Below are 120,738 nucleotides of genomic sequence, written 5' to 3'. Positions count from 1 at the left end.
TAGCTTGCCTGTTCACAGCATGCCTATGCATCCAGTCAGCTTGTCTTGTTCCCTAGCCACAACCCTCCTACTTGTACATCTTTGTTTAACTCAGGTATGTTTACAGATGCAATATATGTCTAAAAATATCTATAGCAATGCATGGAATGTCATTCACTTCCCAAATACTGCCTCCTTTGTAAAGGGACGAGAACCTACATATGCAAATTGGTTTTATCAAAATAATAAAAAGACAAGTTTTAAATGGTCTCAAATTCACTGTTGCAAAATGTGCCTAGAATGCTGGGAGTTTCAAACACTGTAAAGCGGGGAGCTGAGGAGACATACAATTCTGCCATGGGATAATTTATGCACATTTTCATGGCTTTGTTTGATTGCACAATTTAGATTTTGGCTAATGGAAGGTTGGGAATAAAGATTAAAGTACAGCAAAAATGAAGAGCTATAGAAAAGTAGCAAAGAAGTCCTATGTTGTCCAGCATCCCATTTCCCATGAGAAATCCACAAGCAAAACGTGAGCATGTAGAAACAAAAAAGCAATGTTTAAGACTACCAAAGCAGCAGAAATCAACCTTAAATTTGCAATTCTTAGGAAATGGCCGTACCTACTCAATTTTCTGTTAGAAGACATCCATTCCATGACATAATCATAGCTGCAAAGCCTTTCATAAATGTTGTGACCTACAGAAAAAGAGGAAACACAACCCCCTGGAGTTTACCATAAAATGAGGAAGACTGGGCTTAGCTGAGTTTCCATAGAGGCGGACATCTTTCATTCACAGCAACCATATGCATATACAAGAACAAGAGGGAGCCTCTCTTTTTGTGCATCACACACCCACACTCAAAACACAGCTCTTGGAGTAGCAGCTCAAACTAGGAGGCACAGGATGACTCCAAGTCCTGGTGCCAGTTCTGTTGCTTAGAATGAACATTTCTGGTCTCATACACATCATTTATGGGGAAATAAAGGGTGGGTAAGTGCTGATCTGTGCATATCACAGTGGACACTAGAGTTAGTAAACACACATGAAATTTAAAAAGTGGACAAGCATGCCATGACCTTATTGCTCAAAAATTTTACAACTCTCAGTGTTCTGCAGCCTCAGCACCTAACTTGCCTTTCAGCAAAAGTGAACACACATGTCATGAACAATCTTCACAGGAAACACTGCGGGGGGGGGGCAGGGAGTACATGAACCTGAAAGGCAAGGCTTAGTTTAGTAAAGCTGCCCAGAAAGGCTTGCAGCACAGTACTATGATGTCAAAAATCAATTAAGTGCAGCTATAATCTCACTTTGTCATAAGGGTTTCCAAGACAGCAACCTGCTAAGTGCTCCTGGCCCATCATAAAGAGGCTTTATCAAATGCTCTCATCATTTGCAAGCTGGAACAAACTGATTACTTCCAAGTAAAATTGGCATGCGTCCCTGCACTCCCTAGAAGAAAGGAAGAAAATGCCAAGACTCTCCCACTACACCCACTGGCAAGAAGTATATACAAGACCTTCCGTGCTAATTTTGAGATTCCTGCAAGCAGAAAGCAGCTCTTGCAAATTAGCACTGTCTGATTAAAATGAACATCATTACATAGTAACACAAATGTCTGGGGTAAAAAAATGTAAAGGACTCCTGGATGGTTAAATCCAGGTGGATATGAAAGGAGTAACTTCATTTTTAAATGCATCAGGCAGAAGGCTGGTAGCACAAAAATGTACTTTGTGCATCACAAAGCTCTGTCCTGAGGTCCTTGGATGCAACTTTCAGCGGGGAGACCATTTCCCAATAGTGCAGACTTATTAGAAAATATGGGACCTTGTGAGTAACGAGGGAAGCTTTTAATGTTTAATAGATTATTGTATTTTAACATTCTGTTGGAAGCCGCCCAGAGTGGCTGGGGAAACCCAACCAGATGGGCGGGGTATAAATAATAAATTCTTCTTCTTCTTCTTCTTCTTCTTCTTCTTCTTCTTCTTCTTCTCATCATACCAAGACCCTTCTTCAGAAGCCAGGCTCAATCCTCCCTCCCAACTTCTATAAAGTATTGTTTCTCCCAGCACTCACCCTTCACCTTGACTGCCTTATTGGGCAAAGCAAATAATTCAACACCATCAAAATTGCAAAGAAAGCTGGAGATCCCTTTTATACAGTCACATATTTTACATCCCATGTACAGATATGACTATAAAACATACACAATGGCATACGCCTGCCCTAGAGAGGCCAGTGTTTGCCCTAGCGGGCTTGAAACAGCTTGGATGGGCACATCGTGTGCTTCCAGGCCGAGGGCTTCCACCCACTTCCAGTTCATGGAAACCACAGCAAAGTGTCGTCTCAATGTGCAAAGTCCATTTCCCCCCAGATTTGACTTAGCCATGCGGTGACACCTGGGCCTCGATCACCTCTGGATGCTTGGAGGGGGGAATCTCCAGCTGAGCGTCATGCAGGTGGACAGGAAGTGTACTAGGGTCCTTGCCCACCCCTTTGCTGAGATCCCCCTCTGTCCCGCCTTGCTCTGGGTGGTGCCTCTGCAGATGCTTGATCACTTGGAACTTCTGCTTGGCTTTGTAGCTGCAGTAGCGGCAGAAGAAAGGGTGCTCGTTGGTGTGCGTGAGATAGTGATGCCGCAAGCCGGCTGCCCACCGGAAACCCCGGTAGCAGACATTGCAGACGTATGGCTTTTCCTCGCTGTGCTTCTTCAGGTGCGTCTTGAGGAGGAAGCGAGTCTTAAAGGCCTTCCCGCACTGCTCACAGATGAAAGAGCGGGCCTCGCGGTGGCGCGTCTCCTTGTGGATGCGCAGGGCATCGGCACGGTTGGTGCAGTACTCGCACTCGTCACACTGATATGGCTTGATCCCTGTGTAGAAAGCACAGAGCAATACACTGGAAGGAGGTGGGAGATGCCAGACCATCAAAACCAAGCCACAGCCCATGTGTCTTCCACCTCAACAGTGCTCCCCAAATCTCCACCCAGTACTGCAGCCTCATATGTTGGCCTTGAACTATGACTACAAAAATACCCCAAATTCTAATGAAAACTCCTTCAGCAGCCCAAATGCTGCCACACAGAAATGCTCTCCAATGAAAATATGTAAGCGGTTGTATCAGATTCAGATCAGACCTATTAAATCAATGGACATGGCTAACTTAAAGGTAAAGGTAAAGGTACCCCTGACCGTTAGGTCCAGTCGCGGACGACTTTGGGGTTGCAGCAATCATCTCGCTTTACTGGCCGAGGGAGCCGGCATTTGTCCGCAGACAGCTGCCGGGTCATGTGACCAGCATGACTAAGCCGCTTCTGACGAGCCAGAGCAGTGCACAGAAATGCCGTTTACCTTCCCGCAGGAGTGGTACCTATTTATCTACTTGCACTTTGACGTGCTTTCAAACTGCTAGGTGGGCAGGAGCTGGGACTGAACAACGGGAGCCCACCCCATTGCGGGGATTTGAACCGCCGACTTTCTGATCGGCAAGCCCTAGGCTCAGTGGTTTAGACCACCACGCCACCCGCGCCCCATGGCTAACTTAAGCCTGTTGATTTCAATGGGTATACTCTAAGCACGGCCTAAGTTTCATCAGTGCATTATTAACCAGAAGGATTAGAGATGGAACAAAGAAAGCAAGAGTGCCATTCAGCCTGCAAGGGTCCAACAATCGCTCCCAGGCACAGGCATGAAACTGATAAGGGCTAAACTTGTTAGCATGTAAGGAATGCCTGCGGTGAGATACGTATTTCAAAAATTGATGTATACCAACACTTCCAAAAGCTACAGTCAGTTCTTTACTCTGATGTCCCCACCCAAAATAGATGCATTGGTGGATCAGCACCATCTCACAAGGGACAATAATCTGTCTAGTTCTTCACAGAACAGACTACTGCCACATTTCTTCAAGAATCTACAGATCACCGTGCCTACTCTCATAAATCCAATTGTGACGAAAGAAATCTCTATGAAATCTGGACCATGCCAACTGTTTGCCTCTGCATACAGCTTTTGAAAGGTTACAAGAGGTTATGGTCTTCACATCACATGGCCCTGCAAGGCTTTATCCCCCAAGAGGGACAGAGGCTGCCTTTTCTAGCTCCTGAGTGCCCAGACCTCCATATTCCAGTGAAGCACTTGCCTGTATGCTTTGTCATGTGGTACTTCAGTTGATTCACCCACTTGCACTTGTAGCCGCATTCCGGGCAAAGGTACTTCCTCTCCTCCTTGTGTATGCGCATGTGATACTGGGTAGAGAGAGGGAGACAAACCGGGGGGGCGGGGGGGTCACACATGTGGATCACCAACCTCACAAGTGGTTTAATCCAGTTACTTGACTGGAACATTATTATGAACCCAGGAAACAAGGAAGACCAAACAGTGAAGCAAATGTATCAACAGGTACCTTTTGGGAGGAAGGGCAGGAGATAAACTGAATAAAGGAAAAACAATTCACCCAGTGGACCAGTGGTCCTAGCAGGCAACCTGGATGAGGACAGAGAAGAAATACTACGGAGAATAAGACACTGAAAAGTCACAGCAACTTGGTTGGCATGCATATCTTTGGTATGATAAGATCAAGGCCCATAAAGGTTTCAAATTGCATAATCAGAAAAGCTTTGTTTAAGGTATGGATGAAGTATAAAGATTTACTTGAAAGGAAAACACCCAGATGGCTATCACCTCTAGAAGCAAAAGCCCATAAAAGAGCAAATATGGACAGACAATGGCTGAAATATAGTGACATTTTGATACAAGAAGGAGAACATTTAAAATTAAAATCATATGAACAATTGAAAGGAAATGTAACAGACTGGCTACAATATTATCAGATTAATGAAGTATTTAAGTCAGATAGAAAAATTGGTTTTCAGTTAGAAAAATCTAAGTTGGAGACGGAATTGTTAGAGCCTAGATCGAAAAATTTATCCAGAATGTATAACTTATTGCTTGAGTGGCATACAAAAGATGAAATGGTAAAATCAACAATGATAGATTGGGCTAAGGATGTGGGGCACAATATTATGCTGGAAGATTGGGAAAGATTGTGGAAAACTGGAATAAAATTTTCAGCGTGCAATAGAGAAAATATTATGAAGGTGATGTACAGGTGGTATTTGACACCGGCTAAATTGGCAAAAATATATCATGGACAAAGTAATAAATGCTGGAAATGTAAACAGGAAGAAGGAACTTTTTTCCACATGTGGTGGATGTGCCCAAAGGTAAAAGACTTCTGGGAAAAGAATTATAATGAAATGAAAAAGGAGTTAAAAACACATTTAAAAAGAAACCAGAAGCCTTTTTACTGGGCATCCTAGGCCAAGAAATCCCAAAATGTGATAGAACTGTATTTATGTATGCCACAACAGCAGCAAGAATTTTGATAGCTACAAACTGGAAGACAGAGGAATTACCAAGGATTGAAGAATGGCAGATGAAAATGATGGACTATATGGAACTTGTTGAGATGACCGGGAAACTCCATGACCGAGGGACGACGCAGTGGGAGAAGAATAGAAGAAATTTAAATTGAAATCTAGAAGGAAGTTGTAAGAAAAGTTAGACTGCAGATTTAGAATTATGTTATGTGTTAAGGAAATGCGAAATAATGAATTAGGATAATAGTTGAAGAAATGGATAGGATTTTTTTTGAAAAATATGGTTTGTATAATGTAAAGAAATTACTAAAGATGAATGACAATGAACGCAGGAAGGGCAGATGTGAGGAAGTCAAATAACAATGTTAAGGGAAGAAGCAGTTTTTAAACAAATAATTTTTTGTTTTTCATTTTTGTAGTTTGTAGTTTGTTTGTAATAGTTTTTATTTTTGTAACGTATTTGTAATTGTTGTATTGGTTTGTTTTATGTATTCTGTTGATGTTTTGAAAAAGTTAATAAATACATTTAAAAAAGAAAAAAGAAAAGTCACAGCAACGAAGGCCAGACTTACACACCGCATCTGAGGCACTCCTTAGTCTTATTTTTTGTTTTTGTTTTTCATTTCCACCTTTCAAAATGCGTGCAGGAAGGGGGCAAGATTGGCTGAAGCATAAGAGAGAGTTGTGAGATTTCAAGAGAGGAGGAAGAGATCAGAATCACAGACTGGAAGCAGCCAGTCTAGCTGGGCTGGGGGGGGGGCAGATAGCAACAGATGTTTCATATGGTCTGTCACTGAAAGGCGATCGTATTAGACAATTACTGGATAGGTTTTGCCTCCACTGGTGGCAATTAAATCTTTTAACAGGAAGTTAAAACCAGAACAAATGAAGCTGCAGTTAAGTCCCCCTGGAAAGGAAAACAGATAGGTACATATTGGGCAGGGGGTGGACAAATCAGGCAAGGCAATCATTATTATCCATAATCCCGAGCATGGATGGCTCTCACCTTGAGGCGCGAAGGATCAGCGCAGGCGTACTGGCACAGGTGGCACTTGTAAGGCTTCTCCCCGGTGTGGATGCGGATGTGCCATGTGATTTTCTGCTTGTTCTTGGTGGCGTACTCGCAGTCGGAGCACTTGTAGATGCGGGTGCCACCGTGGCCCTTCACGTGGTGGTCCAGAACCAGCTGGTGGAAGCAGCCGAAGTCACAGAAGGAGCACCTGAGCGGCCTCTCGCTGGCCGCGGGGGGCTCATGGGCCTCCAGGTAGTGGCTCACCAGCTGCTGCCGCTCCTTGGCCGCGTAGCTGCAGATGTCACAGCGGTGGCTGAAGTGCAGCTTCTTGTGCTCTTCCAGCTCCTCGCGGGTGGCCAGCGTGGCCTTGCAGGTGGCACACTCCAGGTGCGGGTGCTGCTTCTGAATGTGGCACTTGAGGGTGGCCTCGCTGTGGCAGACGAAGGCGCAGCGAGGGCAGGCGTAGGAGACCTTCTCCTCGTGCTGGCGCAGGGCATGCTGCTTGAGGGCCGTCTCCGAGCTGAAGCGGGCTTGGCAGTGGGCGCAGGCAAAGTTCAGCTCCCCCTGGTGGCAGCTGTTGACGTGGCGGGTGATGTCGTTCTGGATGTAGCCACTGTAGTCGCAGAGCGGGCAGAAGTGGGTGGGCTTCTTCTCGTGGACCCGCAGGCGGTGGATGCGCAGCTTGGAGTTGGTGCCGAAAGTCTGGCCGCAGGTGGGGCAGGCGATGCGGCCCACGCCCGTGTGCAAGGATTGGTGGGCATCCAGCCGGTAGCGCCGGGTGGTGCTGAACTCACAATAAGGGCACTTGTGGGGCTTCTCGCCCTCGTGCTTGATGCGCACGTGCTGGCGCAGGCAGCGCACCTGCTTGCAGGTGAAGTTGCACTGGCGGCAGGCCAGCTGCGGCCGGCTGCTGTAGTACTTGCGGTGGAGTTTGCGGTGGAGTCGGAGCGCTGCCGCAGCCTTGGACGTGAAGGGGCACAGCGTGCAGCGGAACTCGCCCAGCTTCAGGCAGCCCCGCTTCTTGTGGGTCTTCAGGGCACGCTCCTGGTGGCATGTGAAGGGGCAAGAGGGGCAGGAGAAGTGTCGCTTCTTGTGTGCGGCCACAGGGCGGGGAGAGCTTGCTCCCGCTGGCTCATGGGCCCGACCCATCTCCTTGCAGATGATTTGTCCATTTGCTTGCTGATCTCCACCCTCCGAGTCCACCGTGCGCTTGGTCCTTTCCAGCAGCTGGGTGGGATGAGCTTCAACGTGTCGCTCCAACTGGTGGATCTTAACGGCCCTCTTAGAACGGAACGGCTTAGAGCACAACGGGCAGCAGAACTGCTCTGAGCCACGGCAGCTGTCCTCTACGTGGGAGCGGATGGTGGACGCCCGCGAACAGGCAAAAGAACAGGCTTTGCAGTGGAACTTGCTCTGCTCCACATAGTATTTCTCCAAGGGATTGCTAGCTGTGTCAGCGGTAGCTCCTGGCAACTGTTCTTCTACCATAGTTTCAGGGACATCCTGAGATGGCTTCTCTTGCAAACTGATGGCCAAGGGCTGTGTGTTGGGAAGGACAGCGGCTGTAGACTCAGCATTCACAGGCCTCGGTTCTGCTTCCCAGGAAGCCTTTTGAAGCTTGCTCACCTCCTCGTCCGGTGCTCCTGGCCCATTCTTCTTAGCCTCCGCTATTTCCAGGCTCTTGCCATTGGGCTGTACTGCAGCAGGCTGGTCTAAGCAGGCTGCTTTCCCGCCAGTCTTCTTCACAAGAGCCGGACACTTCTTGAGGAGGTGGGTATTCAGGCCTCTCTGCTGCTTGAAAATGGCCCCACACTCCTGGCACACCAAGGGGCATTTCCTGCCCTGACAGCCAGCTTTGCAGTGCACCAGCATGGACTTCTCCTTCCTGGTGATGTAAGAGCATTTCTCACACTTGAAGACACGGCTCTCAGACTGAACCACCAACATCTGCACCCTGCCTTCCAGGACCAGGGTTTCCGCTTGCTCCTTGTCCTGCCTCCTTAGAGCTTTCAGCACAGATTCTGAATCGGAGCCTTCTTCAGAGGGAGGACGCATATCTTCTGGGGCAAGGAGAGTCTCATGGCTGGTAACAGGTCGAAGAGAATCTTGCTCTGACCCCTTTGGCCAAGCTTCCTGTATACTGGGTTCTTTGCACCCCAATCCCTGCTCAGGGCTGGGTGGTGCCTGCTGAAGTTCAGAGTCCCGCCTATCACCCTTACTGTCCCCCAGATCCTGCTGAGCATCTTTTTTGCTCTCTTCACCAGTCCTTGACCCAGCACCTTTCTCCAGCTCCATCTCTCTGTCCTCATGGACCTCTGCCTCCTCCTCAAACTCAGGGATGTCGTCGAGAGCAGATTCGCTGTCCTCCAGGAGGAGAGAGTCCTTGGAAGCTAATGCTTCATAGGCTGATTCCACCACCTTACAATTCAGGGCCTCCCCACTGTCTGGCAATGCTGTGGGCATCTCCTCAGCCAGCTGCTCTGGGTCAGAGCTGCACAGGGTCTCCAGATGCAGTGTGCAAGTCGGAAGGGGCTTCCCAATACTGCCCGATTCCCCTGAACCCTTAGGAAAGGCTTTGGTTGAGAGTTCCTCCGAAGGGGCTGCATCTGCCTTACTATGGTCTTGCCCTCCCACTACTTCTTCTCTCCCGGTCTCAGCATTGCCTTCACTCCCAAAAAGAGACAGGATGAAAGTCTCCTGGGGGCCATCCTCCTCCTGGACCTCTGAAACAAGGGCCTTGGTTCTGTCATGCCTCCTGGAGAGGGAGGGGCTGGGCTCAGCATGGAGGGTCATGGCCAGATTGTAACTGAGTAGCACCTCCGTCGAGGTGACCTCCAGCTCCTTGCTGGCATAATTCTCCTGCCAGCCCTTGTCACCGGGCACATAGCCGTGGACCTTGCGCTTGTGGAAGAAAAGGCTGGTATTGCTGAAGGTGTGGTAAGGGCACAGGGCGCAACGGAACTCCCTCTGCTTGGTGTGCTTGCAGTTCTCGTGGTTGAGCAGGGCTTGCTTGTATTTGGTCTGGTAGCTGCAGTACTGACACTGGAAGATGGGAGACTGGTAGTTCTGGGAGTGTTTCGTCTGCATGTGCTTCTGCAGCTCATACTTGCGCTTGCAAGCAAAGCCACACACCTCGCAGATCAAGGACTTGCCTTGGTGGCGCAGCTTGTGGCTGCTCAGCTGGTCGGCCCGGTGGCAGCGGTAGGAACACTGGTTACACTGATACCTGGGTTGCACACAAAACAAGAGTGATCAAGGCCGTGGAAGGAGAAAGAATTGCCAGTGCAGCTCTTTCAAGCAAAGAGAACACTTCCTGGTAATTGTCACCCACCAACAACCCTGTGAAGCCAGTAAATTAAATCCCATTTTGAAAACTGGGCAAAAGAGGCAAGAGTGGGGGAAATGCTTAATAAGGACCACCCAAAAACTTCACAGCTAAGCCAGATTTGAATCTGGGTTTCCCCATAGCCAAACCTCATGGCTCTCATGCCAGCTTGTGGACTCTAGTAGACCTTGGTCCCAGGCTCAGGACCCCTGGCAAATTCTGAGTTTGTAAGCAAAGGCTCGTTTTTTTTCTGAACAATGGGAGTGGCTTCCCTTTTAGCTCTCCTTCTGTAACAGTCATGTGACCATTCTAATGAAGGAGTGGAATAGTGTTTGTGTGCAATGGGGAAAAGTCTATGCACTCCTCTTATTCAAAAAGACTTGATATATACTCTGGTACAGGAGACAAGGGGTGGACAGATTTTTTTTTTAAAAAAAACCCAACAGATTTCAAAGAAGAATGGATTTTGAAATGGTGCGGTCCTGGTAAGGAACTTATAGTTTTGCAATCTGGTTTCTAGAGTGTTATGTTTGTTATCCTTACAGAAAACACCACCACTACCACCCAGATTGGAAGGGGCTTGAAGATCGTTTCCACAGCTCTGAAACTTTGCTATGTGACAAGCCCTTAAATAAAACAGATCCATCAAAAAGGCATGCTAAATTGTTGTTTTTAATCCATTTAGTTTTGCCTCTTAGTGGACTCTAGTGCTACCAACCATCAAATGTTGATGCATCTTCCCAGACTAAGTCCACCATCAGTCCCAGACAGCTTGAGCAGAATCCATGTTGCCAGTCACAGCATTTAGGAATTGCTCCCAAGTTGTCCCACATCAATCCTGCTTGTATGCAGTCTGGCTTCTGAAGCTAATTCACACGTTCAGATTACCAACTTGAATCTTTACACGGCAAATAAAGATACAATGGCCTCATATAATTTCCCATTCTGTATCACTACCTGAGAAACAATGGTCTTTGGTGACTTGGGATAAATTTAAATGGCAGTGAATGCCCTGGTAAACTTAAGAAAACGGGGTTGAGTGATAACTTCACAAGCACACGGTGAGACTAACAGGGAAGCGACAGTCTCACCATGTGCTTGTGAAGTTAACAGTCAAGCAACCAACCACCACCCTCCACACACACACACACAAAAATCAAGTCAGCCTTTGGTGGCTTCATATTAGTCAAGTCTACCCAGATGCTAGCAGCTATCATCCAATTTATGTAATAGGTCATTTCAGCATAACTACTTCTCCAGCTCAGCCCTTGAACCCACCATTAAAAAATCATTGCACCTGCGGTTTCTTTCTACTGACCCAAACATGGCCTCAGCTCTGCATACGGATTACTTCCTGATACAGGAAACAAGCCAGGGGAAGGCGAAGGGGGTCTCTCAGTACCTCAGATCTCCCGTGTGCTTCCGCATGTGAACATTCAGGTAGTGCTTCCACTTTGTCACATAGCCACACTCGGTGCACATGTAGTTCTTGTCGTCAGAGTGGGTCAGCATATGCTTGGAAAGGTAGCTCACGTCTCGGCAAGTGAAGTCGCACAGTTGGCATTTGTGAGGCTTCTCTCCTAAAGTCACAGAGCAAACCGGAAGCTGTGGATTGACAAATCCTGCCCACCATGCCCCTTGAGGGCAGCAGATTTTCAATTTAAAATGAGGTCCTACTTTGCCCCGCCCCACAAAAAAACCTCAAAATAAACAGTAGCACTTCCTTCCCACAGCATATTGCTATACTGTCACTGCAAATGGATGCCGCTCAGGTTTCAACCATGTGTGGCACTGCCCTCAAGTAAGCGTTAACAAGCAACAAGCATGCCTTCCCACAATGCAAGTGCAGAGGTTGAGTGGCAACGATCCCATTGGCTAAGCAGCAATCCCTGCCTCTTTCCCACTCCAAAGCGGGGAGGAAGGCTAGGGCTGCTTGGCCGCTGCATCACCACGGCACTGAGAGTGCCTTCGCCATGCAGGGCCACAAACTGGAAAGTCCTTCTCCACGTTCCTGCCCTTTGCTTGCTAGACCTTCCTGCTCTGGAGGAGCTTGCTGGGAGGTTGAGGTGGGCAGGTAAATGCGACAGTACCCTAAGCACCTTCACCTAGCTGCATCCAAGGCTGCTAGCTGGGAAAGGGAGAGGCTGGTGGGAAATTGCAACTAAAATGGGGGATGGGCTGCCAAAAATTGCAAACCCCAACAAAAGTCTAGTCTGGGAATCTAACTTTACACTGAAGACTGCTGAACTCTATAACCAGAACTAAAATTCTGTTGTCAGACTAAACTTTGGAAATCTGGCAAATCTGCATAAATTTTACTAAAGAATATCAATCCCTTTCCAGTACAGAATCTAGGTCTTTCAGCAAGAGGTGTGGGGGCAAAAGCTGCATGAAGGGGGCCCCAGAAGGCCAGGATTTGGTACAATAAGAACAAGTCTAACCTGTGAGTGCTCAATCTATATCTGAATTTTAAGTCTCCCTTCATCACAATGAACAAAGTAGTCAGAGGTCTGGAAGGAGTTTCCTTTCAAGTTTAGAATGTATGAATTTCATTATTTCACACCTTTCCTCTAAGGAGCACGAGGTGGCACCTGTAGTTCCCATCCCAGCCCCCACCTCTCCTCACAAAACCCCTGTGAGGCAAGCCTGAGAATATGTGACTGGCCCAAGAAAAACCCAGTGAAAGCTTCAGAGAATCAGGGATATGAAGCTAGGTCTCCCTAGTCGTGCAGTATACAAATAAGGCAACCAACCCCATAGTGGAAAAGGGTAGAACTAAAGAAGTAGGAGCAGGTAGGAAAATTAGGACTACAGACCTGCCATTCAGAGCACTATGAGAGAGCAGGAGACAAAGGGGACAAGCAAACAAACAGACACGTTCCAGAGCTTCCCTAGGAGTCCCGATGCAGGGAAGCAAACTTGCCTGTGTGGAGCAGCATGTGGCGGATGAGGACCCTCTTGTGTGCCGTGGCGAAGTTGCACTCGGTGCACTTGTGGATCTTCTCGCTGGCGTGCATCTTGCCCACGTGGTCATGGAATTCCACAGAGTTGAATGTGGCAAAGGGGCAGAAGCTGCACTGGAGCTGCTCGCTCCCTGGGTGGCCTTGCTTCTTATGCTTGCGGAAGACATGCTTGTTGGAGCAGATGAAGTCACACTGCTGGCAGTGGAAGGCGTAGTGCGTCTTGCGATGCGCTTCCATGACCTCCGCGGTGGGGAAGAGCAGGGAGCAGGCGTAGTACTTGCACTCCACCGCTTTGATGTAATGCGCCTCCCTGACGTGCCGCAGGAAGTCCTTGCGGTCCTCAGTGCAGTAGCTGCAGTCGGCCTGGAAGCAGCTCAGCTGCTTGGGCTCTGCCTTGTGGGTCTTCAGGTGCTCTTTGAGGGCATGGCTGAGCTTGAATGTCTCCTTGCACACAGGACAGGAGTAGACGTCTGAGTAGAAGTTGGAGATGTCCTCGTGCATGCTGGCCATGTGCCTGTTGAGGGCATTCTTCTCTACGGAGCTGTAGTGGCAGAGCGGGCAGCGGTGGGCCTTCTCCCCATTCTCACGCATCATGTGGATCTTCAGCTTGCTCTTGCTGGTGAAGAACTTCTGGCAGTTTGGGCACTGCAGCCTGGGGTCAGGGAAGTGGAGGTGAAGGTGTTCCACCAGGTGAGTCCGCTTCTTGAAGCAACGCTTGCACTCTGGACACATGTGGGTCTTGAACAGGTATTTGGAGTCCTCGACCGCACCTTCTGCAATGAGAGGAGCATGCCTTAAGTGCAGAGGAATGAATAAAAGGGCCTTTGGCAATGCTATTTTGCCTGCCTCTCATCTCTAGCAATAACAGTTGCTCCGAACTGCAATCTCTTCCCGTGTTCTCTCTACCCTACAATAAAGATTTATTGCAACGGCCTATAACAGTAGAGATTTTTTTTTACAGATGTAAAATTTATCTAGAAACCCCACCCTATGCTTAAAAGCTTCTAGTAGCTCAGGAGATTTAGGGATAATTGGGAATCAGTTAGCACCCACTGGAGAATAGCCATTGCATTCAATGCTCCATCCCACTCCAAAGAAAAGAAAGCATCACGAATAGATTTCCAAGCAGAAGTGGGAACTAATGTGTGAAATAGTTTGCGTCTGAACTCAGGAAAGAAAACAACCAGTTCAGGCAGGCAGACCCTCTTCAAATAAAGGGCATGCTGTAATATGCCTGTGCATTTGCTGTTTGGCAAAGCTTTTCTAAGAAATGCCAGAAACTGTACTGCTTGCAAATGAATGCAAGTCTCTACCTTTGATCAGCTGAGCCTTTGTTCTTTTAGAAGATGCTTTCTTCTCAAAGCTCTCCTTCTCCACAACCACCTCCTCCTCCTCCTCCTCCTGAAATTCATCCCCTGTGTCTTCCTTGGGTCCTGCGTCCTCAGGAGGCACATGACTGCTACCAACATGTGCCCCCAGGCCAGGCTCCATTTCAGTCACATCCCAACCACTCTGAACTTCCAGGCAATTCTCAGCCTTGCTCAGTGGTTCTTCCCTTCCTTGGAAAGAAAATGAAACATAAACCAGGGACTCCATTTGTTTATAGAGAAAAGGCTTGAGATAAGCAAATGATAACATGCAAATAAATGCATATTGAGAACCAGGCAAAGGGAAGTAGAAAAGGAACTAGAAAAGAGGGTTAAAAGTAAGACACATAAAAAGTGGAAATAAGACCTTCATGGTTTGACAGAGAGGAGGATTAAACTTTAGGCGTTTTCAAAGGGAGAGCTGCTCTCAGCTACTGCATTCCCCCAACTTTCCCACCGTTTCAAATCCCTTTCCCTGCCATTGTTCACCATTCAGAATCTACCACCACCTTTTCATGCTATAATTTTCCACATCCACAAATAATATCATTCCACAAAGCCGGCTGACTAATGGAGCTTCACCCCTTTACCCCTGCCTATGGCATTGTCTCTAAGTGAAGTGGAAGCTGTCACAAAAGTGAGTTAAGAGACCCCTAGGATCCAGTGGGGTTTTTAAGAAGTAGGTGGCTGGCATCACTCCAAAGCATTCCCCCCTTCTGCCCACCCTAGTCTCTTCCTCAGCCCCAAGTACCTGATGTTAGAAGCAGATGATGGGTGAGTCGCTTCCCCACTATGGCAGTGAAGCTGTGCTCAGTGCTCTCAGCGAATGCTCCCGTCTCCAGTGCTGCCTCCACATCCTGCTGCGTGGCCTCCTGCAGATGGCTGCGTCGGTGCTGCCCAAACTGCTTGGTGTTGCCGCTGATGAAGTCACAGCGCCTACAGTGAAACGGGAAGTGGCTCCTGCGGTGAAGGTCCATGTCCTCTCGGCTTCGGAACAAGAGCGAGCAGCCACGGTAGGTGCAGGTAACTGGGCACACCTGGTGGACATGCCGCAGGTGCCCCCGGAGTTGCTTGCGATCCTCCGAGCTGAAATGACAGCCTTCCTCAAAGCAGACTTGGGGACCCGTAGGTTTTTGGTGGTCCCTGAAATGCTCCTTCAGCTCAGTGGGCAAGGCAAATTCCGCCTGGCAAACAGGGCACAAGAGGGGATCGGAGCAGAATTCAGGGTCCTGCCTGCTTCTATCCAGCAAGCCCTGAGCTTGTGCCTCGTGGACTGCCGACTGCTCTCCAGAGACAGCCAGGCTCTGGCTTGTAAGGCCCAGTGGTAGCTCTTGGAGCTGAGGGGTGCTTGCAAGTTGTCCTCTGGGAAGCTCAATGCACTGATGCTGGGAAAGCAGGCCGGGGTCAGAGAAGCTCTGCCCACACTGTTCACAGAAATAGAGCTCCACAACTTTGACCAAGACCTCTGCAAGGAGATATTTAAGAAAAGAAAAAACAGCTGAGTTTAATTGGAAGGAGGGTAATGGTAGGACCAGTACTTAATTTTCAAACGTGTCCCTTACTATCCTGTCTCAGTGTGTACCACCTATATGAATCTTGCCTCTAAAATTCCTTTACAAGACCACTGATGCCAATCACTCCCTTGTAAGCTTCCAACTCCTTAACACCTAAGCCCCCTTCCAACATGCCACCACCTAAACATCCCTGTTAGTGGTGTCTTCTCCTCCATTAAACACCCTACCCTACTTTGCTGTAAATATGGTACCCTGCAAATCCTATGATCTTGACGTGCTCCAGGGCACTGCACTGTACTCTCCCATCTCCTGTACCTCTCATGCTCCTCAGCACCTGTGCTGTCAAAAGAGACAGGGGCAGAGGATGGTGTTGAGGCACACAGTATTAGCCCCTTTCCAAGTTGCTTGACATTAACTTCTTAGCCCTAAAGATAGTTCAGTCATTTGTACTGAGTATGGCAGAGGCACTGCAGACAAAACTGCAGACCTCAAAAAACATACAAAGGCCTCTGATCCTTATATTCCACGGCATTAGTCCAATACTTATCACCACGGCATTGAAGGGTAGCTCCCATAAGCAGCCTTATGAAGGTGCAGCAAACAGATCCACAATAAGCTTCATGCCTATTGCAAGCTCAGCACTATCCCATCAAATATGATGAAAATAAACCCCTGCCTCATCCTATTAGGCAAATACACCTTGCACCTTTTCCATCTCAGCTGCTCACAGTGCCTCAAGCAAATCTAGCCACAGTCATAGCTTATCATGGTGACTTGCTGGACAACTGATAATAACAAGGACCCAGGAACACAGATCAGAACACAATCTCCATTCCCTCCACTCCTAGAGCAGATAACAGAATGTGGCAGATATCCCTTCTCCCAGATGTACAAACCTTACCCTCATTATTTCTTGCATTTATTCGCTGCTGACTACTTAAAATGTCTCAAAGCAACTTACAATTACAGAATACAGCATTACGTACAGAAAAGCCAGGCTACTCTTTCACAAGTCTCTTGGCCTTTTGTACCATACCTAAGATCCTAAGGCTTCTCTCTGCTGCTCCTTTAGAATACAAATGCTACATGACAGAAACCACTCACACTAAAAGATGACAGTGACAAAGTGGTTCATTCTTACATGGTTACGAAGACCTATCAGGGCACAACATACCTGTGGTGCTGCCAGGATTGCTGAGGGACATGCTGCTAGTCACGGTTTCTACAAATATTTCAACACCAGCAGTTTCTGTTCCTACCACAGAAGCCTCTGTTAAAAGCAAGCTTTGTCCCACCACTAAGTTCTCACTGGAGATGCTATGGTTGTTCTCATTTCCTGCATTCGTTGAGCCAGGTAGCAAGAGCTCCTGGCATAGTGCGTTCATCTTGTCTCCTCCCACAGATTCCATTGTAACTGCTCCTGTGCTCATTGTCATTCACTCCTCAATGTAGTCTTGCACCATGACATAAAGTGGGGTACAGCTCCTGTTAAAAACATAGCAAGAAAATGGTACTACTGCTTTCCAGAAGAGAAGCAACCAAGGATTAAGTTTTTCAAAATAAATGAGTATGGGGTGGTTTTGTAATGCCCAATATTAACTGTTAGCTTGTTAGTATTAGGCAGTTGTTGGGGTTGGCAACCATATCTGCTTAAGTAGGTAGCTCAACATGACAGTATTTGGCTCAGGATGGGAAAATTCAGGATATTCACAGATTTACTCAACAGGACAGTATTTGGCTCAGGATGGGAAAATTCAGGATATTCACGGATTTACTTTCCTGGAGAAGAGAAGAGAAGCACAGAGGAAAGATGAAAGTTTATGCAGCTAGGTCAGTGGTTTTTGCAATCAACTATGGAATAGACTACAACCCAACTGTATGGAGGCTTAAGGCAAATTGCTGAAGAATTTAGAGCTGAAAACACTTTGATAGTCTTTATCACTGCATCTAGGCTGTCAAAATATAATGGGGCTTGCTCTTCCATTAGATAAGATAGCCATTTATTGGGATATTTGCAGCCCATCCTCACAGCCTGAAGAGGTTTTGTCAGTCTACTTCCACTGGCCAGCACATACTGCCTTCTATTAGCTCGGTTAAAAGCATCTCCATTACTGCAAAACATTTTACATCCCAGAACCAATATGCAGAACGTTCTGCTTTAGCAACACAGCAGAGCCCAACACTACAATCCTGCAGACTTCTTCCTGTACTAGATTATATATAGAATACCACTCTAGCTGGTAAAGGTAAGTTAAGTCTTCCTGTGTAAAGCCCAGTACTTTAATCAATCAGGAACACTCTCTCCAGATTTCTTTCTTGAAAGCTTGGAGTCTAAACACCTTGGTAATAGTTTCATATACAGCTGAACTCCACCGCATTCATTCCAGATAAACCTGGCTCAGAGATGGGCAGATGAAAAGCTAATTTCCAGGATTAGACTCATACTGGGACATACATTTTGGGGGTCTGAATTAGCTTCCTGTAAGAACAGCACACAGAACTGCCTACTGGCACACAGTAAAACCCACAAGTATGTTGCCTAATCATTTTGGCATGCATCTGCAGATAATCATGCCCAAGACTGTTTAGAGGAAAGATTCCAGACCAAATTAACATCAAGTAACAGTATGCTAGATATGCAAGTGCAATGTATGCTTGATGATATAGTTATTTCTACCATTAATAAAACTTCCAGAAAAAAATGAAGGGCACTGCCCATTTAGAATTAAAAGTCCTGTCAGCTTCTGCCAAACTTTCTCCCACTGTTGTTCCCCTGTAAATGGTATTTAGAAACATGCTATCCCTGAACCTGGAGGCAGAATATAGCCATCACACCTAGAAGCCACTAATAGCCTTATTGTCTGTGAATTTGTCTAGCTCCCCTATTAAAGCAACACGAGCTGCTGGCCACCACTACATATTGTGGCGGTGAGTTCCATACCTTAATTACACACTTTATAAAGAAGTCCTTCCTTCTGTATATTCTGAATCTCCTACCCTTCAGCTCCGTTAGATGACCCCAGGTTCCAGTATTAGGAGGGAAGGAGAAAAGCATGGTTCTGTTTGCCTTCTCTACACCATGCATCGTTTTATACGCATCTTACCACATCCCCTCTCTTGCATGTTTTTTGATAGCAGCTGGCAAGTGATCCCAACTAGCTGGGGTAAAGCAGCCCTGCAGGAATCTAGCCACCTGACTGGGTGGTGAAGCGGGCTTTAAGACAATGAGGCTGAACTTACACACCTGGTTTCCTCTCCTCCTCCTGGTGGGCTTCTTCTGCAGCCGTCCAGGCTCCCGGTACCAGGCGTGGGCCATCTTTACTGCTCTCTGAAGTGCAAGGGAAGAGAAAGAGAGAGAAAACCACGGATATTTTAAGGGAAAGGATGAACGAGGATGCATGAGGCAGAATGGCCAGTAACCAACTCCAGGGCTCAGCTTAGTCCTGGGGGGACTTCCTTTTAAGGCCACGACCCGCCCGCCCCCACCCCATTACAAAGCACACATACAATAGCATTAGGGGGCCAATGAGTCTCTGGGAACACCTTTTGCCTTCCATGCACCCCTGTGAGAGTCTTGGAGGGGCCACCCAAATTAACTCACCACCGGGCACCTCCTTCCCTTTCCCTCTTTGGCTTGCTTGCCCACCGCCTTCCTAGGCCAACGAGGAGCCCCACAGCCCCTTCCCAATTAAAACAAAACAAAAGCTCTTGCTTTCACTTCTCCCCCACCCAGAAGGAAGAGCGAGACTCATCCCCCTCCCCCTCCCCTTTCTGCCGTCCAGAGCCCGCTCCCACCCCGCAACTCTATGGTAACTGCTGACTGACGTTCCAGGACCAGAGGCGGCACCATAAAGCGAAGCTTGCCAGAGCGACTTCCAGGGATTGCCGTAACCGTTTTAAAGGTGTTAATCTTCACCTCGCAAGTCCAGAACCAAGGCAGGCAGGCAAATCCAGAGGCAAATGGTTGGGTTGGCGCGACAGCGAAGGAAAAAATATAGACACGTAACGCTCCCTCAGGGACCATAGAGTGCCGGAAAACGCGTCCGCTCTCCTGTCACATATAAGCACAGGAAATGCCGACTTCGGTCCAACTTCCGCCCTCTGAAGCTGGGGGTTATCGTAGAGATAGAAAAAGTTACAGGTGGGTAGCCGTGTTGGTCTGCCATAGTCAAAACAAAATAAAATAAAAAATTCTTTCCAGTAGCACCTTAGAGACCAACTAAGATAGAAAAAGGTGAGAGTTGCACACTACCCTTACCGAAACTTCTAATTTAGGATCGAATTCTTGTTCCTACTGCAAGATATACAGAGGATTCACTCCGAATATGTCAGAACGACTGTCATTATGCATTTGTAGAGAATCATCATCAAAGGATATTTATGCTAAAATACACATTTATAAGTTTATACATTTACAGTATAAGTTTACTGTAACTCTTTTCATATCTCTATATCTAGGGGACGATAGAGTAGAGAAAAGAATTGTTTCCGGTCAAAAGAACCATAGAGAAAAGCAAGGCAAGAGAGGCGCTACCCGGAGGTGAGGTCTATTGGGGAGGCGATCTTTAATGCGTAGAGAGCGTGTTCCATAGTTTATTTCTGCGGGTGTTGTTCCTTTATGCCGGGCGTGTGGAAGTGGGCACGAAGGAGAGGACCCTCTTGATGCTATGGGGGGGATTAAGTGCTGCAAGAGAAAAGGGCGGCGGGTTCAGACGATTCTCTTTTCGAGACAGGAAATTGAGCCTGAGACCCTGCATCATCTCAGCTGGGAGTCAGTTCCATTGGACTCAGTGGGGCTTAGCCCCATAGAGAGGTTTCCTCCTCAGCATCGCATCCCTATTAAAAGTGTGGACAAAAGTATTATAAATCTTCCTATCTCTTGTTGTGGTAGGCAAATGTTTCCAGACCAGCAACCAACATTTGGGCTGTGGCTGACTTTCCACACACACACACACACAAATAATGAAATTGTTCAGAGAGCATCTTTTCAGTTTCTACTTTCCACAAATGCTATTGGAAATAAACATCAAGCTCCACAGAGCAGACAAAATGCTAACTCACAAACAGAAGAAATTCAAAGTGAATATGTGCTGCAAAACATGATTGATCTACTATTTGGCACCCATGGAGGTCAGATCTTAGAACTGTTATAGTCTTTACTCAAGTGACTAGTTGCTGAGTTCCAAGGAACTGCTTTGGGGTTATGTTTCTCAAATAACCAGCTTTCCGAGCCACACAACAAGCTACTTTTGTGTGACCTTTCAAAATTTGATTGTGGTGGCATCACAAGCTCAGCATGCTATACGGAACCACACAGCATATAACCTTCAGCTTCTCTGCTGGTACCTTGCACTGAGCAAAACCTCTTCTCAGTGAATACCTCATACTCCTGCCAATGCTGCTGCAGCCTTGGCTTTATACCCATCTCTGCACATACACACATTAGAGAAAGGGGAAATGAATGAGTGACGCTCCAGGCATTTAGCCTTTGACTATTTTAAGCCACCCAGTGAAGCCGGTGTGCTAACTTAACAGAATGGGGAATGGGCTGCTGAAGACATGGCCCAAGCACGGAGTGCAATTTCACCAATTTTTCCAGATTACACCCAACAAAAACAAGCTAGGGAATATCCAGTTTTCTTTACACAAGCCAAAATGGCAGCAGCCTTGCTTTGCAATCTTTCAAATTACTATAGAGAGGGAAGCTGAATTTGTGAGTATGTATGTATAATTACTTGTATTCTGGTTTTCCAGTGGGGAGGGATCTGCCAGGGTATTTATTTTGCTAAAATAAGGTAGTATGGAAGAGGCTAAAGCAGGTGTGGTGAGACTTTAACCCCCCAGATGTTGCTGAACTCCCATCAGCCCCAGCAAGCATCGCCCATGACCAGGGAAGGAGTTGTAGTTCAGCAACATCTGGAGGGTCAAAGTTCCCCACACCTGGGTTAAAGAGTATTTGTCAATAAACCTCATTTTCTGGAAGAAGTAATTAGGTGACCAATATACTTGCCACCCATAACTTCATAATTAATTTGTTGGTTTTTTCTCTTCCTCTCCATGTGTTGTTATGGTGTTTAGAAGAAATGCTCCTGGGAATGGGTCTTTAGCACTGGAGTTGTTTCCCCACCCACAACAATGCTCTTTTCTGACTATATCTCGGCCCTGAAAGACAATCCATACTTCGGAGCAGGCTTTGGCCTGGTGGGTGTAGGTACAGCCTTGGCCCTGGCCCGTAAAGGGGCACAGTTTGGCTTGGTGGCTTTCAGGCGGCATTATATGATCACCCTAGAGGTGCCAAGCAAGGACAAGAGCTACCACTGGCTGCTGAGCTGGATCTCTCACCATGCAAAGCACACCCAGCACCTGAGTGTGGAGACCTCATACCTGCAACATGAGAGTGGCCGTATCAGTACCAAGTTTGACTTTATCCCCAGCCCTGGGAACCATTTCATTTGGTAAGTGAGGCCATGGAATGTCTTTGGGAGGGGCGGAAGTATTGCAAGGCTAATAAGGAAGTGGTGGTCATGAATATTGCACGCTTCCTCGTCCAGTTGTCTCCCCACCACCAGTTCCTGTTAACATGTTCCCTGCTCTGCTTCCAGGTATAAAAGGAAGTGGATCCGCGTAGAACGGAACCGGGAGAAACAAATGATTGACCTGCATACAGGCACCCCCTGGGAATCTGTCACCTTCACAGCAATCGGTAGCAACCGAGACGTTTTCTTCAACATCCTGCAGGAAGGTACAATAGCACTCCTTGGTTGTAGTGGGACCAATGGATCTTTCTGTTTTTGGGCCCAGGTTTGTTTTACATGTGTTCTTTCATAAACCCATTCCATCCTGTTTCTGCGTTAATCTGCAATTTAAAAAATATATATATGCAAAAAATCATGTTTAAATACATGTTTAAATTTTTTTATGAAGTAGCTTATATTGTAGCTCATTGTATGCATTTCTAAATGTATTTTATCCCAAATTATGCATTTTTCATGCCTTTGGGCATTTTTTTGAACTGAAAACTGTATTTCAAAATTTGGAGAAGGCCAAAGTCTGGTGACTAGTTATGTTCTTTTCTGCACCTGATTCCAGGAGGTACAAATTACATCACTCTGCATCAGAATTCACAGAACTCCAGTTCCTCAAGTACCCCTACTTAGAGCTGGGGCTGCCCTCCAAACTGGCATATTCTCTTTGGTGATGCTTCCTTGCTTCTTTAGCAGACAGGCGATTTCCCTCTTCCTCCTTCCCATCTGTGTCCAGATGTGCAGTTAGCTCCCTTTCCTCAGCTTTGTTCCTTTCTCTGCAGCCAAGGAATTGGCTCTGAGGCAGCAAGAAGGAAAGACGGTCATGTACACAGCCATGGGGGCTGAATGGCGGCCATTTGGTTTCCCACGACGTCGGCGTCCGCTCACCTCTGTAGTGCTCGACAAAGGAGTGTCCGAGAGAATTGTGCAGGATGTGAAAGAGTTCACCAGTAACCCCAAGTGGTACATTGATCGAGGTGAGTTTCCTTTTCAGGGAGCGACATTCAGATACCCTCACAACCTGAGCTTTTCCTTTATGAGCTAGATTAAGGCACATGGGATGCCACTTATGGAGCCAGCATATCCCATTATTTAGCCCAGATTATCATTCTCAATGCCCCCTGCTATTGCGCCCAAAGGCATCTCTGCTGCCTTCTGCATCCCTGTTATTTCCAACCTGTCTGTGCCTTCTTCCTGCTTTGGACTCCCAACTGTGCTGATGCCTCTCTGTTCTTAGGGGTGCAGCGGGAAGCCTCTTCTAACCTCATTGCTGTCTCTACAACAGCCCCTGCATAGTCCCAGTCCTTGAGAATTAGGAACAATCCCTTACTTTGCCACGAGAGAGACTGTCCTGGCTAGTCTCTGCACAGCCAAGTACTGGTAAACCAAATGTTTACCAAGTTTCTGGCATTTGCCACAAAATTTTGTATCAACTCTTTGCCAAGTTGGTTAAAGTAGTGCTTTTGTTCAAGATGCCCTAAACCTTTAGGGTGGCAGGAAATTGGGTACTCTGTAGGGGCCCTGTGCAATATACAGGTGAAACTCGAAAAATTAGACTATCGTGGAAAGGTTAATTTCTTTCAGTAATTCAACTTAAAAAGTGAAACTAATATATGAGATAGACTCATGACATGCAAAGCAAGATATGTCAAGCCTTTATTTATTATAATTGTGACGGTTATGGCATACAGCTGATGAGAACCCCAAAATAACAATTTCAACTTTGGGGTTTACATTAGCTGTATGCCATAATCATCACAATTATAACAAATAAAGGCTTGACATATCTCGCTTTGCATGTCATGAGTCTATCTCATATATTAAACTCCAGTAGCTAATGAAAACAATTGCTTACATAAATGGACTTTTCCACGATATTCTAATTTTTCGAGTTTCACATGGATTTCTTTCTCAGCAACTGGAATTGGCCACTATGGAGTGAGTTCAAGGCATCATCAACCAGCTCATTCTTATTCCTGGGTGTGATGATGGTAGCTCAGATTCTATAAGAAGTTGGAATAGGCTGAGTTTTGACTCGCCTCTTTGTCTGTAGGAATCCCCTATCGGAGAGGCTACCTGCTGTACGGGCCCCCAGGTTGTGGAAAGAGCAGTTTCATGTGAGTACCATGTCCTCAGCTTTCCTTCCAAAAAAAACTTTTCTCAAAGGAGTTGGCCATGGATACAGTCTCTGAGGGTACCTCTCTGGGCACCTTGTGTTGCTCTTGGTCAGGAATCACTCCCCTCCAGCTTACCCTGTTTCTCTTTGCACAAGGTGTTGTCATAGTTTTATTCAGTGGAAACATTGTCCTCTGTCTGTCACAGCACCGCCCTTGCTGGAGAACTTCAGTACAGCATCTGTCTCCTGAGCCTGAGTGACCGCAGCCTCTCTGATGATCGTCTTAACCACCTCCTGAGCGTAGCTCCTCAACAGAGCATCATCCTTCTGGAGGACGTGGATGCTGCTTTCGTCAGCCGGGATCTTGCTGCCGAAAGTGAGTGACAGGCAGATGGCGCCTCCCCACTCTTTTGTTCCAGGCTGCCCTTTTCTGCCGCCTCTGACTGAGCTGGGACCAAGCGTTCATCACCCCTGTGTTGTAACTCTGTGGAGGCATCCTGATTAAGTGCTGCACTGCAGCAACTTTCCCAAGCTAATCGTTCATTCAGAGTGGGGGGGAATGAGACCTGAATACTGGTAGCAGCTCCTTCCTCCAAGCTGCGCTTTGCAATGGGATTCGGGTTGGTGACCTGGTGCTGACAAAGAGGGGTCAATGACTCAGGACACCAGTGTCTTTCGGAAAACGTCTTCCCTTACGAACCTACCCAGACTCTTCGATCTTTGATTCTCCTACTGGTGCCCACTCTGAGGGAGGTCTGGAGTGTGGCGACAAGGAAGAGGGTGTTTCTGTCAGGGCTCCCCACTTGTGGAATGCTCTTCACATTGGGGTCCTCCTGGGGCCATCATTAAAATTCTTTCGGCACCAGGTAAAAACTTAACTCAGGCATTTGACAGATGGTGATTATTTGCTGGATGATATGCTTTGCTGCCAAGTTTTTTCCCCTGCTGCTTTACTGGATTTCTCTGGATTTTTGTACAGTTTTTTTATTGCAATGTATTTCTCTCTTTTCTTCTTAATGAGGTTTTTTTTTTTTTGCTTTATACTGTATCTTTAAAACTTAGTGAGTTATTTAGATACTTTTTACGTAGCAAGCTACCAATAGATTGAATAATTATAATGATAAATAATTATCTGCAGGCTTTAATGTGACACCTATTCCAAATCAGTTATCAATATACAAAGAGTGACTTGAAACAAGACAGGAGCCTGGGGAGGGGACAAGTTTACAGCTTTTGTACTGTGGAAGAGATGCGCCAGCAGAGATCCTAGAGGCACTTCTTTTTGCCATCATTCTTTTGACATAGGATCCTGACTGTTTATTGTCCTGCTTTCTATTGACTTGCATTTTGCCACCAGGTGGCATGATTTTCTCTGACCCCTTCATGTACCTATTTGGACAGCAGTGTGTCAGGAACATTTCACAAGCCACTGCACATCAGGCAGGGAACATAAAGCCGGTACTAATGCAGCATAAGACCACGGCAGTGGGATTGTTGGCCTTCCCCTGGAAGGCTATAAACCTAGGCAGAATTTGGGCAGCCCTTGGTCACAACTGTACCTATAGTGTCACTCCTCTTTGATCTCCATCTGAGCTGTCTCTGTACCGCTGTGTTTCCCTCCAGACCCCAGCGCATACCAAGGCATGGGACGCCTGACTTTCAGTGGCCTTCTCAACGCGTTGGATGGTGTGGCTTCCTCCGAAGCAAGGATTGTATTCATGACCACCAATCATGTGGACAGGTCAGCAGCATTGCACAGAAAATGGGGGCAGATAGAGAGGTTGTTAGCTGCAGAAGACAACCTTTTGCTTGGGAAGGATCATTTAATGGCACCCAAGGAAGATAGTGGCTGATAGGCTGGAGTCTACAGTGGTTTAGGATTCTACATTCCTCCAGCAGCTAAATCAAAACTGTTGTAATAGAAGTAGGAAGGGGAAAGGGGCAGGGGAAGGAGACGGTGTAGCAACAACTGACAGTCCCAATAGAGAAATTCCTTCATCACCCTCCCCTCACAATATCACTCCCAATGAAGTCCCACACTGGTGACGCATTGAAACCAGCAGCCGGCATGTGGTGAGGACACTAACAACATGATAACCTCGCCCAGCCCATTCCACGCAACCCTCGCACATTCAGTGCCGAAGCATGCCACAAGGAGAAGCTAGGGATCCCCTGAGGCAGGTGTTTGAATCCCTTGGTAGCCCAAACGCAGACAGCAGCAGGACTGTTGGTTTGCCAGGGAAACAGCTACACACACACACACACAAAGGGCGGGCCAGTGTTCCAGCAAATCAGCCTACTTCATCGCTCAGTGGCTGGGAGGAAGCCTGCAAATGGAGTCCCTTTGATGGTAGGCCGCTTCGATCCAAAGGGTTCACTTCCCTTGGGGGGACCAAGGATTCCTCAAGTAACACAGTGCCTAAGATGTCTCCATTGGTGTTTTTGAGGTGAAGACAAGCTAGGGGTGGAGGGGAGTTTTGTCTTGTCTGCATTTTCAAGCAAGCTAGCCAAATTTGTACCTCCCAGACAAATTCACAATTATCCTTCAGCTTCCCCACTCCTCCAAATTTTGCAATACAGTCCTTGGCTCCCAAAATGCATTAAGATTTGTTTTTTTTAAAGGAGGAAATGCATTTAGAGATGCATACCCTGTGATAAATACTATTCAAATATGCATTTATGATAAAATTCATTTTTAAATATGAATTTTTGTATGGATTTAAATTTAAAAAAATACAGATGTTAAAGTGGAAAAGCAACAGAGCAGACTTAACACCTGTAACACTTTGGACATGGACCCCAAGTAAACTGATCCGCCCATCCCTAGCTAACACAAGGCAACTACATGAGCTTCCTTGTAGCTCAGTCAAGAAGGAGATTGCAGTGAGTAAAAGAGGAGGGCAGTTTGCGTCCCACCCCTTGAAAGTGCTGTCTTTATGAGGCAACGTCTACCTTTCTGGGGACCAGCTGATAACTATTTTAAGTATATAAAGGAGGAAAGCAGCAGGAATGACGACACACTTCCTGTTCCAGAAGATGATACTATAGGAGAAGACGGAAGAGAAGCTTATTTTGGAGCTTTTGTAGTCTCCAAGACCTGTGACACATCCTCTCCCACAAGCACAGGACTCTGCCAGCCATGTAGTCTGGTGCTGAAGGAGCCATGTGCAGGGTAGAAGAGCAAAGGCTCAGTAGACAGGGTCAGCCAGTTAAAATTTAATTTGGGTAAGGCTGGGGTCGTGCTTGCTAGGGAGTGGTCTGGGGTATATATACATATGGACTTCTGCCTCCTCTGGTCATGCTGGTTTGCAGCATTTAACACAGAAGCTGAAGATCTGGTTCTGTCCTTGTTTACTGTTCCTGGTTCCATGCAGGCTCCTCTGAGATTGTAGGAGGGGGTGGGTAACTTGTCAGGGACACGGCAGGTATGGAGGAAGAGGAGCATGATGGGTGAGTGCAGCAAGACGTGGGTGTAGTTAAATTGCAAAGCACTGTTACTTTATATTCTTTTAGAGATTAGCTGAAAGAAAATAAAAGGGGAGAGCAGGTTCCCCCAGCCCTGTATCTTCTTGGGGTTGGAGAGAGAACAATGAGATGATACCCCAAGTGAGAGGAGCACAGAGAACAGTATTTTCCACCTGAGCATTTGCAGAGCCTCATTTGTCTCCTCCTCTTTCCCTGCAGGCTCGATCCAGCCCTAGTTCGCCCTGGCCGGGTGGACCTGAAGCAGTACGTGGGGCACTGCTCAGAGTGGCAGCTCGGGCGCATGTTCCAGAGGTTCTACCCAGAACAGCCAGCATCTGCGGCTGAGGAGTTTGCCAAACGGGCTGTGTCTGCTTCTGATCGGATCAGTGCCGCGCAAGTCCAGGGCCACTTTATGCTATACAAGGCAGATCCGGACGCAGCCCTTAAGAATGTGCAAGCTCTTATATCCTGACGTTGAACAAACCCCGAGAGCACTTTGCACATGGCTTTCCCAGGAAAAGGGTTGCTTGCATGCATTGATTTGTTTACGCGGGACAAGATAATCATGAGGGTGATGCCACCCACATGTCCACCTCAGTGAGGTCACCTTTTCATAAAGAAAATAAAGAGCAAACCAACGTAATTCCTCCAGTGCACCTCTTGAAAATAAATAAATGTGAAGTTCAGGTGTTGTGGAACTTATGTCCTCCAGATGGCAAATGTTAACACCTGAGGAGAGGCCCATAAGGTCTCATAACTAGGTGGAGGGACACACACATACACACACCACACGCAAGGTGACTTCAGGGTATATGTCTGCTGTTATAAACTCCTAGTTACTCAGTGGCATGACCTATAGCAGATTCCACACCAAAGCCCTAATCCTGTTACTGCCAGAATCATTTGGTGTGAGGGAAAGGCAGTGGAGGTTCAATGGTGAGAGCAGCCAGCCCTATGACATGTTCTCTTCACACAGGTAGACACTTGATTGCGCTGTGAAGAAAAGGGCTTGTTTAATTATACCCTTTAAAGATAGAATCTGTCTGCTGGCCTTACAATCAATACTTTTACCATTTAAAATACGTATTTGCCAATAGGTAAATGTTGTGTGTGCCTGGCCTTGTTTCTCTTTCAGGCTATGGCAAAGTCTCGCGAGCTGAAGTGGTTTTTACCGGCCACCGCAAAAGGATCTGGCTCTTTCACACTGACCGCACTCCTCTTTTGAACAGGGGTACACGTCGGAATATCACATCATAACTGACCAAGTAGCCATCATTGTACATGTATAGCTTGTGGTCATTGGGGTTGTAGCTTATGCTTTGCGGTGGGCCTGTGAGCTTTTCCAGGATGATGTCCATAGAGCCTTCTGTGGCCGTGTTAGTGTCGTATTTGTAAAAGATCTTCTCCTTATGTTCACTCTCCTGCATCAAGGCATACATCACCCCACAGATCATGAAGGTGCCGGTTGCCTTAGGCTTGTACAGTGAAGTTTGCCATGACTTGACTATTGCCAGATTATTGGGATCCACCTGCCCAATCATTATTTTCCCCTTGCTTTTTTCTGTGGAGTAAATGAGCCACAGTCCATTCTCATCCCCGGAGAAATCAAAGTCCTGCCAATTGATGCCGTTATAAGAGTACCAGTTGTTGAACACGGCGTCGTCGATGGCCTTGCGCTGGACCTTGTTGGTTGCCAAATCCAGCTTGCACAGGTTCCTGGAGTTGTAGCAGTTGTAATAGAAGCTGCCGTTGTACAAAATGCTTCCGCTTCCCTGCCCACAGTTGATGTAGTTCCAGGTGAACCCAACAAATTGAGAAAGGCTTTTCTCTATTTGGTTTTTGTAGAGCAGCAGGTCGGAATAGGAGTTGTAGATGCGGTAGGTTTCCAACAAACGCTCGTCTGTGTTGAGCGGGGCAACCCAGTATGCGTCCGGATTCATGTTTCCAACAGCAAAGTCCTTTCCCCAAGCTCCGAATTTGTAGCTTAAACCTCGCCAGTTGAGTTTCACTATAAGTGGCTTGCTAACGTTTAACAGCACCTTGTTGTCGCAGCTACCTGCCAGGGAATAGAAAGGGAGTTACTTCTTTTCACAGCTCCTCTTGACAAGTTTTTCTCCGCCTTCAAACTGCTCCGAGGTCTTGGTTTTTTGTTTTTGTTTTGTTTTTACAACCCAGTGGTGCATAAATTTTACGAGATAAGTAACTAAATCATCTTTGTTTTCTGTGACCATTTCAGGCATTCTGCTGGTTTCAAAAGCTCTGCCAAGTTTTATCCCACTGCGTTTAGAAAACAGGTCAGCCCCCAACCCAGACTCCTGTGCTCTGCCATGTTTTCTCTGCACAATGCTTCCCAATTCCTCCTCTGTACTGTCATTGATCAGCTGTTCATTACATGTTTGCCTTCCAAAGTTCTCACTAAAGCAGGTGGTCATCTTCCCTTTTGGGGCTCATTTGCAAACCTGAAAACTGCTGTGAGCACTAAGCACAAGCACATGCTATATTCTATTCTACTAAGTGCAACAGAATGCTTCTTTCAAGTCTAATGTCAAATGGCGGGGGGACGGGACGGGACCCTGTGGCACCAGAAGGGCTCTGCAGGCCTCTTTATAATATAAAGAACTATTAAGTGGGAGGTGATCCAGTAATTATTACGAAATTCCTTTTACCCTGATCTATACCAGTACAGACTGAGAAGTGATCTAGTGAAAGAGCTCAAGGCTTAAACGACTGTAAATTTTTCCTGGGTCAGGTGGTGCCTCAAATAGCTCGCTGAGGATGTGCCAGTTATGAGAATGAGTTGGGTTAAGTTTGTGGGGTGTCCAGACTGAAACAAGCCTTCTCAGTGGTGGCTCCCTATTCTATTGTGTGTGCTGTATAATCCCTCCTTCTACCTGGCCAATCCCCCCCCCGGCAACACCTCCCCAGCCGGGATTGGGTGGGTGTTGGGAGTAGGTGGAGTCCACAGGTATCCAACCTGGGAAGGTGGTGCCAGGCCCAACTGCCAGGAGCTGCTCCGTGATCCAAGGGGGCTACTCGCGACCACGCAAAATGCGCACCCCATTTGATGTGGGGAACGTTCATTATAGAGCGCTTCCCCAGGGAGGCATGCCTGGTATCATTATCTGCTTTTAGGTCCCAGGCAAAAACTTTTTTTTTTTAATTCTCCTAGGCTTTTGGCCCTTCATTTGGGAGAGTACTTAACTATGTTTGTGGTGTCTTCTTCCACTCACATTTTTAGTGGGGCAGATTGACTTGGATCTGCTCTTTTATATACAACGAGCATTTTATGTCGTGATTTTATCCTTGTTCTTAGATTTGTTTTTAATGGTGGTTTTTACAGTGCAAGCTGCTTTCAGGCACTTTTGTGGGGAAAAGCAACAAATAAATATTAATACCGGTGACGGTGATAATGGTGATGATAACGATGTTGATAATAAAGTAGCTTATAGACAAACCAATGTAAGGAGTCTCCAGGGAAGTTCCAGCCCACAATCACACAGTAGGACTTACCATACTCTGGAGTCCAATTTCCAGAGGGATGGAGGCCAGAATTGGGATTTGTAATAGAGTCTTCGCAATCAGCCAGTTGTCTCTTGAGAGAGGCTATTTCTCTATGTGTCACCAACACATTGTTCTCGTCAAACTTTTCTAGTTCCCACACAATACTGGAGACATTGGAGACCTGAAACATATTAGCACATGTTTAATTGAACAGCCCCAAGCAATTTTCTACTGCAGCGTCTCCCTGTGTGTTGTGGTAGTAGATGTGTTTGACAACTTCATGAGTGATTGAGAGAGACTAAAGCACGCGTGCGCACACACACACACACACACACACACACAGAGATGATGTAATGTAAGATGGGGAGTTTGGAAAGTAGGAAGTTAGTGGAGCCAGAATTAGTGCTGGAAGCTCCGTTAAACAGTCCTGGCAAGGTTACCAAGTACCTCTCTTGTTATTGTGTGGATTGAGCATGAGACTCTTAATCTCTGGGACATGAGTTTGAGCCCCATATTGGGCAAAAATATCCTGCATGGCAGGAAGTTGGACTAGATGACTTTTGCGGTCCCTTCCAACTCTATAATTCTATGACCCAGGGACATTGACTGATTGTTCTTAATAGTTGGAACTTCTCCAAGGCTCCTGAATGGCTGGGAAATATCTCAAAGGTGCTAAGGGACATGCCTTTATTTCACAAATCCTACCCCCCAGCTAAGCATCATACAATAAAGATGTACTATGTGTGGAAAAAACCTGCAGTTTTCACAGAAATTCAAAACAACTTGGGTCCAGGATGTCTTAAGGACTGCCTGAGGCCTTATATCTCAGCCCATCACTGAGATCAACCAGAGACCCAATTGGCTTCAACCAGAAATTGGGCAGTTAGTGTCCTGGGAACTATAGTTTACAGCTCCCAGAGCTACAATTCCCAGTACCTTTCACAAAACACATTTCCTAGGATTCTCTGGGGGAAGCCATGTGCTTCAAACGTATGGTGTGGATGTTGCCTAAGGAAATGCCCTTAGAATCCTGCTAGTACTGCTTTCCCATTTGCAGGGAGGATCTACGGTATGCTCAGCCACTGAGGTCCCCTTTCCAGACCTCCTCATTCAATGTGTGTGTGTCAGAGGAGGAGCAGTGGGGATGCTGTGGATGGAGGTGTGAGTGCATGGCCCCAACTCCCCTCCCCTCCATGTGCTATTCTCACCCACTTTTGAAGAACATTTGAACAGGACTTAGGTGCATCTAGTCGTTAAGTTTAGGGATGCATGAATATCTCACTGTTTGAATTCCAAAGGATTGCACTTTTGTGAGCTTAAGCTTTCTGCAAGAAGTCAGTGCAAGCACTTGCAAAAGGCTTGAAGGCACTTGTGTTCTTGAAGGCACAGCAAACAGTCTGTGAGGTGAGTGGGGCTGAGAGACTTCAAAGAAGTGTGACTAGCCCAAGGTCACCCAGCGGCTGCATGTGGAGGAGTGGAGACACAGACCTGGTTCACCAGATTACAAGTCTACCGCTCTTAACCACTACACCAAACTGGCTCTCAGAGGTTCTTGCTTTTGCTCACAACATTCTTAATTAGGTCCATGAGCCATGGAATGTTGAAAATGTCTGTTTAAAAAAAAAAAAATTAAATGAGGAGAGGTAAGGAAGGAACAACCTCTTTTGAGACTTTATGCTAGAGGTAAGCATCAAAATAGGCAAAATTCTCATCCCATGTTTTCCTGCTCCCTGAAGCAGCTCTCTAGCTATGGAGGACTCAGCATTGCGCAGAAATATTTAAAAAGTTTCCTTTGAGAGCCCCAAACAGTCCCCCAAATGCCCTTTCTAAAGCAGGTTTGAATCCTCCCAAACAGGAGCACCAGTCTTGGTGTATGGGAATTCAGTACAATGTACAAGCACAATTCAAACTACTGTGCTCCCAAACGTTTTGTACCTACCTGATCGGTTAAAGCTGCAATGCCCACACCAGTTGCACTTAGAGCATTAGTCAGATCCCGAGCCCATCGCTTTGTATTATTAATTCTTTCTAGGATGTCTTGGTAAGCTGCTTCGTCCTTGATACCTTCCATCTCAATCTGACGCACTGTTGCGGTTAATTTATTCATAGTACCATTAAATGATGCCAAGTCTGTCTGGAGTTTCTTAGCCTAGAGAAATTTGCAGGACACACACTGAGCAGGATATTGAAAACATCTTTCCACCAATCATGAACCAACCATTTCATTACAATTGTTGCTTCCAAGCTTGTCCTTTTCTCTGGAACAACCATTCTTTTATCACTCAGTTTCGAAGGTGTATCCAGACAATGAGTAGACTTCAGCTTTGCACTTTCACAAACACTAGGGTGGGGAGAGGGGAGAACTCGGAGCACTACTTCTGTGACTGACAAGTTTAGTTTATAGTGGGTGGTGGTGGACTATTTTACCAGGGCAATCCAGTAACAGTGGTTTGGAGGAAGGGTTAACATGCCTTGAAAGATCTGTGAGCCACATTCTGTCACCACCTCCACCCCCTGTGTAATGTTGCCAGCTGCTGGAAACAGTCAGAAGAACTAGACAACATTAGTGTTTCAAGGCAGGGAATAAATATTTGGCATGCTGTCTTTGTGCCGAACCGTGCCCCCTTACCTTGTGTGCCTCTTCTTCAGAAATACTGGTCAGGTTCTTGTAAGCGCTTTCCAGGATAACCATCAGATGCGAAGGAAAAGTACTGTCAGGGAGCTCTATGCTGCAGATACATTTATTGTCTTCGTCATCCATTGCTATTGGTCCATCGTGGAAGATGATCTGATCTGCAGCAACCTGGGATGATGGGTGCAGAAATGCAAACGGGATGCTTCATCGCTTGATTTAGCCCTTTCTCATAACCTGATAGTCAACTAAGGTCAGGATAGTTTCCTGAGAACAGCAACCTCCCCACCACATCCTTTGGCCAGCAAACGCTCCCCATTCAGCACTAGAAGGCTGAGCCTTCTACATTGTGTTTTTTTTGGGGGGGGCAAAGTCTCTTCCAACAGATTGTACTGAGTCTAGGTAGGTAACCCATTTGAAAGAGTAAAGCTTCCAGTTCGTTTGGCCTGTTAGCTGATTGCTCTCCTACAGCCTCAATCCACTCCTTTCAATCTACGCATGCTGGTGCTAAACCACAATCCCTTCTCACTCTACTCTCCTGCCCTTCCCTTCCCACCGGAGTATATCCACTACTACACCTTTATATTCAAAGCACATTCTTTCCCTCAAAGAATTCTAGGTACTGCAGTTTGTTAAGGGTTGCTGGGAATTGTAACTCTGCAAGGAGTAAGGGACAGTGCCCAGAAGCAGAATATGCTTTAAAGGTATGTACGCAGCTCAAGTAACTCGCTTTAGTACTAAGTTCTGGTTGCATCTCATGTGATTCCTGAACAGAAATATTGTTTCACAATATTGAATGAAATGCAAGAATATCCCGACCCATGTCATGACTTCTTTGCTCCGACAAGTCTTTGCATTGTTCTCTGCTCTTTATACCACTGTATAAATTATTTCCAAGTAAGAATTATTATTGCATTATTGTTTGATGTGTCAAACCCAAAGGGAAATAATCATTTGTTTTCTCGTACGACTTGGGCTTTTGGGGTGCTTCCAGATGGGTGTTTATTGTGGGATGGTAGAATTGTAGACTTGGAAGGGATTCCAAAGGTCATTTATTCCACCCCTGCTATGCAGGAATCACAGGTAAGTGTTCCTCATTCATTCATGCATGGAATAATTTTCACAGCATCCCCAGTGCGTCAGCATCAGATTGTTAGCCTGTATTTCCCTCCTAGTTAATCTGGATTTATCCTTGCTACAGAAAATCTGGTAAGTTAAAAAACAACAACATCCACTACATTTGTGATGTCTGGACAACCCATTTACAATATTAAGCCACTTTCTGGAAGTACTACATTTTGAAGGGGGGGAGGTTAAGGTTATCTAGGGATTTCATAGGCAGAATTGACGTCTGAGGGAATTTCCAAAAGTTGGCACTTTGTCCTGGATCTTAGGCAAGTCAATCAAAAAATCATGTGTTTGGGGCATTTTTGTAAAAAATAAAATAAAATCGGGTGTCCTGGTTTTTACTTTTTGAAAATTGGCAACCCTAGGTTATCTCACTTCCACCAGCTGGTTAGCATTCCCTCTCTGGGCAAAATACTCACCAAGGAAGCCACAGCAAGGCGCAGGAGCAGCCAAAACATGCTAATTGTTTCAGAGGGTTTGCTAAGTTGGTCTGGGAAGTTTTTGTTGAACCCTCTTTATAAAAGGGACGGCACTGGGGAAAGGAGTAAAACGAGCCAGAGTGGAATTTCCTGGGATTGGACTGGATGTTATGAACATTTCAAATTGAGTTTTGTTTGCACAATGATGTGCCCCTCTGAGGAGGTGTTTAGGCCCAATCAGATAAAATAAGAATATGTGTGGGTGGGCTACAAGAAGTCTTCATGTGCTCTGTGCCTCCTCTGCCTCTGCTAGGACCACATTTTGAAATAACAAACAAAGAACATTGGAATATTTTAATGACTCAGATTTTAACCTGATCTGGTCTTCTTTGCTAGGGCTTAAAGGACAAAAACGTGGGACAGAAAACAAAAAATACACATGATGGGATCCAGTTGGGGCACCTGTGCTTGTGGAAGGGCTTTGGGTCTAGGAGAGAATGTCCATGGTGCCCAATGGAGGAGGAAGGAACGGCAGTTTTTGCTAATATTGCCTGAAACCCCAAAGAATCAGTTCCAGGGGGTTGAAGAACCCTCTAGAACACAGTGAATTGGTAAAAATGAACTCCCCTCCCCTTCCATTATCAGATGCCTTCTCTGTGAGTGGAAATGTATCAAATGGAATCCACCTCACACATCACATCGGCTCCATACTTCACATGTGTCATGGCGAAAACCCACTATTTCAGGCAATTATTATACACCATGCAAACATATTATCAGTGCTTTCTGTTGAGATTCCATTCCACCTCAAGCTGCAGACATGGGTCTTTTACGTGTCACATGTCCGTTTACACACCAGCACAGAGATTGGTGGGAACTTCCATTTGTGTATAGCTTTTGCTTTTCTCTGTGTGAAGAAGGAGAGACGCCATGTCTTTGTCTGTCTTGACTTATGCTTAATAAACTGCTTGTAAATATGCTTCTACATAAGCCTCTCAGTGCCAGTTTCTGTCTGCGAAATGCGATCTGCTAAACAGCGTGCTCAGTTTTCAGAGAAGGCTGAGTTGCACTGTACGTTACTTCAGAGATCGGTGTTCGCCCGGCAGTTCAGCCAGGGAGGGCCAGACTCTGTCTGAATGTCAACACTTCCCCTCCCCCCAAAAAATGTTTAGGGGTACAGTACTCTCATTTTGACTCAAGAAAATCACCATTTTATAGTTCAAATTGGGAAAAATAAAAACAGTAAATGACAAAAGTACAAAGATTCACAAAATGTTTAGGGGTATGCATACCCCTGCTCCCCCCCCCCCAGAAAAAGCACTGCATATTATAATGGCTATTCCATGAATGCCAAGCAAACCTAGGTCCATAATCTATTTCTGAAAGTTAGCCCCTCATCCCTGCCAGCCAAGATTATGATTAAAAACACAGAATGGATATTGAGCTGAATAGAATGCATTTGTTAATTTGGTGCCCAGATTTAATGGGGGGAAATAGCTGTTTGGTCAGCTTTAAAGATACTGTGATTCTAAGGATGTCATACCATTCACATTTACCTGAGCTGGGAGTAAGGTCCATTGAACTCAGCGAGGCTCACTTCCCTTCTGAGTACAGCGGTACCTTGGGTTACAGACGCTTCAGGTTACAGACGCTTCAGGTTACAGACTCTGTTAACCCAGAAATAGTACCTCAGGTTAACAACTTTGCTTCAGGATGAGAACAGAAATCGTGGCACGGCGGCACAGCAGCAGCAGGAGGCCCCATTAGCTAAAGTGGTACCTCAGGTTAAGAACAGTTTCAGGTTGAGAACGGACCTCCAGAACGAATTAAGTTCTTAACCCGAGATACCACTGTATAGGATTGCACTGTAGATCCATAGAAACTCTGTTGATACTTCCTTACTGCTTTCATTAAACTGTATTTATTAAACAGAACACCGATTGTCCATTACTAATCACTGTTTTGAATAGACAGAACTCCCTACACATTATGTGTGCATGGGGTATTTTTAGAAGAAGCTCACTGTTTGTTCTGTTCCTGGTGCCAATAGGTACTCATTGCAGGGGAAACCTGGCTATCTATGGAAGCACAGACAGTATGTACTAGCACAGGATCACTTTCAGTTATTGGAACTGCTAGCTAACTTCAAAAGGACTGAGAAACTCTTTATTGTGACTTGGCTTGGAGATCTGGCAATGCTGCTTCCTACAGTGAGTGAAACTTACTGCAAAGGCAACAAAGCAGAGATAACTTGTGACCATTATGTCTAACCTGTGCTCTTATCTATTAGATGTGCACACAACCCCATCAGGATTTAATATAAAATATCACTAAGGACGCGGGTGGCGCTGTGGGTTAAACCACAGAGCCTAGGGCTTGCTGATCAGAAGGTCAGCAGTTCGAATCCCTGTGACGGGGTGAGCTCCCGTTGCTCAGTCCCAGCTCCTGCCCACCTAGCAGTTCAAAAGCACATCAAAAGTGCAAGTAGATAAATAAGTACCGCTCCTGCGGGAAGGTAAACGGTGTTTCCGTGTGCTGCTCTGGTTCACCAGAAGCGGCTTTGTCATGCTGGCCACATGACCCGGAAGCTGTACGCTGGCTCCCTCGGCCAGTAATGCGAGATGAGCGCCGCAACCCCAGAGTCGGACACAACTGGACCTAATGGTCAGGGGTCCCTTTACCTTTTTATCACTAAGATGGTTCCCCCATTTTTATTAGTGGGGGGGGGGGTGCCTGGCACTGCCTGGGAATTTTTAGAAACCTGTTGTTGTTGTTAAACAGAAAGTATAATTTGTGACTTTAGACATGTCACACCAAAAATTGAGTGAAGTCATGCCAAAGTCATGTTTTGGTCTGCCATCATGATTCAAGATGGTGTCCAGGAAGCCTGTGGAGCGTGGGGGGGGGGCAAGGCACACCTGCCCTTGGCCTCAGAGGGCTAATCCAGCTGGGGGGGCAGGGCAGGGGCTTGCTAGACTTACACTGTCATGCCATTACCCCGTTCCTCCCAGTCAGCTGGGGACTTCTGCCATGGGTCTCAGACAAGCTCTGTACAGGCTTGGCATCCAGCATCCAAACATTGCCAAAGATTGCTGCCCCCATCTTCGGAACCCTTGTGCAACGTTTTGTTATGATCTCAACAGATGACTGAACCTGTGCCAAAAATGGGCAAAGTCACACCAAAATAATGTCTTGGTTCACAATTTTCATTCAAAATGGTGCCTAGCACCCAAACATCAATGTACACACTCACTCTTCCCACCTTGGAAATACTTGTGTCGAGTTTACGGATGATGTCTCAAGAGGCAATCGAACTTATGTCACACCAAAGTGAGGTATTAGTCCACCATCTTGATTAAAAATGGCGTCTTGTGTCTAAACAGTGACAAAGTCTACTGCCACCTCTTCAGGAACCCACACGCCAACCAAGTTTGACAATGATATTTCAAGAGGCAGCTTATACCAAAAAAACAGGCCAAGTCATGCCATAGTGATGTTTTGGTGCCCAGCCCCCAAATGGTAATGGAGTCTACCACCCCCACCTCAGGAATCCTTGTGCCAGGTTTGATGGTGATATTTCAAGATGTGGTCAAACATTTCCTCCTAATGCAGAGGACTGGGTGGGTAAGATTGGACACGGAAAGAAAGGTGATGTTTTTAAAGGTTAGATATTTGGACAATGTATGATTCCTCCTGAGGACTGTTTGCATCTCTTGGCCACACACACACACACACACACACACACACACACTTACTTTAGTTCCCTTATTCATGAAGGGGAAAGCAAGAAGCACCATCATAGGAATCACTGATGACAAGAAATCCTCTCCATCATGGAGCACCCAATGCACTGAAAGGATAATGTGGCAGGCAACAAAACAGAGGGCGTCAAATGTTGTACACTTCACTAGCAGTCCAACTGCACTCCTACTAAGTCAGTGTTCTTTAACTTTGGGTCCCCAGATATTCTTGGACTACAAAACCCACCATCCCCAGATGGCTTAGCTAATGGTAATGAATGATGGAAGTTGTAGTCCAACAACATACGGACTGCGACATTGGGAAAGCTGCCACCATGACAGCTCTTTGGGGTTTTTTTTTTTTTAGGAAGTGCTCAGTTTGAATAAGGATGACTTGGAGCAATGTGCTACTATAAGAAATATGTAACAAAAGTAGACTAAGTTGCAAATAAGGAAAACATTAAGCAAAATACCAGATAAAAGCATTTTATTTGTGGAATATATTTTTTTTCCAAATGAGAATGATGTGCCTCACCACTGAAATATTATATTTTTTTAATAAGACATTGGATGGCTTATACAAGAGAACAGCCCAGATTTTGTTCATTCCTTACATTTTGCTGTTGTAATAGTTGAACATTTGCTGCAGCTGAAGCAACCAATGAGAGAACCATGAACATACCTTTGGTAAGTGTGTATGTGTTGTGTGCTGTATTTCTTTTTACAGATCATTGTGGCAGTTTGGGGAATGGGGGTAACAACACCCATGCTTCTTTGGTATCTACATATAATCCATTTATTTACAAAATATGTCTCCACTTCACCAACCTCAACATAGATTGCTTTGCTCACTGCACCTGCCTTCCCTTATGAAACTCTCCCTCGCTAACAGCACTCTGGCCTTCTTCCCTCGCAGTGTCTTGCCTTACTGGGGTCACAGGCATAGATTTTTCCTCCTGATTGGCACTGCTTTCTCTTTGGCTTGCTGAGTCTTGCTGCTGGTTACTATTTGAACTGGGCTGTCCCATGCTAACCAAAGCTGTCTCTCCCTCATGCACCATGCTTGGTCCTCCTATTTGCGTGTTTGATTCCTGGCCTTGCTCAACAGCAGGAGGCCTTCCTAGCCTGTCCGCTCTGTGAGCTGTGAATGTGAGATTGTACCAAACCAGATAGCCATCATTGAACATGTAGAGTTTCTGGTCATTGGGATTGTAATTTAAACTCTGCACGTTAGGAAGAGGTTTCTCCATAAATATTTGTATGTTGCGTTCCTTAGATGTGTTGGTGTCGTACATGTAATATATTTCCTCATGAGTTGTGTTCTTTTTCCTGGTGGCATACAGGACCCCGCAGATCATGAAGGTATTGGTCATGGTGATCTTTTGCTGTGTAGTATTCCAAGATGGCCCTACAGTCAAGGTGACAGGGTCTACTTTCTTGATGACTGCATTGCCATTCGCTGCTGTGGAGCCATGAATAAGCCAGAGGCCCTTTTCATCTCCTGCCAAGTCCATGTCCTGATATTTTACACCCTTATAGGAAAACCAGTCATTGAAAGAAGCAGGATCCTTGTCCTTCAACTCCTGATGAGATAATCGCATGTTAAACGGATCTGCCCTGCATAGGGCCCGACTATCAAAACAGTTGTAAAAAAATGAGCCATTGTAGAAGACCACCCCAGCTCCTTGTCCACAATATTCACACTTATCATTATTCTTAACCTTCAGGCTAAATTCCCGGATGGGGGAGTAAAGTAACAATTTTTTGTGTGAAGCGTATAGGCGATAGTTCTGCATTGTGCGCCCATCTTGGTTGGCTGGGAAAACCCAATAGTAGTCTGAGAATTTGGTCCCCAAGGCAAAATCTTTCCCCCAGGATCCAGCTTTAAAACTTGAACCTTTCCAGTTGAGCTTCTCTAGAACTGGTTCACTGACCTTCTGTATCTCTTGATGGTCACATTTACCTGTAGGGGAATAAGGAGCGGGTTTATTTATTTTTATTATACCTAAACAACTGTGTCCTGCTTAGCTGCAAACTTAGGGCTGAAGAGGAAGAAGAAGAGTTCTCCTCCTGTGATGGCTGTTTGAAAAATTGACATTGTAATGTTAGTCCTTCCTGCATCCATTGTGCTAACCCTGAAAGGCCCTTTAAAGAGCTGCAGGGTGGTCCCATTTCTTCTAGAGTGGGATTTATTGCTGCCTACATATGGTTGGATGTGCTTCCATGCACCCTGAAGCTCCCATTTCCTTGCTAGGTCTCCATCCTTCTTAGTTCACACATGCCTTCCCAGAACCACTCAGGGAAGCTGCCCCTCCTACCTCCATAAACCAAAGATGCTATCACCAGGGCAGCTATTACACAGTTGGAACTAAGCAATTAAAAGAATAGCAACAGCAGTCTTTCTCTTGTTTAACATTCATGTATTTCAATCTGGATAGACAAAGAATCCACTCATAAATATCACATAATTGATATATCCCACTGTGTGTGTGTGTGTGATGCATAGAACAGTTATTTTGATATTTTTATTCTGATAGCTATACCATTGTTCTAATCCATTATTTACATGCTGTCTACATTTTATCACAAAGGCATAGCTGTCAACTTTTCCCTTTTCTTGTGAGGAATCCTATTCGGAAAAAGGGAAGTTGACAGCTATGCAAAGGTGTGTCTCAAGCATAGCTGTCAACTTTCCCCCTTTTTAAAGGGAAATTCCCTTATTCCGAATAGGATTCCTCGCAAGAAAAGGGAAAAGTTGACAGCTACGGTCTCAAGTATGCATTTCACATATCTTATATGTCAGTAGATATTGATTGGAATTCTGTTGTCTTTAATTTTGGTAGCTCGATGACTCCTCAACAACTTTCAGGGTGTCCTGGTTTTCACTTTTTGAAATATGGCAACCCTACTGCTGAGGAACTGTGCCTTTTCAGTAGTCAGGGAAGGGAAGGCAAAGCCCAGAGGATTTCCTGTCAGCCAGTCCTAAGAAATGAACCCTCCAGGAAAGAGCCTGAGTCCTCTCCTCCTCCCATATTCTTAGCTTCTCTGGTGTGTGGGAGGCATGGGGGTGAAGCTGGTTCATTTGGAAAGATGGGCCTGGGGAATCTCCCCTGCTTCTACTGCCCCCTCAAAGACTTAGTCAGAAAGAGGCAAGAATAGGACAGTGTCAAGGACTCAAGCATGCAACTTGCATGACTGTGGGAAATGCTCGTCCATCTCATCAAGCTTCGTTCTGTTACTTGTATACCTTGAAGGGAATAATTAGGCATTGGGCACCAGTGATGTGCTGAGATACTAGCACAGTATGGGTTACATTAACAGGATTTTTATTTGCACCTCTTTTCTTTACAAAAAAAATTCAAAGCTGTTCTCAACATAACATTTCTCTTCACCCTACTTCACTTGCTCCCTGAATAGCTCCAATGCTGTACAGACAGCTGGGCCTTCCTGGTATGGGTCACTTTTTAGAGTAGGACAATCATAAAAATAGCCCTGCCTCTCCTAAGTTATGGGTGATAATTGCCCTTTGCAAAGGTGTACAGACACTCTTTGTGATCTGTTCAATGAAGAAAATGCTGCAGGTTGACCAACTGTGGGTATACAAAAGCAGCCTTCCCTGGACTGGTGCACTCTAAATAGATTGGACTACAACTCAGCTAGTTTGGACCTTGGTGACGTTTGCATTGTACTATTGCAATGCACTCCACATGGGGCTGCCCTTAAGGTTGGTTCAGAAATTGTGCAGAATGCTGCAGTCTGGCAGCATATTACACCAATGCTGAAAGCTCTGCACTGGTTGCCAATACATTACTGAGCTAAGTTCAAGGTTTGTGAAGCCCTAAATGGCCTAGGACTAGGCTACTCGAAGGGCTGGCTTGTTCCTTATAAACCGGCCAGATCACTGTCTGCAAACATTTGTAGAAACCCTCATTCATCTTGTATTAATTTAGTTTCTACACGAGCTAAGGCTTTTAGTCTAGTGGCTCTAACCACTGATCATGGGGGCTGGAGCTGATGCGAGTTGTGGCCTCAAGGGCATCTGTTTGGGGAAGACCATACAAAAGCATGAATAGTGGTTGCCAAATCCCATCTCTTCAAATAACTCCAAAATGAAAGACATCAAACTTGTTCCATAACCCTTGTGTTACCCATATCACTACCTAAAATACGTACGACTGTGGATTCTCTTGCCTAGCCCAAAGCAATAACATGGTTGATAATACTCACCAGTTGGTGGTGATGGTGGCTCTTTGGCAGTTTTAATGCCAGAGGCAAGGACAATTTCTTCCTCGCATTCCTGCAGCTTTTTCCGGAGAGCAATAATCTCACGTTGTGCTGTTATTATGTTGTTTCTGTCAAATTGTTCCATTGTAGTTATCAATGTGCTGATATTGTTGACCTGAAATGCCAGACATAGAATAAGAACGGACAAGAAACTGGAATGCCTGTTGCATTGCGATAGCAAAGAGGAACCGATTCACTGCCAGCAAGTCAAAGACATTGAGATGCTGTCTGTTCCATGGAGCCTGCTGAAAACAGTAAAGGAGAAAAATGCCTGAGCCTGAACAAGATAAACTGCACCCTCTCATAGAATTACAAGCTTATCTCTATTTGGCCAAGTGCCGTAAGGTGACAGGACACAGTCTTATACAAGGGCAAGTCATTTTTCCATCTAGCCCAATATTCTCGACCTTGACTGGCAACAGCTCTCCAAGGATCTCAGATAGAGGTCTTTCACGTTGCCTGCTACCCAATTTTGTTAACTGCAGATGCCAGGGATTGAACCTGGTATCTTCTGCATGAAAAGCATATACTCTACCACCAAGGTATCATTCCCTCCCATGCCATAGGCTGTGATCTGGTAGTGAAAGGGGTGTTGAGGCATTCTTTACCCCCAGGGGTAGCAAACCTAGTGCCCTCCAGATGTGGTTTGATTCCAGCTTCCGTCAGACCCAGTCAGCAATGGTCAGGGTCTGGGGTGATGGGAGTTGTAGTCCCACAATATCTGGAAGGCACTATATTGGCTGTCCTGTTTTGCACCATTTCCAGATGAAATTATATGAACAGGAGCCAGTTCTTGGGAACTGATTATGTGGATAGATTTATCTTCAACCTGAGTTATATGCTCCAGGGCTCAAGTGTTCCTACCTCAGGTTGATCCTTGATCTTCTACACCCTCCATACCCCATGACCAGGAGCAGAAGATACCACCCTGTTAGCCAAACATATTGAGTCAGGGTCAGATGGGTCATAATTGTTCTCAGAAATTTGCTTCTGTTCCTGACATAGGGCGGGATTCAACTGAGTCCTGTCAGTGGAAAGACTTCTGCCTACACAATGGGGCTCCCCCAACCCCATCTCCATGTGCTCCCAACATTGGCTTGAGGTGGTGGAATGGAAGAATCCCCCAGAACAGTGCACAAGAGGAATTTTGCCATGAGGGAACAACTGCCATAGCACGTTATTGAATTCCTCCCATAACTTTCCATCAAAGTACCTGATACCCAGACCAATTACCGCTCCCACTCCATTAATTTTGAATCAAGAAACATACTTCAGGTAGTATTCAATGCCAACTCAGACCCATTGAAGTTAATATACATGACTGACCTAAGTTCACTAATTTCAGTGGGTCTAATCTGTGTAGGACCTGGTTCTTAATGGCTTTCTAACTAATTGTGGATTCCAGTCCTTGGGGTCCCTTCACTGGCTTCCAGTATTCAAAGAAGTATAAAGAAGTCAGCCTTACTGAGCCTCCGAAATAAAAAGAGGAAACTCTTCATCAACCTGCATGGAGCCCTCAAGGATCAATGCCAAGAAAGGTTTGCAGTTACCTTTGTCATCAAGCTGCTAATTGTTATATTAGTGGCGGGTGTGGTTGCATTCTTCTGCATAGAACTGGCTATAGACACCACTGTCTGAATGTCATTGATAAGCTTCTTGAAATCCAGGTCAATGTGGGTGCCAAAGGTCTTTGCATATTTCACACGCTTCTCCAGCTCAGTGAGGTTTGCTGCTGTGGTAGCCATGGATGATTTGTCTTTATAAATCTAGAAGTTAGGAAGACAAAAGGTCAGGTCACTTTGTTAGCCCAAGGGTTCCTACAGCTGCCCCATAGGAGCATTGCTGCACCCTGGTGAGCCTGACAGGTTGGTTGTGACTTTGTGTATTGCAGCTGTTTAAGTGTCAGTGTCAGGTGCAGATCTGTGGTTCTCTTTGGTTACCAACACCATACTGTAGGTTTGTAACTGGGTCAGAGTCATGATACCACCCATCTGTGGCCATGTCTCTATGCTGGCTGCAGTCGCCTTGTAATACTGCCATCAATTTGAGTCACATAACACTATGATGTGTATGGCTCATTGTGTGAGGGTGCAGTTGAACTGTGAGTATGTATCAGTTTTAGACCAGTTCAACTGTTCAGAGTTTTCCAAAAGGAAAATATCCAATGGAGGTATTCTGCAGCCTTTACTTCTCATGCTTTCATCTTCACCCCCTTTTCCATGCCTCGTACTTCCTCCTTTTTGCACCCTACTTTGCACTGCCCATTTTCACTGCAAGCCCCCTTTTCCTCCCAGTGTGGAGGAAAAGGGGGCTTGCTCTCCCAGAGAGCCAGTGTGGTGTAGTGGTTAAGAGCGGTAGACTCGTAATCTGGGGAACCGGGTTCGTGTCTCCACTCCTCCACATGCAGCTGCTGGGTGACTTTGGGCTAGTCACACTTCTTTGAAGTCTCTCAGCCCCACTCACCTCACAGAGTGTTTGTTGTGGGGGAGGAAGGGAAAGGAGAATGTTAGCCGCTTTGAGACTCCTTCGGGTAGTGAAAAGTGGGATATCAAATCCAAACTACTACTCCTCCTCCTCCTCCTCCTCCTCCTCCTCCTCCTCCTCCTCCTCCTCCTCCTCCTCCTCCTCTTCTTCTTCTCCTTCTCCTTCTCCCTCCTCCTCCTCAACTTCCTCTTGCACACAGTCAACCTTCATTTCTGTATTTCCTCCTCTCTGCTGTTCTGCAGACCCCCTTTGCACACATACCATTATCGCCTTCACTTCCTTTCCCCTACCACCTCCTTCCTCCTTTTTTCAACTCTCCCTTGTACATGGACCACTCCATTTCCATGCCTCCTCCTCTCTCCTATTCTGCAGCCCCCTTTGCATGCACCCCTGATGATATATGTTACTGTATCTTTATGATGAACAGAATCTATAGAGCAAGCCCCTCAGTGAGCTTGCTCAGTTAGAGAAGGTTAAGTTCAGTTGTTGGATGTTGTACATGTATGGGTGTTTTTATGTGAATGAAATATCTGTTCTAAATTACAATACTTCATGTTGAAGACCTGGTACCAAAAGTGAAATACACTGTGCGAAGGTACTGTGGAATATTTGTAGACTCTGCATCCTTTATGTTTCTCCTATGATGCAGCTGAGGAATGGAAAAGGTATAGTGAGAACTGAAGAAATTCCACTGTGAGAAAAGGTTTGGGGGCTTTTTAGTTTAGAAAAAAGGAAGTAGGGTCAGACCTTTTTCTCCCTCTCTCATAATTCTAGAACTTGGGGTCACCGAACAAAGATGACTGCTCCAATGGTCACAAGTAGGCTTCTGTTGGAGCAGCTATCATGCCTGCTTGATTATTTCCTGCTGGCCAAAGTTATCGTTGCGGTTAATGGGGAAGATAAATAGGGGTTTGTGTTTTTCATTGTATTTTGGAGATAGCTGGTACAGGCATCTTCTGTTTCAGCTTTTAAATGCCGCTGAAAACTGTTCTATTCCATCAGGCTTATGCAGGCAATTAAGGATACATCTTTCCACAATTATAATCTGATTATAACTTTTTTACTTAGTTTTGATTGTATGGTTTTATGTATTGTTGCGAACCTCTTTGATATTTCTTAATGAATTAGCAGAATACAGATATTTGTATAACTGAATAAGTATATGTACGCACTACAGTAGTCCTTGGGGACCTGTCATAATCCAACCAAGTAGACTTCCGTGGTGGCTTTCACTTTATATATCATTCTCCATGACTGTGGAATTATAAGCATTTGATTACTGCAAACATTGTATCATTTAACTACTACTCCATGGTGATATAGCTGCTGCTTACCTGGTTCAAATGATTCTGTAGCAATCCAGTCAAGTTGTAAAAGTTGGTCTCCAATGCTTCCACTTTTTGCACAGGGAATATAATATCATTGACTTCTACGCTGCAAAGACACTGACCTCTTGCATCCTTCACGCCTATTACTTGCCGCATATGGCCACCATTGACTATGACCTGGTAAGGTAGATAGGAAGTAGGAAGGATGACTAGGGAAGTACTGTCAATCATTCTTGCAGCCTCCTCTCTGGCATCCAAATACAAATGCCATTAATGGATATGTTATTTACTTGCTTGGATCAAGAACAGTACTGGAACAAATCTGATCAACAGTTGCACCTTGAGTTGTCTTTACTCAAACGTCTACAGTCACATTCTATTTGATTTAAGGACTATAAATAATGGAGAATTTAACCTTTCTCTGAGCATCTTCCCTCAAGGATGTGCGCGCCTCAGTCCTAAATTTAAGAAGTATCCTTTTCCTAATACTAATTTGTATAATTTTGGTGACAGAGACCAGAGGTTTGTCCTCACCTGTGACATTCTGTGGATCTCAGTCTCCAGTTGTTATTTTCTTTAACCTATGAATGTTTGCAATCCTAGGACAAAAGGAGCCATGTAAATATATGGGAGGCTCCATTCATAATCCCAAAAGCAGTGGGCAGGGGTGGTACACCCTGTTTCGCCGCCTGAAGCAAAATGGGAACATGTTGCCCACAAAGAAGCAGTACCAGTGGGTTCTGGCGAGATCTTATGAGATCTCTCTGGAAGCCAGCACCACTACCGTTTAGGGAAGTTTTTAATCTGTGATATTTTAATGTATTTTAACATTTGTTGGAAGCCCCCCAGAGTGGCTGGGGAGACCCAGCCAGATGGGCGGGGTACAAATAATAAATTATTACTATTTTATTATTATTACTCTTTCTCCACCAGCAGCGGAATGGTTGGGTGGGTGGGGTCCCCACAGGAGCATCAACTCCTGGGCTTCCATCACCCAAGGCAGCTCCCTCCCTCCCCCAGCCTGATAGGAGGGTCGGCCCTGGCAGTGGAACAAGTGTCAGCAGTGGGACTAATCAGTAGAATAAATGAAGGGTGTGGAGAAATATGGGTTGCGGAAAGAATATGCCATACCTCACTGTGACAGAAAATAGAATGCTTGAACAATATTGTTTTTATTCTTTTTAGTAACAGTGTAGTCCTAACACACACCCAATGTTGATGGCTGGGGAGGATTAGGAGGGTACATTGTGGACTCTCTGCTAGTAGAGGAGACTGCTGCTGCTGCTGGTGGTGGTGGTGGTGGTGCCTCTACTACAGTGGACAACTCAGGTTTTGGCCTAGCAGATGGGATGGCTCTCCCATAGGTCACTGGTGGTTCTCCTGCTGGTGGCAGCCAGAAGCAAGTCCCAAAGTACAATATTCAAGAGAGGGCATTGGTGGTTCGGATCTTTTGGATCCACAGATACCCTGATCCACTGCTTGACAGATCCTGTGATCCTTGTGTCCCTCAGCTGCATCAGTCTGGAGATGGTGCAGCAAAAAAGAGTGAAAAACCATCTCCTACCTTCTGTCCTGGTCATTGTGAGCAGTAGGACTTTGGGTGGTATTCAACTAAGATTTATTCAGAGTAGACCTATGGAAATTAATGGACCTAATGTTGACAGCTTCATTAATTTTCAATTTAAAAAAACCCCCATTTTTAAGCATTCCTCCTAACAAACAGATGTTTGTATGCAGTTTTGACTAATGAACACATTTTTCAAGCATTTCCCCCTAATATTTTTGCATTTTTGTTTGTTATTTTCAGTAATACATTGTATGCACACTTTCCCCTAATATACACATTTTTAAAAACATTAGTTGGAGAACCGCATCACAAAATTTGGACAAGTGTAAATTTTGAAAGATGGCCGTATTTTGGTGAATGGGAATTTGATAGATGCACCTTTAAATGCAAACTGAATCTAATTTCTCCCCATCTCTTGAGTAAACATGCACACAATTGGAGTGCAGGAGTTAAACACAAATATAATCCGATTTGCTGTTTTAGACAACTATATTATACTTGAGAGTTACCTTGGTGGAAGCCTGTCCACCATCCTGCTTTTTATGTTTAATATCAAAAGATTCTACAAACTTGCTAGCCAGATGAGTTCTGTGACTTCAGTCACAATTCTCCTTTGAAAAAATTGTGAAATGCCGGCTTGTTGTTTCTAACATCGCTCATTAAGAGTTGCAGCTAATTCTGTGCTTTTATCTTTCAGATTATGAACACCTCAGTTATCAAATCACATGTATCAAATCTCCAAAGAGACAACTGCTCATGCCTAGATGCAAAGTTCACCTGATGAGACGTTCCTCAGTATGCCCTTAACACCTGAGATTAGATGGGTGCTGGCCAGGGAGATGTGATCAGCTGTACTGTCCTATCTGTGCAATTCCCTCCTCAAGGAAATCCACCAGGTATCAACTTCACTATCATTTAGATGAAATGTAAGTTTATATTTTTAATATTTTAAATAATTGTTCTTTGGTTACTTGCTACATACAGTATTCCTTCAGCTTCTTTCCCTTGTTCTGCACACATATACAGTCCCCCTGTTATTATTTAATTGTCTTAGTATTTCATTATCAGTAAATATCACTATTGCCTTATATATCATGCCTGGGCAGATGTTTCTTCAACAGGGATTATATGTGTGTTTTTTCATTCTGTTAGCTTTGTGGAAAGTCAAAAGATGATTCTCCTCACCCTCTACAATGTAGCATGGTCTTGCCACCCCAGGTCAGCCAGAAGCTATTTGAAGTAGATACTTACAAAGGAAGCCACACAGAGCAGCTGTTGCAGAACTGTCTTCATCTTCACTGGAGTATGTGATGTTTGCACTGTGGGTTGTGCATACTTTATAGCAGGGAAGTTGATGGGAGGATGAACAGTATGATCCAGATTTGAATGGCCACAGGGATGGGACAAAATGTTATCATGTGTCATCTTGCTTGCATATGCATCTTTGATCTTGCTTGCAAATGAAAATCTCCTCCTCTGTGTGCAATTAGGATCGATCAAATAAATGACTAAAGCTGATGGTTGTGCGTGCTATAGCTAGGCACCCCCACGCTAAATCTCTCCTGCTTCCTTAAACTGGAAAAAAATGAAGTTCAAATGCCTGCCATTATCCTATTTTTAAACGGGGATAAGAAACTTGGATTAGATTTCTGTCTTGATGCTAGATATACAAGAAAAGATTTTATGCATTTATCTGGTTGTGACTTATTTAATTCAATAAGATTACATGCATGATATGTAATATAAATTGGAAAGTATGTCTTTTTTCAAATGATGATGATTTTGCCCAAAGGTCCCTCCTCCAGAGTGGTGTTTTATTGTAGTTGTATTCAGCAATGTGTTCAATATGCTCATGCCACAATAATAGCGCATTAGTGGTGAATTATTTATTCTGCTTATCAATGCCTTTCTCAGCCCAAGCCCCAAACACATTTGTGGTATAAAAAGTTACACATGACCACTTTGATAGCATCAAGAGCAGAAATCATCATGAACGTGGAATAAAAAGGACATTGGGAGGAGCCTTAACAACAGAGATCTTTCTCTTGAATCGATTCGGACTACCAGGAACTACATGGTAGCTACTTTAAGGCTGACCAGATGGTGCCTGTTTCACATGGAAAAGCAGTCATATGTAGGCACCATATGGTAAGGTACACACCTTACCACTTGACCAGATTCCCAAGTGACTGCAGACTGTTAAGAGATATATTTATAGGAATAAAATAGGCCCTTTGCTCTTGCTGTATCAACAGCCACACATGCAGCATAACCCCCTGGCATGTTTTCTGAGAATCAAGTCCCACTTACTCCCAAGTATATACACAGCATTAAGGGCAGGATTTTGATCACACTTGTAGTGTAACAATTACCATGCAAAATATGGATTGATATAATAGAGTATGAAAGAAGATGCAGTTTTAAATGTTTAAAATGGGACTCCAGGGAAGGGGTGGAGGGAAGTCCTGAGATTCGGAGGAATCTCTGTATATGGTTATGTATTTAAATTTTTTTTTTTATAATTTGTATTGTAAAATCAAATAAAAATGATTTCTCTTTCTCTCTGCACAGCATTAATAATATTAACTAGAGAAGGACCCTTGCAGCAAGCTATGTATGCCGTAAACAGCGCTGCCAGATCTCTAACGGTTCCCAAGTCTGTTTGATCTGAGTTAATGGTTACAATAAGGTTCTCCATGCAGGCTGAGTTAGGATGTACTGTTAGTGCCTGTGGCGTTCACCCAAACTTCAGAGTGGCATAGAAGGTGTTAAAAGGGAATAACCAGTAAGAACCTTGAGGGGGCGGAGTTATGTGGGCTATATAAACCCCTCCCGGGGAAGGAAAGGGGTTCTTTGGTTCTTAGTTCTTTGGTCTGGGGTTCGTTAGTCTTTTGGTTCTTTAGTCTTGTCTTTAGTCTTTAGGCTTGTCTTTGCCTAGGGGGCTTGTTGTGGGTATTTAGAGCCTGGAAGAAGGGTGGCAAGGGAAGGAGTAGGAACAAGGGTGGGAGAAATCGTTGGGCACTGTTGTTAACAAGAACACAACCAAGAAAGTACTGTTTATTCAGAAACCACATGCGTATGTACTAAACTTCAAATAAAACAGTTTTGTTCCAATATTCTCCTTGCCTGAACTGAGTGAAGTAAATACCAGACAAACTGGTTGGTGGCAGCGGTTAATTAATAAAGTGGTGAGTGCAGGTATCAACGGACCGTTAAACGTCTGGGGGACCTGTGCAGGTGGAGCGAACCGCCACAAGTGGTGGCACAGCGGTGGGATCAAAAAGTCCAGTGACTGGAAAGAGAGGAGCAATACACCTGGAAGGGGGAGAGGATAAATCTGGAAAGGATATTATCCCGTCCTAGGGTGTAATTGTGGAGACTCTTGATCACCGTGAGGCTGAGAAAGAATTAAGAACTGGTGATCTCAAAAGTTATTCTGGCAGAAAGGTTTAAGTTGTGGTCGGGGGAAAGTACGCTGGAAAAGGTTAGAGAAAGAACCTTAGGCGTGACTTTGAGACCATAGTCTTGGAGAACCTAGCCCAGAAAACAGAGAGAGAAAAACGTTCTTTTCTTTAATAGACTGTTCGAACTCCTATTTTTAAGAAAATGCCACCCAAAAAGACTAAGAACCCAGTGAGAGAAATCTCTTACGAAAGCTCTGGTGAAGAGAATGGGAATCCTCAGGGGGAGGAAACTAGAGTAGAAGAAATGACTACAACCCCACCCGAGGTAGAGGTTCCACAGTTCTCAGAGGATTTTGAAAAGTGGAAATTAGTACAAGAATATAACTTCAAATTAGAGCTTGAAAAATTAAAAGCTGAGCAGGAAAAAGAAAAATTAAAAGCTGAGCAGGAAAAAGAAAAATTAAAAGCTGAGCAGGAAAAAGAAAAATTAAAAGCTGAGCAGGAAAGGGAAAAATTAGAAGCAGAGAAAGAGGAGCGAATGAGGGAAAAAGAAATGCAGTTTCAATTAGAAATGAGAAGATTGGAAGTGACTGCAATAAAAAAGCAGAATAACAGTAACAATACCAATGGGCAAACACTTGTGAAAATAGAGTTAACACGTTTCCCAGAATATAAAGATAGATACCCCACAAGCATTGCAGTAGCTCCACGGTTAGGAGATGAAATTAATGAAATCCGAGACTATGTGTATGATGGACCCATATATGGGGGGAGGAATTGGGAGAACAATAAAAATAAAACTGAACAAAATCGAGGAAAATTTACCTCAGACTCCACTAAGGGAAATTACTCATCAGAGAAGGGGCCCAATGAAAAGACATCCCTACAATCAGGGAGTGCTGAGGGAAAAGTTAATGAACCCAACAAGACAGATCCTCCTGAAATCTTTTGTGGGAAATGTGGGGAAAAGGGACATCGGAGGGATGAATGTTGGCAAGGAAAAGAGAAAATAAATAGTCCCACAACTATAAAGAAAACATTTTGTGTCCAGGCTGTAGAGCAGGGCCCAACTGATTTGGTTGTCATGGCAACCAACTGGAATACAGTTGAGCAGGGGCCTAAGGAGGTAGCTGAGGCCAAGGTGATACATTGTAATACAATCCAACATGATGGACACCTATTACAAAGTGCTGGGGAAAACATTTGGGTAGAGGAGAACAGATACCGTGGGCTGAAGGATACGAGGTCACAAATCACAATCCTTCACCCCGAGATAGTAAAATCGGAGGCCATCATTCCTGGGAAGACTATAAGAATAAAGGGAATTTTCAAACATCCTGAGGCACTACCGATGGCAAAAGTTAAAATTGGATATAAGAGTTGGTCAGGACAGTGGGAAGTAGCGATCTCTGAAGAGATTCCCACTGCAGTCCTTATTGGCTGGGATATAGTAGAACATGTGCAAAGTGCTTTTATAGTCACCAGAGCACAAGAGAAGTTATTGTTGCCCAGGCCTGAACAAAATGATACAGTTGCTGTAACAACTAAGGAAGGAGAGCAGCTGGGGGGAAGGGTGTCTATGAAAACAAGAGACGCTTTATTATTTCCCCTGACTAATAGTCAAGCCTCAAACTTTGTGGAAAAACAAAAGGAGGATTTAGAGTTAAAACCCTATTTTGAGGCGGCAGAGATAAATAAAACCTTAACTCCTGAGAGTCCAGAACAATTTAAGTTGGACCAAGGTTTATTATATAGAGAAATTCTTATCAACCCAGCAAGGGGTGGTGGTGAGATACAACCACGATTGGTGGATCCAACTGAATATAGGGGCAAGATCCTGCAAAACACACACAACAGTGTGTTTAGTGCACCCATGGGGATTAATAGCACAAAATACCTGACATTCAGGATGGACGATGAAATCCGTAGTGTCCAACTGAATGCATCAAAGCCAGTTAAGTCACTAAACCATGAACCCAATCTAGACTACAGTAGGCACGTTGTTGAAAAAGCCCGTGAAGTTGGTAAAGAAGGGTATACCTGCAGTGTGACCAGTGACCTATCTGTGAGATCAGTTAGAACAACTAGTCGTATTTATGCTAAACCATTCCGCAGTTGGAAATATAGAAAGAAAAACGTCCTGGAAGTTATAGCTGACATGGTGTCCCATCAACTTTCTATGAAAGTGAAAGTGTTTCCTGCACTAGAGATTGTGTGGTGGGAAGATGGGTACCCTGCTGCTTACGCAACACAAATAAATGTCCAAGATAAACGTGGTTACACAACGTTAATGTGGCCACCACAGCAAAGACTTTAAAAAGTAGTCTTCAAATTGCTCAAAGTGGGAACTGTTAAATCAATACAGAGCAAAGATGGACTGACAGCAAAGGAGATTGTTATGAGCAATAAGCAATCAGAGCTTTTAGCCTACTTTCATTAAGTGATCACGCTTGTATAGAAAGCTTCAGCAAGCTGACTAAAAAAGAAGCTATCCATAAATTTATGAAAACAGTTCCCAGTACGTTTAAAAGCCAGACAACCAGTTCGTATGCAGCTGTTGAGGACATGGAGATGTGTGTACAAGGCCTCGAGCTTGAACCCTTAACAGAGATCCAGAAGGAGGGAGAAGTTGGTCCAAGAGAGCTTTTGACCCTGAGATACAAGGACTCCACACAGCTTGGAATCCACAATCGTAACAGATGCATCGAGTGCAGGGATCGGAGGTGGACTGTGTCATACGGCAGGGAAAAGACTGGTGCCAGAGAAAGATTCTTCTTACAGCGTTTAAGGACACTAAGGAGTGTGAAAGTTCCCTTAACATCGTCGCCGATGCCCTATCCAGGAGACCGGAAATGGAAGAAGAAGAGTGAACTACTGAAAATAACCATAGTAAAATTGTATATATGTTGTTTTGGGGGGTGGACATCCATGAATAATGAGGTATGTTTATGTGTATCAACTGACAGTTGATCAGGAGGTCACTTGGCAAAGTGAACCCTCCTGAATCAAACTTTCTAAAGGGGGGAGGTATGTGGCGTTCACCCAAACTTCAGAGTGGCATAGAAGGTGTTAAAAGGGAATAACCAGTAAGAACCTTGAGGGGGCGGAGTTATGTGGGCTATATAAACCCCTCCCGGGGAAGGAAAGGGGTTCTTTGGTTCTTAGTTCTTTGGTCTGGGGTTCGTTAGTCTTTTGGTTCTTTAGTCTTGTCTTTAGTCTTTAGGCTTGTCTTTGCCTAGGGGGCTTGTTGTGGGTATTTAGAGCCTGGAAGAAGGGTGGCAAGGGAAGGAGTAGGAACAAGGGTGGGAGAAATCGTTGGGCACTGTTGTTAACAAGAACACAACCAAGAAAGTACTGTTTATTCAGAAACCACATGCGTATGTACTAAACTTCAAATAAAACAGTTTTGTTCCAATATTCTCCTTGCCTGAACTGAGTGAAGTAAATACCAGACAAACTGGTTGGTGGCAGCGGTTAATTAATAAAGTGGTGAGTGCAGGTATCAACGGACCGTTAAACGTCTGGGGGACCTGTGCAGGTGGAGCGAACCGCCACAGTGCCATTGAGTGTTCTCCTTGAGGCAAGTGGTTCTACTTCTATTTATAGCAACACCCAACAATCCATGAGTGTGGTGTGTATGCTCTATAATCAAACACTTGTTAATAGTGGTGGATATTTTTGATCTCAACAGTCCTAGAGAGCAAATGGGGCAAACAGTATTTTGTTCACCTTCAGTCCCACAACATGGTACCCTCACTCCATTGCTCCTCTTGTCCCTTTATTTCCCAGCCTCATCCCTTCCTACTTGTCTAATGTTTGGCTCCTGTTCCGGGTTTTCAGCACGTTCATCTCTCTCTTCTACCATACCTCTCACATGGCATCCTCCCATTACACATTTCAAAGGGATTCAGTTACATATCAGAAAAGTAAGACTATACAATTCAAGTGGAATAGGTGCTTTGATGCAACAAAATCCACTTTTTAAAACCAGACTCTTTGCAATTGGGGAACTGCATGAAAAAGTGTGGTATAAAAGATGGAAATATACATAGATGGAAATATATACAGTATAACCTCCACACAACAGGATGAGTGTTTGTCATTGTATAACCTCCCTTCAGATCAAGATGGCTGCTCCATAGGGCAGAGTCAGACATTGTATATCTGCATATGCTTGGTTCAAGCAAATCAGGAACACTGCTCAGTTTAACAGGTAATCTGAAAGAATCCATCCAAGCTCAAATGAACAGTTTGTGTACTCTAATAAAGTAGCCTGTTATCCAGCTCTTACCTTCTCTAGCTTTCTTTTTTCACCCAATGCACACTACAGGAGCTATATGCACTTTGCTCACCAATTAGCCCCTTTGGGTCAGTTTTTATGACTCATTCCCATTGTTCTGTTGATCATAGTGTCTGCCAATACCCTTTGTTTCTAATAGTATGATATGGTTGATTCCAGGTTCCCTTGCCCTCTTTAGATTTCCTTCTTTTTCCTTTGATCTCTGTGGCAAAGAGGATAATCACCTTAGCCTTATTTAGCTAAAAGATAATAATCACTGGCTATCAATAAATGTATGTAAAAAATGTCTTAGGTTTTTTCATAGGAATGAATCTAGGAAAAATTGGAAGTTCCAACATTCCCCATTTCTATTATATATTTATTAGGTGGCACTGGGAGACAATCTGCAGATGCCTGAAACCAGCAATATCAGGAAGTTGAGAACAATCAGGTCCCCACCCCCACCCCAATCTGAACCAGATCCTGTAGTTTATGTGCTGATGGGGTGTGGCTGGCCATGCTCAGGGACTGGATAAAAGAAGAAACATAAGCACCTATAACAGGAGGTGTTTAACTTCCCCAGTCCCTAAGATGTATAGCTTTTAGGTATTCCTGGACCTGGACCTATGTCTATATTATAACCCTGTCCAGAAAAGCCAATCTAGATACTGTGTGTTACCCATGTTTTATATTCTATGTAGGCTACCATTCATTATTGGTATTCTATGTAGGCTACCATTCATTATTGCTCAGAATTTTCAACTGGTGCAAAATGAAGCAGCCTTTCTCCTTAGAATAGTTTACAAAAAAAGAAAAGGAAAAGGAAATGTGAATCCAACAGAGAGATGTCTAGATTAGAACCCGATTGTTTTTCATTTATAATAAAAAGATACCTCATTTTAGCTAAGAAGTCTTAAACTACTTGGGTCATAGGTTAGAAACCATCTAAAAAGAGGCAGGGAGGCAATACTGTTGAATGGTCTCATCACACGCAGCACAGCAGCAGCTATGTTCTTTATCCATGAAAGAGTCATAGATTGGTTTACTCAAATTGCTTTTAATACTCCTGTTTTGCATCACATCACCACAAATTCCACCTCACCACAGTGCAGGGAGGTAAATCAATCTTACATCAATCCTTTTAATAGGCAGAACTGCTCAAACTGGTATATGTGCATGCATGCATGTGCTATGACAAATGAGTAATGACATCCTTTAGCCTCTAGCATGAACTGGTTTAAAATCAGTCACACTTCTATTGTAAGCTCATTTTGGCCACTGTGCTCTGCAAAGTTGTCACACGTCTACAATGTTACTGTGGCTAAGCAGAAAAGGAAAATTATGAAGTCTGGCAAAGCTTCAGTTAGTGAGGGGTGGGAGGAATTTTGCAGACATATAAGGGATTTAAGCAGCTTGGGAACTTTCACACAGCCTAAGGTAAAATTTGTTGTGGGGGGGAGGAAGGCCATAAATATGTGACAAAATAGAAATACAAGTGGAGGAAAGTCTGCTCAAAATGTTTGCATAGTGGCCACATGTACTCCATATTGCTATAGACTCCTCCTCTGAGCTGAAGTACCCATATAGACAAGGCTGCATTTTGCTGAGGGAGTGTGTAGCCTAAAAATAGGTAGGTACATTGGTATTACCCTCCCAAATGGAGAGTAGAGCTGTTCTTGAATGGTGTGTGGGTGAATGCACATACACACAGCCATAAGGTTAGGAGGGGAAAGACAGTTGAGCATGAGAGACTTCTCACCCCAACAAAAGCCAAAGTTGGCTCGAATCAAATATGGAAAGATCCAAAACATTTGTCACGTGAACCCTGGACAGGACTGCAGTTAGCAGACCATTGCAGGATATCACATTTGTGAAAATAGGCAAAGACAAGAGCCTTGGTGTACCTGGAGCTGAAGCCTTTGATGCCAATACTATCTCCAAATCCAACTACCGGGTGACTAAGGAGTTGGACTTCTTATAATTTAAATGCCCTTTAGAATAGGCATGTTTGATGTTTGCAGTTCAAGGTCAATCGCTACTGAACATTAGCCAATTGCAATGAGGCAGTGAGAAACTCACTTCCCAACATTCAGTATGGCCAGTTTTTTTTGGGGGGGGGGGCTTAAAGGACCCTCTGAGGTCAACAGCCACCAAGTCAATGTTGATTCAAGTCCACTCTTTTCACATATGCCAATGCCATCAACAAGGCATGTCTAAAAATAGTGACACTATTAATGGCAAGTCCTCTCCATAGTTCTGGACAGTAAACAAAGAGACCTGTACTCCCTCATGGTCCTATTTTTAGCACCTATTTTAGAACTTAAGTTATTTTTCAAGCTTGGCTTGTAGTTCAGTGATTCAGCCTCAAACAGTCCTCTACACAGTGCTGATTCACTGCGAGATCCTACAGTTTACCCATGGGCAATAGCATTTGGCTACCATTTATTATTCAGTTATTTACTACAGTCCACAGACAGTAATTCTGATCTCTGAGGACAATATACCCCTACTCTGCTAGATATAAACCACCCATGGCCCAGAGGAGAATTTCAAGACAGATCTGCTTTTCCTTACAATCAAGGCCAATGGTTGATAGCACAACAAAATCATCAGTGTTTGCCCCTAGTAAAAGCCCCTCAAGCCTCAACTCCTGCCTGCTAGGAGCCATCTTCAGTCTCTTGGCTCTGTGGCTCTCTCCTCGAGTTCAATGTGGTGCGTCCTCGGCCTCTTGGCACTTTAATATAAGATCCATGTTCTCTGCCCTTGGTCTTTTCCCACTGCCTGCAATCCTGCATCCCACGGCGACTCTGCCACTTGGCCGACCCCCTGAGCTCATTATGGCTAACCTCCAAGTTTACATCCTCACTGTCATGGGCTTGACTTTTCTGCTCCTGTGTCCATCTCCCCACGACATTTTTCTCCTCTCTCAAATACATTCCCTCTTTGGTTGGCGAGATTCCTCTGGTGAGCAGCTCTTTTTTCTCCACCAATGAAGACACTTGGTCTCTGCTGCAAGATTTTGAGAAGTCTTGATTGTACCTCCCACAGCTTCGCTGTCCCCTCTCCTTTCTCCAGTTGGGTCTTCTACTGAAGGTTCTGGATTTTCCCTCAACAGTGAGAAGACAATGAGTTTCTGCTGGTGTCTCCAGTGACTTGTAGCGCAGCTGCCAGCCAGGGCCTTGTATAGATGGTTTCTCCTCTCGAGTCCTCTCTCTCTTGCTATGGAAATGCAAAGGGACAGGAGGTCTCTCTGGTTTTTCAGGTTCATTCCTCACTGGAACAGCAGCCTCTGCAGTTCCTTGAGTATGTTCTGAGCCTACTGATGGCCTCAGTTCCTTGTCAGTATCCAGAACATTTTCTGAGATGGCTACTTGTTCATGTTCAGTGGTATCTGGGGGCTAAAAAGGATAGAGACCAAAATGAAGGGCAGAAAATGCATAAACCCAACAGACTTGATTCTCAGTCTGAGGGGCAAAGATCCCACAGGAATTAATATATCGATGTCGCCCCATCTGTCTTCCACAGGCTTTGCTCCTTAAATCTTTCCCTATAGTAACTTGCAAAGTTGCCAGCAACAAGAGTCATCAGCACTTTAAAAGAATTGCCTAAGATGCAAATATCAAAGCTCTCTCTTGTGCTACAAGACAGGATGTCTCAGCAAGTAAAAATTGCTACCTCCATTGTTTCATTCTTTCCCTATGACCATTGTCCTCTTTGTACTCCTGCTGCCTGCACTAACCTTTTGCAGGCTGATGAAGTAGCGATTTCTTTCTGCTTCAGGGTCAATGATGCCTCCTTTCTCCTGCTGCTTCTGATAGATCAGGCGCAGTTGTTCTCTGTGCTGCAGTGTCTGTGTGTCAGGTTGGTACACCTCCTGAGGAAAGAAAGGCAAGTAATTAGATGGCTAGCCCAAACAGAGCCTTCTGGGTTTCTCAACCCTCCAGAACAGATCTGATGGGCAAAGGGGCTGCCCGGGGGCAAGCAGAAAGAAAGACTGGGGGAAAGTGCAGCCTCCCACCTCCTTACACAGGCAAGAGCATCCCTAAGTTAGAACCTAAGCTGGTATTTCTAAACACAAATAAATGTACTACCTATTGTGTAAAGGGAAAGCAAAGAAACGGGTTGAATATATCCGTTGTTTGACTCTGTTAATACTTTTTGCCTAAATGAAGAAGGGGTGTGAAACTAGCCTGCTGTATAAACAATAAAATTCCTATGTGGCCCCTGGAAGGTTGAATAGAAAGGAAGACAACTCCCTGGCTGAAAATAATTTCCTCTCCCTGGTGTAGAAGTAAAAATTGACAAGAATGTTAGAATTCATAGCCACCTGCAGGCGTACAAAGCACCAGGTATATGATTATTTGGAAATAACACTTAACAGAGCTCATTTGGAGAAATGGGGTTGCCCAACAGGTCCAATAAGTGAGAGAGATTAGTGAAGCAAGAGGGTGCCTGCCTGGTGCATCTTTTAAAGAACTGCAAGTCCATGTGAAAGGTCTGTTTTGAAAGTTTCCTTACCATTGGTTGCTGTGGAGGTGGTGCTGCTTGCAACGTTGCAAGATCATAAACCAGAGGCTCCCTGCACACAGGGCACTGCACTTCAAATTCCTGTACAGAAGGTAATAACAACAAAATTTGGCCTTGGTTAGACCCAGTCATGGGATATACAGCTACTGTTCTCATACTCCGTCAGTGTATCTTAAGAGAGTAGTACTTTCCTGATAAACTGCTACTCATCCTGGGGCACTCCAGCACTCAACAACAGTGTTATCGGCAGAAGAGCGCTGTGCAGTTTGACTACAAGGGTCATGGGGCAGCCTGAATTCTGAGCTCATCATCCAAGCCTCCTGGGAACTTAGTTAATTTCATTCTATAAACATCCATCAGTAAAGAGTTCTCTTTTATAAGATGCTACTGGGCCTTCCTAATGCAATCACAACTTGCATCAAAGCTAGTGCAAAAATTACCTCAGAGTGAAGATTCACCACTAGCAATCCTGCCCTCAGAACTATTCTATTGTTTGGGGGTGGAGGAAGATATTTTTGTTTCTTGGCAAAGCTCTTTTGTTTATGTTGAAGTCCATTCATAATCTTTTCCACTAGGAAACACACCAACACAGGTGTTTGAGGAGATATAATGCGAGTATACTTTTTGGTCACTTGTACGGCAGCTGCGAAGATTGCCTTTATCTACAGAACCACGGTTCTTTAGTATTTGAAGCAAAGGAAGATATGTTGACCATCTCCTCTGGTCTTTAAACTAGATCCCCAGACTTTACACATCACTTAACATTTTGCTCTCTGTAGACAAAATAACTTGCAAATGAGAAAATATGCACAGCACTGGACAATGGAAAACCATTTCAACATCTATCTGGGAAAATTTTGTCCACAGCTCTGAATGCCGTAACTAATAACCAAAATGAACTTGAAATATTGATCCAGACTCAGAAGCCATTCCTGGAGGAAAAAGTTGGTGATGTTCTAGAAGCAGCTGTGGGGTGCATGCAAGGAGACATTACCTCTTTGGGGAGAGGTGTCAAAGGCTGTACTCTTTCTTTCCTCTCTGCACGGATCTCTTCCTCCATATGCTCTGTATAACTGGCAAGGCAACGTGAGTGAAAGTAGTGGTAGCACGGCGTCTTAGTGAAAGCTTCATTTTCCTGCACAGGGGAAGGCACAGGTTCCTATTAATACAAACCTGCTACACTGTGGGTTTTCAGCATACATTGCAGTGTGCGCTATAGGGCGGTATATTAATTCAATAAATAATAATAATTCCCATTCAATCCAATTTCAATTCAATTCATATGTAATATATGTGAATGCTGACTCGGATTCAAACAATCACATTAACAGCTATCTTGCACCCCATTCCTACTGCAACACCCCTTCCCACTGTGGGGACAACATATATACACTTTTCCAGAACAGAATGCAACACAGCACTAAGGAAGGGATCTAGAGACATCCCAACAAGTTCCCATTCCCTCTTCCTTCCCTTTTGAGTGAGTCCCAGCTTCACCTCATTCTTTCACCTCCTTATATTAGTGCTTTTATTCCCTGTGGCTCCCCACAAATGAAAACAAGATGCCGATCCAGCATGCCCTTACCTGAAAGCCATACAGGCAAATCACACACTGTCCATGAGGGATGTTGTTGTCTGTAAGGATTTCCTTTCCCTTCTGTGAAGACAGGGAGGGTCAGTTTGTCATTTCACACAATAAAGGTGCAACAGTCCAAGCCATAGGTCTGGACAGCCTGCCTCCCCTTTCTGTTCTCTTACCTCTATTAGCTCATATAACATAGCTGTACCCAGCTGGGCCTCAGCAGTACATTGTAGTGTCTGGGAAATCCTAAAATGGAGGCAAAAAAGGGGGCAGGGTAAGGAGAAAGTCTGGGATAGATGTCCAGGGAAGTGAGATGGCAAGAACTGGAGTGGCTAAATTAGCCACTTGCAATAGCAATCTCAACACCAACACAGGATGGGCTCCAGCCTCTCACCCAGTATCTCATCTGACACAGTAGCTACTTCAGCACAAATCAGAAGGAAGTGGTACTAGACTGAAATTCAAAAAGCAGCTTGAAGCCCTTTTAGGGGAAGGGAAAGCAGGGAAGGGAAAGCAGGTTCTAGTAAGCCACGTGTAAAGAGCCACAGAAGCTGGGACTTTGTTTTGGATGAAGATGCTGCATTTCTGATACAGTAATGTACCAAGATGCATTGCCTCTCATCTCTTAATTTTGTCCAACTACCAATAACTTTTAATGGAAAGATCTCCTTTAACATGTATCCCCCAATGCCAATTTTACACACAAACACTATAATTAATTTATATGTACCCATACAAACATGTTGCATACATGATTAGAACTTTCAGTCATTTGTAACCTCATTCCCCATGCTCCCAATGTTAGTAACACAGCAACAGCCTTCACAGCACTGCTCTAAATTAAGAGAACAGCTGCATAATACATATTCCACATAAGATCATTGGGCAGGAGGAACACGATATAAAGGAGCTCCCACCTCCCCACACTTTCCATTAAAAGAGGGTGACAGACTGAAACACAGATAACCTTACTGCTTGCACTTAACTGGAAGGAGTTTGCATAATACACTTACTTTTGGATTTGCTCATCTGACAGCCCTCGAGGATTCTGGATAGCTATTTTTGGCACTTCATTTGGATACTAATAAGAAACAAAGCCAAGTCAAAATGAGTAGTACAGCCATGCTAAAATGCTACATAGCAAAATAGTCACTCAGGACGTACAAGGCTTTACCTGAAGAGGCACGGATAGCACCAAGGTTAAGCAGACGTACTGAGACTCCTGGTCCTCTGCAGTTGCTGGATGAAGGGTGATAGATATTTCCCACGGCACAGACCTAGGGTTGGAGAAAGGCTCAAGTGAGTGTCTGGTGTCAAATGAAAGGAAGATGGAACAGGAGATGATGCAGGTGGGTTGTTATACCTTCCTTTCTCAGGCTGAAAGGAGAATGAAGCAGGCATAATGCAGACCTTCCATTCTCCCCACCCCATATTCTTACAAAGATAACTATTTCAGAATGGTAGTATCAAATACCACGAGGGGGAAAAAGAAGTGACTAATATTTTGGGTAATTAACAAACATGAATCAGAGGTTGCAATTCATCCTGAGTTTGTGCAGGACACTGTAGTCTAATCCAAAAACAGGGTACAGTCGTCTAAACTAGGAATCAAGTTCCACAATGACATATGCAAGATTACAGGAGTGATTAATACTTTAAAACAAAGAACCAGCAAAGGATCTGACAATGTTGCAATTACCTTCTGTTTCCTTTAGACACATGTAGCTCATCCAAGTAGATGGACTCCAAGACTTCCACTTCTGAAGGCAGAGCCCTGAGTAAGAAAAAAAAATCATATGATACTAAGGCTAATTTCCTCAGGTTTCTCCTGTCCATTATGTATGATGTTATGTGTGGGGCAGATAGAAAGCAGGATTGAACTCCTATGCATTAGCTAATGCTCAGGAAATTCAATTCAGCTCAGATCAAGCACATCAGCCTCTTCCTGCTGGGACTGGACTGGCACCTCCCAGTATGTACAGAGCAGGACAGAAACACACACACACAAACACACACACACAACTCTTGCATCAGCTGATGCATAGGGAGTTCAATTCTCCCCCATTGCCAACAATGACAGTAGGTTGGAACAATCCATCTGTCAATCACCTGATAGCAATATGTCACCAAATGATTAACAGGTAGGTGGTCCCACACACTTCTCAAAATTGGCCTATTGGGGTGGGAGAGATAAAGATCTAGCCCACCAGGGCAAAACTGCTTTAGAGTATCACCATGGCAGCCAAATCAGTGTTCAAGAAGAACAAATAACACACACATCACGTTAGACACCTACATTAATTTAAGTTTTGGGGGTCATGTAACCCATTTGTAAATGCTGACATCTTGTGGCAATCCAATGTAATAACCTGAATATTTAAAATGCCACTAAAACAGTTAAGAGGATAGGCACTTGTGAAGGGGCACGAAGTCTAAACTAGCAGACCTTTGCTGCTGTCAATGATAACAGAAATCACAGAAACATTTCTCTCTGGCTATTTCTCAGAATTCCCACAACACTGGGTAGTTTACCATGCTTGAGAAAGGCTGTCACTTTCTTTCTGTTTTGATTCTGTGGCTGAAAAACGACACAGCTCCATACTGCAAAGGGCAGAAACACAGCTGTAATACTAATCGAGAGTGAGATTGTTGCATCGAGTATTTTTCATAATATACAGCTGACTGGGAAGAGATCTCAGTTGGCATATGCTTCTAGCCAGGTAACTGTGCGGTAAAGAGAAGGCATTTGTTTTTCTATCTACAGTTTTTCTGAAGGAGTTTGTAAAAAAATTAATAAAATAAATAATAATAATAATAATAATAATAAAACCCTGCTAGAAGACCAAAGGGCGAGGAGGAACAGGATTGGCCCAGGGAGTGGATTTTGCACTTGGCTTGGATATAAGATTCATATCGCTGCTTGTTCGGCTACTGGGCGCTGCCTTTCTCTCTCAGCCCCCTACCCTCAGAAATAGCGGTGGGAGGGAACCGTGTGCGAGCTCACTCCTTGTTGTGACGAGACCCAGGAAGATGACGAACCACATCGTACATGTCGAACCTTACATAAGAACAAGACGAACGAACAAACAAAAAATTCCTCCGTGAAGAGATAGCACAGGCTACAGAAAACAGAGGAGGAAAGGGAGGGGGAAGAGGGATACGCCATCCATTTGCTCATCTGCCTTCCGCTGAGAGAGAAAGGAGGACACAAAAGGCCGAACCGCTCCTTACCAATCCGCCAACTCCTCCTGCTCCTCGCCGTCGCCGGTCGTCGCCATCTTGACAGGCCCGGAAACTCAACCGCTTTGGAATTCTTGCCGGGTTCTCTTCCGGCGCTGGGGTTGCTAGGCAACAGCCGGGTGACGCCGTTGCGCGGGGCCTGCGCCGGTAACAAGTCTCCGTCCGCCCCGCCCCGCCCTGCTCTCGAGCCGCCGGGTTCCAACGGCCCCCGCCGGGGCTCAACGCGGCAAAGGCTTTGTCAGACGGGGCGGGTGGGGCGTGGGTGCTTCTGCCCTTCTCCTGGAGGCTGAGGCGAAGGAGCCGGTATCGGGCTGCAGTGCACAGCCCGACCTTTTGTGCATTTCTCTGCCCCATTTCACTTTTGTGGAGCTTACTCCTAAGTAAGTGGGCGTAGGATCGTCGCCTTAGGTGGAAGCTCCTCAAGACCCTGTGGCCCGGTGAGGACTTTATACAGTACAGCAAAAGGGATTCGGAGAGTTGTGCAGGCAAGAAGATGGCTTAAAAAATTGTGGGTGTTGAGGGACACCGGATGGGGCACTTTGGACCAGGGGTGCCTTAACTCTTTTCTTGGGAAGCATTAAAAACATGGTCTTGCCTTGCAGCGGCTTCTTCTTCGGTGAAGATGCTTGCTCAAATTAATTTTGTTCTGAGACTGTCCCTGAAATATTTGGATGGTCATGGGTGGCTCTGTTATATCCTAATGTCCTGGAACTTGCATGCTTTATTGGTGGCTAAGCAACTGGTTTTACAGCATTGCAAGGACTGGATATCTCCTCCAATAGCTCCTTGGTTGGAGGGCTTTCTTCTCATGTAGCGAGTGAAAAAACTGCTTTTGCCTGGAGATGCAAAAAGCACAACTATTCTGAGATCTGGGACCCCTCTTGAGAGCTGTTTCGATGATATGCATGTCATATTGGCTTTGCTCCCTTTTTTCTTTTTGATTCTTGGTTTTGACCACATGTGCATGATTTGAATTCTTATTTTGCATTTTTCTGTTGTGAACCACCCTGGGATCTTCAGATGAAGGGAGGTATACAAATATAATAGATAATAATAATAATTTTTCAAAATAGTATTGTGAATTAACATGCTTTGCCATTATGCTTACATTTTTCATTTACTGTTCGTTTGTAGCTTAATCTCTAGTCTCTGCCCTTTCAGATTAATACACACCCCTCCCCACATTCCCATCATGGAGAAGTATCATGTCTTGGAGATGATTGGCGAAGGCTCTTTTGGAAGAGTGTACAAGGGGCGTCGCAAATACAGTGCACAGGTAAGAGCACAAGGGAACAGGGGGATGGACCTCATCAATAGGCAAGGGAGTTAATTTAGGGAGAGTTGTTTCCAAAGATTGCTACATAAGAAGTCTGCTTCTGAGCCTGCAGTGGTCATTTTTCAGGCACAGGCAGAGGGGAAAGTAGTGTATGACACATTTCCAGCCTTTTTTTAAAAAAATTAATAATAATAAATTTTTGGCAGGTGGTGGCCTTGAAGTTTATTCCCAAAGTGGGTCGCTCACAGAAAGAGCTGAAGAATTTGCAACGAGAGATTGAGATAATGAGGGGGCTTCATCATCCCAACATTGTCCAGATGCTTGACAGTTTTGAGACTGATAAAGAGGTAAGGGGCTTGCTGGGATTCCTTTTTAAGTGTGGGAGGTGAGGAAGAAAAGGGTGTCTTCCTGGCTGTGTGGAAAGTCCCCAAGGAAGCAGAAAGGCCTGAAAATGGCTACATTTTGTTTGATGAAGTTTAGGTTATATGGTGTTCTCCAGATGTCCCAATGAGTACCTAGGAGGAGTGAACTAAAATTTAGCCATTTTGGTAACATCTATCTAAATTACACACCTTGTCTGTGGAGGTGTGAATTGCCATGTCAAGCCTATTGGTTCATGAGGCTGCATCAGGCGATTAACCTTCCAAGACCTATCAGCAGAATGACATTATCCAGAGTGTCCAACACACTTAGAGTTTGGATCTCTCCATAGGGACTTTCATCAGTCAAATAAAAATGTGTTGGTACCTGCTGCACACACTTCTTTTGATGGTGGTTTCCTGTAGGCTTCAGACAGTACAGAGAGCTTAGTCATACTGTCATTCCCCACCCACAAGTGTCCCACCTTTGAAAATGTTCTCATTGGAATTCTGTTCTTGTTTATCTCCTTCAGGTTGTAGTAGTGACAGATTATGCTGAAGGGGAGCTTTTTCAGATCCTTGAGGATGATGGGAACTTGCCTGAGGAGCAGGTAACTATGAGCAGAAGAGTGAGTGGGGATTCAGTGCAATGAATGATTCCAGGAATGGGAGAGTAGCTGGACTGTGGGTAGGTGTCAGTCTCTGCTAGGCCATAAACCCTCTAGCTGTGTACTTTGACATGAACCTGTTACATCTCCTAGAATAGTGACTGAGTTGCTTACAAGACAGGCCAATATCCCAATCTTAAAAAAAGATGATCTGAGAAACTAGAGACCCATCCCTCTGAATTTGATACCAGGGATGATATTAGAACAGATTAAATCAAGGAAAGGTTTAAGGAGGTATGTGTTTTTGTTTATTAATTTTTTAACCAATTTATATACTGCTCAATTTGGAATATCAAAAGTGGTGTATGGTACAATATAAAAACACAATAAACCATAAAACATTACAAACTCAGTATAAAATTCACCATGATTAGTAGTAGGAAGCTGCCTTGAGTCAAACCATTAGTTCATCTAGCTCAGTAATGTCTACTTTGACTGGCAGTGACTCTCCAGGGTTCTAGACAAGGGACATTGCTATCCCTATCTAGAGATGCTGGGGATTGAACCTGGGACCTTCTGGATGCAAAGCTCTACCACTGAGTTACAGCCCTTATCCTAAATAAATAAGAATATCTGGAGTCACACTTCAAGTAATGCATGAGTGAACAAAATATTTTTGAACTAGCGTTGAATCTGGAGAAGTCTGGCAGCAGATGGACACAATTACAGTCTTCAAATACCTGAAGGGTACATACAAGAGTGGAAATGCTTGCTCTTTGCTGCCCTCAATGATAAAACTAGATCTAGTCATCTTAGGATAATACAAGTAGATTTCTGTGTGTTGGGGAAGGACTTGTGATTCATAATTGAGGGGCATCGGCAAAGATAACAAAAAGGAATGGAAGTTTTATGCTGGAGATGTAGAGCATCCCTACAGGATTAAATGGGCTTTGCAAAGTATCAGGGTTGTCATTTTCTTTCAGGTGCAAGATATTGCCTCTCAGTTGGTATCAGCACTGTATTATCTGCACTCCCACCGAATCTTGCACCGTGACATGAAACCCCAAAACATCCTTCTTGGGAAAGGAGGAGTGATCAAGCTCTGTGACTTTGGGTAGGTACGTTAAGAACTGATCTCCCCAACCAATCTCTGGTCTCATTATTGAAAGGTCTCTGTTGTCTTCTTTCTTTCCTGGAAAGGTTTGCCCGTGCAATGAGTATTCATACCATGGTGCTGACATCTATAAAAGGCACACCACTGTATATGGCGCCTGAACTAGTGGAAGAGAAACCCTACGACCACACAGCTGACCTCTGGTCAGTGGGATGCATTCTGTATGAGCTGTGTGTGGGGACACCACCCTTCTATACCAACAGCATCTTCCAGTTGGTGAGCTTGATCATCAAGGACCCCATCAAGTGGCCAAAAAATATGAGCCCCAACTTCAAGGTAACTATACTTAAATGCCTTCCCCACTCCATCCAATGATCTCAGGGCAGGTTTAGATGCATTGCTTCGTTAGCCTCATTTTATCCACACACAAGAGCCCTGTAAGATAGATTGCCCTGCTAAGGGCCATCAAAGATATATTTTGCTCTAGAAGCTTATACTTTTGGGTTTCCCATGGCTCAAACTCAGCTATCTGTATCTCTGGCATTACACTGTATGTATCTGTGGTTTGAGATTGTTCTCTCCTTGGAATCTTGAACACCTTTGATTTTGTTCACTCATGCCACTTAGCCTCTTTCACACTGTTGGTGTGTATGTCTGAAAGGTAGAAATGCAGCTTTTAAGTGCATTTTCCAATCCTTATCCTATCCCACTGCCTGTGGGGATTAGACTGGGATAAGAGTGTACTTGCTAAGGCAGAGATGGCCTCCAATGATTTTGACTGAATCAGCCATAGCCAGCATGGTCAGTGGTTAGGGAAATGTTGTCCACAATGTCTGAAGGACACCACATTGCTACATCTGTGCCAAGGAATGTAGTTCTTGTGCAAACATGTTTTGGTGGTATTCAGGCCACTAGGTTTCTTTCTTAAGGCAGAATATGCAGCCACGTTTGCAAGACTTTTTTCAATAATCTTCAGAGCTAGAAACTTAAAAATGGAATGCTTTTTGTATGCATGGATTGGATAGACTCTTCCCACAGCGACCAAGGAGTTTCATTGGCTCCAAGGTTTTCCTGGTAAAATTAGCAGTTGGGGTTACAGACTGTAAGTAGTGTGAAGACGTGAAGTGACCATCTCTCATTACTGTGTAGAGCTTCTTGCAAGGCCTGTTGATGAAAGACCCTCGGCAGCGCCTGTCCTGGCCAGAGCTACTCTATCACCCCTTCATTGCAGGGCGGGTCACTGGTGAGTACCAGCTGCCATGCTTACTTGCAATTTCCCCCCATCTGCCTTTCCTTACAGAGCCCAATTCAAGCAAGCCCAGTCACCAACATGGACCTTTTCTTTTGCAGTGATTGATGACACAATGGATCAAGGCATTACCAACCCTTTCACCAGCAAACTGCCTCCTGAACTGCAGGCCCTGAAAGAGCAGCAGACAAACTCACTGGCCCCTCACAGTGGCCAGTCAAAGATCTTGAGGAAAGCACGGCAGAAAATGGCCCAGGAGGCTCGGAGAAAGGTGAGAGGCAGGTAGCGCCATTGCTGGCAAGGCGTCTTATGGTATGGTGGGGTCCGGTCCATTAGAATCTTCCTGTGTTGCTTGACTTCTTACAGGAGATGGGGAAATCCAGGGCTTCGTTTAAGGAAGGAACCCCCAAGGGGGTCCAGAGCCACACACGCAAAGCCTGCCTTGCTCAGACAGACCCCAGAGAAGTGAATTGGGCAGCTCCTGGCACTGGAGAACAGAGGCACCCTAGCCTTGGAGGAAAGGGAATGGAGTGGGAGCAAAAGGAACCTTCCCCCACACCTCGGTGAGAAGGAGGAGTTGAAATGTGTTTATTTTGTTGGGATTGTGGTATATGATACATGTGCAGTGGAAGTGTGGATCTAAAGCTTGCAGTACCAGACACCACACAGAATCAGAGTAAGGTCCAAATCTTTTACTGCTGTAGGCTCAGCAAAACAGCTCTGGATTAAGTTATAGAAACGTAAGTTCCAGCTTGCAGGCTTTTCAGATAGAGATACTGTTGCTCTAAGTAATACCAAATGACCAAGACAACACTGGAAACAAATGAATTAGCTGACATTTATATGTCCCAGCTTCTGCCAACCTAGCAGTTCGAAAGCATACCAGTGTGAGTAGATAAATAGGTATCACTGCGGCGGGAAGGTAAATGGAATTTCTGTGCTCTCTGGCACTCTTCACGGTGTCCCGTTGCACCAGAAGTGATTTAGTCATGCTGGCCACATGACCTGGAAAGCTGTCTGCGGACAAACACCAGCACCCTTGGCCTGAAAGCAAGATGAGTGCTGCACTCCATAGTCACCTTTGACTGGACTTAACTGTCCAGGGGTCCTTTACAAGAGAAAACCAAAGCTGGGGTGAGAACATTTCATTGCTGTGTAGCCTGCTTTCAGCCTCTCATCCCTCTTCTTCATGGACAGAGAGAATAGGATCACACAGGATTACGAGCGGGAATTCCCAGAGCTGAGGCCAGAAAGTGGCAGAGCAGAAGCACGAGGCAGACGCAGTATCGACACTGTGGATCTGGAAACTGAGGTGAGCGCATGGCCACGTACCACAGTCTTTTGCATAGCTGCAAGGAAGTACTTTCCTGGCTTTCTGATGGTGGTGGTCCCCACTGACTCAGTCTTGCCTCTTAGGAGTTGGATAGCGATGAGGAGTGGCAGCACCTGATAGATGCCACAGATCCTGCCCATGTGCAGCTGAGTGCCCCACTAAGCCTTCTCGGAGACCCTGCTTTTGTGCAGCGCATCCATGCCCGACTCAAGGATTCTGGTCAGCAGGTGAGTGTAGGGAAGGGCTAAATGTACACACACACACACAGAGAGAGAGAGAGAGAGAGAATGTTTGCTGTATGCTGGGTATGTCCTTCAGAAGCTAAGCGAGATTACCTACAGAGAGAAGAGGAAAGAAACTAGTGGAAACACTCTTTCCTTGTTGGATTCCTTTGGTAGTTTTGGCCTTTCAGCTAGCACATGATGAGCCACATACATAGAGACTAGGGACAGCTTGGAAAGATGGAGACTCTTAAGAATTGACAGAATATAGAGGTCTTGTAAAAATGTGTGGATCCTAGAAAGGAAGCTGGGCATATTGTTAACTCTTTTGTTGGGAGCAACATCTCATGGATGAATTTTGGGGTGACAAGGGTGTGCTGTGATGCTGTTGAAGACAGAGTGACTGTGGAATCAGTGGTTTGCACGGTGTTTCTAGAGCACTTTAGGCATTGGTGTGGGGAAGGTCTCTGTTTCTGCCATGACTCTTGCCCTGTATGGGGAAGAGTTGTATGTCCTATGTACATTTACCCCTTCTCCTTATACAGGTGCTGGAGGGAATGCTGGAGGGAGCTTCCCATCTTCGCCCTGCCCTCCATGTTACTGGCAACTTGTTAGGTACCCGCTGTGACACGGAGCTGTTGTACAACTTCTGCAGTGACACAGGATTATCCCACTTCCTCGTGGAGCTAGCGGGAAGCATCTTGGAGAGTATCAACGTCAAGCAGGTAGAGAAGAGGCATTCGCCAAAACAGGGTAGCCAACGTGGCGCCCTCCAGATGCTGTGGACTACAACTCCCTCCCTCCCAGCATGGCCAATGGTCAGGGATAATGACCACATTATCTGAAGGACACCATGTCGGCTACTTGCATTTTGAAGAGTTAAAGCATCTAGGTGCATAGCAGGCTGTTTTGGCCTTTCAGCTTGCACATGATGAGCCACATACATAGAGACTAGGGACAGCTTGGAAACATGGAGACTCTTATTGGACTATAATCCAAACTAAGCATATAGTATTTGGATTTTTTTAAAAAAGAAGGTTCATTATGTAAAAGTATTTAACTTGCACAAGGTTAAAAGCACTGTTAAGAGTGTTCTGCAGAATCTGGGATATTTCGACAATACTCATAAGCAGTTAGGAAGAATAGGAGGTATGAATGGTGGACAAGGGGTTAGGAACCAAGGGCTTGGCTGAGTAACTTTATCACCTGGTTGCTTGAAACCTCCAGGGTGTCTGACCCTACCACAGCTGATACCAGCATGTTTCAAATATATGTAGATAACTATGGGAACTAAAAGCTTTTATTGGTGAGATTATTTAAAAGCCTCCTTCTTTGATTCCAAATTTTGTGCTGCATGGAGTTCACTCTGTAATGGAAAACAGTCTTTCCTCTACAGATTCTGTGCATCTTTACAAAGGTTAAATTTGGCACAGAATTCAACCCACTTTACTCAGAACTCTGTTAGTTTCCTCCTCCTCCCATTCTTCTTACCTTGGCAGATGATTCCAATAGTTCTTCTTGATTACTGGTTCTTTCTGTGGGGTACCTAACCAGTTGGAATCCAGCCCCAAGAACACATACTTCTCTTTCTTTCCCACAGCAGCCCTGGTACATCACCCTACTGATAGACTTAATCACTGTCCTGTCAGCCTACTTTGCCAGTGATTTCAACCGACAGCAGAGTGGAAAGAAGCAAAGGTAAGGCACTTTCATGGCAGATGAGATATGAAGGTGAATTATGCTGTGTTGTCGGCAGTATGGGAGTAGGCAAAATTAAAGCACAGTGTGCATGAATACAGTAAATACAAAAAAAGCAGTTTCATTCCACACTCCGGTGCCTTGTGTCATTATTTAGTCTGAGAACTGGAAATGGCATATAATGTCCTTAGTCACCTGTCATCATACAGGTTCTGAGCATTACACAATTATACAGTACTGGCCAAAGAAAGTGAAAATCTGAGTGCCTGTGTTGAGCTCATTGCCATGTTTCAAGGCTAAGCTTCTATGTCAAATCTATAAACACAGATACTTCTCTAGTTTGCAGGCATTCCACAATTCTGCCAGTCGCTTCCTTGCCCTGTTACCTGCACTGCTGGCTCAGCCCACAGACCAAGAGAGCAGGCTGCAAGAACAAAGCCTGATGGTAAGGGTCCCTTTCAAGCCTCCTGTCTCCTAGTTACTCATCTTCATCTTGTCTCACCCTCTCTCCCTCTCCCTTAAGCATCCTTTTAATGCTTAATGCTCAATTTAATTTCACTAAATTTAATTTAAGGGAAACTATATTACATTTAATTCAGTTTTATTCTCAATTTAATGCTCACTTCTCCCTGCCTACCCCTGGAACCTGTGTGTTTTAAGGCTTGAGACAGAAATGGGTTCCAACCTGGAGTTTGACTTTTTCAAAGATGAGGAGCAGCTATTGTTCCTTCATCCCAAAATATATGATATTTGTAGTGCATTCATTTCTGTGCCCTCTTTTGCCTTTGGCTACATGCGGCATAGCATAGGGCTTCTGGAAGGCTGCCCAGAAGGGAATGCAGGCCTCAGGTTGAAAAAGTCTCCCCACTCTTGCTCTAGGCTCCCCACGTCTCCCAGACCTATACTATCCTCACTGCAACAGCATCCCTTGTCTCTTATCCTTACAGTGCTTCACCCACTTGTGTGAGAGCATGGATTGTGCCTGCCCATCCATCTCCATTCCCTTTTACACCAGCTTGTTTGAGGAGCATCACCCCCTTCTGAATGCGCTCTGCCATGGGGCTAGCTGTAAACAGCCAGCTCAGGAAGGTAACAAATGCTGTGGAGAACGTGCCCATCTGACTGCAAAATGCCTCCTGATTCCAGACTAAACATCTGGAAGAACTTTCTGACAGTAGGAACTGTTCAACAGTGGAGTGGTCTCTCTCGGGAGGTGGTGGACTCTTTTTAAGCAGAGGTTGGATGGTCATCTGTCATGGATGCTTTAGTTGAGATTCCTGTATTGCAGGGGGTTGGACTAGATGAACCTTGGGGTTCCTTCCAACTCTACAATTCTATGAGAATAGGCCTTTTCAGTGGTGGCTGCCTGATTATGGAATGCTCTGCCCAGAGAGGCAAGCCTAGTGCCATCTCTATTTTTATGTGCCAGGCAAAAATGTTTCAGTTTACCTTTTCACTCTTAATTTGATGGTTTAAAGGTAGGATGGATGTAGTAGACCTCTCTTTTATATGGAAGGTGCATTTTTAGGTTTTTATTCTGTTTTAGTTTTAATATTTGTACTATTCTAGTAAGTTGCTTTGGGTCCACTTTGTGAAAAAAGAAATAAATAAAAGTAGACAGTAATAGATAATATTATTGTAAGTGGCATTTCTGTTCCACTTCCAGTTGGTGTATTTAACCTTACTTGGTGTATTCGGTTTGCTCCCCAACCCCCAACAGTGTTTCCCAAAGAAGCAAAGGCAGTGCAAGAGTGGAGTGAACACTTGGCAGCTGCCTCTACTGCAGCCCTAGCTGCATCCTGCGGCATCCCAGGAGGGCACAGCACATGTTATAAGGCCAAAAAGCAGGTGGGAGTTTTATTGGCATTTATGTTTCTGAGAAGTTGGCTATAAAGCTCCCTCAAGTGGTGGAAACTGATAATGGTGTTAGCACTGAAGGCAAGGGATTTCCATTGCAGATCTCTCAGCAAGTAGCCGAGAAGCTCATTGAGAAAGATAATGACCTGTTGCCAAGTCTTCTCTCAGGAATTGAGCACTCTGCCTCTTCTCTCAATGGGTTGAAGGTAACGCATCTCCCCATGTTCCTTTTGCTTCTCTGGGAGTCGGGGAATTGGTGCCCAGGGCATCTTATCCTTGGAGGCAACATGCATTCCATTTTCCCTCCTCACTGGGGAAGAAAGTGATGATGCCTCGGTGGTCTGATCTTGTTTTGCATTTCCATCACCCAGGTCCTGTATGCCTGTTGCCATGTCAGTCCGACTCTGTGCCATCACTTAGCAACTCCAGAAAGGCTGAGTTCCCTGATCTGTGCCCTGCAAGGCAAGGTATTTATTTATTCTGAAACTGCAAAGAGAACTGCCTCATCATGAGCACATGCAAAGTCTCAGCCCTAAGAAGGTGGGGTGGGGGAGAAAGGAAGCTGCCTCTTACCAGGTCAAACTATTTTTCCATCTGATATTGTCCACTCTGACTGGAAGTGGCTTTCCCTGGTCTCAATCAGGGGGTCTTTCTCGTCAACCTGCTCCCTGATTCTTTTTTAACCGGAGATGCTGGGGTTTGAGAGTTAATGAGCAAGGAACTGGAAACTGTATCAGGGAAAGGATGGTGTGGAAACAGGAGAGGCATTCCAATGTGATTGGCATGGGCAGGGGAGGGGCACTGAGATAACCATGGTTTAGTTGAGAGGAACATTGGGTAGCTTCTCTTTGCAGTGGGTATGGGGTGGAAAGGTGATGGTTTGTGGGGTCACTGTTTCAGGACTGAGCCTTGTCTCTTTGAAAGGTCCCACTGACTGAAGTGGCACAAGTACAGGCAGCTGAAGCCTCACTGAGACTCTTCTCCATCCTGCTCCTCCAGCTACAGATCCTCCCACCTCAGTAAGAGTTGTTGCTTTGGCACAGTTCGTATTCTTGCCTTGACTGCTTGGGAAGAAGGGAAAGGGCTCGCAGAGACTTAACTTGAGTGGTGTGGATTGGCAAGAAGTAAGGAGAGTCAGTGCTCCAATGGGGAGGCGCTTGACAAAAAAAGGGAAACTGGAAATGTCCAACACAACCCTGGTTTTGAGGGATATGCCCCATCGCAAAATGTGCCATTCCAAGAGATGTTTTGCAGGAAGATGTGCAATGGTGCTTCACTGCTTGCTCAGAGTGGGGCCTAGTAGCAATAGCCTCCCAGCTATTTACACAGAGTATACATAAGGAGAGAGCTGGCACCTGTGTTAAGGTCTAGACTTTTGGTGACTGTAAGCTGTGCCGAACTGATGGTTTCTTAGTCTGAAGCAGAAACTATCCAGCAGTGAGCAACAATGCTGCCAAGAAGTTTTCTTGATGCTTAGAAAATGAAATTACTGGTTTTTAGGATTCCACTGAAGCCGTTACATGACATAACCACATTTTTGAGCCACAGTGCAGCCCCAGCCTTAGTTTTCGGCTGCCGTTCCTTTTCCAGGCACACACTTAAGCAGACATCCCCAAACTCAGCCCTCCAGATGGTTTGGGACTACAACTCCCATCATCCCTAGCTAACAGGACCAGTGGTCAGGGATGATGGGAATTGTAGTCCCAAAACATATGGAGGGCCAAGTTTGGGGATGCCTGCACTTAAGTGTCTGGCGAGTATTGCTAGCTTTGAAGATGAGGGCCTTGGCATTTGTTGCTTCATCCTTCTAATGCTGTTATTTCTTTGATTGTGGTTTAGGTCTGAAATAGTGCTGAAGGAAGCCATGGCTCTTTTCAACCATGCAACATCTACCTCTGTTTTAGTGAGTAATCTCTACTCTGGGGTAGAGTTTAGAACTGTCTATATAGATTCTTTTACCCCATATGTGTAATCTGATTGTCAGTAGCCCCAGCTGTAGGTTTGTACTCAAGAGAAACTCTTCCACACTGCACCCAATGGCGAGTGATGGATTCTCACTAAGGTCAAGGAAAGTACCAAGCTGTTATCTTCCCCCACACAGTTGGAGGTATTGTAGGCAGAGCTCTACAAGCTGCGAAAAAGAGGTATCCCACTGTTCCCACATGTCCCACAAGTGTGTACTAGATACTTCTAGACTGCAAAGAAATGGCATGGTCTGCCTGTTACCCTTTCATGCCAGAGGTATCGGAGTTGGACTTCTGTAGACTATGAAGGAGAAAGCAGCATTGCCATTCCTGCGGGGAGTCTAATAACTAGATTTGCATCCAGTGCAACTAAAGAAGACATTCTGGCCATTCCTGCACACAGAGGGGTCTCTCTTTCTTATGCAGAGTGCCGCAGGATTGCTGCTGACATACTTCATTCAGAATGGCGCCACTGTGATGCTCAGGCAAGAGGAAGCAATGGCCATTATAGCTACTGTATTCACAGAACCTGCGGAGGTAAGAAACCAGCTCCAAACAGACAGGGGCAAATCAGGACACATAGGCCACTGGCTGTGTCATGCTTGCCATGCCATATAGTGGCTGACTTTGAGGTCACTGTCTCAGGTCTAGTCCTTTCTCTTGGTGTCTTTCAGCTATGCCTGCCACCTCCCATGGGAGCTGGCTTCTATGATGGGCTCCTGCTCTTGATGCTGCAGCTGTTAAGCCAGGTATGACTTCATGCCCCACCAAGCAGCTCCCTTGCATTCTCTAGAGCAGCACTGGCCAACCTGGTGACCTCCAGATGTTGCTAGATTGTAACTCCCCTCAGCCCCAGCCAGCATGTGGTCCAACAAACAGTTATGGTCTAACATCTGGGGCACCTGGTTGGCAAAGGCTGCACACAAATGATCCAGGAGGTATTAGGGAAAGTATTTGCTGTTAGGTGAAACAGAATGGGGTAGGGTAAGAAATGGCCCTGCTTAATTCCGCCAAGGCCGTGTGTAGCCCCTCAGCTCTTGGCAGTAGGGAACTGGCTCTCATCCAGGTGCTGTCCTGTCTGTTCATGGACTTCCTTGGAGGTTGCCCTATCCACAACTGGAAGGGCCACTTTGGGTCAAAGGACGGAGCAGCCCTCCCCAACCTGGCATCCTCAATGTTTTGGGCCACAATTGTCATCACCCCAACCATTTTCTAATCTATGCTTAACTGGGACTGATGGAAGACGGAGTCCCAAACATCTGGAGGGCACCAGGTTGGGTAACACCGAGATAGAGAAAGACAGCAGAGTCTAGAACTGGACCTAAACAACCCAGTTTGCTAACATAGTTATATAGATATGATAATTTCCAAGCATATTTTCTGGCTAGGTGGCTCAGTTCTTTCTATAGAATTTGAAAGTTTAATAAAATACTGTTGAGGACATTGCACTATTCTTATCTACAATTTGCTGTGTATGTATATTTGTGCGTGTGTGTGAAGAAACTCCAGCAAAATTCTCACCTATAGCCACCTGCATATTACCACATTGTTTTCCCCCCTCTTATGGACTAGAAGTTTGCTTCCACCCAATTAACATATACTGTGATAGTTTAAATGTAATAAAACAAAAGCAGAGTCTAAGGATTCTGCAGGATTGACTCTGTTCCATCTTTGAAAATATATGTTGCAGTTTGTGGTGATGAAGACCTTAAATTCCCTAGCAAAATGGGGAGGGCAGTTCACTCCCTGCCCTTTCTGGGCATATCAGCTGAGTTATGTGCAGCAATTCCTCTTAGTGGATGCCGAGCTTCATGCTTTTTAGATACAGATGGGAAGAGAGGTCCAGTCAGAAAGGGTTTAGGTCTGTCAGGCTACAGAGGGCGCATCCATGGAATTAAGGTGTCTCCAATGAGCCAAATCCTTGAGCTGCAATGCAGAATAGGGTGTTTGGGCTCCCATCTCACTGCTCTAGGGCTTGTTCCTCTTCTGTCAGGGAGATGCAGCACTAGTGCGAGAGTTTGCTACCTCCGAACTCTGGGGCATCGTGTGGCATCGCTTTGCCATGGTGCTCCACTTGACTTCTCAGGAGCCAGTGATGGAAGGAGAGACCCCGAGAGCTGGCCAGCAGGCACCAGAGCCATACTGGAACCTCATCTCACCACAAGGTACAAAGTGGCTTTCCTTTAGTAAGAACCACCCCATATTGCCTCTTGGGTGTCTCCTCTTGCTATTTATGCATCAGAAGAGAGAGCTGAGGAGGTTCATCTTTGTGAGGCTGTACATAAGGATGCTCACAATCTTTCCATGGTGCCAGGCCTGGTTCTGGCAGTCACCTCTCCGATTGGGAAAGGCAAGGGGACATTGAATAGGTGGCTAAGGGGTAATCACTCGTACTTTCCCTGCTGTAGGAACCTTGCTCTTCCTCAGCTTAGCCCTCTTCATCTTCACACGAGAGCCTCACCAGTGCCTTCTCCAGCTGGGCCAGCCCAATGGGGTCATGATGGCAACCCTGAGCAAGCTGCTTGAACCTGGCTTCCTGACTCACTTGGCACAAACGTGAGTGATAAATCCAGGGCTGAGCTATAGAATGCTGCTGGAGGGGGATGAGGGCAGGGGGCTGCTGCATAGAAATATACTTGTCATTTACCCAAACACAGCACAGCAATACAGTCTCCCTCACCCCTGATTTTGGTCTAGCTCCTCCCCTTCTTACCAACTCCCATTTTCAGCAAGAAAGCTGCCCCAAGACGCTGCCTCAAGTGGATGATATGCAACCTTCTGCGTCCCTATGTTCAATCTTAGGAATGTTCCAGATACATGCAGCTGAACTTGGCTTTCTAACCACCGTTGTTTTTATATTAAAGATGAGGTTTTTAGGATTATACTTGTCCATAAAGGTTTTTATTGAGCAGGCGATTAGATTAGATTAGATTAATTAGATTAGAAAGAGGCACAAGTTGTGCTCTGCATATCTCCCAAACTCTCCTCAGTTTCAGCTTATTATTACAGCAGCCCTAAAAGGTAAAGGTAAAGGGACCCCTGTCCATTAGGTCCAGTCGTGTCCGACTCTGGGGTTGCGGCGCTCATCACGCTCTATAGGCCAAGGTAGCCGACGTTTGTCCGCAGACAGCTTCCAGGTCATGTGGCCAGCATGACAAAGCCACTTCTAGCGAACCAGAGCAGCGCACGGAAACGCTTTTTACCTTCCCGCCGGAGCAGTCCCTATTTATCTACTTGCACTTTGATGTGCTTTTGAACTGCTAGGTGGGCAGGAGCTGGGACCGAGCAACGGGAGCTCACCCCGTCACAGGGATTCGAACCGCCGACCTTCTGATTGGCAAGCCCTAGACTCTGTGGTTTAACCCACAGCGCCACCTTATTCCTTGTCCTCTTCCAAATTTTGCTGATGTATTTGATTCCTAATTACAAAAATTACAATCAAAGTAAGGTGTGCACATTAAGCCTATTTCTGCTTTGGTATAACATAGCTTGAGCATATTTGCTTCTTTTATGAAAAGCAGCGGTTTGGCTCAGAGCAATTAACTTAGAGGCTCTCCAGGGTTTCAGACTGGAGTCTTCTTTCTCGGCCCCATATGGGGACTGAACCTGGGGCATTTTGCATGCAAAATATGCATATTGAGCAACAACCCTCCCCTTACTGTTCTTGTGGCATGGTTACTAATAGATATTGTTTCACTAGGCTGTTTTCTTCAAGCATCTGGTGCTTACTATTGCAGCCCAAATATACTTACAGCTGGAAGTTAACATCTCACTGACAGCTTTCCTCCCTCTTCCAGGCAGATGCGAGAGGATGGTGACCTAGAGCTGGTGTCAGCTGTTGTGCTCCAAATTTGCCAGCTGTTCTGTTTCCCCTTTGCTCTGGACATGGACCCTGAAACTTTAGAGCTTATCACAACAGGTCTAAGGGACTCTGAAATCGCTGCACGGTTACTCCAGGTAAAGCTTTTCTCATGTCGGTCATCTAAGCACTAGAAAAGGGAAGCCGGGGGAAGGATCTTACCTCTCTTTTCCCCTTTTGCCCAAGGATGCAGACTCTGCTTTAGCCAGACCAGTTGTCCTGCTCCACACAAAGCAATGCCTTCCATCCTGATGCATAGTGGCTGTGCTTATGTGGATGCACTCAAAAAACTGCTTTTTATAAAATGAGGCACCAAATGCCCTTTTTGAAAGTGGTTGTAGGCTGGGGAAGGGATGGAAATGCCAGCCTCATAAAAGCATAAGGGGATTTTTACCCTTTATGGGAAACATTTTTAGAATGATAAAGGTTCAGAGTTATGTCCAACAAAGCTGTCCAGTTTGTGGAAAGACTACAAATAGATTTTGTGGCTAGGATGAGGAAAGGAAGTTCCATTGCATAAGCAGCAGTCTTTGCACAAACACAACTTTGCTGGTGCCAACTTCATACTGGTATGACACTTCGAGACACCATTCTGCTTTTGCTTTCTTTGTAGGCCTGCATTCACCACCTTCCCTTCTCAGAGACTGAGTTGCCATTGAGTCTCCTGTGCCACTTGGTGCTGAGCGACGAGGGAGTCATTGAGCAGGTGGTGGGGGTGGCTGCCTCAAAGCATGCTGTTGCCTTCTTGTCTGCTATTTTGCTATCAGACCAAGTAGCCCTTACTGCAGACTTGCTCTCCCTGCTCACCCACATAGCCCGGGCCAGTCCAGCTCACCTGCCTTTCCTACAGAGACTCCTATGTGGTTCAGACTCTGCTCCCCAGCCACTGAGCCACCTGCTGTGCCACCAAGAATGCCTGGTTCGTGCCAAAACGTGCAGCCTTTTGGGGAACTTGCTGCGCCACAGACAGGGGTTTCCCCAGGTTCTGCAGGACCAGATTGGGCTGCTGGAACATCTGCTAGAACGCCTTTCAGATGAGGACGAACATGTGCGACGCTCAGCCAGCTTTGCTGTCGGCAATGCAGCCTACCAGGCTGGCCCTCTTACTCCAGCTCTCAGCAAAGCAGTCCCTTGGGTTGTTCAGCTCCTGAGTGATCCGCAAGCCAAGACCCGCTGTAATGCGGCTTCAGCACTGGGCAACTTGGGCCACCAGTCGGTGGAACTGGAGGATTTACTGATCCAGAGCAGGGTACCTGGTCGTCTATTGGATGTGGCCTGCCATGATTCACAACCAGCTGTGCAAGAGGCAGCACTCATTGCTCTTCGATCTATTGGCCAGCAGCCCAGGATCCACCAGGTATTAGTTCAGCAACTGGAGGGAAAAGACTCGGCCAGCTGAGGGCAGGCCCTAATAAACCAGCAGTCAGATTTATTGTGCTTCAGTTAATTCCTGACAATGCATAACAGAAGCCTTATTACAAGGTTACCTGCCATGGTTGTTGAGGATAATGAAGCTTTGCTTGCTGGTGAAGAATTGAGGTAAAAAAAGAAAATGACATTGGTAGGTTCTTGTTAGGGGGGAAAACCTTGAGAGTTCATTGCTGCTATTAGCTGCCATATTGTCTTGACCCCTCCTTTCTATGACAGAAGCACTTTACAAACAGCCAGTGTGTGATAACTGCTAATTAAGATGACAAAGCAAGTCAGCTATCAATATAACTCAACCTGTTCCATTCTTTCAAAAAGTTGCACATAAGTGAGCTCCAAACTATCCCACCACTGGATTCTCAAGGAATAGATGTTTTTTCATGATAACATTCTGTTGTTTCCAAGTGTCCCTGAGCTTATATTAGGTCATCCAACAGTAGATCTCATTCTTCCTTTACCTAGTTACAATCATCACTTTTTATGTGTAAGGGTGGTATCCAATGCACTTGCTCAGTTAGTGCAAGGATTGGCATCTGTGCAGTGGAACTCTCCTTGATTCTTGTGCACCTCACACCTTCCCCAAATTTGCTTTCGATGGCTGTGGAAGCCCCTGTAACAGATTTAGAGGGTATGCAGAGAGGAAGGGGAGTTACTTTGCACAGCCAAAAGGCCTTATACCAACAGTACACTGAATACAACCCTAAGTTGCTAGACCCCTTTCTATGAAAACATGACTGTGTTCTCCAAGAATCATAGAATTGTAAAGTTGGGAGGGTTCCTGAGGATCATCTAGCCCAACCCCCTGCAATGCAAGAATCTCAACTATATCATATGTGACAAGTGGCCATCCAACCTCCGTTTAACAACTTCAAAGGAAGGAGAGTCCAACACCTCTCATGGGAGTCTGTTCGTTCCACTGTTGAACAGCTCTTACTGTCAGAATGACATCTTTCTCAGTACCAGACGTTGAAGATACACTGGAGTTATGAGGCTCTCTATGGAGTCCTAATGCTGTGTTATTCACATTGAGGGAGTTACCATAATTACTCAAAGGGAGGCCTTGTTTTCAGTCCTATCCCCAACATAACATATTCCTCAATCAGCTGTGCATTACTTGCAGTAGATGGAAGTCCCAACACAGTGTCCTGATAATGCAGAAGTGATGTTGGAGGCAGGATTAAAAACACAGGCCTTCTCGTAAGTAATTGTGGTAATGCCCTACATAGCTTAGCACAATAGGCTATGTCAGGGCACAACATTTATCTGTCCTAATCTCCTTTCCAGGTGCTGGTGTCACTCGGAGCAAGTGAAAAGTTGGAAGCACTTTCATGTAACAAACCTCAGACTAGTGCCTACAGCAGCCCACGCCCCTCATCATCAAGGCATTGTAAGAAATTGATCCACCTCCTGCAGCCTGCACACAGTGCCTGAGAATTCAAGAGGGTTCCAATATGCTCTTCCTTCCAAACACCAGAGGTTTGGAGAACCATGGAGCTGAAATATCATTGCAGCTACTGTCTTGGAATGGCCTTCAATATGCCAAAATGTCAAGAGCGCGCTAGTCTTTCTAGTGAAGTTGGAAGTAGTTGGAAGCAGATCTCTGTTTTACATCATCTGAACAGAGCTGCCACAGTCCGCTGTTCAGTAAGGACACCTTCCAAGCACCATTTTCCTGCTATGAACCATCCACGGAAACAGCCAAGCTGCTGTGTTCTCCTACCTAAACAAGACATGTGTAGCTCATGTGTTGCAAAAATCCTAGCTCAGTGCACTCTGCATTAAGTGCCTTGGGATATTGGTCTTTTATGAAGTTGTTTTTTCTTTTTTTCCTGAGAATTTCTTCCTTTCCCCTTGAAGAAGAAGAGTGGACAGCCACAAATCACCAAGCATCCCTACTTAAAAGCAGAAAAGAGAACAGTGGCATTGCTGGCCAGAATAAAGTAGTTCCTCTTTTGCTTTGATTTTTGCAGCTTAAGTTGTGGACCAGAAGGCAGAAAGCATTTTCAGTTTTTGTTACGAGTTATAGTATCCCCGCAGAGCCTCTGATCAACTGTAATGGATTGCATGCATTATTTGTTTCAGTTTTTTTTTATATTTAATAGTGTGCTTTTGTAATAAAACCTGGTTTGTTTTCTCACATGTTCCTCCATATGGATGTAGCCTAGAGGCAGTTGATTGAAGAGAATTGAATCCCACCCAGAGGTCTTAAAAATTAAGTTGTGGGTGCAGAATGGCATCCACTCATGCAACAGGGCTCCCTCTTCCCCTAAAAACTGTGCAAGAGGAGACCTCATTCCATGCATACCTACACTGAGTACTACACTGAATTACACCCTATGCCAAAAACACACTTAGATGCAGAAACTAAACATTTTGCCACATAATGTACCTAACATGAAACATTTGTTACAAAATTGAACATGCAAAATTATCTTCCATATTTGTGTTGGAGTGGGGGAATGTACAAAGAAAAGTGGGTAGCCGTGTTGGTCTGCCATAGTCGAAACAAAATAGAAAATTCTTTCCAGTAGCACCTTAGAGACCAACTGAGTTTGTTCTTGGTATGAGCTTTCATGTGCATGCACACTTCTTCTGATACACTTCAGTGTATCTGAAGAAGTGTGCATGCACACGAAAGCTCTTACCAATAACAAACTCAGTTGGTCTCTAAGGTGCTACTGGAAAGAATTTTCTATTTTGTAAAGAAAAGTAAGGCAATTCTAAACACATTTAGCTGTAAAAAAGCTTTGCTGAACATTGTAGGGCTTACTTCTGCATAAATGTGGATATGTGAGCCATAATCTTACACTCAAATAAAAGCAGGCTTTTGTGGGAGCTACTGTATCATGCAGTGTGTCTGAGATAAGAAAATGCAGGCTCGGGCTTGAAATGCAATCCTCCAAGCCTCACTATCTAATCCTTAGGACTCTTCTTCACAGCCCTTAGCAGTCCTGCTTGAACATTTTTGCCTGGCTGAAATGTGTCCTAGCATTGTGATAATGCCCTTTGCTTGCCTGGATATAGGATAGAAAGATCCTACAGTTCAAAGTTAAAATTTACCATCACCAGCACTAGCAGGTGGTCCTTGGAAGCCTGCCTGAAGGGAATGCAGCCCATATGCTGAAGAACCCAATGCACCTGTAGTCAACTAATAAGCTTAGCACTGTTTGTTTGGAAAGTCCATCTTTGCTGTGAATGGGGGGCTGAACTCCTGGAACACTAGGTGTAGAGCCCATAGAATCAAAAGCAGCTAAACTGGATTAATCTACTTGTTTTGAGAATCTAGCAGAAAAGGAAGCTGAACTGACAACGGTTTCCACATTGCATGGGAGATCTTAGGTTAGGAGAGTTATAGCTGTATCTCTGTTCCTTTACTTTACCCAGATATCCAACCTCAAATGACACCTGCTGTTAATAGGCTTTACAGATTTCTCAGTTATCTTAGGGTAGCATTAAATGAGAGGCAATAAAGGGGAACAGCAGCATTAAGAAACCATCTCAAGCTGTTGTGTCCATTAGTATGAAGAACAAAGTTCTATTCTTCACTCCAAATGCACTAGTTTTCAACAACAAACAAAACTGTATGGTACAGCATGCAATTGTGTGTATTCCCACCTGGATCCTGGCATAGTACAAGGCACATGCTTACTACAACTTTGGGTGGTTGTGAGAACTGGAACTGAGAAGATACTAAAGGATATGATGGCTCGTGTAGCATTACTGCCATCTTGCCTTCTGTTCAAGGTTGTGCCAACTGCTCACCTACAGCAGTTACTGAACACTGGGCATAACTTCCTGAATTTGAGTGAACAATGGAGTCTTAGTGGAGCTGCAATGCATGTGCAATGGAATACTGAATACTATCAGGAAAGACCATAACTAGGGTAATAACCACCTGGACATAGGCTTAAAATGGCTGCCAGATCCCAGTGCATCAGGGATACCTGGGAAATTGAGAAAGGGGTAGGGAAAGGGCCAGGCGGGGTTTCTGGGTGACTGGATAAGATGAAGAGTTACAACTTTTAACCCAAAATTCACATCTTTGAACCTTTTTTATTAAAAAGACTACAGTTTGTTTTAAATATTTAGCCATAGAATAAACACCGCTACACAGTTCAAAGCCCTCTGCCTTTCCTGGGTGACATCAGCAACCTCCCAGCCCTTCCTCAGAAGGCCCCTATCATGGAGCAGTATGGAACTGTTGCCACCAAAGGAGAGGAAGACAGCTTAGAGCTTCAGAGAAAAACACAAACATATAACATGCCTCCTGCACCAGAATGGGAAAGCTAGGGCTTCTGGCTGGTGGTAGGGGGTAGCAAAATTTGTGCTCAGGACACAACACAAAGGCAAGCAAGCTCCACACTCAGTGCCACGTGGCTGCCCATTTCCAAAGTGCAGACATTAGGAGGAAGCTGTTTTAACAGGCATCCTCCCCACAACATTTGACTGGGGCTGGGCTGGGATGGGGCAGGCAACACAGGTCAGAAAGGAAACCAACTCTGGAGAACAAGATCATTTTGCATTTCAAAAAATCATTGCCCCATGACTGAAGGAACCTGAGCCATCCTCGATACAAAGAGTGGGCCAGTGACTGACTCAGCAAGCAATGAAACTTGAAGGGTGCAAAAGTCAAGAACTGGGGTCTTGCAAATGTGCTTGGAATTGATTGGCGGCCTCTCCTGCTGAGAGGCAGCACCTTCACCTTGGTCATAAACTCTCAGAAGTACAGTTTAAAATGCTGAGGCCTGCAAGACAAGCTATCACAGCTTCAGGGCGCATCTGCAAAGCTGCAGTCACTTGTGAGAATGTGAAAGCATCAGGAATCGCCTGGAAGTGCCCAGCTTGAATATTTTCAACAGCAAGAAAATGGTCAATTCATGACACTCCCCAACCCACCCGGCTTCTCCAGCAATCGTTGGAAAACAGGCAAAAACCGAGATCCATTACTGGGAGCAAGCAGTATCCACTCAGCCGAGAATGCTATTGCTGAAGACAGACTGCTGCCTCTTAACAAAGATACACACCCAATAGGGGGCATCTCTGTTTCCATACAATAAAAAACACTTTATCATTACAACTTAAAATCAATATTTGAAAGACTCAGCCATCAGATCCTAGAATTAATATTCTGCAAACCTGTGCAAGCAGCAATAGATATCAGGGGCAGTAACCACCTTTGGAGAAAAAAAACCCAAACAACCCCCCACTCCCATTTAGTCCCTTCTTTCTCCTGACAACATAAATGGGCACACTACTCCAATTAGCAAAAGACTATAAAGAGTGAAACCCCTGAGGTTTCAAAAGTGATTTGAGAGTGGGAGTGGAGGAGATAAGCCTAGAGGGCTTCTTTCAGTTGGAGAACATTGTTCCCAATGTCCCACACGCATTGTTCCTTTTCAAGCTGCCCTGCTCTTTTCCCTAAGGCAAGGCTGAGGGCAGCAGAAGATTGTGCTCTGGCCAGGGTGCATCATAGGGCAGAGCTGGCTCAGCCAGGCCTTAGAGAAAGGTGACAACAAGTAGATATAAGGGGATTTTGCTTTTAAAGTGCAGCAGCAGAAGTGGAAGAGGAAGCTTTCAAGTCACTGCAAACTATTTTATGTTTTCCTAAGTGGATTAAAGAGCCTGCAGGTAGCCTGGCCTTGGAGTTGAGAACCTACAGGACCAGACTACCCACTTCCTGGAACCCAAATCAGGTGTCATATTTACACAACTGAATAAAGGAAATTGGGTTGTAGGGTGAAAGTAAGGGAAAGGGCTAGTGCTCGGAAGTGCAAAAGCAGCTGCTATTATTGTACAAGGTGGGCAGCAAAGCTCAATTATGCCCCCACATCTTGTCCTGACAGCAAATATACTCCACATGATGTCTCCTTTGAAGCCCTACTTTCCCTCCACCCCCAAATTTCTAACTCAAGGGGGAAAACCCACCTCAACCCGTTTTCTCCATATCACCAATCCCTTCTCCCTCTTCTCAACTAAACAAACCAATGTTTTCATAAAAATATTTACAATGTAGACCCTCTGGCACCCTCCTCCATCCAATAAAACCGCTTTCCTTTCTATTGGGGGTGTGTGGGCATGAACAGTGGGTGCGAGCAGTGGGGATATCTAGCTGAGGATGTGGCGTGCAAAAAAACAAAACGAATAGACAGACAAATTGCAGCAGCAGACCAAAAAGACTGCATCACCACTAGGAAGCGTGGGCAAGACGCAACACCCTGCCGGGAAGGCCAGCACTAGGAAGAGGACTCACTATTTCAGACATAACACTGAATGTGGATGTTTTGCTGTCCCCAGTCAGCACAGACCAAACTCTGCTGTGTGTTCACTTGTCCTTCCCTTGCAGCTGCAGAAATACAGGGGAGCAGTGGGGCCTAGGAGCTGGGCAAGGATTCTTCTTCAGGAGGGAGAGCCGGTGTCGCTGGAGCTTCTGTCTCTCCAGAAAGGCCAAGCTCTGCATCCATCTGCTCCAGCTCCCTCTGATCAAGCAGCTCGAAATCATCAGCTTCCTCCTCCTCCTCCTCCCCAGGCAGAGAGGCCGCCCCCACTCCCGCACTCTCAGACAGCTGGGCCTGGAAGCTCAGTCTCTCCTCGGGCTCAGTGGGCAGGAACTCAGAGAGAGAAGGCCCCTCGTTGTCCTCAGAGGAGCGGAGCAGGGCTGACAGGGTGTTCTGCACTACTGTACTGATAGCGGTGGTGACAATCTCTTGGCTCAGTGAATCGATGTGCAGCCCCAGGCCTTGGTCAGTGACTGGTTGGGGCTCCAGGGCTCCTCCTGCCACTGCCTGCCCGTTCCCGTTGAAGTGCGTATTTACAAAGTGCAGGGGTGAGGCCAGGCACAGGATGGATGTGTCTGAACTCATGGCTGCTGCTGCTGCTGCTGCTGCTGCTGCGCTGTCTTTCTCAGCAGAGTCCAGTTGGTGGGCAGTGTGGGCAGGCACTGCAAAGTTGTCATCCTCACTGGGTGGTCCCAAGTCTCTGGAATGAAACTCTTCCACAGAAGGAAACTCTGCCAAGTCCTTGGAGAAGGACTCTTCTGGCTCACTGGGAAGGCTCTGCTGGTCCAGATCTGAAAAGTATATTGGGAGTATGAACATGGCCTCCCCAAACACCCCAGAATTCCCTGTTCTCAATCGTCAACTGCCATTCCAAGCTCAGCTGCCACTTACTGTACTTGCCTTTGTGTGCCTCCTTATCGTCTTATCCTGACCTTGCACAGAAATGTTCTTTCCTATTCTCTCATTAACAGGTCAGTTGTTGCTGTTCTACAGCTGTCCTCCCTGATTAAAAGTCACCAATCCCACTATGATCTTGCTACTGCTTTTCTTTCTTTCTTGTTCAATCATCTCACCAGGACAAATTTGAGCTGCTAAATGTATGCAGTATCATGCACGTTAATGCTGGTGTATGAGAGCTGCGTATCATAGTGGCTATGAAGAGTGTGTACAAATCAGGAACTCCTTGGTTTGAATCTCACTTTTGCCATGTACTCATTAGGTGCTTTAGATGTACCACCACTATCTCATTCTCACTCCTGCTTCCTGCACTACAATATGGGGGCAATAAAAACATAAGAACAGCCCTGCTGAATCAGACCTAAGCCCCATCTAGTCCTGCATCCTGTTCTCATATGCCTATGAGAAGTCCACAAGCAGAACATGAGTGAAACAGCACTCTTCCCACTGGAACTCCCAGCAACTAGTATTCTGACACACACTAGTCGACAGTGAACAAAGCCATTGTGACTAGCAGCCATTGATAGCTTTATCATCCAGAAATTTGTATTTTAAATCCATCCACATTGGTGGCCATTACTACATCTTGTTGGAACTAATTCCATATGTGCTATGTGAACATCCTCCTGTCTGTTCTGAATCTTCCAACATTCAGCTTCATTACATGTCTTAAGATTTCTGCATTATGACGAACACCTCTCTTTCTCTACACCATGCATAATCTTACATTGCTTACATTTAATTGCATTTCCCATTTTAATGTCTACTTCTCCTTTTGAAGCGCACCGCAATTCCTTTCTGTTTTAACCACCCCAAACAATTTAGGATCAGCAGCAAACTTGGCTACCTTATTGTTCACTCCCAACTCTAGATCATTTATGAACAAGTTTAAAAAGCACCGGTGCCAACACCAAACCTTGGTGGACCCCGCTTCCTACATCCCTCTATTGGGAAAACCCTTCATTAATTTCTACTCTCTGCTGTTTCTTAACCAGTCCTGATCTATAACAGCATGTCCTCTTATTTCACAGCTGCTAAACCTAATCAGGAGTCTTGGGCAAGGGACTCTGTCAATGGCTTTTTGAAAGTTTAAGTACACTATGTCAACTGGATCACTTCTTTCTCTCTCTCTATGTGCTTGCTGACATTCTCAAACACAGGACTTACCCTTGCAGAAGCCACACTGATTCTGCCTCAGCAAGGCTTGTCCTTCTATATGTTTGGTATTCCAATCTTTAATTATGCTTGCCACCAGTTTTCCCAGAAGAGGCATTAAACTAACCACCCCCAAACAAGATGCTCCTCAGCTTCAAGTGGCTTTCTCCAAGCAAACAGCTGAATAGCTGCTCTGCCACCTTTTAGACTTTAAGCACATACAGTCTGGTTCTGTCCTGGCTGAAATGGAGCCTGTCCTTTCTGTACAAGCCTGGCTTGTCCCAGAACATTTCCCAGTGCTTAACAAATTCAAACCTCTCCACCATCTCATCTATACATTGAACAACTCAACCCTGCTTGTCTAGCTGGTCCTGTGCATGGAAAAGGTAGCATTTAAGATACAGCTACTGTGAAGGTCCTGGCTCTGAACCTCCAACTTAGCTACCTAAATTGTGTTTCCAGGGTTACATGACATTTCCCCACATCACTGGTGCCAACATGCACCATGGCAACAACCCTGACCATACGAGGCAGCTAGGATAACATGATAACAAAGCTGACGTGCTTCAAAGCACTCTAAGGCACTATACAAACAACAACAATCATACTTAGCATTGCAGGCTGGGGCTCCCTGAAGTTACTCCACCAGGTTCCTCCTCATTGGTAAAGCCTCAGGAAAAGCTCTGCATGCTACTGCAGTGGAATTGGCTGCAACTGCTACTTCTAAGTGTGTAAATGAGCTATTATGGAACAAGATCCAATACTTTGGATTTTCACATACACAGAGATTTAGCGGTAATGATACCACATTGCCACTAGCTACTACAACATCTATAGAGTACAAGTGTGCTAGCTTCTGCATTAAAATACGGTCCTTTCTGGTTTACAATTTACACTGCTGGATCAAAATGTGTGTGTGTGGTGTGGGGGTAGGAGGCTTGCAAATGAATAAAAGTTATGTTCAGGGGAAAGGAAGCTCAGGTTTGGGGGCTAGATGCAGCCTTCTAAGCCTCTCCATCTGGCCCTCAGTATTTGGTAAGGCTACACTTCCTACTTCACCACACCCTTCTCTCCAAAAGCCACACCTCTCACCAGCTCTGGTTTGTACCCTTCCTTGAGTGTTTTTGCCGGGCTGGGATGTGTCATTGAATTCTGATACTGCCTCTTGCTGGCCTGGATGGAGGAGAGAAATGGGTGTGCAAGTGTGTTTAGAAAATACCCCACTATACAAAGGCAAAATTTACATTTTCTGTTCAGCCCACCAATCACTGGCAGCAAGGAAATGCTGCCCTTGGTCTAAAAAGGTTGACCACTCCTGATGTAAGGCAAGGCTAGGGTGACAAGGAAATGGATTGGTTGAAGAAGTGGGTCTTTTTGGCTTACAGCCTCAAGGACTGCAATCCTCAGTTAAATATGTTGCCTTGGTAATGTTAGCTGTTCATCTTAGAGGGTGGAGGAGAAGAGTGTAGGAGGATCAAAGATCAGGCAAGGAGAGCCTAGAGTGGACAGCTAATCCCCGAAGACTTAACAATGCTGCAGAAGAACTTGGGGCTGTTTGTGTGTGGCACCGGTAACCATAGTAAGGGAGCTACTCGCATTCTCCCAATGTCCTGCAAGTTACTGAACAGTCTCAGATGCCTATCATCAATCAAGAAATAATAAAGACACTGGACTCTGCACGGTAACATGTAAAAATATAGTAAACAAGTACATCCATGTTTCCTGGTGAAGACAGCTGTATTCAGGGGCCACTCAAAGCCTGGAAATCAGGAATCAGATTTGATTTTGGTCCTTTTCTCACGAATTCTAAGCCCTGCAACTACCCTTCATATCCTAGTTTTCATCTCTGAACACCTCTAGAAGGGAATACACAACTTGTATATGCAGTATTTGGGTTTGGGGAGTAAGAAAATGGCACCTTCAGACACGTCGGTCAGCTGTGGTGTGGTAGCTCTGGAGACAGTGAAGCCTCCACTCTCCAGGATAGAGGCCTCCTCATCAGAGAGCTCAGAGTCTGTAATTGACAATGCCAGAGCTGTCTTCTTCACATCCACCTGCAAAGAGGAGGAGCATGAGGACATTTTTGGTTCTTGTGACTAAAAATCTCCACCTTACAGTGGAGCCACTAGGTCCCACCTGTTAGCCTAGGATCTCTGCCATCAGAGTATGAGCCAATATTAACTTGGGTTTCAAAGAGGGATGCACTAAAAATATTAACCTTTTACTGAATGGAAACAATGCATGGATTATCAAAAAGGTGGCAGTTCCAATTACAAAAATTAGTTTTAAGATTAACTATAGAGGAATCAGTGACTTGGGATTCTGCCATCTTATTTTCTGGATTTAAAATTGGACATACTGTTGTGTCTTAAACATTTTACCCACTTGACCCACTCTGACCAAACAGGAATTTGTACCCAGATCCAACATACCAGGTTGGTTATACATCTAATTAGTGCTGGCAATAATGGGGAAGAGCTATCCCTCCAGGACTAACTCTTCCACCTAAACCCTGAGAGAGTGATTTTGGCTCTGAAAAGAAAGGTTAGAGAGTCAGACGTTGTAGGGAGAATTTGGAGAGAGAGAGATGCCCCCAACAATGCCAACCTGACCACTCTTCTCTGTCCCCCTAAATCTGAAGTATCATGCCAAATTTCCAGGGCAGGCATCAAGGGTCAGGATGGATCTGCTAAGGATGCCACACTTCAGCAGTGGGGCCACTGACCAGCCACCACTGGACCTTCTCTGCCTCTTCATCACTGCAATCTCCTTGTTCACCTGCCTTTTGCTCTGGTCAAGACCACAGGGAAAGTGAGAAGGAGGGACAACAGATGCCAATACCTGCTTGTTCACTGGCTCTTTGCCCAGCAAGCACGTGGGTGGTAACAATGATGAAAAAGAGCAGTTGGTGATAATAGTGCTGAGAAGATAAGGCAAGGCCTAAAGGAGTGGGGGTGGGGGGAGAAGGCCCTCCAAAACCTGCAAGTTCCTAAGTCAGCTTGAATACAGTAGCCTTTATGAAGGGAACAAGTACAAGATCTCAAACCTTCCAACCCTGCAAGCAAGCTCACATCACCTGAAAGAAATGAATTCTTGGGAATGAAGCTCAACACCAACATGTATCCCTTTCCATGCTCTTACCACTGGAGAATACCCAGACAGTTCCGCCTCACTCTCACTTTCAGTCTCTGCCATCGGCTCATTGCCAGCTTCAGGCTCACTCTTTCCTTGACGCTCTGTTAGAAAACACATACAAAATGTTTAATGGAACATCAGTGGAACTAGTCCTATAAGAAGAAGACCAGGGGAATATTTTATCAGAAGCTTCATACAGACTGTGCTTCCTCACAGTACTGGACACCAATGCACATTACAATCCAGTCATCTCCAGTGATTTTGGACCTCATCCCACTGGACTGATTGCTCCTAGCTAGCCAGCCCAGTTTCTAATTTTTACTTGCTGGGACTTACATCCTGCATCCTAGCATCAAAAGCTATGCATTTCAGGTATTGTTGAGCTGTTGTCTTACTTTTCTTTTCGTGTTTAAGATGCAAGGTCTCCACCTTCATGCTGTAGTCCAGTTTCATCAGAATGGGCTCCAAGCGTGTGTACATCCTCTGGATAAGTTCATGGTACACCACCAGCGGCCACAGCAAGATACTGAGCACTGGAGACAGTCCACAAAGTGTTAGAAGCATATACCAGTATTCTTAGGGACAAAGAGGCAGCCAATGCTCCATAAGGATACTCAGTGTCCAGCCCTCCACCAGCTGCACCTCATTAAATTCAATCTGTGTCCCTGTGCCCCACAAGGTGTCAGAACTATTATGTGCTTTTAATTTCTTTTAAATGAGCTGGATAAAGAAAATTCCTGGGCATATGCTTAGTTAAGTCACATGTCTAGTTTTAAGGGATACAAACAGCCCAGTTATACTCACAGACAATGTAGGAAATCATGATTCCAGGAACATAGTGTCCTACTATCGCTAAGATCAAGCATCCTGAGCAGACTCTGGCACAAAACTGGAAATACAAGGCAAAAAGAGATAGAGAAGAAAGGTTTAGCACAGTGGAAGCATTCCCAGGACAGCCAATAAGCCACCGTTGCAATGGATCAAGAGACGCCCCCAATCACAGAGAGCCTTGTTTTAATTAATAACTGCTTGTATTCACCCACACAGCCATTTTACATGCTTTGTGCATCTGCCATGCCAGAATGATTGGCTACTCTTTTGCTCCCAGGTGCTGCTGCCAGGTAGTGTTATAACAGAGCCCGGTGAGGATCCAGAACTACCTGCAACAAGCTGCATGTCTGAAAGTAACTGACAAATGGGCAAATAGCTGACTACAAGAGGAAAAAGCCTGACGTTTTCTATGCCAATCCCAACATTCTGAAAGGAGTATGTGTTTGATTCACTATTAAGGCTGTCAATGGAAATGGAAGAAATTTGCCACTGGCAAAAGGTGACTGGAACAGATTTCAGGACTTCCCTCATCCTGAGATAAAATAAGGCCCATGCATTACTCCCCTCTCTACCTGCCTTCCCTTTAACTGATCTTGACTATATACAGTAATATAAGGTAATGTTTTCTCCTCCAAGGACAGGCCATTAATTAATCTATAGAGAGAGCTGCTTGCCATCTATGCTCACAAATCCCAGATACTACAGCAAGAAAATCTAAATTCTGCTCAGGGCCAGAACAGCTCATTTACTGCCTATATGGAGCAACTGCTGCAAGCAACAATCTCACATTTCAATGCAGGAATGAGGCCATCACATAGAAATGCACCTCTGCAATGAAAGACAAATGTCAAGAACAGAGTTGCAACACAAATATATCACATTATGCATTTTGGATTTCTAAACAGAACTGGGTGAGAGTGGAGGAAAAAGAAACAAAGAAGTGACATCTACAAAGCAACATCAACACGTATGTGCAGGCTAAGGGTATGTCTGCTCTCAGCTATTTTTCTCAGGATAGTTTCTAGAACACACTGTACCTTGTCTGTACTGGCATACTTGGTTAAAATCCTATTCCCATTTTTTGTTTCCACATATATTGTGAAGAATATATTCTCTTAAAATTGCTGTTCAGAATACAACATTTACACCATGTGTTGTTGTATATGCACATCCTTTCTTAAACTGAAGCAATTTCCATGTAGAAGAATAATCCAGTGTGAAGCAGCCCTAAGTGCTAGGAGCAACTGTGAATATGTATTTGTGTTTGAGTAAATGTATTTGAACAAATGTATTTGAATATGTATGTATGTGTTAACAAGCCACAGCCCAAAGGCACCATGGGAAAAAGTAGCCATGTTCTAGGATTTTTCCTGAGAGGGGCTGATGACTCCCAGCTTACCTTAGCAGGGTTTTGCCTCTTGTATTGCAGCAGCTCCTGAAGGTACAATCTGAAGGTAATCCAGCTCTCTGCCAGGAAACGACAGAGCTCTGGGACACTTAACAGGTGAGGCTGCGCTCTTGCCATCTCACTGTCACTACAGGGATGGAAACAATGTATCAGTACTTTAGACCTTCCAGGTACGCTTGCCACAAGCAACAGAGAATCACTTCCTGCAGGCAGTATTAACAGAAAGCTATCAAAGTGGTTGTGGAAGAAAGTTATGGCCAGATGTTGACCTCTTTCAATTGTTCCATATGTGTAAGTATTCCAGCTTGCCTCTCCCCTCATTGGTTCCTCCAACTCCCCCAGAGCCAATTTGTGGGATTGGGGGAAGAGAGGAGGGAAAGCCACAGGCAAAGTGCTTGAGCAGGGCTTTCACCGATGGGGCTGGTTAGGTGAAGCCCACCCACAAGGGGCAGGATTCCACTAACTAGTCCTGCTAACAGAGACTTGCACAAGAACCTCTGCCTGTGGAATAGGACTCCCTCCCCACAGGGAAATCAGCACTGGGAAGATTGGGAGACCCTCCCAGACCAGGGGCAGGGGGAGATGGGGGATTGTTCCATCTGAGAAACTGAAAAGCTTGTGCTGATGAAATGACTGCCACAGCACAACTGTTAATTCCTTTCTACATTCCTTTCTTGGAACCCTATGCCTCCTAAGCCTCAGGTGGCATTTTCAGGACAGACATCCATCCAGTAGGTGATGGCTGCAATTGAGCACCTCCTCTTGGCCTTGAAATGCCATTAAATCCTGAGAAGAAGGCATCCATCCGACTCTTCCAATTTCTAGAAACCAAAAACAGAACCAAATCTGAAGGAAGGGAAATAAGTAAGGAGCCCTACAAACCCGTTTGGGGAAGCACTTTTCAGGTCATGACATAGGTCAAAATATTGAGTAAAAGAGAGCAGGCAAGGCAGAAGGGGGGCAAGAACCATCCCCACTATGAAGACAATACAAAGCAAACCTACCTGTCTCCTCTAGGTTCCTCCAATGGCTGCACTGTAGGAGAAAGAAGAAAAATATAATTCAGCTAAGCAATAAGTGAAGTGTGACAGTTTAAATGCTAGAGGTTCCTTCAGCAGCCTGGCCTTCAGCACTTAGAGCATGATAGCTCAGTTGGTTAGAGAAGGGTGCTGATAACACAAACCTGCAACCTTGGTATTATCAGCACCATGCTCTAACCAACAGAGCTATCATGTTCTATGTAGCTGCACACACGCAACTACAGAAGATCTGCACTGTTTGATGTCCCAAGACATACTCCAACTGACAAAATTGCAAATGAGGAAGGGGGAGTTCTGAAGCAGAGCACAGCCCACTTCTACTGAGGAACTTTCTCTCTCATAGCTGTGGCCAACAGGTTTGAATAGTAACATTTTTTGCCAGTAAGCAATCACCGAAGTCTGAGCAAACTCAAAAAACAGGTGGGGAGGGTGCTCTGGGCAGGGCTGTTGGTACCAAATTTGATATGTGAGAATCTCAGGTAGCTTCTTATATGATTTCCAAAAGCGTTTCTCTTACTGTTGTGTTTAAATATACACCTCAAATCACACTCCTATACATGCATTTGGCTTTTCCTCTGCCATACACCCCACACTCATCAAAGAGGTCTGCACTTTGAACGAACTTCCTGAACTGATTCAGATGTTTTGAAAACCGACAAGGTATATGCTACATAAACCACATATTTACTCGAATAACTGAGTTTGGACACAAGATTGGAATTTTCTTGACGTAGAAGTTGGATTGCCTTGGAACACAGTATGAAGAAACCTTGGCTTTGGTTTCTAGAAAGTAGATTTGTTGGGTGTTTATCTCGGAGTGGATGTGTTGAATAATTTTCTACATATAGCTGACAGATGAAGAATCAGAAGTTCTCATTTTCTCATTCCCCACCCTTTTTCTTCTTTTATCTTCATCTTGTTTTCCCCTTTTCTTTCTGATTTGTGTTTTTATTTAGAATAGTTTTTTAGTCTTGATAAAAAGATACCTGATATCAATCTTTGTATCCTTTCAAATTTCAATAAAATATATTATGTGAGGGGGAAAAGAAACCCTGGCTTTACAAAGCCACCCAGGGAGCACTTTAACACGTGACTTTTGTTTGAGCCTAGTTGTAGAAAAGGTGTGTGAATAAGCTCTTTTGCATTAGAGGTTTGAAGCTAGAATTCAAAACTCATCAGATGTGACTATCTAGTGTAGTTGACGTGCTATGCTGTTATTTATAATGTGCAGTCAGCTGCACACAGTCTGTACAAGCTACAGCGCTTGGGGCTAGCTCAGGGCTTTCCCCTAGGCCACATACACAGAGCTGCCAGGCTGGTGAATAGAGCAGTGGAGCGGCGGAAAGCAATCTTGTTAAGTCTGTGACCCAGATTCCAGGCAATCAGCCCTAACAGAGGGAGCCAATCACCATCTTCCTCAGGCAGCAGAGATTCTGGTGGGTACTCAGGCATTGCAGCAGCCATTGCCCACATGAAAAATCTTGGGCCCATTTCAGGAGTGTGAAAAGCTACTATTGTTAACACAGCAGCCTGGCTGTAATGTTTGTTTACGGCAGCTCTGAATACATGGGCTACTGTGCTTGCCTGTTGTTTCAGTACTGTTGCTTGTCAGAGTGCTGAATCCAGGCATCAAGTACTGGGGCAGCAGGAACGCAACTGTTTACACCACTCCGTTTTGTACCTCCTAATGCACCAACAAGGAAGCTAATCTAGCCTTTGACTTTGTTAGCTCTGGCAGGGGCACTGTGCTGCTCACTTAACAATAGTTTCGCCTTGTGTAGCAGTTCTATGGCCTGAAGGATCACACAGAAATCTCAGTCCACTGCAACAGCAAGTTATTAACCTTGAATCCACAGTGAACTTCTCAGTACAGTCTCTATAAATTTGGCTCTATTCTGCATATGAAAAATGTTCATCATGTTCAGAATTGCTCTTCTTGGTCCTTCAAATAGGGAGGAAGCTGCATTTCTATTTAATGATACAGCTCCAATATGGTTCATAAGGATCACAACAGAATCCGCCTGGGATCTAATCAGGATGACTGTGTCAGTTATGAGGGTCAAATGCTTCTTGCATAGGTGGCTTGTCAGTTGATCTTACATAAATCAAGATGGATGGTAGTTCTGCTCACCAGGTCGTTTAACAAAAGTAGGAAGAAAATAACCCTCAGCTCACCATGGCTGGCCTAGTATTTTGTCTTATGTAACCCCCACAGCAACTCTGCTCTTTGCCAGCAGTTATCTGGAACAAAACAGCCTTAACTTAACTCAAGTAATATTTAACATAAAAATAAAATGATGCTGATACTGCTACTCTAAAGGAAATTCCTCCAGCACAAGCTACTCTAGAGGAAATTCCTCCAGCTCCAAGATTAAAGCAGAAGTCCATTGGTAAGAGTGATATTACTAGTGCTTTGCATCATTCTGTGATATGGGAAACCTTCCAAAAATCACAAAGTGAAACTGACATGATACACCTTACTGCACAAAAAGAGTGTGTGATCCAATTTTCTGGGCAGCAATGTTTTTACAAGTCCTGCTTGAACAGGGTACCTAGGTCTCTGTTTTTCTAAACCACTCCCTGCCAGTATTTTGTTTAGGGTTTGATGTCTGGGCACAGCAGGGCTGATTAAGTCAATTCAATATTAAATCCAGACAACAGACTCCCTCTAACATCTTGTGATCAGCTTCTTCTTGCATGATTGAAGACACTGTGAAACATCATACATACTGATTAATGAAAACCAGACTCTGCAAGTTGTTGCTCATATGTGTCCTAAAAAGTGTCCTAAAAAGAGTTGATTAGAGATTCCACCATGTGGAAAGATACAGCCTCTACCATAAGGGTGGCTAACCCCCACCCACCCCCAATTCTGGGGACCTGATTCTGCCCCCAAGCAAATTTTTATGGCTTTCAAAAACTACACCAATTTGGCAGTGGCAAGAAGAAGAAATTAAAGTAGATACAGCACTGAGATGGGGATACAATTTGCGCCCCTCCCCACCACCAGAGCAATCATTCAATGTGTGGAGAGATTTTAAAAAACCACTGCTCCCTTTGGTAATCTGCCCTTACAGTTGAGAAGGGAAGTTGTTTCTCTGTGTGCAAAAGAGAGAGTGGGGTGACTCACTTCTGGTTACACTCACTGCTCTCATTGGACCCCTGGAAGGTTGGTCAAGAACAAATACAGATCTTGGGCCAACAAAAGGCTAGCCACTGGTGCTCCGCATGCTGAGCTCACCAGGGGTGTATTTCTTGAGGACAGTGAAGGAAAGACATTAGACATTGTAGGCCAACACCTGCATTCTCAACACGAGCAGAAGCAAAGAAATGGGAAAACCCCAGCAAATATTAACCAAGTGCCTTTAGTCCAAAGAACTCCAATTCTCAATGGTGTCCCATGTGAACTAGACAGTTTGTGGCAAAACTTGCTTTGATTTTTATTAAGGTGTAAAACAGAATTAGCTTTGCAGAAACCAACTATCTCAAGAAGGCAATGGTTGTTTGCCAAATCACCAATTCCCCATCCTCAACCAGGGATGCAATGCTGGTTGCTAGGCAAGGATGGGAACAACATTACTTGCTACTCTTTATTCAGTGTAGTACAGCAAAAAAGGGGGGAAGTGTTAGTTCAAGGCTTGATCAGCAGGAAATCCCAGCAGGACAGGAAGCAATGAACTGAACTTGCAAGAGTGCAAGAATCAACCAAGATTATCCCTGCTCCAGAACTACAACACTTCCTTTACTTGTACAACCATCACTACTTCACTTACCTGAGAAATCCAACAGGAATTGAGGCTTCCATCTCTCCAACAGGAGAACACCAATAAGGCCCATGCTGAGGAGGAATAGAGGACGCAACGAAGTGGAGGAAAACAGCCTGGAAAGTTACAGGGACAAAGACATACATTAAAGGAGGTCATCTCACACTCACTCTCATTTCACAGAAATTGCTGAGAAAGTACCTGCACATTTTACCCCATAACTTCCTTTCTAGGAGGGCTAGAGACTTACTGACTGACTGACTTACGAAAGAAAGCTCAGTATCTGGGGCACCAGTGAAAGCCTTTGCAGGTGTCTTGGCACTAGGCCAGTGGCCCTTGAACTAGGCCAGACATAGGCAAACTTGGCCCTCCAGATGTTTTGGAACTACAACTCCCATCAACCCTAGCTAACAGGACCAGTGGTCAGGGATGATGGGAATTCTAGTCTCAAAACATCTGGAGGGCCGAGTTTGCCTATGCCTGGCTTAGGCCATATTATGCCAAATGCTAGAGTACATTTCAAAGTTTTCAAGGTCCAGGTCCAACACTATAGACCAGTGTCCTATAATAAATTTCAGGAGGAAAGTCATTACTGAAAGCAATTTCCACTTGGATGACATAGATAGTTCAGAAAGGGGAAACATCAGTAGACATCATGTGCACATTGGCACATGTCTGCGGAAGCTATTTTCCAAAATGACTGTCTTGTCACTCTGCTGCAGCACCTATCTCATGAAGAGTGACATCCATAAAATTTATGTCAGATTATAAATTTCTAGGTAGTCGAATGATAGCCAATTTTAGAAATTATATTATTCTAAAATAACAAATAATTAATAGCCAACAAATGTAGAAAAGAATAAGGAACTGGGTGTGTGCAACCCAAACTTGCTTTGGACCACCACAATGGTTATACCCAAATTGCATTTGGTCTAGCAACACAGTGCTTGGATACAAGACACTGTGTGGTGTGAAACTATGCCAACAACAACCAAAATGTGTAAAAAAATAAGATGGAACTTAGGAACCACAAAACCATATACTCACACGTCCAGCAGTACAGTTGTACATACAGTGGTACCTCAGGTTACATACGCTTCAGGTTACATACTCCCCTAACCCAGAAATAACGCTTCAAGTTAAGAAATTCACTTCAGGATAAGAACAGAAATTCTGCTCTGGCAGCGCAGCGGCAGGCCCCATTAGCTAAAGTGGTGCTTCAGGTTAAGAATAGTTTCAGGTTAAGAACGGACCTCCAGAACGAATTAAGTTCTTAACCCGAGGTACCACTGTATTTTGACAATTACTGGTGTAGACCCATGCAATTGATAGCACCTTGCTACCCCAAAAAGCATTGGGCCTGACGTGACTCTATGCTGTCTGATAGAGGGTACCATTCTGCAGATGTGGATTTGTTTTCTATCACATGACTGGGTGTGTGTTTTGATTCCACAGGAATGGGGTGTGACGAAGACAGGATGTTTGTCTTACTGTGTTCCCTGAAGTGGAACTATTGTCCTTTGTTCTTTCTCTTTGCTGTCTGATGCCAGAGAGAGAGGGAACCATGTTGCAGTGCTCTGTGTGTATTTATATGTAAATAAAGTAGATTAGCCAAGATGCTGATTTGCTGCGTTCTGTTACGCAACTGTGCAAAACTCTGCGGATCCTAAGTGTGCTGATGTCTTCTGGCATCAGTCGCTGTGATGTTCGGGCTGAGGAATGCTTTTGAAGCTCCCGAACGATCGCCCAGGAGAGAGGGAACATCCCAGTTGGACATGTATCTCTGCCAAGCTCTTATTCTTTTCTACATGTGTTTGGTTATCATTGGCAATGGCTTAGACCAACACATTTGACAGTGTCCTGTGTTTAAAAAACTTGCATTGGATATGAGTCTATGAGTCTGTCATCTCCAGATAACATTCTCCTGCATGTGTGGATCTATGATTTGGGGTGGCCCTGACCACAATTTGAGGTGGAAACACCAAATTCCTTTAAAAAAATTACACATTTTGCCTATTATTGACATAAATGCACTCTGATAAAATATACTCTTTCGTTCACCCAAAGCTTATTGTGGGAATGGGATGCGCACCCTAGTTCCTTTTTATATTCTACCTATTTGAGCTATCATTGGCAGAAGTTCACATCCTTGAAAGTCTTGCATACAGCTTCTAATTGAAATCTATTATAGACACTGGATTTCTATGCATTGGACCATGAGTGTACAGTTTAGAGACCTGTACTCTGTGTAATTGAAGGTTTAAAAATTACAGGCATCCAGTCAACTAGAAAAATGATGTTGGTGGCGCCTAGTAATTTGAAATATATTAGCCCAAGCATGGCAGGTACATAAAAAATATGCTGCTGGCTTCTTTTATGTTATGTTTTCTTCTCTTTCGAGCCCTGCACGTATTACTGTTTGAGAATTTGTCTTGTTTTAATGAGAAATTCTTTTCAGGCAGGGCCATTCTCCCTTCTCTTACATTGTTATTAAGTATTATAACAAAAAACATTTCTAGTTTAAATTAACATCTCCACAAACTGCAGTCTCTGGAAGTGTACTACCAACCCCTGCTTGACTCCAGTCTGTGAACCTGCTCTGCTGACAGTCAGCTCATTGTCTGCAAGAGTAAACAGGATGTTCCCCCCCTCCAGCTGTATGCTGGATTCCACCACACGGGCTTGTTCAATGTTGCTGTGTGCGCAGAGGCAGGATAGGAAGAAAGAGAGGAATGTGCTAGCACTACAGTTCTCATCCACTGTAGGCTTAACAAGAGCACAACTGGCAGAGGGCCTCTAGCAGCTTGTAGGGCTTACTCCCAGCCTGGCACATTGCCAGGGGTTACTACTAAGCTACCAGGCCCAAGCTGGGGATAGTATGAACCATGTGGGTTGCACACAGTGAGTGCACAAATTCTAAGTAGAAACACTCCTGGGCGAGTCTCCAATTATCTGCAGCTGCTAGTAGCAGTCCGTGTTTATCACAAGCCAAGTCCTGGAGGCACTCTTGGCACCACCCGTGCGTCAGGGAGAGGTCTGTTTATACTTTGAGAGTGAAGAGGGAAGTCTACATGACGCTAAACCCAACCAATGTTAAGTCCCACATCCTAAGCTTGTGACTGCAATCCTTGTTAGATCAAGTGTAGAAGACGCCACAAAATATGCGTCAAAGCAAAGCCTTCTTGGGTCCACCTGGGACTTAATCAATCCATGACTGCACTGTGGCCATGAGCAACAGCATTTCATCCATACAAGACCAACAGTAGTCTCAGACAGACAAATCTCAAGGAGGGAACACCACTACTGACTCATGCATGCAGCTTGTTCTATAGCTCATAGGCAGAGTACATGTGTGGCATGTAGAAAGTCCAATGTTAAGTCCCTGCTATCGTCAGTTAAGAGTCTCAGGGACTAGGGCTGGAAAAGTTTTTGACTTGCAAGTCTAGAGTCTCTCTGCCAGTGAAAGTAATAGACCATTGACCTGCTGAGCCCAGTACTGACTTCCTGTAAAGTAGGTTCTTATTGCTGAAATAAGCAAGTAATCCAGGGGGAAGGGTGTTGAACCTTTTTCCAGACATCTGGGATGAATTTTAACAATTAGACAAGCAAAAGTTTGCTACAGGAGGGTGCAATCATTTTTTCACTAGATGGCCACTCCCAACGATAATTCTAACTTGAGGCACCACTCTGGATTTGTTTATAAAAGATATTGAAAACTGCTCCAAAATGTAATGGTAGCACCAAGTAGGAGCAAATGAAAGTTTCCCATGCTTTCCTATCTCTTAAATCACTTATGTCATCTCACAATTTTTGCAGGTCTACACAAAGAAGCAAAGATGTTATGAATTTCTTTGACTAAAACTTTCAGGGTCCATTATTTTAAAGTCATCTAACTGCCTCCCTTCATAGTACTGTACACAGAAAATTGGTCCCAGGAGAGAATATTTAGAATCATCACTTTTCTCAGACTAATGAAGAACCACAAAAGAAGGATTTACATTACTTTTATGATTTGTTGTTGTTTCCAAACAGAAGCTTCTAGATTGCTAGGAGAGTGATACCAAAATTGGGCAAATGTATGGTGTCCAGAGATCTGCTGGTTTTAAAGGTGTCTAGCAGTTCTTTTTTAAATTTCAGAAGATAGGGCCAAGAATCCAAAAGTCAGATGACATTTTAAAGGTCCATGTGAATTACTTTGGGGCTGCAGTAGTGATCCAGACACTCATACAATCTTAATGCACATTCCACCCACTATCAATTAGCAATTCATCTCAGTGTTCCTTCTCATTGCTCTTACTTCTGGGAGAAGTGCTGCTCTTTTCAGAATGACTCCAACTTGTGTGGGATGTCCCTGACACTTCCTTTACAACAGGATAATCGTTGGCCATTGAGGGAAGTCACAACCAAATATCCTCCATTCTCAAATGCTTTGTTGCTCATAGCAACTTTGATATTTTACACATACACTGTGTAGTTTTACCTGTTGCAAGGCCTTTCCATCACCACTGCATAACTACATTTTATGAGATCTCTCCCTTGCAACTACCATTCAACTTCACAGCCCTAGATTCTTACCTATTCCACTTTCCTCCATTCCTCATACTAGCCTCCCCTGTACCTTTTCCCACAATTCCCTAACCTCAAGAAACCTATTTCCAAATGCCCCAACCAAAATCTTTGCACAAACTGTATGTGTGTTTTGATTGATTTGGGGAGACCTTGGTCCAAACTCCAGCTTACTGACTTGGGAAACTGATTATTACTAAGCTCAACCAACCCTACAGGGTTATGAGAATAGCCAGAGAAACCCTATATATGCAATCCTGAGATCTTTAGAGAAGGGAAGGGTTACATACATAAGTAAAACATAATCACATGGGGCTATCAACTTATTCCAAAATAATGCATGGCAGACACTCAGAATGAAAGAGAACAGCTATTCCTGAGCAATCCTACCCTTGACCCACATCGGAAAACCTACCCTAAAGCTGCCACTCAGGCCCACCTCACATCAGACTGGCAACTCCTTTCCCTTAGAAAGCTTCCCTGAAGACAACTGGAAGATTATGAGGAGCACAAGCTTATCCACGTTTACTCAGAGGTAAGCCCAACGGATTTCAATAGGGGCCTACTCCCAAGTAAGCACGCGTAGGAGAACAGCTCTATGTGGTATTAAATTTGCAGCAGGATAGGTGACCCTAAGCCCGGGGCTCTCTTGCAGCCTCGCCTGCTTCCTCTCGCCAAGAGAGAACCGGCCGCCCAGCTGAAACCACGTCAGGCGCATCCACGACCCCATCAACCTACCGGCTCTACTTTCAGCCCCTTTCGCGCGGTTTCTAACCGCCGCCGCTGCCACGCATTTGAGCAACACCCCCCCCCCCGCGCGCTACCTCGCGGGACCCCATCCTGCGCCCGCCCACCCCACGGAGTGGCCTCCGCCTCCTCTCACCACAGAGCAGCTCCGAGCGCGGCGGCCCCGGCCAGGCTCTGCGGCGGCCTCTCCCAGACCAGCAGCCGCTGCACGGCGGCCACCGTCGCCTCCCAGCCCCTCAGGCGCCGCCTCAGGTGGACGGCCAGAGCCAAGACCTCCTGCTCCTCCTCTTCCTCCTCGCCTCCGGCCGCGCAGCCACCGAGCACCGGCACCGGCTCCCCTGCCTCTGCCGCCGGGACATCCGAGCTGCCGCCGCCGCCGCCGCTCGCCATCTCTTCAGCCACCGATCAGGAAGGGGGCGGGGGAGGAGCGAGGAGTCCTCTTGACAGCCGCGGCCGGAAGCAGCAGCAGCAGCCATAGAGACGCCGAGGCAGAGCGACTCGGCGATCACGTGCATCGGCCTCGGAACGTGAAGCGGGATGTTTTCATGCGACACGCATGCGCAAACCGCCCAGTCCCTGCTATTCAAGAATAGATATGAAAAGTTTGAGAGCGACTACTATACGGCTTCCTGCAGAAATAGAAATCCCGGGGGGGGTTTTGAGGCTGTTTCAACCCTCCGCTTTCAGGGCGAAAAGGAAAAAACTGTCTATGGGAAAACCATGGAGAAATTAGCTACGAGTGCACTGCGGAGTGTGCCCGCCGCTCCCTTCTAAAAAGAAAACAGAAACCAGCAAAGAAGGGACGGGTCGTATTCTTTTTTAACTCAGGTTATTTCGTGTGGAAAAATGTCTCTGTGTGTGTGTTTAAAAAGGGGTTTAAAACGTTTTAAGAATTGCTCTGTCAATAGTAACACAATCCATTGTCCTTATATTGCAGGTGGGGACTATGGCAGAGACAGTGGCTTCTGATAGCTTGCAGCGTAGAGGTGGAGCTAAGACGAAACATTCCTCACTAAAAATAAAATAAAATACACCCCTCACAATACTGCAACATTCCAAAACCTATATTAGCACAACATACTAATTAGGGCAACAAAAATGTCACAAAATGGCGTGCAAGCTTTTGAATTCTCCAGACATCTTCATCAGGCAAAATGGTAAACAGGAGGGTGGGTGGCTTTACCTAACCCCCCCCCCCCCCCAGTGTTCTGTTTCAGTGTATCTGAAGAAGTGTGCATGCACACGAAAGCTCATACCAAGAACAAACTCAGTTGGTCTCTAAGGTGCTACTGGAAATAATTTTCTATTTTGTTTCGACTATGGCAGACCAACACGGCTACCCACCTGTAAATGGACAAAAGGGTTACCTTTCATTCCTCCCACCATTTCAATTTATGATTATTTGTAGTGCGAATAATCAAATTGGTACACATGGGGTCAAATCAACAAGATTTATATCCTGCTTTTTCAACAAAAACCTCTAAGCAAATTACATAAAATAATATAAAATATATATTAAAGTACTGATAAAATCAAACAGACATAACATTTATCACAATACAGATAAAAACAGAAGTTTTAACATAAATGTCCAAAATAAAGTTACATGTCTGGGTTGGCTTGCTTGCCTAAACAAGAAATACTCTCTTATTACAGGTGTACTGTAGGGAAAAAATAACATCGTGATGTGCCAGGATCCATCCTCTCGACACGCTCGCTCAAAGGACTAATTCGTATAGATGTGTTCACCCCTTGATTACCAATGTGACTGACGCAAAGCTTTGAAACGGAGTCAATTCACTTATTCGCGGCCAGTATATCAACGATGAGCATAGCTGTCAACTTTTCCCTTTTCTTGCGAGGAATCCTATTCAGAATAAGGGAATTTCCCTTAAAAAAAGGGGGGGGGGGAGTTGACAGCTATGACGATGAGAAATCGAGTGTCGCATATGCACAACCAGTACTTCTATTTTCCGTCAAACTTCCATCCCTCCGGTTCTGTTTGAGGGGTTGCTGGGTTGCAGCAGGCGGATCCCCACCCTGCAAAGAAAAAAGCCAAGTCCCGCTTCCCTTGCCGCCAGAGACGTCCATCTCGGCTGCTTGAGACCTGAGTTGGCAGGACCGGACGGAGGGATGATGAAGGCGCCACACGCGCGGTGACTCATCCTGAAAGCAACCCTTTTGCCCTCCCTCGCGCTCGGCTTATTAGAAGCGGAGGCCGCAGAAAAGCCCGCCTCCTTCCCTCCCTCTCTTCTCTCCCGCCCCAGGAAGAGGAAGGCTGCGCCGAGCTCTTTCTTCTTCCTTTTGCGGTGCTATCCACGGAGGAGGTGTCTTGCTCTCTGGGCAGCTCCCACCCGGGCACCTGCCTACCTACCAACGGGGGCAGCAGCAAGGAGGCAGCCTCGCTTGACGCCCCTTTTCACGCGCGGCGGGATGGATCTGAACGAGCTGCTTTTAGACGAGGAGGGCGCTTTCTCCCTGAGCGGCTTCCAGGAGTTCACGGTGAGCTGCTGCTGCCTGATTGAACCGCACTCCACCCACCCCCCGCACACGCCTTCCCCAGCTGATTGGGACCCCCCTCCCCCGCCCGCCAGCGAGGTGTCTGTCATTCTCCTTTGGCGGGTGCGAAGGACTTCTGTATTTTGCTTTCTGGGTGGCCACGCCCACCGGGTGCCATTCTGTGGCAGTTCCTTCCCTCCGTTGCCTTGAGCTTCAAGGCACCATAAATGGGCTTTGCTGCACCTCTGTAAGCGCGGGCTGTCATCCCAGTTTACTCCCAGGCTCGGTGGGAACTTGGGATTTATTACTTCAGTGTAGATATGGCATATGCGTAAGCAATCTTAAGGGGTCCGTCTTTTCCTGTCTTTCAGCACATTGTTTACCTCCAGATGTTGTTGGGACTGCAACTCTCATCAGCTTTAGCCGGTATGCTAATATTCAGAAATTATGGTAGTTGTAGTCCCAGCAGCAGCTGGAGGGCCACAGATTCCCCATCCCTTGTTACTTACTTGGTGGTGCAATCTATGGCTGTTTGTTAATAACAGGATTACGGAACTTTAAAGTCTGTCCAGACTGATCACCTAGAAGGGTGCACATTGGTATGCCAAAGGGGCCATACTGGTATTGTAAATGACAACATGCTAATTCTTTATTTGCTCAACTTTATCCAATCTTTCTTCAAAGTAAGCTTGGGCCAGGCTTCCCTGGCAGTATTAGATGCAGACTTGCTTAACTTGGTTAAAAGGGTGAAGGAAAATCCATTCTGATCATTACTGTACTTCAAAACTTATTAAGGTGCACCCAAGTGCTGTAAAAGGCACTTCAGGACCTGTGGTTTCCTCCCTCTATTTACTCTGGGGTTGCAGGTTTGGGGATGCATGAGAAATCAAGGGGTAATTTAGGAGTGTTTGGAAATCCTGAAAACAGAACCAGAAGACAAAAGGAAGAATATCATTAAGGAGGGCTGTAAAGAAAAGGCATGAGACAACAGCACAAAAAAGAACTGGTGAAGAATGTTAGAAATAGTACTTTTGTGTGTGGCAAGCATGAGCTTCATAGGGTTTGGTGTTTTCAGGCAGTACATGAGCCTGTTGATTGGTTGTTGACATAAAATATAAAGAAAAGCAAGTTGCTCAGTGCTCAGCTTTATGCTTTCTTGGTAAAACTGTAATATTTTTGTCGGTGAAAGGAGCACTGTCAATAATGTGAACAGATAAACTACACACTTGTGTGCTGTAGTTTTTTTTGTCGGTGTAATATTTTTGTCGGTGAAAGGAGCACTGTCAATAATGTGAACAGATAAACTACACACTTGTGTGCTGGAGGAACTAGATGAAGAAATCTCTGATCCACTAGATTTAAGTGTGGTAGCACTACAGTCCTAATCCCATTTACCTGTACCTAGCAGCAAGCCTAATTAAATTCAACAGAAACTGCCTCTGAGTAGACATTGTTAGGAAGAGCTCTTTGGAGGCTGGTTTGGGGCAGAGTCAGTGCTCACTTCAAAAGAAGTGGTAGGCTCTTTTGGAAGTCAATGTCACTTTACAGTCATCCTTTTACTGTTGCTGTACAGAATGATCAGTTTGGGACACTTGTATGTGTGCTGGGCTTGGCCTTTCATCCAGCCAACTATTTCAATAGTTCAAGTAATAATGCACACTAGAATAAGATCAGAGAGATGTGATAGGTTTTACCACTGAACTTGCATTTGGCTGGGGAACACTGAGAAAAGAGGAGAAGGAAAGGAAAAGAGCAGGCACTCATTCAGTCCTGTAACCTCAATGGGATTCCCCCCCCACTGTGTTTTGCTTCCACATAACCAGTGCTTTTTTCTGGGGGGGATGCAGGGGTACGCATACCCCTAAACATTTTGTGAATCTTTGTACTTTTGTCCATTTACTGTGTTTATTTTTCCCGATTTGAACTATAAAATGGTGATTTCCTTGAGTCAAAAAGAGAGTACCCCTAAACATTTTTTTAAAGAAAAAAGAGCACTGCACATAACAATTGGTATTGGTTGATGCAAATCCTCCACAATAACTGGTAAGAACAAAAAATTCCCAGAGCTGAGAGATGCTATTCAAGTACAGACCTGGGAGCATAGAAGTCTGGAGGGAGCAACTTTTACAGGAATAAAAGAGGATGTGTAGTAGTCTAGAAAAACCTTTGCTGTCTTCTTCCTCCTTGTTGTTTTCTCCCATGTACACGATATATGGCCTCAGAGTCAGGGGATACTTCTCTCCAGACCATCCAAGCTTGTATTGTCCACCCTGAGGTGTATTTCCAGCCTCCTTTTTAATAATAAAAAAAATCCCTTTCCACATTAAGCAGGCCTGTAAGTCTTCTATTCTGAGCATGTGGACTGTGCCACTATAGTGTGGCCCTTTTAACAAGGGTAATGTTGGTGCTTCCCCAGTAAGTCCCAACCATATTGCTGAGTTTCTGACCCTATAAAGTGAATGTATATAAAGATGTAAATGTCACTCGGTACTATACAGTTTGGCCACAACTTTAAGGAAGGATGTGAAAAGCATTCAAATAATTTCAGAAGTTCTTTTATTTAAAACAAATTACTGTATAAGGGAAGATTGAGGGGGCTAGGCAATTCTAACTGGGAAAACTGGGGTTTTCAGCTTCTTGCTATTTAAGCAAGATAGGGTGGTATGAAGGTTGGACTTTCAACTTTGGTAAGGTTTTTTTTCCTTCTTTTTTGGAATGAGTTTGGCTAGCCTATAACCTGAATAAACAAATACTGTATTGAAGGATAACTGTTGAGCATAGTTGTTGAGTGTAAAGCAATCTGGGGGCAACAGTGCAGATTTGTAGGAATAGAAAGAGAGGGGGGCACCTGGTGGAATAAATAGGATGGAGTTTTTGGAATCTCCTTTCCTGGAGATTTTTAACGGATTCTTACGGTATGCCTTTTTGCTGTAGCTCAGTGGTTAGCATGTATGGCTAGGTTGCCCTGCCTAAAATGGAAGCTTGTTGGTAGATATTTATAATTACAGTGTTTTCTCCTACAGATGCTAATTATACCCTTATGCATTGAATTATGAGACTGAGGTGTTGTGTGTGACTTGGGTTGGGGAGAAAGGTGGAGGTTCACAGCACCACACTCTCATTTGCCAGTTTTCTCTCAGTTTCTTCCCAGGCACCAGCAGCTGAGTGATCGGGTACGCAAGAGACTTTACTATGGTTGGGATAAAGAAAGTGCCCTTGATAACCTCTCAAGTCCAGTTGCCGGTGAGTTTGGCTTTGAAAGGGGTCTTAAGGGGAGGGGATAAGGGTGAAAAGCTCCCTTACTTTCCACTCCACACCACCACCTCCTTACCACCCTCGGTACAAACGACATTCAATTTAATTGGGTACAAGCTGGAGGAAATCATTAAGAATTTGACTGTATTCTTTTCCTATCTGTGCTTTTTGGCATTTTGATTGATTGTGGTAGAAGTTTATCAGAGCTGAGATCTCTCTTCTCCCCTTGCTCCCCTCTTTTTCTCTTCCACATAATCTGGAACAGCACTGCTCGTTTCCCCACCCCCAAGTTTGGTTGCTATAATGTGTTATTCTGCCATAATTCTGCTTGGCTCTAATATGGTTAATTACTTCATTTCCTGCTTTGTTCATTTGTCTGCATTGTTGCCCAATTAAACATCCCAGAGCATTGAAGTGGTGGAATGTTGAGTCATGTGCCAGAGAACTGCTGTCTGTGAGAGAACAAATATGTGTGAATACTTCATAGCTAAGAACAAGCACTTTATATAAAAGTGCCCTGAAAGGCGGGGAGTGGTGGCCAGCATGGACAAGGATCAGGGATACTGAAACTTGTAGTCCAGCAACAACTGAAGAGCGACAGGTTGCCATAGGCCTCTGGTTCCTAAACACCTCTATAATTGCTGTAGGCTTCTTGTACTTTTTAAAATATCCCATCCTCCATTTGATGAATGTTCACATATACTCTGCTCTTCTAGTAAGATATCCAGAGTGGTATACAATGATTTCTTCCCATTTTAATCTCTAGTATGAGCTACCAGAGGTTTTCCCCCCGCCTTCAAACTATCTTGCAACTGTGGCTTGTGATTTTATTATTTGTTTGTGTATGTATGGGTAGGATGGGAATAATGGATACTAACATACAGCATGAACTTCTGAGTGACTGATTCAGTAGATTCCTTGTGGTTGCTAAGAGACAAGTATTTCAGAGGCGGAAGTCCAAAGTTGGCCTTGAATTGCTGGAATGAATGCATATATGGTTGATCTTGTCAAGTTGCAAGAAAAGACACATGGGCCATGACACAAATGCTATCAGGGACAAATAACATCAAGGACAAATAGGACAACTGTATACTTAAATACAGTTCCAGATAGGTGTGTTCAGATCTGGGAGAAACCAGGGCAAGTGGTCTAGTCTTTCTACCCAGCTGTCATATTCTTGTTGACATAACCTTGCTTTAAAAAATGATTTTGCAAATGAATGTTGCATCTTTGGAGATTAAATTGATCCCATCCCCCGGTAAGACTCCAGTTTTTATCCCATGTTTTCCATTTGCAAGCACCTTTCTTTGCCAGGTTGGCTACAGAGGGAAGCAGGTCTTGTCTGCTGAAAAAGAGATGGTGCTAAACTATAGAGTATGACAATAACTTGGGGACAAGGGGTTCTGTGCACTGAGTTGAGCCCTGCTGTTTTCTCCTTCCTAGATATTGCTGTTGAATTGCTCCAGAAGGCTGCTCCCAGCCCGATTCGCAGGCTCCAGAAAAAATATGTATCACACGTCTCCCGGTAAGGCTAAGAATGATTTTCTGTTTCTTTGTTGCCCATACAGAGTTGTTTCCTGTTCTGTGGGCTATGAGCTGGGGGTGGTAGGGTTGTTTTTTAAATAATGTTTCAATTTGTGCAATTGCATCCCTGCTGCTTTGAGGATCATTCTCATAAAAGGCAGCATATGCATTATTGAAATATAAAGTTATGTAAACATAATAATAACTTTGTACAAAATCAGCTTTTCTATTAAAAAAAACCAGTTGGGAGGGGCAGAGGGAAGCCTTAAGTTAGGAAACACCCTCCCATTATGGGAACAGTAATAGGTGGGAAGAAGTTGCCTAGAGTGGTTGTGGAGGAGTTTTTGATGAAGTACTAATTTCTTCACGAAATAAATTGAATGCTATTTGAGGACAATTAGAAAGCAGCCTGTGGCCTCTTCAGTGAGAGCTCATAGAAAAATGAGCTGGGGTGGATATAAGCCTAAGAGGTTTTTCCCTGGTTGTGGGGAGGATCTGTGTCCTTGCAAAGCCCTTGCAAAGGCAAACATGAATTTTCGATGCCTGCAGCACCTTGATGGTACTTAGTTGATCCATTCTCATTAATACTTCCAAGCCTCCTTAGCTGTGTTTCATCTTTTGTGAATCTGTGTGGAGTTTGACTGCAGATAAAGATGTTGGGATTGTGCAGTATCCAACTTGCAGTACATTTGACATATGGATGTTTAAGGATGGTTTGTTTGTACAACTAGAGTGGCCCCAAGAAAGGGCAGTGTCTTGATTTCTGTAAGGTGGGATTTTCAAGCTCCAAAAGTTTATGGGGTATAGGTGGTGATCTGCTTTACAGATGAAATTATGATAGAGTGCTTGAGCTGTTGTCTCTTAACCTTTCATCCTAGGGAGGCTTGCATCTCCCCCTGCTCCCTGATGTTGGCCCTGGTTTACATTGAGAGGCTTCGGCATCGCAATCCTGAATATCTACAGCAGATCTCCTCCTCTGACCTCTTCTTGATCTCTATGGTGGGTGCCTGGGTTGGTTTAGAGCAGGGAAAGCAATGGTTAAGTAGTAAGAGATTGTTTGGCCCAAAGACCTCAGCCACAAGGAGCATACACTTTCAATGCTGGAAAAGGGTCCCTATCTTTCTTGGCGATGCAGCTGCCATATCCATTTTGAACCTCCAGCTCCTCAGAACATTTGCTTGCCTTCCATTCCTTACAATACAACTACAGGAGCCTGTGGATCCCCATCTTGAAGGTGCTGTGATGTAATTGCTAAGAATGCTGCTCATGAAATACTATTTGATTTTTTTTTTTTGCCATGGCCCTGAATTTATGGGGTGGCTTTTAAGCAAGCTGCTAATCTCTGAGGTGCTGGTTCCCATTTGATATTATCATGGGAAATTTATACAAAGTTCTTTGAATAAGCTGGTCCTGTGTAAATGGAAACAGTTTTCTTCTCTTTCCCCTGGGCCATAAACTTCAATGTAACTTCCCTGCTCCTCCATAATTTGACTTCTGTCTTTTTCTTTTTGATTACAAGTCAGAGGTCTTCCTGCCATAGGCCCCTTCCCACCAAACTTCAGATATTTGCCTTTTTTGAATGGCTGGCTCCTTGTCTGTCTAGCCCAGGCATCCCCAACCTGCAGCTCTCCAGATGTTTTGACCCACAACTCCCATGATCCCTAGCTAACAGGACCAGTGGTCAGGGATGATGGGAATTGTAGTCTAAAACATCTGGAGGGCCGAAGGTTGGGGGTGCCTGGTCTAACCTGTTAAAAACTGAGAGTGTTGAATTCTTCACACTGGCTGTACAGACTATGGGCTGTACAGATCCCTCTCTCCTTATTACCCGGGAATCTTGGTAAGTTGAGGATGGGATTTTCCTCCATCCTTAAATGGGGCAACTGATTCCAGTAGGAAAGCGGGGGTATCTGTTCCACCGCCATTGAAATTTCACCTTGTGCCACTCTCTTGGTGTCTCTCCTGTTGCTTTCAGATGGTTGCCAGCAAATACTTATATGATGAAGGAGAAGAGGAGGAGGTCTTCAATGATGAATGGGGTGCCGCAGGCAAAGTAGACGTACAGACCATGAACACACTGGAGATGAATTTCCTCAGTGCCATTGTAAGTCTGCTACATGTACCATGTCAGGAAGGGAGGGCTGCTGGGGAATTTTCAGCTGAAGTTCAGCAGAATGTAGATCAGTCACTGTGTTTAGAAGGGTGTGAGAGCATGTTGGTTATAATTTATATACTGCTTTTCTTAGCAGCCTACAGTATGGTTCACAACGATAAATTCATTAAACAATTAAGTCATAAAACTCTTTCAAATGTCAAAATAATAGCAATCTAAATTTACTAGTACAATCAATAAGAGAGAGCAGTGATGAAACGATCAGTACTATTTAAAATGCAGTTACACCAGTTCAAAACCATCCATTAAAACAATTTTTGTAGCAAATACTGGTTTTAACCTGGTGCCTGAATATTTCTGTCACTTGACCAGGGTGGGCATTGAGTATTGCCACTGTTGTAGAAATGTTGCCAAATTGGGGCAGGGGGGCTGAGTGAAAAAAATATTCAGAGGGGTGAACTTACCCCAACAACTTTTCTTGGGAAGCTTCTTCCTTTTAGATAGGGGTAGCGTGGTGATATGGCTTCTCTGACCCTTCCCACTCCTAATCTTCTTGTAGAGGGATCTGCCCTACCAATAGGGTAATTGCGTGTTCCATGCATCATTCAAGTAAGATTTGTTACCTTGCAAGTGAGTGCATAGAAAGAGAATTCTAGCTCCCTGGTTTAATAATTCCTGTTACTTTCTATAGGATTGGAGCCTCTATACTGATCCCAAGGAGCTTTTTGAAATGCTCAGCTGGCTGGAGGGATGGTAAGTACTTTTGCTTTTTCAGGATGACATTGTCCTTCTGCAGCTGGCATAGAAGGAGTCTTTCGGGTTCTCTGTTCTCTCTGGGTATATGCAGTTGCTGCTGTCCATTATGAATAGGCTGAACATGGCCTCAGAGTAACTTTCCACATGCCTCTCAAATACCTGGATTGGCTTCATTAATGTGAACAATGTTCCCCAGAGCAGGAAGGGTCCCACAGTCCCTGATTACTGGCAAGGGCTCATGGGAGTTTGGAATTGAGCAGCTTCTGGAACACAACACATTTAGCTACCTCTGCTGCAGGGCAGTGGGCTATCAAACATATCATCCTGCTTGCTGTCATCTTTATGTGGCTTTGCAGCATAGGGGATAGCAGTAATGGGCATCTGTGTGAGTTGTTAACAGGGAAACGCTTCCTGTTCATGGTGCAGAATGCTGCCAGATTACAAGGTCTATGATGATATGTTATTGAGACAAGAACTTTATTTCCTTTCCTGCAGTGTGGCTGAGAGGCAGGGCATCTGGCGTGGCTGGTTCACTTACACTGACCTGTGTGTCTTAATGGAGCAAACACTGTGGCAGCAGGCACTGGGGCATTTCTACCAGCAGGTGGCAAAGGTAAGGCAGGGCAGGCTCGGCCCAGCTTACTGAATGGGATGGGGGTCGGGGAACAGAGAGCAGCTATCCTATGTGGGTGCCGTGATGCTGGAAATGAATAGACTCTCGATGTCAGGGCATGGGGTTTGTGCATGTGTGTGTGAGAGAGAGGACAGACAGACAGAGACTTACTAGATAGGATCGGATATGCCTCTGTGCAGTGTTATACTGTTGGCTGATAATTAGTTGATAACAAATTTACCCTTTCTATTCTAGGCTGCTTTTCAATATAGGCCCTTTAAGTAGCTCAAACAAAAAATCTACTGGAGACATACAAAACAACTAAACCAACCATAACGTGGCTAACAACAGCAGATATAAAAATCCAGAAGATAAGCAACAGAGCTAGCAGCATTTATTCATCTAGCCTAGAACATCAGTGAATCAAAGTTTTTAACGTATTCATTGAATAGAAAAAGCAAACAGGTGTGCCAGTCTTCCCAGGGTTGAGATTCCACAATCAGGGTGCTACTATTTTTTATTTTAAAAAAGGTTCAGCCAATCTGGTCTCACCAAATGATGGAATCTGGATGAAAACATATTCTTGTACCCTCCTATGTGCTAGGTAAACCAAACCTCTGCCTTTGAAAAGAACAGTGTTCAGGGCAGTGTTCTTACCAGTGTATATCTGGTTGCTGCTGTGGGAAAGTGGGACACTAGGCTGGGTGGGCCTTTGAATGGATCTCACAGGAATCTCCTTGAGCTTTTCTATACGTGATCTCAGGTGGATTATTCCAGGTGGGGCAGAAGGCATGGTGCATACTGACATTTGTCATCTCTTTTCACAGCTGGCTTGCCTTCTAGGTGTGATGTACCTAACAGGTGTTGCTGCTCTCCTTGCTTCTACTGCAGTGGTTCATCACACTATACATGTGAAAAGGTCCAGTCCTACTGAGTTTGCCAGCACAAGGGATGCTCTAGCTGCATACCTGCCTCTTCCTTCTTCAGTCCAGCATCTGGATCATGGCTTAGTGCTACCTAACAGCTCTCCATGCACAGGAGCAGAGAACAGAACCATTCAAGGAGAGAAGCAGCAACAGCGGCAGCAGCCAGGAAGCAATGGTGTAATGGCTACAGCACTCTACCTGTGGGGCAGCGTCCTTAATGTGTTACCTTATCCGCCACCAGCCCCCACCAGCCCCTTGCTTTGTCCACACTGCAGTCAACCCACCACCTGCGTGGCAGCCAACCTCACAGTTTGCACCCATCCTGCTCCACAGTTGGCCCCCTTTGGACTTGCTGCCCACCGCTCCCGCTGCTCATGCTGGGGTTGGCCTCTTCCTGTGTCCTCTAACTGCAAAGACTGGCCTGAACCTCTGGCGTTGAAGCAGTGCCCCTCACAGGCTGCCTTGGAGCTTGGGAGGATCAAGGCTTTCATGTTCCCTAGCTAGGAATGCAGGGGAGGGGATGTAGCTTGGGGCTGGGGTGGGGGCACCTTGATGGGAAATGCTTTGGGTGTCTGGAAAATGTAGGGCACAAGGCAGGAAAGAGTGGGAAAAGAGGTACCTATCAGTCTGTGCCCCACTGGATGTCAACTTCCCTTTCTGACCGCAGGACTTTTCTGCCCTCCAAAATGGTCACTTTGCTTAGGGGCCACAATGAGTCTTCTGGAATGATGCATCCCATCTTAGCTGTGTAAGGTTGGGTAGGATGAAGGACTGAATCAGCGAGGCCTGGGCCTGTTGGAACCAGTCTTCTGCTACAGCTGAGCCGTTTACCTGCCTGAAAGGCCTGACTATATTTTTGTCTGGCTATATTGAGTAAAACTTGGGGTGAATTCACACACCTTGGGAGAGCTAGTATAGGGCACCATGAATGGCCACCTAGCTTGGCTCTTTTTGTGTGGGAATTTGCCTGGGGCACTTGGAAGTAATCATCTGTGGTGACTCCCTATCATGGTGAAAAATACCAGCAATTCTACACATTCAGGCCACCAAGTGATTGCCACACAATTAACATTACTTTGGCCTGTGCCTGCCTACCTTGCTTTCCTTTATGAAGACAGTGTCCTTTGCTTTCTAAGAGCCATGTAGGACTAGCCTGGAGTTTTCTTAACCATAAGTCTGAGGAGAAAAGGGCACCGATTTGCAGGGGGAGGCTCATGATCCATCAGGTCAGGTCAGTGTTTTGGGATCTCTGCTTCTGAATGCTTGACTGCCCCCTCCATTTCTTGGGCTGGGAGGGGGTGGAGGGATGGCGACCACTTCTTACGCCCTGTTCCTACCAGCACATTTTTGCTGTAGTTTTTTCACTATTTCTTGTAGATGGGATCTCTTCTAATAAATATAGCTGTTGGTGTGCAACTGTGTTGCCTTTCTTTTTTGTACTAAACCCCAAGCCAAGCGCTGCCAGTTCCCTACTAGCTTCCCTTTCTTTGGAAACAGAAAAACCTGTAGAGTCACAGTGAGCACAACTTGTGAAAGTTTTACGGTGTATGAAATGTTTTGGGAAAGGGGTGAAGTGCTCTTGCGGTTGTGCCAGGCCTGCAAATAGGAGCTGGGGGGTAGCCATGACCTAATCCCTCAGCCTAACCCACCTTACGATTGTTCTAAGGATAAAAGAGTAGAGGTTGTTACAAGAAAAAATCTGCCCTTATTCCCTTATGGGGTACCCAAGAGCCCCTGTAAAGTCCTTTGCAGGTTCTCCATTGGTAGGAGTAAAAAACAGAGGCCAACCAGAGAATAATTAGAAGCAAAGCATCTAGTAAGTTTGATCTTTATTGTTCTGTTGCAACAGGGTACCTTCCTCACACACAGGTGAGCAGGGAAGAACCCCAAACAAAGGGCTGCATGTCCTTAAAAAGACATTTCAAAAATTCCCCCCTTGGGGTCCACCCCACCCCCAGAAACACATACATCACAGAAGAGCTGCAGCTGAAACACTTATGGAACACTTATGAACACACACACACACACACACACACATATATATATAACCTTAATTTCTTACAACAAGGTGCATGGGGAGAACCTTGTATGTCACTCTGAGCTTCTTGGAGGGGAAATACCAATATTAAAATGAAATAATAATACAAAGAGAACTGAAGCCTTCTTGGAGTGGGAGTGTTGGAGCCACTTCAAACATTACTGTGTTAGGTGTATGCCTAAGATGCTTCCATTGTCCATCTAAAAATGTAAAGTGTGAGCAAGAAATGCATGTGCTATGTATTATACAGGTACACTTGGGCAGGGGTCTCCATAGCTTGTGTGTGTGTACACAAACACACACACAGTAGCAATCCTGGCATTTGTAGCTGTCCAAAATGGCTTTTGAACTGTAAGAGGGATGGAGCACCAATTCTTGCCACCAGCATTGAGAGAAGAGGAATTG

The 120,738-nt window shown here is 45.0% G+C and overlaps 8 protein-coding genes across 12 annotated transcripts; 3 read left to right on the top strand and 5 right to left on the bottom strand.

Moving 5' to 3' along the window:
* Nucleotides 1-2,112: 2,112 nt before the first annotated feature.
* ZNF142 (zinc finger protein 142) lies at nt 2,113-19,627 on the bottom strand. 5 transcript variants are annotated; one of them, XM_033160894.1, is made up of 10 exons: nt 19,462-19,627; nt 18,786-18,873; nt 16,720-17,030; nt 14,783-15,496; nt 13,978-14,223; nt 12,625-13,437; nt 11,104-11,281; nt 6,371-9,602; nt 4,125-4,230; nt 2,113-2,856 (listed from the first exon to the last, which is right to left on the bottom strand). In XM_033160894.1, the coding sequence occupies exons 3-10, from the start codon at nt 16,979-16,981 to the stop codon at nt 2,369-2,371; spliced, it is 6,039 nt and encodes a 2,012-aa protein (XP_033016785.1). In that variant the 5' UTR covers nt 16,982-17,030; nt 18,786-18,873; nt 19,462-19,627; the 3' UTR covers nt 2,113-2,368. The 5 variants fall into 5 exon arrangements, with proteins under 5 accessions (XP_033016785.1, XP_033016793.1, XP_033016766.1 ...); XM_033160902.1 differs by having other exon boundaries at nt 18,790-18,873; XM_033160875.1 differs by lacking the exon at nt 19,462-19,627 and adding an exon at nt 19,147-19,265.
* Nucleotides 19,628-20,004: 377 nt separating this feature from the next.
* On the top strand, nt 20,005-28,304 carry LOC117053292 (mitochondrial chaperone BCS1). The gene is made up of 8 exons (XM_033160924.1): nt 20,005-20,085; nt 21,624-22,000; nt 22,148-22,287; nt 22,852-23,046; nt 24,123-24,186; nt 24,392-24,561; nt 25,809-25,926; nt 27,870-28,304. Exons 2-8 carry the CDS (start codon nt 21,681-21,683, stop codon nt 28,120-28,122), a joined length of 1,260 nt encoding a protein of 419 aa, XP_033016815.1. The 5' UTR covers nt 20,005-20,085; nt 21,624-21,680; the 3' UTR covers nt 28,123-28,304.
* Nucleotides 28,305-28,643: 339 nt separating this feature from the next.
* LOC117053283 (olfactomedin-4-like) lies at nt 28,644-34,048 on the bottom strand. The gene is made up of 4 exons (XM_033160912.1): nt 33,781-34,048; nt 33,091-33,300; nt 31,157-31,332; nt 28,644-29,702 (listed from the first exon to the last, which is right to left on the bottom strand). The coding sequence occupies exons 1-4, from the start codon at nt 33,910-33,912 to the stop codon at nt 28,850-28,852; spliced, it is 1,371 nt and encodes a 456-aa protein (XP_033016803.1). The 5' UTR covers nt 33,913-34,048; the 3' UTR covers nt 28,644-28,849.
* A 5,870-nt stretch (nt 34,049-39,918) lies between these two features.
* LOC117046063 (olfactomedin-like) lies at nt 39,919-50,163 on the bottom strand. Its single transcript, XM_033147859.1, has 5 exons — nt 49,985-50,163; nt 47,173-47,343; nt 44,905-45,120; nt 43,298-43,469; nt 39,919-41,033 (listed from the first exon to the last, which is right to left on the bottom strand). Exons 1-5 carry the CDS (start codon nt 50,156-50,158, stop codon nt 39,919-39,921), a joined length of 1,848 nt encoding a protein of 615 aa, XP_033003750.1. The 5' UTR covers nt 50,159-50,163.
* Nucleotides 50,164-57,453: 7,290 nt separating this feature from the next.
* Nucleotides 57,454-65,854, bottom strand: RNF25 (ring finger protein 25). Its single transcript, XM_033160864.1, has 10 exons — nt 65,757-65,854; nt 64,225-64,299; nt 63,700-63,802; nt 63,539-63,606; nt 62,702-62,771; nt 62,529-62,600; nt 61,938-62,078; nt 60,935-61,024; nt 60,156-60,290; nt 57,454-59,814 (listed from the first exon to the last, which is right to left on the bottom strand). Exons 1-10 carry the CDS (start codon nt 65,801-65,803, stop codon nt 59,074-59,076), a joined length of 1,542 nt encoding a protein of 513 aa, XP_033016755.1. The 5' UTR covers nt 65,804-65,854; the 3' UTR covers nt 57,454-59,073.
* A 1,077-nt stretch (nt 65,855-66,931) lies between these two features.
* Nucleotides 66,932-84,738, top strand: STK36 (serine/threonine kinase 36). The gene is made up of 26 exons (XM_033160852.1): nt 66,932-67,041; nt 67,248-67,388; nt 67,934-68,011; nt 68,992-69,122; nt 69,209-69,458; nt 70,272-70,365; nt 70,473-70,642; nt 70,738-70,934; nt 71,569-71,683; nt 71,788-71,931; nt 72,471-72,650; nt 73,526-73,623; nt 73,963-74,068; nt 74,571-74,712; nt 75,344-75,471; nt 75,582-75,686; nt 75,852-75,947; nt 76,405-76,499; nt 77,320-77,383; nt 77,871-77,981; nt 78,119-78,193; nt 79,438-79,609; nt 79,853-80,000; nt 81,242-81,401; nt 81,917-82,660; nt 84,016-84,738. Exons 1-26 carry the CDS (start codon nt 66,958-66,960, stop codon nt 84,160-84,162), a joined length of 3,975 nt encoding a protein of 1,324 aa, XP_033016743.1. The 5' UTR covers nt 66,932-66,957; the 3' UTR covers nt 84,163-84,738.
* Nucleotides 84,739-86,764: 2,026 nt separating this feature from the next.
* RETREG2 (reticulophagy regulator family member 2) lies at nt 86,765-107,106 on the bottom strand. The gene is made up of 9 exons (XM_033160838.1): nt 106,746-107,106; nt 101,306-101,412; nt 97,497-97,527; nt 96,484-96,619; nt 95,058-95,142; nt 94,649-94,786; nt 94,260-94,354; nt 93,037-93,172; nt 86,765-89,797 (listed from the first exon to the last, which is right to left on the bottom strand). The coding sequence occupies exons 1-9, from the start codon at nt 106,997-106,999 to the stop codon at nt 89,103-89,105; spliced, it is 1,677 nt and encodes a 558-aa protein (XP_033016729.1). The 5' UTR covers nt 107,000-107,106; the 3' UTR covers nt 86,765-89,102.
* A 1,757-nt stretch (nt 107,107-108,863) lies between these two features.
* CNPPD1 (cyclin Pas1/PHO80 domain containing 1) lies at nt 108,864-119,711 on the top strand. The gene is made up of 8 exons (XM_033160828.1): nt 108,864-109,111; nt 112,249-112,351; nt 113,807-113,888; nt 114,766-114,886; nt 115,863-115,991; nt 116,692-116,753; nt 117,252-117,369; nt 118,197-119,711. Exons 1-8 carry the CDS (start codon nt 109,043-109,045, stop codon nt 118,797-118,799), a joined length of 1,287 nt encoding a protein of 428 aa, XP_033016719.1. The 5' UTR covers nt 108,864-109,042; the 3' UTR covers nt 118,800-119,711.
* Nucleotides 119,712-120,738: the final 1,027 nt, after the last annotated feature.

The sequence above is a fragment of the Lacerta agilis genome, chromosome 1 (genome assembly GCF_009819535.1).
Source record: "Lacerta agilis isolate rLacAgi1 chromosome 1, rLacAgi1.pri, whole genome shotgun sequence".
NCBI lineage: Eukaryota > Metazoa > Chordata > Lepidosauria > Squamata > Lacertidae > Lacerta > Lacerta agilis.
The sequence above is the reverse complement of the archived record's forward strand: the minus strand, read 5'-3'. Positions and strand labels throughout refer to the sequence as shown.

Coding starts and splice junctions, on each gene's coding strand:
- ZNF142 (XM_033160894.1), bottom strand. CDS start 16,981: ATGACAATGAGCACAGGAGCAGTTACAATGGAATCTGTGGGAGGAGAC. Junction 14,224..14,782: donor TCATCTGCTTCTAACATCAG/GTACTTGGGGCT, acceptor TTTCTTTCCAAG/GAAGGGAAGAACCACTGAGC. Junction 13,438..13,977: donor AAAGGCTCAGCTGATCAAAG/GTAGAGACTTGC, acceptor CTCTCATTGCAG/AAGGTGCGGTCGAGGACTCC.
- LOC117053292 (XM_033160924.1), top strand. CDS start 21,681: ATGCTCTTTTCTGACTATATCTCGGCCCTGAAAGACAATCCATACTTC. Junction 24,562..25,808: donor CCGGGATCTTGCTGCCGAAA/GTGAGTGACAGG, acceptor GTTTCCCTCCAG/ACCCCAGCGCATACCAAGGC. Junction 25,927..27,869: donor ACCACCAATCATGTGGACAG/GTCAGCAGCATT, acceptor CTTTCCCTGCAG/GCTCGATCCAGCCCTAGTTC.
- LOC117053283 (XM_033160912.1), bottom strand. CDS start 33,912: ATGGATGACGAAGACAATAAATGTATCTGCAGCATAGAGCTCCCTGAC. Junction 33,301..33,780: donor CTGAAGAAGAGGCACACAAG/GTAAGGGGGCAC, acceptor AAATTTCTCTAG/GCTAAGAAACTCCAGACAGA. Junction 31,333..33,090: donor TTGCAGCTTTAACCGATCAG/GTAGGTACAAAA, acceptor AATATGTTTCAG/GTCTCCAATGTCTCCAGTAT.
- LOC117046063 (XM_033147859.1), bottom strand. CDS start 50,158: ATGACACATGATAACATTTTGTCCCATCCCTGTGGCCATTCAAATCTG. Junction 45,121..47,172: donor TACAGAATCATTTGAACCAG/GTAAGCAGCAGC, acceptor CCTAACTTCTAG/ATTTATAAAGACAAATCATC. Junction 43,470..44,904: donor TTAGCAGCTTGATGACAAAG/GTAACTGCAAAC, acceptor CTGGCATTTCAG/GTCAACAATATCAGCACATT.
- RNF25 (XM_033160864.1), bottom strand. CDS start 65,803: ATGGCGACGACCGGCGACGGCGAGGAGCAGGAGGAGTTGGCGGATTG. Junction 63,607..63,699: donor TGCTATCCGTGCCTCTTCAG/GTAAAGCCTTGT, acceptor GTTTCTTATTAG/TATCCAAATGAAGTGCCAAA. Junction 60,291..60,934: donor CACCTCCACAGCAACCAATG/GTAAGGAAACTT, acceptor TTCTTTCCTCAG/GAGGTGTACCAACCTGACAC.
- STK36 (XM_033160852.1), top strand. CDS start 66,958: ATGGAGAAGTATCATGTCTTGGAGATGATTGGCGAAGGCTCTTTTGGA. Junction 69,459..70,271: donor ATATGAGCCCCAACTTCAAG/GTAACTATACTT, acceptor ATTACTGTGTAG/AGCTTCTTGCAAGGCCTGTT. Junction 73,624..73,962: donor CAGAGTGGAAAGAAGCAAAG/GTAAGGCACTTT, acceptor ATACTTCTCTAG/TTTGCAGGCATTCCACAATT.
- RETREG2 (XM_033160838.1), bottom strand. CDS start 106,999: ATGGCGAGCGGCGGCGGCGGCGGCAGCTCGGATGTCCCGGCGGCAGAG. Junction 97,528..101,305: donor ATTCCTGTTGGATTTCTCAG/GTAAGTGAAGTA, acceptor TTTCTCCTACAG/TGCAGCCATTGGAGGAACCT. Junction 96,620..97,496: donor GAGGAACCTAGAGGAGACAG/GTAGGTTTGCTT, acceptor CCATCCCTGTAG/TGACAGTGAGATGGCAAGAG.
- CNPPD1 (XM_033160828.1), top strand. CDS start 109,043: ATGGATCTGAACGAGCTGCTTTTAGACGAGGAGGGCGCTTTCTCCCTG. Junction 113,889..114,765: donor TATGTATCACACGTCTCCCG/GTAAGGCTAAGA, acceptor CTTTCATCCTAG/GGAGGCTTGCATCTCCCCCT. Junction 114,887..115,862: donor ACCTCTTCTTGATCTCTATG/GTGGGTGCCTGG, acceptor TGTTGCTTTCAG/ATGGTTGCCAGCAAATACTT.